The sequence below is a fragment of the Misgurnus anguillicaudatus genome, chromosome 3, assembly GCF_027580225.2.
Source record: "Misgurnus anguillicaudatus chromosome 3, ASM2758022v2, whole genome shotgun sequence".
Classification (NCBI taxonomy): domain Eukaryota; kingdom Metazoa; phylum Chordata; class Actinopteri; order Cypriniformes; family Cobitidae; genus Misgurnus; species Misgurnus anguillicaudatus.
In genome coordinates, this window is record NC_073339.2 from 16,440,368 (window position 1) to 16,564,260 (window position 123,893).

A 123,893-nucleotide genomic window follows, 5' to 3' on the forward strand; every position below is an offset into this window, starting at 1 on the left:
AAAATCCCGTAGTGTGAGCTTGCATAAATGACAAAACATAGATGGCATTAAAACCCACAGCTTCACTCTTATTGTTTGTCGCTCTCGAAAGTCACTCATCATTAGCATAAATTTGAACTATTTTCAGCTTGGTCGCGTAGCTGGACACGTCCACTTTGTGTCGCCAGTGCTCCCAGCTTCCATTGAAATTAAAAAGATTGCGTCACTCCTTTGCTGCTAGTCGCTGGCAGTGTGTGTTGTAAGGTGTTCTGAGTGTTTTTGGTTGCTATGAGCGTTTCTGTGAGGTTGCTTTCTGGCCTAAGTTTCTATATTTTTATCTTTAGATATGGATTGGGGCCCTCATAATGTAACTCTTTTAAAAAATAATTTTTTACAGTTTGCCAGGCTAAACTCTTAAAGGAATAGTCTACTCATTTTCAATATTAAAATATGTTATTACCTTAACTAAGAATTGTTGATACATCCCTCTATCATCTGTGTGCGTTCACGTAAGCGCTGGAGCGCGCTGCGACGCTTCGATAGCATTTAGCTTAGCCCCATTCATTCAATGCTACCATTTAGAGATAAAGTTAGAAGTGACCAAACACATCAACGTTTTTCCTATTTAAGACGAGTAGTTATACGAGCAAGTTTGGTGGTACAAAATAAAACGTAGCGCTTTTCTAAGCGTGTGCAGTGTGTAATTTTTAGAAGAATCTTTTGACAGAAATGCTAAATAATATACAAAACTACATTGTCAGGGGTGTATAAAGACCTTTCATAATGAACCGTTATGTTTTTATTACCTTAGAATGAGACATTTTTATCTACATATCGAGGGTCCCCTTACATGGAAGTCGCCATTTTGTGCCGCCATGTTTCTACAGAACAGACACACTTTTTTACTAAGTTGTCTCCGACGATGACATGTTTGTCCCGTGGCGGCTACTGTAGCTTCTCTATGCATTTCAAAAGCAAGGGGTTATCAGTGAACTGAGCCAATGGTTGCAATTTGCAAACTCACCACTTGATGCCGCTAATATTTACACACTGCGCCTTTAAGAAGTCTTTACAAACAAACCTTACAAAAACAAGGTGTGCATCTCAAGACAAAACAATGTCAACCAAATATGTTAAAATGAAAGAAGTTTTTAAATTAAATCAGCTCAAACATGCATTTTAGTTACAAGCCCTGTCCAGGAAACCACCCCTGAGTCATGTTATTGGTCTAAAGTCTATTTTCTTTAGTTAGGCAACTTTAAAGTTAATGATTAGTTAAAAGAAGTGGTTAAGGTTATATGGTATTTTGGGACTCATGTCAGACGGCCTTAAACAACTTGAGTTTTTTCTAACTAACAATACAATCAAATTTATTATAGGGTACATTTCACATAAACGCATTTTGCAAGTCATCATTAAGGAAGACCAAATATCTTCAAAATATTTAATATTGTAATTATCGTACCAAATTTCCAAGATTTTGCAAACATTAACACAGAGTGGGCGACTCACACGCCGCTCTCTATTTGGATGGAACGAATGTTGTCAAACCCACGCACATGGATGTTGCAGAACTTCGAAGTGAGTTGAGTTCTTGACATTTCCCTTGGAAATGCTCCTGTTCGAACACGGTCACCTGACAATCACACACATGTGTATGCCACACATCGATTTTCTAAAACTTTAAATCTTTCTTTACACCCACACATCACTGTCCATTTTATTACGTCCTCCATCTGCAGATTTCTCCTCATTATTCTCCACTGTCTGCACTTTCAAAAACTCCAAATATATTCATGAAAAGGAAGTCTTTGTCCAGTTATTGATAATCAAACTCTTTGAAAACGAATGAATAGTTTGACCTTCTGTTTCTTATTCTCTCATTCTGTTTTTCATGTAATGACAGAATTGTATTACCTTGTACTGTAGCATGGAGCCATGTCCATCCCAGATGATTTAATGTCTGTCTTGGTCTCTTCATCATTTCTGCACAAGAAAAGAAGCTTTATTTAAAAACAAAATGGTCAGGTTTATAGTTCATTTTTCATTTTGTCTTAAAATAACCATTTGTTCTTATTTGTATATAGTCAGCAGGACCTTTTTCCAATACAAAGAAGCTTTTGTGCAACAAAAGTGTTTGGTGGATGTTAAGGTTTCTTTATAAAACCACACTCTTAGAACGAATGTGTTAAAAACAACACATTTTTGTTGATTCTGGGACAACACACTAAATGCGTTGTCCCAGAATTCACCCATCTCTGTGTTATTATTGAAACAATACATTTTGTGTTACTTTTAACACAACTTGTGTTATATTTTAACACAAAATCAACACAAAATGACACATAATGTGTTAAAATTACACAAAATGTGTTAAAAGCTTAACGCACAAAGATGTGTAAAAAATGAACACATCCTTTCTAAGAGTGCATACATCCTGACAAAAACATTTAAAGGTGGTTTGAATTATATCTTAATCTATCTAGATGTAAATTATATCTAGACTGATCTCATGGAAAGTCGTGTTATAGTCACAAAAATTTTGATTATTTTGATTTATTTGCGTCCATGGCACGAAATTCAGCTTTTTTGTACCTTGAGCATGAATGTATTTTTCGTGTCACTTGCAAAAATTTCATGTCCGTTGCACGACTTTCTTTTTCGTGTCATTTTATGTATTGTTTTCTCATCGTTTTTTCCTATTTTCTTACCATTGTCGCTTGGGGTTGGGGTAAGAATCACTTTCTTATACATTTTTAGACTTCCTAACCCAAACCCCAACACTAACCCCAACTCCAGTCGAGAATAGTTTTAAAAGCGAATGAAAAACATGTAGAAACCAATACATAAAAAAACATCCTAACCCAAACCCCAAATCTAACCCCAAGCGACACAGATTTAAAAATAGGAAAAAAAGAGAAAACAATACATAAAATGAAACAAAAAAGACGTTTAAAATAAAATGCTGAATTTCGTGCCATGGACACAAATAAATTGATTAAATTAAAAAAATGTCTTGACTATAACACAACTTTCTGTGAGATCATGTTGCTATATCAGATTGCAGATTGCAACCAACAGCTCACCCCTCAATTTCAAAACGCATATGGTAGCCGCCACAAGACGCACATGTTGTCGTCTGAGACAACGGCTGTGACCGAAACCGCATACTCTCTGGGTAGGTACTTAATTTCAATAAGTACTTACTTAAAGATCGCTAATAGAGTAAGTACATTACTCTATACCTGATCGCATTATAAACATCATACGCAATTTTAACTTTATCATGTGACCTATGATGTAAAAAATAGCATAAAAACCTTATCCCTTGTTCTAGGGACAGGTGCACTAACACCTGATTGCATCAGTAACTTGACAACCCTAGATATAATACCCCATAATTGCATTGCTAGCCCACCCCAACAGTTATGCACAGTAATAATGGCAAATGCTGCTGACCAATACTTCATTTTAATTACAGGTTTTGTTACTGCAAAAAAAAAAAAAAATAGTAATACAAGCAAACTGTAATTTAATTAATGCTTGAATACAAAACTGGACGAACGCAGGTGAATTTTCATCAATTTTCAGTCAAGCAATGATTAATGCAGGAATGAATGAAATTATTATATTTAATTTTCTTCAAACATTAGGAAACACGAATAAAGATGAATAAAATCATCATAATAAATGAAAACATAGAACTCCATACCATATGAAACAAAGCTTTATTCAAATGTACTTTTCTAACAAACTAATCACAAATTTACTGCCATCTCAACACAGCTGTGCCAATTCTGCAGCTTTCTTTTGATGAAGCACCTGAGCACTTTGTGGGATATCCTGGGTCTCTGCATTCAGATGTTAAATAGACATTTAGTATCTTTAACATTAAGATGATTTGAAGACGTAACTTACGTCAGCTTAATGGAGCTTCAATGTTTGCTATACATGTTTTTACAGCAAAGCCAAATATACTACTGTATGTATCTACACACATCTATACATTCAACAACCTACAGTTTACTATTCAGTAGTTCAACGAATGCAAATTTTAGTTTGTAATACTCACATTTGAAAAAACCCGAGTTGCTGGTCTCCACCATGGTCAGTACTGGCATTCCTTTGCTGTGGCATCCTGGGAAGGTAGGGATAGAAAAGTATCCATTGATGTTTGCTTCAGAATCTGGCCAGAGGCAGTAGAGCATCCGGGGATTTCTCGGCTACTCTTTTATGAATACTGAGGATTCGGACATACTATTCTTTTCACGTACTGTTTTCTCCTACGGTTTCAGCAGTAACAACATAATTGGCTTTTGTGCAACACACGTAACTTCCAGTAAACTCTGCAAAATGCGTAAAATGTGTACTATATAATGTATGCAATCTTAAAGGACAAGTTCAGTATTTTACACTTAAAGCCCTGTTTTCAGATTGTTTATGAGGAAATAGAACGGTTTTGACTGAAATTTCGACATATACGGCTGCCCCGAGAATTTTCGTGTATTTGTGTTTCACCTCCCACCTCTATAATGGGTCTATAGGTGCACTGAAACAATCCTTCCTAAAATGCATTAAACTTTCGTTTACAAAGACGTGAAACTCACCGAGTGGTCAGGGGTGTTCACTGATATGCTCACACAAAAATCGTTGCAAAAGATGCTTTCCAACACGTGTTTTAGCATTCGTTGTAAACTTGTGGACTTATTTTTTTAAACGCTTCACACCGCTGAGAGGCTGAATAATAGACACTCCAGCCCAGTTGGTGGCGATAATCCACCTTTGCCAATTGCAAGAATAGAAACAAACTTCCAGGCACGGAGTAATACCGTACCTCACAGCACATCTAATACAAGTCAATGGAGTTGGACAAAAAGTACGATAAAACCTGTTGGAATGCGTCTTTTGCAGCGATTTTTGTGTGAGCATACCAGTGAACGCCCCTGACCACTCGGTGAGTTTCACGTCTTTGTAAACGAAAGTTCAATGCATTTTAGGAAGGATTGTTCCAGTGCACCTATTAGGGGTGTGCAAAAAAATCGATTCACATTTGAATCGCGATTCAAGCATTGCCGATTCAGAATCGATTTATAGAATTCCAAAAATCGATTCATATATATATTTTTTTACGTCGTGTTACTATCGTCCTGAAATGAGTTTATCTCAGTATTCCCATAGATGGCGCGTCGAAGTCACACTGACGCCTGCACACTCTTGTCACAGTGTTTCCTCACACATTGCTGTGCAGCGCTGCCCAGGCTAACAAGTGCCCAAGTAAATCTGGCATCAAATTTTGTCTTTTTTTGTTTTTCCGTGATGATGACACTCTTTAATAATGACATTTTGTGTGCGACATAATGAGTTCGGTGTGCGTTCACGTGCTCTGTTTCTCAATAAATTGGGATGCGACGCGAACAAGCTCGTGTCACATTGTATCCTTCATGTTTCTGAACTTGAGCAAAGTTTTACCATTAGAGGACTTCACGGAGCACCCGCGGCCCATATGGTTCCGGGTTTGTATTTGAAATGGTCAGTCGGGTCCGGGTCAGTCATAGTTAATTACTCCGGGTCCCGAGTCTGATTAATATTGTGTGTAAAACCCGAGTCGAACGGAGAGTGGCCATGAGCGCTACCGCGCTAAAGCTAGCTCTTTTCTATTATTATTAATAAACCATATATTTTCTAAAACCTATTGCAATGAACGAGCAAAGCTCAAGCTGACTCAAGATTTACAAAACGCAAAGTCCCCTGTCACTGGGACAGCAAGTAAACTTTTGAATCTGAAATAATGAGTGGATTTAGCTTTTTTTTTAATGGACAAGAGAGAAATAGAAAGAGAGGCACTTTTCCTGCTTCTGCTCTATCTAATAGAAATAATAACCATTATAACACCAGTCACATTTCTAATCTATAGACCTGCACTGTCTATCATTAATATGCTATATTATTGTATTTAATAGAGTTTGATAAAAGGGGTCATCTAATTGCTTCATATCAGTTTTTATTTTTGCATAAAGACATAAAGTAATATCAAACTACATTTAATTTGTTGTGTTTATTTTCTTTAAAATTGTATATCTACTACAACCAGTCACATAGGAAAAAGTAAACTACATTTACATACTGTGAATCGTTTTTGAATCTAAAATCGATTCTGAATCGAATCTTGAGCCTAAAAATCGGAATCGAATCGGATCGTGAAATTTTCTGAATCGTGCACCCCTAGCACCTATAGACCCATTGTAGAGGTGGGAGGTGATACAACAAACACCCGAAAATTCTCGGGGCAGCCGCATATGTCGGAGTTTCAGTCAAACCCATTCTATTTCAACCGTTCTAAAACCCGTTTTTTATTCACATTTTCTAGATTGATAGAAGCAATGGTGACCCAATTATAGCACTTAAACATGGAAAATGTATCATGATATGTCCCCTTTAAGTTCCGCTCATGTGTCCGGTGAAACCGTCTATAGGCATTTTAAAATGCATTATTATACGTACATCCAAATCTCGCAAGAAATAGTCCCAAATCCTTTCAGTCCAAAAATAAAGTCGGATATGCCAATCCATTTATTAACATAAAGAAAAATTGATCATTTCTCAAAATAAACTTAAATCCATGGTTTGCCTATACGCCGTGTCTCACGGTCAAAAACCATGCACCTCGTGCTGTCTTAAGAAGACTTGTGGCAGATCACCGCGCCAACCCATGCCAATACACAGAATGGCTCCAACAACCACTGATAATATATATTTTTTGTCATGACATCCTTCTAAAAGTTAAACAGTGCACCTTTAATAATGTTTGAGATAATAATTTTTGAAAGTGTCATTTGCAATTTATCTTCTGTTACAGTACAATGGGACTAAATAAGAATCCCCCATGAATCAAATGCGATGTGAAAAATAAAGAGTTCATCTATCTCCATTGACAGCTGGTCATTCCAAACAGCTAACATATCTGGAGCTTCAAACCCATCGCAGCTCTTATGGCAACATGTGTGTTAGGATGTGTTTGTGTATTGTCATTCAGAATAAGCGCTGATTCTTTATATTCTGAATAGAGGTGAAAAATGACTGTAGTAAGTACTATTATAAACTGTAGCAAAATTTGGAGATACTAAAGTGTTTTTGAACCGTATAAACTCTACTAGTGAATTTACTACACCATTTATCAATTCATTATCAGTGTACACAATTTATTACTTAGGCAGAGCCTACTAAACCACAGTATTTATTTATGTGGTAGTACGCCATTCTGCACAGTCAGCGTATTGGAGTTAATAAAGCCATGAGCCACACTGACCCGCACAATGGAACGCAGACGGCTGTATTGCTATCGGTCAGCACTGCACATCGTATGGTACACAAAGAGCGGCCTATAGAGGGAAAATACAGGGATTTGACCCACTGCATAGAGAAAGGAATGCTCTGCTTTTAAGCTCAAAAATGACCTTGTTTAGTCTATTTGTCTGCTTACTTGAAGTTACAAAGAACGCCACTGAAGTTTGCTTAATTTAAGAAAGCTTCAATACATTAAGATTTTCATACTATACATCAATACATAATGCAAGACAAAATTGTAATTTAGATATCCGAAATGTTAATTTTGATTCTGTAGTATATTATGCTTTTTAATACCACGGGTCTGTTGAATGCTATATTCTGATTGGCTGAGAAATGTTCTGTGGGTATGCATTAATTTCTGATAACCGCACACCTAACTTGTCAAATGTCTTAAAAAAAGGGGCACCAAAGCAATGTTTGTGGTAACCGTGATATTTGAAAATAATGCACACCCACGGTGTAACGGCACGACAGGACCACCTTGGGTGTTCACTATTTTCTTACAATTCAACGGCCCGTTGTCAATTATTCCTTACTTAATTTTGTATATACATGTTTTCCCAAGATCTTCCCTTTGTTAATTTACTAGTCAAATAAGTTGTTTCTTCAGTCAATAGGTTGCAATGTTGCCGCATGGCTCCAATTTGTTCACTTTTTTGGCCCATGACCTGTGCCCCAGAAGTATCATGGGAAATAAAAATGACTATTAATGCTCACATCATCCACATAAATAAGGGTTGTTTGTAAATATATGTGTACCACGTATGAGAGAGCTTTCGTTTGTCTTTTTTTCAGATTTCTTTCAGCTATTTTGGAGTTAGAAAAAACAATGAATATAATAACCAAATATTTTTCTTTAAACATGAAGCAGTGTTATTGTCCACATTTGTGTACAACAGGTTCCAATTACGTAGAATTATTAAGTATTATGGTGCAAACAACAAAAAATGTGATGTCCACGTACTTGGACACACAAGGTCTTAGAAGGTTAATGCACACTCAGACTAACTGTATTAGTCAACCATGAAACTACGATCCCACATTAACTTTACCAGGATAATTGCTTTTACAGAAAGTTTTAATTGCACATTTATTTGTTGACATACTGCTCAAAAAAAGCTTTTACGGTTTGGCACCTACTTGCCAAGGATTTAACACAAAGATGTCTTGGGGTTTGGGTATAAAGGTGTTTTGTTACATTAAAACGAATTTGATGAAATGTAATTGAAGGATGCAACATTTTTGTAAGTCTGGAATTAATGTCATTTTGATGCCTTCGGGTTGCCAGAGGTTAATTTAAATCCAACACTTGAGTTTGTAAATGGCAGACCACACATATGAAAAAACGGGTTTGAAAAATATGTTGTACCTCTCTTTCTGTCTGTCTGTCTGTCTGTCTCTCTCTTTCTCTCTCTCTGTGTGTTTGATGATGGGGTGATTTTTTTCTGTGTGTGGGGTGGTGAGCTCAGCTAGTTTGTTTCTGTGGGCCTAATCCCCTCATGCTGGACGCCAGGCTATATAAAGGACACATGTTTGCTTTCAATACACACGCTGAGCGAAACAGACAGCGGCTACTGACTAACACACAGGTAAGAGACTCCATCTGAAGGGGAAAAAAAAGGGAAACACATTTTTGTCTATTCCAATTGTGTATAACAAAATTCAAGCTTGTGAAGAATGTTAAATATAGAGAGAGAAAACTTTTGACACATTAGTCAGTGGCAGAAAGCAATTAAAATGTGATACTTTTGTGAGCACGGTGCATAATCATTGTCAGGGCAAACTGCAGACCTTTTTGTCATAACAGTATAAAAGCAAACAAGTCTTTGTTTCTGATGTGGGTTGTAAAGTGAGAAACGGCAGCGGAGGGGGTTGACAATATAAGACAAAAAGTGATGAGATAGATTTTATTGCTAAACAGAGAGTCCAGTTTTAATGACTTTCTTTGCGATGATGTTTTTGTTTTTGAATCACCTACATTATAATGGCAGAATTATCCTTTTTTGGCCATGTTTACGCAAACCTCAAATCCATTATATTCGTAATAAAAATATAAAAAACAACAATAGAATGTTCTTTTATATATTTGTAAATGAGTCATACTTATTACGTTACTTATGAGCATTGCATTTCTAGGGCGCTATTGTGTAAGTTTCAAAGCGAGTGGGTGTCAACTACTCAACATTTGAGTATTCAAGGGCTATTAATGTACTCAGTACTTAATTATTTAGCAATATTTAGCACTTGACATCACTACAGTCCAACAATAGATGTTTAATTCAAGTAGATCACCAAATAGTCATGTTTCTACACTTATACATGTGCCGCTCTTCTTGATCTCTCTCTCTTTTATCGTAGTCATCATGTCCTCTAGTGGAGAAAAATCCAAATCTGCCTCCCAGCCTGATGGGAAGGCTGCTCAACAAAAAAGAACCGAGATGGGCATGGGAAACTATAGGGTAATTCACATTTTGCATATCATATATTGCAATGTATCATCTTACATACAGTATACTCAGATCCATAAATGTTACGATGATAAGTAACGTTAAAGTTTAATTAATTTTACATTAATTTTAATCTTTGACATGATCTTATAGTCAGTATTAAAGATATCAAGGTAATATTTTACCTCTTTAGCATGTTTATATACAAAAATAAACACAATTATAATATTTTACATCAGTTAAGTACCTATTTGGCATATTTAACATGTTTGCTAAATGCTTCTATATGCGTGCATGATTAACTTAATAATAACTTTTAAGCAATGTCAGTTCAGTTTCCATAGAAATAGCTGTGGGTGTTTGATGTGTGCAGTTTTTTTTAACTAAGCCAAAGTGAAAACTGTCATCTGTAAAGTTGCAAAACGAGCCACTGTCTGTATTTCAGATGTACGTGTACGATCAGGAAAACTTTCAGGGCCGTATGATTGAGATCAGCAATGAGTGCATGAACGTGTGTGAAATGGGCATGGACAGAGTGCGTTCCCTCCGTGTGGAGTGCGGCCCGTGAGTGACACCCGCACATCCATATGAGCCACTTTACTGCTGTTTTGTATCGTAACCATTTGTGCACTTGTTCACTTTCTTTCTCACCTCTTGTAGGTGGGTAGGCTGGGAGCAGATGAACTTCTGTGGAGAGATGTACATCCTGGAGAAGGGCGAGTATCCCCGCTGGGACTGCTGGAGCAACTGCCACAGGAACGACTACCTGCTCTCCTTCAGACCTGTCAGAATGGTAATCACCCATTTTAGTTTATAATTCCCATTTATTCATATAACCAGCCGGCATTTCAACATTGATTCACCTTTGAATCAACGTCAAGGCCAAGTTTGAATCAACGTTAAATTACCTTTTCATCTTGCAAATTGAATCAACACTGATATCGCAACGTTGTTTCAACGACTCATGGATGAATTAAGGTCTTTGCGTCAACTGCAAATATGCATTGGTTTTGCAAATTGAAACAACATTGATATCGTGTTTAGCATTAAACGTGTTTTAAGGTTGTTTCAACGTTATATTAACATTAAACAAACAACTGACATTATTTCAACCAAATTTCAACGCTGATTTTTAAGCATTTTATTAACTTTCTGCAACCGTTTAGCATTAACTGTTGTTTCAACATTGTGACATTATTTAAACCAATTTCAACGTTGAAGGTCGGTTGTGTGCCAGCTGGGTACTTTGTTTGGGTTTGATGTGACCTTGGGACTTCGTCTTATTCTATCCCAGAGATGCTATCAAAAAAAAAAAATATTTTGCTCTCCTTCAGAACTGTTAGATTGGTAATCACCCATTTGAATAATTCATAATTCCCATTTATTCATATACCCAGTCTGCATTTCAATGTTGATTCACCTTTGAATCAACGTCAAGGAAAACGTTGAATCAACGTTGACTTACCTTTTGATTTTGCAAATTGAATCAACACCGATATCGCAACTTTGTTTCAACGTCTTACTTTTAACATGTGTGAATTAAAGTCTTTGCATAAACTGCAAATGAACTTGAAATATGCATTGATTTTGCAAATTTAATCAACATTGATATTGTGGGTAGCATTACACGTTGTTTTAACGTTGTTTCAACGTTATATCAACGTTAAACAAACAATTGACATTATTTCAACCAAATTTAAACATTGATTTTTAAGCATTTTATTAACTTTATTCAACCGTTTAGCATTAACTGTTGTTTCAACATTGTGACATTATTTCAACCAATTTCAACGTTGAAGGTCGGTCGTGTGCCAGCTGAGTACTTTGTTTGGGTTTGATGTGACCTTGGGACTTAGTCTCATTCTATCCCAGAGATGCATTCCAACAAAAAAAATTGTTTGCGCTCCTTCAGACCTGTCAGAATGGTAATCACCTATTTGAATAATTCATATTTCCCATTTATTCATATACCCAGTGGGCATTTCAATGGTGATTCGCCTTTGAATCAACATCAGAGACAAGGTTGAATCAATGTTGAATAATCCTTTTCATTTTGCAAAATGAATCAACATTGATATCGCAAAGTTGTTTCAAAGACTCACTTTCAACATGGGGGAATTATCAACATTGATATTGTGTTTAGCATTAAATGTTGTTTCATCAACTTGTATATCAACGTTAAACTAACATCTGACATTATTTCAACCAAATTTCAACGTTGATTTTTAAGCATTTTATTAACCTTCTGCAACCGTTTAGTATTAACTGTTGTTTCAACGTTGTGACATTATTTCAACCAAATTTCCAGCCCAAAATTTCATTATATAGTCACATACATTTTTGATTCTTTTTTTATGATATTATCACGAATTTCCGCGTTTTTTCGTGATCGTATAACGAATACCTGTTTTCTTGTGATTATCATGTATTGGTTACTCAACTGTTTTGTCCTATTGTCTTACCATTGTCATTTCGGTTTAGGGTTAGATTTACATAAAATGACATCCCTACCCAAACCCAACTCTAACACCAGGTGACATATATAAAAAAATCAATCAGAAAAAATAGTATATATCAATACATAAAGTGACATTCTAATGCAAACACCAAATCTAACCCTAAACCGAAGCAACAATGGTTTGTAAATAGGAAAAAGCAGTTGAGTAACCAATACGTGATAATCACACGAAAACAGGAATTCTTAATACGATCAAGAAAATACGGAAATTCGAAAAAAGAATAAAAAATTTACGTGACTATATCACGAAACCTTGTGAGACTGGGTAGAAATTTCAATGTTGAAGGTCAGTGGTGTGCCAGCTGGATACTTTGTTTGGGTTTGATGTGACCTTGGGACTTCGTCTCGTTCTATCCCAGAGATGCTATCCAAAAAAACAAAAACAATTTTGTTTCTTTTCATCATCACAGGACCCAGAGAAGCATAAGATCTGTCTGTATGAGGTCGGTGAGTTCAAAGGCCGTAAAATGGAGATTATTGATGACGATGTGCCCAGTATGTACACCTACGGGTTTACCGACCGTGTTGGTAGCATCATGGTCAGCTGTGGAACGTAAGTGTTTTACATCAATATTTGTGTGCAGTAATTAAATTGATAACAGACTTAATAGATCTGAAATACAAATCTTCAGACTTTTCAAGTCTTTGAAATGTGTGAAGAGATATGTCACACACTGAACTAATACATTTATGCAGCTTAAAGCTAAAATGTGTAATTTTTGTGACATTAACATGCTTTTTCCTACACTCCAACTTAACATGCTGAGACAACTGTAATAAAAACATTCATAGGTTTATTTCCCTGGAGCGTAAATAACACTGTGGCACTGAAAATTATACACCTCACTTTTTATTTATCATTTTAGATATGCTATCTACTGTAGATATAGGGAATGTTAATGTACGTCACCGCAGTGTTGCATTATGGGACGTGGGCGCCATGTTTAGAGGCACCGACGACCGCTATGCCATTTAACTCTGGACATGTTAAGCTAAAACTAGGTAAATTTGAAGAAAAACGGAAGATATCGAGAAGTTGAAAGAACAAGAGAAGGGACCCTATCGGGAGAAACTAAATGCTACTGCCAAAAAACTTTATTTGGACAAATAAACAACATAGATCCGTATGATTTAGCAGCCCAAGACTGGATTACGGACCTCCGCTTTCATATCTGGTCAATTACCTTGTTTTTGCAGGACTTTATTTACACTTTGCAGGAGTTTAAGAGCTATAAATCCCTTCAAGCTTATAGTAAAGTGACACTTCTTCTTTTGGAGTCTTATGGTTGGCAAACCAGCTATTTACTGACAATGTGTTAATACCTACGTACCTTAATGATTCTATAAAATAATTTCTCCGTTGTATTCTGCGCGATGAATTAACACATGTTCAAAAGATGGCACTTCTGTTTTGGCCAAGTTATTAAAACAAACAAAATGCTAAATATTTAGCTAACGTTGTTATTTAAAGAGTCACAAGCAGTGGGTTTGAGCAGTTGCATTTAATAAAAAATATGTGTTACAATCGTCAAAATTGTCTAAATATTTATTTTTATAACTCATGTGTTTAGGGTGATCAGAAATGAATGAATGAATCAATCAATAACTTACATTTGCAAGTTAGTTTGACAGTGTTAGCATAAAAACAAGACAATTTAAGTGGTTCTGCTTTTATTAATCACAAATTACTGAATGACTGAAAATGCAGCGAACACACTCTCGTTGATGCAGGGATTTTTTTTTAAAAGTAAACGTTTTTCTCCTGATTACAGCATGCAAACCACGCGATCCGGCGTCTTTTCGTCAGCTCCTGCACCGGCTTCCTTTGTTTTTTCCACGAATAAAAGCTGGAAAAACGTATTCCTTTGTTCAGTTTCCTCCCTGAACGATCGCGTGACTTGCTTGATCGAGCAGTACTGACCAAACATATCGAAGTTTATTAAAATCTCGACAGAAAATACAAAAACAACCTCCAATACATTAACTCAAATACAGCGGGATAGGACGCGTGCCTGCAAAGATGGCGGATTACACATAATCCAACACAGCGTGACGTCAACTCCACATTCCCTATAGCAGACTTTCTTATGAGGAAATAACAAATACCTTAATATTAGCTTAAACTTTGTATTTATAAAAAATTAACTGTAGTTGCTTTATAATACGTATTAAAGGTGTAATGTGCGTTTTTTAGCCCCTAGTGGTGAGATTGCGAATTGCTACCAACTTCAATTTCGAAACACAATGAGAAGCTACGGTAGCTGCCACAGGACAAACATGCCATCTGAGACAATGTAGGGAGGAGAGCACACCACTGATAATATAATATAGTTATATTATATTGCATTTTTTCAAGAGATCCTTTTAAAAGTCCCACACTGCACCTTTAAGTACCACAGTCTCTTTTCTATTCTAACGTCGTTATCTAATTGCTTTATTTTTAATATATCGGTTCACCTTTCCCTCTTTTCCTTTCTAGTTGGGTGGGCTACCAGTACCCCGGTTACCGTGGCAGCCAGTACCTGCTGGAGAAGGGCGACTACCGCCACTTTAATGAGTTTGGTGCTCGCCATCCCCAGATGCAGTCGATCAGACGCATCCGTGACATGCAGTGGCACCCAGACGGCTGCTACACTATGGCCACCAAGTGAGGGCTTGGGAGGACGAGAAAGAGAGGGAACAGGGGGGAGAGAAAAACAGAGGGAGCAGAAGATGAAGGAGGGGGAGGGGGGAGGGCCAAGAAGGAGAGGAGGAGCTGACCACCTATGTAAAAACTTATTGTTGTCAGAAAACTGAAATTGTAAAGACTGAAAGAGCATTTTCTTGAACCCTCTTAATTTTCTTCATTTTACCTCATCTTCTTTCATCCCTCTTCCTCCTCTTCCTCATCCTCCATACATTTTTCCGCTGTGGAAATAAGACCATCACAATGAGCCTAAACTGATACCTGAGTTGTTGGAATCAGGGATGATGATTGACAGGGGGTTGGGCGGGGCAACGGGTGGCTTTGAGGGCAAGAGGGGATTTATTTTGGCGTAAGGCAATGTAAAACCTCAATATTCCCTTTAAACAGTAATAAAAACAACTGTGACTACATATCACTGTTACGACTTTTCTATTCTTCAGCCTTTATTTCAACATGTAGCAGATATATTTCTTTATTCACTGTAAAAAGTTGGTTTAACTTAAAAAAGTAAATTACTGTACCTGGTTGCCCTAAAATCAGGGCTCGTTCAAGTTAATTCAACTTAAAAATATTATTTTTGTACCCCAATTTATTAAAAGTAAACTAATATTCTTAAAGGATTAGTCAATTTTCTTAAAAAAAAAACCTAGATAATTTACTCACCCACATGTTATCCAAAATGATGATGTCTTTCTTTGATCAGTCAAGAAGAAATTAGGTTTTTTGAAGAAAACATTTCAGGATTTTCTCAATATAATAAACTTTATTGGACCTCAACAGTTTACAGTTTAAATGCAGTTTAAAATTGCGGTTTCAAGGCAGCTTCAAAGGGCTCTAAACAATGCCAAATGAGGCATAAGGGTCTTATCTAGCGAAAAGATTGTCATTTTTGGCAAGAAAAATACAAAATATGCACTTTTAAACCACAGCTTCTTGTCTTGCACCAGTCGTGTGACGCGCCAGCATGACTTTATAATGCGTAAGCACGCCAAAAGGTCACACATTACATATGTGAAACTCATATTTGCGGACCATTTTAAACAACAAAATGACACAAAGACATTAATTAGTATCATTCCACATACAACAAAGTCAGAACGGTCCTCTTTCTCCACACTTGTAAACACTGGGGCGGTAGTTTTGCATATGTCATGCGTGACTTTTTAAAGTGCTTACGCATTACGTGAGGTTGCGCTGGCGCGTCACACATCTGGTGCAAGACGAGAAGTTGTGGTTTAAAAGTGCATATTTTTTATTGTTCTTGCCAAAAATGACAATCTTTTGCTAGATAAGACCTTTATGCCTCGATTGGGATAGTTTAGAAACTGCAATTTTAAACTGCATTTAAACTGTTAACTGTTAAGGTCCAATAACGTCTATTAAATTGAGAAAAATTCTGGAATGTTTTTCTCAAAAAAATAACACATTTCTTCTCAACTGAATAAAGAAAGACATCAACATTTTGGAGTAAATATCAGGATTTTTTTTTTTTTAAAAGTGGAGTATTCCTTACCGTGGGTTCACACCAGCCGCGTTTGAGCCATCAAATTCACGTCTACCGCGTCTAGTTTGCCGCTGGAACGTTTTGAGTTTACTTGCTTCATCCGCACGTGAAAGCCGTGCGTGAAATTCTAGTCATCGAGACATTCACGCGAAAATTTGCGTCATGGGAGGGGCTTTTGCAACTCCGCTGGCTTTCTGTAATCACGTCACTAACAGAGCAAGCTCCTGATTGTTAACGCAGCGTGTTTTTCGGCCAAGGTTCAAAATGTTCAACTCGCGCGTTTGCCGCGGCAATGCTCAATTTGAGCAAACTAGATACGCGAATGAAAGTTGAATTAAGAAAAAATTATAAGGCAATGTAACTTACTTTTTTAAGTTGAGCCAACATATCTGTAACAAATCTCAAGGGCTCATTATAGTAGTGCATAGGCCCTATACGGCGTAGGTTACGCATCGGTTTTCATTTATACTTTTGCGTCGTCGTCCACGTCGATTTGCAAACACACATGCAGAATGCTGGTAGGCAGTATCGCAAATAGAAATACCTATGACGCAGTTGTTTTACCTGACGGGAGGGGTTCGCATAGAACTGATGCGCTGTAAAAAATTACGGCTTGGACCTTACGCATGATTATAAATTGGACATTACACATCTGTATGAAGCAGATAGGCCCAAAATGAAAGTTGTTGGCATATAACTAACAATAAAAGTAAGGGTAGCAAACATGACCAGCTAAAGTATTTCTTTTATCTACAAAATCGTTAAGTCATATCAATTCAACTATCTGACTGGGACAATTTATTCAGAGATTGCTTTGTGAACCTGTCACATGTAATACAGGCTTAGTTTGCAAAGCTGTTATTGATAATGGGGCAGTACCAATTATACCGAACAGCAAATCCGCAGCACAAAAACAGTTTAAATACAGTACTAGCACAGTATTGCTCATTTTAAATGTGTTTGCTTGCTGAATAAGCTAGCAAGCCATGAATAACGTAATAGTACATTAAACTAATTGATAACACTTTGAAAAAACAGCATATTGTCTATTATGGATGCTGTGTCAATTTTGGTCTTAGAGGGAATAAATAACATTAAGACATTTACAACATATAAGTGTCATCATCAGTAACAGAATGACTATACATTCCTGTGACACGTGACTCATGCATATTTGCATAATTCATTGCCATAAATAAAAATGCACATTGCAGTTCAAGCACTATAAGTGTTTCCTGAGAATTTTGTGGTTATTTATTTAATTTAAATGATTTAATACAGATGTTGTGCTTCCTACACAAGTCTGATACAAACACACGGTCGTAAACACTTCAAATTCCCTCCACGTCCACACAAAATGCAGCCTCTACATTGACGTCAGTCAGCCCTAAAACACGTACACACTACACACTACACAGACACCTTGGGAAATTTAGTAACTTCACATCTTAAATGTTTGATCAATCTCTCTCGCACACCTTTCATTCATACACCCCCAGAGGCAATGAAGAGGAGACAGAGGATGATTTGGGCAACAGACTTAGACTCATTAAAGGGAAGAAAGTTATCAGACAGCTCAGTGGGGTTCTGACGTAATTGTACCGCACTGTCACCACTAGTAGGCGCATATAACAATACTGAAGGTCTATCAGTAGACAAGCCCTTTTTTGTCATTTTTGTGTAAAATAACCTGTGTCTCCTACTTTTGACAAAGAACAGGGAAATACATCTTGTGACTCTGTCTGTGAAATCCAGGCTAAAGTCTCATAATCTAATTTGTTTGATTTCAATCACTGTTTTCAAATTGAGACATGACCTTACCCAGCCAATATTAAAGTTATATTTCAAAAAAATATTTTCACAGTTCTTTACATTATGTAGGATGATTTTATAGAAAGCAATAAATCACAAGAAATGACTATCTGGGTTTTCACAGAGGGTCATCTATTCATTTTATTTTTTAATCTCATGCACAGGAAAAATGATCAGTTATACTGAATAAAAAAAGGGCAGTAATACTAAATCATATTTTTAACAACAACAAAAAAACAGCTAAATGAGATGTTACCACATGAATCACCTTTCCAGATCACCTGAGAAAATATTTATAGTGCAATATACTCTTTTGCTACTAGGTTTTCTGCTTTTCATAAGAGCAAACACTGAAAAGGTATAGCTTGCCTTTTAATCTCTCTCTCTCTCTCTCTCTCTCTCTCTCTCTCTCTCTCTCTCTCTACCACAAGCGCGCACAGAGGCTGCAGAAGACATATAAGTGTGTTTCTCTGTGTTTGTGTCTGTGTGTGTGTGTTTGTGTGTGTGTGGCAGGTCTCGTTTGCGTCACGGCTGTTTTGTGAGTTAGCCGAGGGACTCGGTTCTTTTTCTGGAACTTCCTAAAAAGTCTTTCCGCCGAGAGTGATGTAAGCTATTTATCTCAGTGTTTAACAAATGAGTAGGAGTGAACCTATCAGCCAGCCAGAGTTGGAGAGAAAGTGACACAAAAAACAGAGAAGAAAAGAAAAGGAAAGCGGGAAACGGTGGAAACTTTAAAAAAATCCACGTACATATTCTGTAAAAAGTGAAAATATGCAGATGTTGAGTTATTTCTACTTGACCAAACCCTAAAAAGATATTATGGGTGTGTAACCCTGCTGAAAAAAACAGCATACCAGCAAGACCAGCATATGTTGTGTTTTGGTGCTGGTTTGCTAGTGAACACCAGCTAAACCAGCACCAGCATTAGCACCAGCTAAACCAGCACCAAACCAGCATTAGCACTAGGATCCCATGCTGGTCATACCAGCAAGACCAGCATATGTTGTGTTTTGGTGCTGGTATGCTGCTGACCACCAGCTAGACCAGCATCAAACCAGCATTGACCAGCATAATTCCCATGCTGGTCCATGTCGGTTTGATGCTGTTTTTTCAGCAGGGAACCTAATGTAGCCAAGTTTAACTTGGATAACTGAGATGTCACTGAATAGAGCACATTTTCAGGTGCTTAAACTATTTAGATTTACTTTTGTTAGCCAAAGATGCGTTCAGATATCAATTGTATGATGTTCTATTAAAGGGACACTCCACTTTTTTTGAAAATAAGCTAATTTTCCAGCTCCCCCAGAGTTAAACACTTGACTTTTATCGTTTTGGAATCCATTCAGCTGATCTCCGGGCCTGGCGCTAGCACTTTTAGCATAGCTTAGCACAATCCATTGAATCTTATTAGACCATTAGCATCGCGCTAAAAGAGTTTCAATTTTTTTCCTATTTAAAACTTGACTTTTCTGTAGTTATATTGTGTACTAAAAACGACAAAAAAATGAAAAGTTCCAATTTTCTAGGCAGATATGGTTAGGAACTATACTCTCATTCTGGCGTAATAATCAAGGACTTCTGTAACATGGCTCCAGTAGGCGTATTGATATTACGCACTGCCCGAAAATAGTCCCCTGCTATTGAAAGTAACCAAGGGTACTATTTTCGGGCAGTGCATAAAATATCTACGCCTGCTGCAGCCATGTTACATCAGCAAAGTCCTTGATTATTATGCCAGAATGAGAATAATCCAACTGAAGAGTTTCGTTGCAAAACGAGATAACCACCGTTTTTTTAATTGTTCAGAAATCTCGTTTTTTGGTTGTGCATTCCAATTAATTTCAATTTAACTGCAGTTGGTTTGTTTTGATTTAAACCTTCATAACTTAAAATATACAGCTAAGTAGCACCATAAAACAAAATAATAACATGATAACATAATATTAAACATGTTTTGACAAAAATGTTAAAAATGGATTTATCTCGTTTTGCAACGAAACTCTTCAACTTTTAATTTTCAGTTGGTCTTAGTACACAATGTAACTACAGAAGAGCTTTAAATAGGAAAAATATTGAAGCTCTTTGGTTGTTTTTTGGCGTGATGCTGGTGGTCTGGTCGGATTCAATGGATTGTGCTAAGCTATGCTAGGAGTGCTGGAGCCAGTCCCGGAGATCGGCTGAATGGCTTCCAAAACGGTAAGAATCAAATGTAGGGGAGTGCCATGTTCAAACCACAGTGCACTTGGGTACCATGGCATCACTATCTGATACCGTCGGTGTACCACAACACTTTCTGTATCTTTGCTCATCAACCATTTTCCCTCCATCTCCTTTCCATGCCACAGCCTGCCTATGTTTGATCAACCTCTCCCTCTTTTTCTCTCTGGCTGATGGTGTCAGTGCTGCATGTGGATCTGCGTCATCGGTGAGCAGCATCTGATTGACTGGGTTAAAAATAAAGAGCAGAGAGGGTTGAGTGTGTGTGCGAGTGAGTGAATGCATGAAGCTTGGAGGCTAGAGATTGTGTTGGGATGCTGGGGCACATCTGAGAAATCTGAGGAGTAGAGTCGTATGTGAATGGAAGTTATTTTTAGCAAGATAAAATGAGTTAGTCTTGGGTAACTGTAAAAGTGAAAAGAGGAAGATGAATGATATTCATAATCGCTATTCAGGAGAGCAAAAATGAATACTTGGAGGAGCAATATGTTTTAATGAGTTTTTGGTTCAATGATGTCAGGAGATTAAAAAAAAGAAAACAATTTTGTTTGCTTTGATGATGCAATTCCAATTTAAACAGAAACCCATCCTCTTTTTCTTCTTCTTCTTTATTTTTAAGTGCACATGTTACAAGTTTTTTTTTTAGGATGTCAAATAAATCTTTGGTGTCCCCAGAGTACCTATGTGAAGTTTTAGCTCAAATTACCACATACATAATTTAAAATAACATGTTAAAATTGCCACTTTGTAGATGTGAGCAAAAATGTGCGTAATTTAATTGTGCTGTAAATTATTTTTTCTCTCTCTCTCTCTCTGCACTTAATAGCAGTGATATAGTTGAATAGTGCAGATTAAGGGGTGGTATTAGTATTATAATAAGATCCCCTCCTGACATCACAAGGGTAGCCAAATTACAATGACCTTTTCTTTCCACATGCTTGCAGAAAATGGTTTAACAAAACTAAGTTACTGGGTTGATCTTTTTCACATTTTCTAGGTTCAAAGAAGCACTGGGGACCCAATTATAGCACATATACATGGAAAAAGTCAGATTTTCATGATATATCCCCTTTAAACTTCATGCCATTCAAGCCTATATCCAGGGCTTGAACCATTGACCTATGAGGTAACATTGTACTCACTAAGCCACTGCGCTGCCCCATCCCCTTTTTTAAAAAAAACTGGCCAAAATGCATAGGCCTTTTACATTCAAATATGTGTGGAAACTTTAAATTAATGATTGTGCACTCCTGAAGTGCAAAAATTTTTTTAAACACTTTTATGCTATCACTTTTTAGAAAACAAATTCATGTTTAAATCAGAAAAATGTATGTAAAGTATTTTTTGTTATTTGTGGAAAAGATTTTCAACATTTTTTAAAATGTATTAAATGAACATAAATACAAAGATTACATTTCTTTAAAATAATTTTCTAAATTTAAATTCATACTTTTACAAATCAGGCATCTTTATTTGACTTAGGGGCGGTTTCCCGGACAGGGATTAGACTAATCCTAGACTAAAACATTTTTAAGAGCTGTCCAAACTGAAAACAACTTGTATATCTTAAAATACATCAGTGCCCTTTGTTTTGCCTCAAAATGCACACAGGTAATGTTTTTAGTAAGGCATGTTTAGTTATATTTCCTAATTAAACTAAGGCCTAGTCCTGGATTAAGCTAATCCCTGTCCGGGAAACCACCCCTTAATCTTTTAGCTCTCCTGAAAAGACTAGTTTAGGTCAAGCATAGATGTGCTGTTAAATCAGCTTGCTCTCTTATAAAAACATTTTACAAGAGCTTTCTTTGTGGGGGTGTTAAAATGTTTTTTTTTAAGAACATATGACTAAAAAGGTTCTTTTGAGAACCAAACATGGTTCTTCTATAGCATTGCTGCTAAGAACCCTTTCAAAACCCTTAATTTAGAGAGTAAAGCTGATAAACCGAGAAAGTATTACTGGTTAAAGGCGGAGTGCACCATGTTTGAAAGCCAATGTTGACATTTGATATCCCCTAAACATACACGCCCCTACCCCAATAGAATCTGGACCTTTTTTTGATAGACCCGCCCCACACATACGCAACCCGGCAAGGATGTCGGTTAGTAGACACGCTCCTTACTGCTGATTGGCTACAAGTGTGTTTTGGTAGTCGGCCCGTCGCTCTTTTCCAAAGCGTTTTTCAAACACTGTGCACTCCGCCTATAAGCTGCATGGTACGGATGCCAGCAAACCTGCATCCCATGCCAGAGACAAGCATCCAAAACTCAACATCTGCTGATGACCAGCAATTCTACATGATCCTTTCACCAGCAAAAGGCAAAAACATAAGAATAACAAAGGACATAAAAAAGACAGAAAATCATAAATAAAAAAATCACGTTGACAAATTGTCAAAGAGGCACGTGAGCACAGTGTTATGGTTCAAGCTGCGTAAGTCCCACAATACTAGCTGTTCCAGTGCGCACACAAACAGGGTCGTATGGTTTTAGCTGTACACACAAACATTACACACATTGCCCTCTGAACACTTGCCCACACACCGATCGCACACAGCAGGCTGTGAGCAAACTAACACTCGCATTGAGTCTAACAAAGAGTCAGTGCAAAAGAGAAGGTGGGAAAGAAAAAGAGTGAGTGAGAGAAAGAGAGAGAGAGAGAGAGAGAGAGAGAGAGAGAGAGAGAGAGATTTTATGTGGAGTCCACTTTGCATTAAGGGTTTAGGCAGAAGGGAGATGATGGCAGATGCTAGTGACTGTGGTTGATTATCGGCTGAATGACAGAGGGTTAAAGCAACAGATGGGTGAGAAAATAGTACAGAAAATGGACTGAAAGATGTAAGTGTTATGCAAAATCTGCAGAAAGGACCACAGGATAAAAGAACCACTTTACAAAACACATTACAAAATGATGGGTTACTTCCACCCAAGATAAGATGTGTAAAATATGCACAAACCCAACCATTAGTTTAAATTCTCCTAGAAAATAGCATTTAAAACAGAGCATAGGCCAATTTAACCCGAAATTATGTTTGTCTGTAATGTATTCAGCCATGGATTGAAACAACCCAGCATTTTGTAATTATAGATCATCACACAACATGTTATTATATAATGTATAAGTTGGATTAACTTAAAAATTACTTCAACCGATTTTTTAAAGTGAAAAAATTAACTTGATACAGCCTTTTATTAGGTGTTACCAATTGAAGTAATTTAAAAAAATCACCTTAAAATTTTCCCCTAAAGTAAGAAAATTAAAAAGTAGATCCAACTTATAAATATAGATATACTGTAGATTCACATAGGAGATGTATATATATAATCTATACATAGAATTAGGTAGGTTGAAGTGGATGTTTATTTAGATATACAAGTTATATTTTTGCACATTATTTTTTATTACCCTGATCTGTTGATCTTTAGATCTATGATTAGCTAATTATACATAAAACAGCATTATATGCAGATATTTTATCATTACATTACATATAAAATTGAGCACATATCATTAAAGCAACACTATGTAGTTTCCATGTAAAATGACTTACAGCTCCCCCATGTGGTTGAAAAGCGCAACAGTGCCTGGTATCAGACACTCTTCTGCAGGCAGGGGGAGGGGCGGGGCGGGGCTGTGTTTCCTACCCTCCACCGCCACTTTCAGAGTGTGCTTGTAGCAGCTAGGAGGCTGCTCAGGTTGCAGCAACAGTACAATTCATCCTGTTAAGAGTTGTTTTATCACTAAAATAATTTTAGAGACATTATTTAAAGGTAAAAAAAACTACATAGTGTTGCTTTAATTCACAGTAAATAACCATAGACTGTAAAAAATATGAATGTAGTGTCCGTAACGTCACCCATAGGTTTGTGAAGAGCTTTTTTGAAGCTAATAGTAAGCGATGCCTCCCGTCGGCATCTTGGCCGCGCGTCACCGCACATCACTTGCGGATAACCGAAAATAGGTAAAGAAGCGGGACATGGGTGAAGCTGAGGTGGCTGGTTGCTGAAACCATGCCCGCCTAACTCGATTGTATTGACAACAGTGGCAGTTCACCCGTCACTCAAGTGGCCACGCCCTTAATTATGCAGAACTTCAAGGCTTAATATAATTTAGACATATGAGTTACAAAAAATTCATGAAGGGCAAACTTAGCTATATAGACCAAAAACACTTTTTGTACCAGGCTGTAAACATATTTCCTTCTGTAAAGTTGGGCATCTTAAAGGATTAGTCAATTTTCTTAAAAAAAAAAATCTAGATAATTTACTCACCACTATGTCATCCAAAATGTTGATGTCTTTATTTGTTCAGTCGAGAAGAAATTATTTTTTTAGAGGAAAACATTTCAAGATTTTAATGGACTTTAATGGACCCCAAAACTTAAGAGTTTTAATGCAGTTTAAAATAGCAGTTTTAAAGGACTCTAAACTATCCCAAACGAGGCATAAGGGAAAAATAAAAAATATGCACTTTTAAACCACAACTTCTCGTCTTTCTCCGGTCGCGTGACGCGCCAGCGCGACCTCACGTTATATGTCATCACGTCAAGAGGTAGAGAAGTGTTACAAGTGTAGAGAAAGAGGACCGTTCCAACGTTGTTGTATGTTGAGTGATACTAATTAATGTCTTTGTGGTAGTTTATTGTTTAAAATGGTCCGCAAATGTGCGTTTCATATATGTAACACGTGATCTTTCAACGTCATTACGCAATTACGTGAGGTCGCACTGGCTCGTCACACAGCCGGAGGAAGAAGAGAAGTTGTGGTTTAAAAGTGCTTTTTTTCTTGCCAAAAATGACAATCGTTTCGCTAGATAAGACCCTTATGCCTGGGTTGGGATCATTTAGAGTCCTTTGAAACTGCAATTTTAAACTGCATTAAAACTGCTAGGTGTTGGGGTCCACCAAAGTCCATCAAAATGAGAAAAATCCTGGAATGTCTTCCCCAAAAAACGATTCCTTCTCGACTGAACAAAAAAAATCAACATTTTGGATGACATGGTGGTGAGTAAATTATCTGGATTTTTTTTAGAAAATAGACTACTCCTTTAACATAGGGGTCTATGGGAATTGACTCCCTTTTAGAACCAGCCTCTAGTGGCCAATCGATGAATTGCAGTTTAAGTCACTTCTGTATTCGCTTCATCGGAGAGATCGGAAGGTTGCTCCTCGTAAATAACACATATTCAGAGACAACTTTAAACTGTGCTTTCTGTTGAATCAATGACGTTTAGTTTATTAGTGTACTAGACGCTGTGTAGTGTACTAATTAATTACCTGTCTCAGGCTGAACATGTTCATTTACACAGAAATGCCTGAAGGTCTTTTGATGTCGAACTGCTTATTATTCTCATCCTGTCCCTTAACAATGATACAATTGCACTGGCTTTTCAAAACAAAATCAAAGTAACATCACATTTAAACACAATGAATTTATAAATGTGCCTTTTTTACTTGGTTGATGTCATCATTTACACTATAAGAGATCAGACTTATGTATATTTTACTTATGTGTACAGTCAACTTATTTTTCATTCTTTACAGTTTAACTAACCAGGACACAAAAACAATATTTAAATGAATCTAAAGTCTAATTTTTTTTATATTAGACAACAAAATTGTGCTTTGAATATTCAAATCAGACATGAAAAGCAATACAGAGTGCATGACTGCTGTTTAGGGAAACCAAAGACAGGAAGTGGGTCTATTAGTAGGCAGAAGAGAAAAGAAAGTCAACAATTAAGAAAGCACAATGCCCCTGTCAAAGCCGATAGGAAAACTCTGACAGCTTGTCATTCTGTTTTTGTCTAAAGCGTGACTCGGTGCCTCTATCTAATTATAATCTGTGTTGTCATTACAGGCAGTGATGTATGAGGCTGAAGAACTTTCTAGATGCCAGTAAAAGGTTCGTCTGGGTTTGGTATGACGTTGTTAAATGTGTCTCATCCAGTCTTAGTCTTCTGGACCAATGGGAATTGCTTTAAAGCCCTTGGTGCTCTCCTATTCCCTACGTAATGACTGCAACTTTATTATTATTGTCTTTTAGATAAGCCGCTCTCCTCCGTTCCTGAAGAATCCTAGAGTCTCTAGTGCACACTTTTATTTGAGTTGCCCAGCGAATGTGTCTAAGATGTTTTTTGTGTAATCAAAGCAATTAAAGCGCATTTTCGGAGGGTCTGTTGGAGCAGGCACTTAGAGACAGTCAATGACTCAGTGTAACCAAATAAGCCAATCTAACAGAGACTTCTTGTAATTGCTAAGAAGCAGAATAAGTCATCAATCATTTTGGTTGGTTTTCCCATAAGAGTATAAATCCTAAATGTGTAGTGCTTCTGTGAATTTCTTGTAATCAGTGGCAGCTCGTGACTTCTCATCCGAGGGGCGCAAATTTAAAATATATATATATATATAGCGTCATGTGAACCCTGTCCAGAGAGGCGGTCTTAACATAGAGGCATAGATAGGCGCCTGCTTGGGGCCCCCTACCAGCAGTCATTTTAGGGGGGCCCCCAACCAACCTAATAAATAAATAAAACCCTTATCATCATAAACACTTCAAAAGCATTGTAAATTGTATTAAAATTCTTAAGAAATACGTTGAAACTTACGTAGTACTTAAAATGTCCAGTTTATGTTTATCTGTCACTACAACACATACACCCCCTTCTTTCACAATGAAATGGACTAGTCCGGAACGCTGCGCACTGCGTGGCGCGAAAGATAAACACAGAGTGACAGTAGGACTGGGAAAGTACACGAACAGAGACGAATCAAGACAAATATAAATGCGAAAATGAAACAATTTTACCCAAGCAGCTCAAATAAATGCTAAATGTTTAATAAAAAATCCAGTATTTTTACTCTTTAATTGCCAATGATTCTTTCAAAAACTCAAAACTGAATTGTGGAAACATACATACACATATACTTATTTTCAATATAAAAAGTGATTGTGGACTGAATTATTTTATCTTTTATCACAGTCTTGGGCATGTGAAAGATTAGTAACAACATTGGCTTTGATGCATTGCTAGTTTTTGTGCAGCATCAGATTAAATTTTTTCTCCCTCATTTACTGACCCATTGACTTACTCTCTATTGATTTGTGTAGTGCAACACTTTGTGTGTTCTCTGCTTTCCATCTTCATTTCGGAGTAAACAAAAATGTTTGTTCTCTTTCATAGATCGGATAATGGGGCCCCAGACATACCTTCGCCTTGGGCTTCAAATTTGCTAAATCCGCCACTGCCTGTCCATCACGTTTTGTCAAAATAAGTGCCTGCGCACACGGGTCAAAACCGTTTATGATAACAGAGACGCTCATGTTAACAAAATACACGCAAGACACTCCCTTAACAGTAAACTCTGATTACGCATGAGATTATGCAAGTATCTGGCAAACGCGAGCGTCTCTTTTATAGACTCTTTAGATGCGTCTGCAGCAGGCACTTATTTTGAAAAGACACGGGATGCGCATAGAATCACTTGACGCGCCGAACACAAATTTTGAAATTACGAACCACACACATGACGGGCTACATACATGTTATGACGAACTTCGCATCGAGCGCCCTCGAAAAAAAGAAATCACCGGCTGCCACTGTTATTAATGCTAAACCTTTAAATTCAACTGTTATGAATGTTAATCTAATGAATAAAGAGCACAAAAGTTGTCACTGTGACCATAACTTTTGAAAAGGTTCTAATATGTACCAATATGTACCTTTGAGGAACAAGTATGTACTACCTCGGCACCAATGTATATTGAGGTACCAATATGCACCTGTTAGGTATTAGAGTGTAGGTAACGCCCCAGTGACAGCTTTTGTACCTTCTTGTACCTTTTTTCTAAGAGTGTAGGATTTAGCACCAAACGTAATCAAACAAAATTCACATCAAGACCTCTGTTCTGCTCCATTCCAATATGCACCGGGTTGTAAGGTATTAACACTTATAGACTGTAAATATTCATGAATATTTATCAAATAAACATATGAAGGTGTGATGACAGTTTATAACATGTACAGCTCTTGATATTAACACCTTAGAATATACGCTAATATGTATATACATGGATTAAGGTCCAAAACTCACACAAAAACAATGACAAAACCTCCAGTGTTAAATTAACAGTGCTAATAATCCACACCCAGACTGTTACTGCTGGGGTTAATAGTGCAAAAGTAGGTCTAAAAATGACTAAACACACTTATGACCAGAAAATGATTACATCATGCCTACTGATATCAGCATCAACAAGCAAACCATATCAATTTGGCTTCTTTGGCTTTTATAAATCAAGAAATCAAGGGTCCCAGCTAAAGGAAAAAATAATCACTGTTAGGGTGACGCTGAATCTTTTCTTCAGTGATATTGTTTGTTATACAACAGTTCTTTCTGGTTCTCGAATCTGATTGGCTAAGAGGTATGCGATATTGTGCTGATATCGGCACTGTAACCGCTTCACCTTTTGTATCATTCCGCCACCTAGTGAATGGAGGTCCTAAGCAGGCTCATCTCTGAATGGAAAAACACAGACGCGCTGTTTGAATCACTCTCCGTGTGTGTGTCTCATTAGTTTACTAGCTCATAAATCAGTCTGTGAATCCACAATCAGAAGTATTATTCCGTCAAAGATCAGCGCTCTTGGATGTTACGTTACAGTTAATGGGAGAAATGTCTTGTCACATCGTGTGGACGATTAACACTTGGAAAGAGGAATATAAACACTCGTTTTTTTTCTGGAGCTATATTTCTTATCAGAACGCGAAAACACCGTGGAACTGCAGGTAAGCACCGCAGCTTTTAAATGTGGACATTGATCATTTACTTTATCGTGACGTGACTATTAAAACATGTTATGAGATATCGCCACTGGTATATTTATAAGCAGCATGCAAAAACATCTCTCTGACACTTATAAAAAAACGTTTTATATAGTACTGACAAGAACAAAGTTTAATAATAATAATCGAGTGCTCGTATCACGTTAAGAATAAATGAGAAAGCAATAGTAACGTTATACAAGTAGTTTTATTAACTTTTACCTCGCGCCAAAACAATAACAAACACAAAAGACACTAAACATGAATTAAAAACAAGTAATAGTTTGATCATGACACCAAATACTGCTGATTTGATCTCATTTTGACGATCATAAACAAACAAGGCCAACATGAGAGCCAGGGTATCTCTTTCAGAGATGTAGCCCAGAGAGGGCGGTGGTCAGCGGGGCGAGTGAACACTGATGTCCGCTCATGCTTTGGTTCTCATTCGTACCGAATCTTACTAAGCAAACGTTCAAACAGGCGCTATCTTTACTAATCGACTGCAGATTTAAATATAATACATATACATTCTCGACTGAACTAACCTTAAAACTACACTTTGTGACCAAGAAACGGTAATATAAAGTAACGGCTTTTCTGTCCATTGAGTTGTTATGAGATTCAAAGCAGCCGAAAGTTTTACCTGTCATTCTGGCCGCCCTCAAATCCGTGGCGGAAGAAGTAGTTCTCAAACAAAGAGGCTTTTAAAATAACTCCGTTGTTGTTTTCTAGTTTTCGTTTTTCAAACGTGTGCCGTCGAACTGTTGTATAAAAGCAATATCGCTCGAGTAGGAGTGTGATATAGCTCTATATCATCACGGCTGTGATTGCCTCGTGCCTCTGGCCTAATCACAGCCGTGATGATATAGAGCTATATCACACTCCTACTCGAGCGATATTGCTTACTTAACAGCAGGTGTTTCATCGTTAATGTTCATTTATCTCATTAACTTCAACACTGAATCAGTGTTACTTTTGTAACACTAATCTTTAGTGTCTACTGTATATAATCCACACCATCTGGGTGTGTATAATATATACACTAAGGACTGGTTTCACAGACAAGGCTTAGCTAAAGGCAGGACTAGGGCTGTCACAATGATTAAATAATCGTTTCATCGCGATTGTTTGACCTCATCGCGATGATTTCAGATCACCGCAATGATTGCACATCTCTCTAAAAAACACAAGGGGGAGCTGCAGCACCTGTATATACGAGACCATATCAGATGGCGCTCCTTAACTGACAGTGTAACGTGATACATTGCAAAGCCAATCAAACTTTGATAAGCAGTATAAACTGCCAGGTATACATATTTCCAAAACAGCAGTTCCAAATTTAGGGAAGTGAAGTGCATTTTTATTTTAAGTTATTTTTCAGACACTTTATTGTGTTTATTTCTTATGAATAATTTTCAGCTTTTCAAAGATATATTCATTAAATAATTACTTTAAAATATGTGTTATGTGTATTTATATTTAATTAATATTTACTGCCAGGTAAACCTTGCAAAAGATTTATTTTAAATAATCACAACAATGTGTGTAAATTATTTCATAAACAAACAAAAAATATGAGAATTAAATGTCAAAGCAATAAAACAGGCAATTAATCGTCAAAGTCCTAAAACAGGCAATTAAGGGTCATAATCGTCACAATTTATTAGGCAATTAAGCGTCAGCCGAATTTCATAATTGTGACAGCCATATGCTTCTATAAACGTACCATAGAAAAATACTTTACTGGTGTGTATCTTGAGACAAACCAATGGCACATATTAAGATCTGTCGTTGAAAGTTATTTTAAGATCTGTCAGTTGAGACAGCTCAAATGTGTGTTTCAGTCTAGGACTAGGCTTAAGCCTTGTCTGTGAAACCGGGTAATACTAAATCAACAGTGGGGATTTTGCTGTGTAATAATATAGAAATGACCCAGATCTGAGAAACACATTAGGGATGGAAGAAGAGAGAGAGATACAGATTGAAACATCACTAATGGCCCTAAAGACATAAACAGCAAGCGAAAGGCAGATCAGAGAGAATTGGAGAAGAAAGAAATAATAAGAAGAGGGAAAGGGGAGACTACGGAGGCACCACGGGGGTTTTTATCATTTGATTGTGGTTGTTCGTCATTAGATTCTCCTGCAACCCGATTACATGGCTCTGGGCTTTGTTGGAGCTATTCCTGTACCCACAGCAGATCAGAGGGAGTTTCGCTGGAACAGAGGTGTGTCAGCATATAAGGCGTCATCCATAGCATATTAACCCTATAAAAACGTTTACTATCTTAAAAGGAATATTGTGGGTTAAATAAAACATACAGTAAGCTCTGTTAATAGCTTCTGAGGCAGGTTGTCAAAGAAAACTTTTTTTAATCATCTTAACAACAGGGCGATCATTCCAGAGGGTTTAGATTCACATCTGTGAGGCTTGTATTGAAACACTTACATGAATTATTTATTACAAAAGTTCATTAGACTATCTGTGTGGTTGTTATTGCATCCAACTGAAGTTGCTTCTTATTTAGGGAGATTAACTACTTTATGGCAAGTGACGTCACATTTTTACGTAAGGGATAATGTTGTGGACAATAGGAGTTCTGAAGTCAAAAAGGTTGAGATCCACAGCTGTGGACTAAGTTACCCATAAACCTACAAACTCTTGATTGAACTTTTTTAAGCTCCAGCCCCCAACACCGACCCTCTGACCCCTTTGTACCCCCAACCTGTTCATTTCTCAACATATGTACCAAACTAAAGATGTTTATGACGCAGTCTCTAATGTTATCAGTGCTGTTTTTATTCTGATCTCTATGCAACAAGGCAAAGTACATCTGTCATTGTATGGTATGTGGGCTGCCAGTGTAGTGCACACCCTTAGGGCACTACAAAGCCACTCTTGGGCACACAGCTTCAATGCATTATGCCTGTGACCCGCACTCCAATCAAACTTTGCGCGCAGCACCTCTCTAAGTGCATTCCCGTATTCCTCTTGTTCTACAATCCATGAGTCATGCGTCATTTAGTTCCCATGCTTTTATTTCCACAAACTCCTCCCTTCCATCCATACTCCGTACTTCCTCTTTTGCAACGCACTGCTCCATTCGTCAATCTTTTGTTGTGCTTTTTGTCGCCTACATTCGCACGCAGCTGCAACTGTACCACGACCCAAATGCTGCCGTTCATGTCATACATGCTGCCTGACTGTTGCCGATAGGGTAATACTGTATGGGACATGTAAAGCTTCAGACACACTCACACTTCCAGCTGGTAAGTGTGGGTGGAGCGGGGAATGCCTGTGTCCAGTCATCTTGTGTTTTCGTGTAGGTGGAGAGGGAGAGAAGAAAAGAAAGAGGTGTCTAGAACATGAGTAAATGAAGGAGGTGCTAAATAACAACATGGACATCCTCGGGTCCGTTGTCGTATTGCAGTTTGTCTGTCTGTTTTGACTTGTTAGTAACGGTGTGGACTGTTGATGTTGTGTGACAATAAAAAGTATTTTTCATGCTTAGCTTCAATTTGTTGAATATAATTGTCAGAAAATAAAAATAAAAAGTTAACCTAGACTCTCTGTGACCTGGGTACCCACAGTATAAAATCAACTTTTATTAATAACAGTAACTTACATTGTAATGATATAATTCACAAGCAAATATTCATTCCATTAATTACATATTTGGCACATATTTAGATATAATAAATCTCATGGAGTAGCTTAGAAGATCCATATTTAAAACTCCTAGTGCACAGAATAAGTGCCAAAGACATGATGCCTGTTACAAGAAACCCTTGAATTAAGAAAACAGCTCAACCTTGGACTAAACTTTCTCAGTTTAAAGCTCATAAGGTTTAATCTGCACTCAGGAAACTGCCCATAAAGAGAACTTGTTTTCTTGGCTGATTTAAAGTTACTTTCCTCCCAACAGTTAACGACAGCATGTATACCTTCTATAGTCATCCATCTTCAAATCCCTTATGATTATTTCATAGTTTAAACTTCGGATTTCTATATTTGAAGTCATGACTTGTGCGTCTCTAGAGCAATTCTCCTCTTCACACAATGCGTTTGTTTCATTAAGGTTTCTCATTAATAATGCGGAGGAAAAAATCCAAAGGGACCCCGTTCTAAAAGCCAAGAAACGAGCTGAGTGCCTGTTTCATGTGCCTCGTGCATTACTTCTCGCCTGTTCTCCGCTCTACCGGGCGCCGTGCCCGCGCTCCCCCGCCCTTTCCAAACTACGTCTCCAAGATCGTGGTCCTATAACGTAAGTCTGAGTAAAGACGTCGTACTTCCTCGGTCCAAACTGGTACGACAAAGCCCTCCCCTTCTCTCTCCACCCCGCCTTTTCCGTTTGCCACCCTCGCTTGGGCTTGACCCGACTATAGTGACGTAGGAGAGATTCCGTGGTGCCCACAGCCGTAGGCGCGCGCAGCGCTCGGGTATATATTGGGCCGGGGATCCATCATTCGGTACTCTCTCAGTCGCTCCGACTCGGGAACCAGAGCATCAGCAGAGATAGCAGGGAATCTTTTGCTAAACTCCTCAGGCTAACTCGCTCTCGGCTTTGGTTCGGAATGGAAACATCAACTTTTACGCGGAGCCAACGCAGCTCCATTGCGCACAACTTTAAGAGTGAGTTTCTGCTTCTTCTCTATTCTTATGTTTTATTAGTCTGCTTTGGATGGGATGTAATGTTTCTCAAGTGTTTAAAGTATATGGCAAATTGATTTTAAAGTAACTGACTGTGATTTATAGGCTATGTTTAAATTGGTTGTCTAAAATGTGCATGGTTTTACGCAGCAACAGTTGATGCGAATGTGTTTAGTCTTTGCTGCTTAAGATGCTTTGAAATACATTTTAAATTAAAATGTTGTATATTATAAAGATTTCATATATATATATTTAAAAAAAAATGCGAATTAAGTTTAAGTTCAAATTGAACGAGTGGATTTTTTCAAAGTTAATAGGCATATGTGGAAATTTGTTGAGATCTGCTTATTTGTGAGCGTTTTTAAAAAGCAGTTCTTAATGATTTTGTTTTTATATTGCATTTTATATATTTTTATGTTACAAATGTTGTATATGGCTGTGCGTTGATACGCTACTGGTTTCAGCACTAAAGCTTGAGGACAGCTCCCGTTTAGACGTTGAGCAAAACGCATGCGCTATACCCAATACAAAACATGCAACTTTCTTTCCACCAGGCGCTTTCTCGCTCTGGCTGGTTGTCTGGCTGGTCGTGGTAAAACCCGTGCCTGCGCAGAACTGCCCTCACCGGTGCGTCTGTTACCCGACCCCCATGACCGTGAGCTGCCAGGCGCAAAACTTCACCATTGTGCCCACCGGCATGCCCTACGAATCCCAGCGTGTTTTTCTGCAAAACAACCGCATCACTGAACTGAGAGTGGGGTCTTTTGGTTTTGGCACACAGGTGAGGAAGTGTATTTATGTGAATGTGTATAAATATATTTAACTATGAGATAATTATGAGATTATTAAAGGGATAGTTCACCAAAAATGAAATTCTGTCATCGTTTACTCACTCTCATGTTGTTACAAACCTGTATACATTTCTTTGTTCTGATGACCACAAAGGAAGATATTTTGAGTAATTGTCTAAAACCAAACCGATCATGAGCTCCATTCACTCCCATAGTATTATTTTTTCCTACTATGGAAGTCAATGGGGCTCATGATCGGTTTGATTACAAACATTCCTCAAAATGTCTTCCTTTGTGGTCATCAGAACAAAGAAATGTGTACAGGTTTGTAACAACATGAGAATGGTGAAGTATCTCTTTAAGTCCGCTAATAAATAGGTTAGTACTAGGGAAGTGTCAAATGTGTAGTCATCTCTTCTAATTATTATCTATGTGTTTTCTTCCTACATCCCTTCTCTTCCATTCTCTTTTACTATTTGGTATCATTCTTTTCCTTTCAATCCATTAATTCATATCATACAGGTGTTGTGGCTGTTCTCCAATAACATAACCTGGATTGAGGCTGGGGCATTCAGCGAGCTCCGTGATCTAGAGGAGCTCGATCTGGGCGACAACCCCCACCTGCACCGCCTTGAGGGAGGAGCTTTTCGTGGCCTGGAAAAACTCCAGAGCCTCCACATGCACCGCTGCCGTCTGGCTGCCCTCCCCCATGACATCTTCCACAAGCTCTACAGCCTGCAGTTCCTCTACCTGCAGGAGAACCAACTCCACTTCATCCAAGATGATCTCTTCGCTGACCTGATCAACCTCAGCCAGCTCTTCCTGCACGGCAACCGGATCCGCACCCTCTCCGAGAACGTGTTCCGCGGTCTGGTCAACCTCGACAGGCTGCTTCTGCACGACAACAGGGTCCGACAGGTCAACCGCCGCGCTTTCCGTGACCTGGGCCGGCTGACCATGCTGTTCCTCTTCAACAACTCCCTGTCAGAGCTGCCCGGTCAAGCCATGCGTGACGTCGCCTCCATCCAGTTTCTGAGGCTGAACAACAATCCCTGGGCATGCGGCTGCGAGGCTCGTCCCCTTTGGGAGTTCTTCCGTGGTGCCCGTTTGTCCAGCTCCGAGGTGCTTTGTGCCTCCCCAGCTCCTCGTCGTGGAGAGGACCTGCGCTTCCTGAGGGAAATGGATTTCGCTCTGTGCCCACTTCCCGACCCCGGCTCAGTCTCTGGCACCACCACCACCACTTTCAGCACCAAGACCCGCTGGTGGTTCTCCAAACACAAGCCCGTCAGCACTTCCAAGGGCATCTTCGAGAAGAACTCCGAGATCAAGGCGCACCCCTTCACTGGAGGAAAATCACAGATCACATCCACATCTACAAAGTACGAGCTCGGGGAGGAAGAGGCTTTACTTCCCAAGCTCGACCCGGAAGAGTACTGGGCCAACTACGGCAACGAAGATGCAGGCATGACCTCACGCTGCTTCGAGCTCGAGTGTCCCCCTGAATTTGACTCTCTGCCACCCTCAGCTTCTTCTTCTCACTCTTCACCTTCAGTTCTCTTGCTGCTCTCTGTGTCCGTCTTGACTGTGTGCACCCATCTGCTGTTTGGCTGAATCTATCTATCTCCGAAGACCCTCACTTCCCTAATTTTTCTCCTCTCTGGAGGAGGGAAAACCCCTTTGCTCAAATTAACTTTTAAATGCCTTGATTCCTGCCTAACCTGTATCTTTGTTCTGTTCAGTTTGAGCCTCTAGTTCTTTGCATCTAGAGGGCACTATTACTGAAGTAGGATACAGTGGGTAAACAAGGGAACGTCGGGCAGTCAAGCCCTTAACGGAAAGTCAGAAAAGAGGGCTTGGTTAGCGAAGCTAATATGCTGTCCTTCTTTTTTTGAGGACATGTGTATTCAAAGGCATCTCTGTCAGTCAGTGCAGACAGAGGATATCAATTTCCACCTTAGGTTTACGTACAATATTTGTATGCTTTAACTTTTCAGTCACTCTAAGTGCTTCTATGATAGTTGTAATTATAGCTTGTGATGTCACTTCGACACCCTCTAACTTTCTATTAATGCTGTCAGTGCTAAAGGTTTCATTATTAGAGAATGGATCAGCTTCATAAGCAAAGCATTAGGTTACATTTTCTTCGAATGCAGTGATCGAACTGAAGAATCATTCAAGGCTAGATGTGCGAAAACGAAACACGGGAGAATGGCAGGACAGGTACAGAGAAACATGAGTTGGAGATTACAATATGATTGTAAAGAGAATAAACAGAGATAGAGAGAGAAAGCAAGAGAAGGCGAAAACAAAATGTCATTACATCACCCACCAGCTATGACAGCAATTATCACTTGTGTAAATATGACACGTTGGCAGAGGGAGCTGTAAATAGCGCTGTGAACGGCCTTATGTTTGTCACTGTTGATTGGCCAAAAATGTCACTGTGAGTAATGTCAGTTGTGATATTATTTCTATGACCAGTGCATGGAAAGATCAACCAATGGCAGATAAGTGAGTAAATGCAATTTTTTTCTCAAAAAAATGCATCATGTTTTGTCATTTTAAAACTTCAGATTCAGTTTGTCTTTACAAGACTTTTATGGTTCATTATTCCGAATTCATGTGTAGCTGCCTTTTCTTACTTCTAAGGAGATATTGGCAAATGTTGATCCATTTCAGTTTAACCAGTCAGTCAGTAGCCAATCACTACTATAGGGCTGAATTTCAGAAAAGGACAATATATATGTATGTAACGCTAATGATTGTATGGATGTGACAGATTGGTTGACATAGAAATACATGTCTACCATTGGTCAATGACAGAAGCAATAATGGATGCATGAAATGCTCTCTGCTTCTCAAACCTCTTCCACTTGTCCTTATCTGTTTTTTCAGTCTAGCTTTTTCCTCTAGAGATGGAGGGCAATAAGAAACAGAGAAAGGGCTATTGGGAAAACATGATGATGTGTACAACTAAGAGTAGAGGAAGAGAGAGAGACAAGAGAAAGGCAGGGGTGGATGTGGGTGGTAGAGAGCAAGAGACAGGCGATAAATAATGGACAAGTGAATACTTGGACTTAAATTGCGATCGATTAATGGAGCTAGATCATACTGTTGTCATCTTAAGGTACGGTAAATTCTAGCAATATCCTGATGTTTACCATTAGATATTATGGAAGCAAATAATACTGCCATCTTTGTCCCACAGGTATTTTTGTATATGTTGCCACGATACATTTACTGTATGTCTCATGTATAATGATTTAGTGTGTTTTATGTAAAATATGAGTTGGACGGGTCAGGTCAAACTGCCTTGAGGTGCTCTCGAGTGACCATATTTGTGAGGTCACTCAAAGATGACCAAAGCATTAGTTATACCTTTGTACCCAGAATGTATGATGCATTTAAAATGTAAGACTGTGAAAGAATGAGCTGTTTTATTTTCTATACAAACATGAAAAAAGTGTTGGACGGAAAGCATGATAAAAAAAATAAAAGGATAAGAAACATATTTGGTGTGGGCGTACTTTCATCTTAACCAAGGTTCTACAGTAAAATCTCACATGTGTGCTCTCTCTCTTTCTCTCGCTCTTTCATCTTTCAGTCTGACCTCCTCTGGCACGTACAGACAGACAGACACGCAGCTGGTGCACGCAGACCTATTTCCTTGCTCTTCTTCATTGCATGCAAACTTCTTTGAAGTCAATATCACTCACTACACACAGTTACTATGCAACCAAACTGGCCGTCATTCATGGTTCCAAACATTCATTCTGAGTTGCGTGGACGTGCGCAGTTAGGCATTCACCGGCCGACGCAAGTAAACGCTAGAAAACAACATGCAAGAAGATAGTTTTATTGGAAAAGGTATTCACAAAGAACTCCAGCTGTGACTTCAAATTGCTTTTTTAGAATTCAAAAATCTATAAATTTGTCTTTTCTTTAAAGCCGTACTGGCTTTAGCAGATGGCTCTCGTTGAAAGAGCAACGCGATGACGAAAGCTATCTTCAGTCTCCCACCATGTGCAAAGGCAGCCTGTGCTTAACACAAGATATGCACACATGCATGTGACTCCCGGTGAGAGGCTCAAAAGCGCTTTCATTCAATTCCACTGTAAAACTACATCCATGCCAACAGGCTGTTTCAATTTTCATCCAGTCTAAATGTTCTCCCAAAGAGAAATTTGAGTCAACCAATCAATAAATAGGGTCAGCTTGTGCGTACTAACTGTTGATGGCCAACTATGATGCGTTAGGCCATCAACCCGTGGAACGTATGATACTTGCATCTCGACGCCCCACTGGACGAATTGCGCAAATAGAGCCGCTCTCATCATCCCACCCACCATCTGCGTGCTCATTGGCTGTCGGCCATGCTACTTAACAATGAGACACAATGACTTGGCTAGCAACGGAGGGGTGGCGACTACGTCAATATCACGGCATGCTGTCGATCGCTGAATATTAATGGAGATCGAGAAAATGAGTCATTGACTCAATGAATTGGGGGGGGGATGTGTAAGAAAACAACTTTTTTGTTTGTTTGCCGGAAATTGCTCATCAATGAGCTCTTTAAAAGTGAGAATAATCGCAGCCATGGGAAACAAATGCTAGTTAAATAAGGTCGCCGGTGTGTTTTAACACGTACACACACACACTCCATATTTTTTCTTTCAACTTCTACAATCAAATTCTCATTATAGCAGCTGGTGTTGATTTTTCCCTGCTGTGTTTTATGAGTTTATAATACCAATATTTTTATTACATTCCAACATCTTTGTATAGCCTGCAGTTATGCACAGCTCCACTTAGCTCGTGTTATTTGCTACACGTTGTCTTTATTCTTTACACGATCTCTTTCAGTCTTTCCGCTCGGTTTGTCGTCATCGGCATCTCTCTCATCCCTCCCTCACTTTTCTCGCCCTTGTTTTTCCAATTCCTCACTTTCTGCAGCTCTTCTTGACGTCATGAGCATCACCTACATCTCTTTTATGTGTTCAGTCTTCTCTGTCTTTTGTGTTTAATTACAGATGCAAGAACAGCAGTGCTTTGTTGAATAATGAGCTCATTAATCGATTTGTCTTTAAAGCTCAGCTTTTGATGAAGTCCTCATTATTGGTGAGAATGTTTGATGCATGATAAAAATAAATAGTGGCCGGTCTGAGTGGGTGTATCAGATCTACCAAAATGTCCCTAGTGCATCAACTGCTATTCATCTTTGCTGTAAGTCTTTGTGTGGTCAGGTTAGTCGGATACAGACAGTACATCCAGAGAGGGAAGGAAACTGTTGGATATAGGTTTTCTCCGCATAACGCAGTTAAACAACATATAAAGTTTTCATATCAAGTGTTTTAGACGCACTTTGCAGCTTTGAGAACCACACGTTCATCCACATAAATAATGGAAAGATGTGCAGACTTGAAAGGGAATGGAAACAGAGAAGAGAGACATTAAAAGAGACATCAACACGGCTGAAATAGTGTGTGAAGCAGTGAATAAAATGCAGAGAGGAGTGAGAGGAGATGTGAGATGCTTGAGTCACATTCTTGGCAGATTCCGGCACCACAGACATTTGGAGAGTTTATGAATTGCGCATGCAAAGTCACACACTTTGCGCGGGCGCACACGCACACACTCATTTAGCCCTAATCACACGTTCTCAGAGCGATGCACTCGTCCCGCGGTGAGGCAGACGGTTTTAAATGGAGTGCGTCATCGCTCTCATCGGTGGACCGTGGAGAGTTCACGTGCCTCTACCACGCGTCCATATAGCTTTAGCTCAACTGTCTTAGAAAACTGTTTAAATGTGAAGCTAAAATCAAAGATATCTGATAGATAGTGGACTAGGTCTGTGAACTTTTATGACTTTTTTTATTCTGCTAAACACAAATAAAGATCTTTTGATAAGCACACAGTTGATGGTACCCATTGACTTCCATGATATTTGTTTGTTCTGAAGTCAATGGGTACCCTTCAAGGTCTTTATTTGTGTTCAACAGAATAAAGAAACTCATACAGGTTTTGAACAACATGAGGCAGAGTAAATGGCAAAATGTTCATTTTTGGGTGAACTATCCCTTTAATAGACACCAGTCTTTCTGCCTTTTTGTCTTTCTCTACTGTTTGTAATGTGCCTAAATATTTACTTGTTGGTCAGTGTGAATGTTTGGTCCCATTTTTAGTTGTTGAGAGAAACGTTTGGCAGATTATAGGCTTTGAGAGATTAGGCTTTATGGGTTTTATCGTCTGTGGCAGAAGGAGAGCGTCTGTATATGTTTGTGTTTGTGTGTGTGTGTGTGTACCTAGACATTTTGAGGTCCCCATGAGGATACAAGCTTTTAAATCAAACAGAATGATGTTTACTAAAAATCTGAAGTAGCAAGTTTTTTGTGATGGTTGGGGTTTGGGTTAGGGGAAGGGGAATATGCAGTTTGACAGTGAAAATTGTGGGTGTAACGCAATCACCTGTAGTTTTAAATGCATGTTAGTTTATTTGCGTAGGTGACACAGCATCCCAAACAGCGACAGCAGTCAAAAATGTTATGAAACGATGGACGAATCCCTAAAAAAGACCCAACATTTAGTTGAAAGAGCCAGTCGCCTTTTAAAGGTGCAGTGTGTAAAATTTAGCGGCATCTAGTGGCGAGGTTGCGAATTGCAAGCAAAGGCTTAGTCCACTGCTCACCCTATTGCTTTTGAAACACATAGAGAAGCTACGGTAGACACCACCTGACAAACATGTCATTGCCAGAGACAACTTCGAAAAGAAAAGTTGGTCCGTTAAGAGCTTCTGTAAAAACATGCCGACACAAAATGGCTACTTCCATGTAAGGGGACCCTATGTGTATGTAGATAAAAATGTCTCATTCTAAGGTAATAAACAAATAATGGTTCATTATGAAATGTCTTCATACACCCCTGATAATATAGTTTTGTATATTATTTTGCATTTAGAGATCCTTCTAAAAATTACACACTGCACCTTTAAATAAAAATGGTTTTAGCATGATTTGGGAAACCAAGCAAAACGTATTACACCACAGATGGTATTGATACACTGTATCAGTAGACCTGCAATGATAACATTTGTTTTAGGTATGTTGTACGCGGTAGTTTCTCGATTTTAAATCAAAATATTTTAAATGTAGTGTCACACTGCAAGTCAACATTCAAACATGCATATTGCATGTCAACAATGATACGTATAAGGCATATTGTACAGACAGCTGGTTGTTATTGCACAATAAATCCCTATGCAAAACAAAGGGTCTTGTATCACCCTAAAATGATTTATCTGGTTGTCTGGCTGTAAATTATCCCGCTTATAACATCAAAAGTAAATACATGCATCATGCAAGGAATCATTTATGATGGGCCGCTGAATTATTCGAAAATAATACACATCCAAATAGGGGAGTGCATAATTTTAAAAGGGACATATCATGAAAATGACTTTTTCCATGTTTAAGTGCTATAATTGGGTCCCCCATGCTTCTATCAACCTTGAAAATGTGAAAAAGATCAACCCAGTAACTTAGTTTTGGTAAACCATTCTCTGCAAGCATGTGAAAAATAGGTCATTAAAAATTTGTCAGAAGGGGATAATACTGCCCCTTAATCTGCACTATCCAACCACGACACAGCCATTTAGTGCAGAGATCAGCTCATTTGAATTTTAAAGGACACACCCAAAACAGCACATTTTTGCTCACACCTTCAAAGTGGCAGTTTTAACATGCTATAATAAATTATCTTTATGGTATTTTGAACTAAAACTTCACATACAGACTGTGGAGACATCAAAGATTTATTTTAAATCTTTAAAAATTCTTGTAAAATGTCCCCTTTAAATAATTCGAAGAACTGAAGTCATTTATTCCGCTTATACCACAGCCATTGATAAGACATTGCTCTGTTGGTTATTTTAAGGTCAGGTATGCGTTTATCGAAAAATAATGCATACCCGTGCAACATTTCTCAACCAATCAGAATAAAGCTTTCAACAGCCTTGTGGTATAATAATTTGTAAAATATTATTACCACTTTGGTAATAAATGCAAATCTTCTGTGAGGAAATAAACTTTTCTTTCATTTGTAAATATTATTAATGCATATCTATTCAACATATGTATAAATATTAACTGCACCTGTTAAGATGACTCGTGGTACCTGGATACCTGCATTTCAGAGCGAGATGTAATAAATATATTTATACTCCAGTTATTTTTCAACTATGCAATTGTGTGTCATTACCACTACACAGTGCAACTCAGGAAACACGAGGCTGAATAAGCTGCACGCACAAGTCTCGGCTAGTATAATGGTGTTGAGTTAATTGCTGTTATTGTTAATCGACATTTCGAACAGCACTGTTCAGTGTAATTAATACCTTCCTCTTTTTATCGGATGAAAATTAAAGTCTTGTGACGATAATTCCACTTTATGCTTTCCAGCAACCCCACCCACACTACAATATTAATACATTTTCGGCAGACAGTGTGTGACAAAACGAATGAACAAATTAGTCAAAAAACGTCATCCTTTTATTTTCTTCTTGCCAGCCTCTTGATTCCCTATGCAGAGACGTACTTGCTCAGACCCCAGCAGCACCCACATTATTATCATGCTTTGAATGCTTTAAGCTATGATTACAGATACAATTTATTGCATGAGTTGTTCAAAGTTTGGATAATACTTTCATAAGTATATTGTAAAAAATACTTTGCTGCCTTAAATTTTTTTGTTAAATCAACTCAGAAGTCATGTCAACAGAGATGAGTTGTCACATAAAAGTCAACTTAATTTTATAAGTTAGAACAACTCACCTGTAGTTATAACAACTCATCTAGTCAAGATAAATAATAGTAAGATTGAAATGACTTGTAAATCCGAGTTGATTCAACAAAAAAAATGAAGGCATCAAAGTATTTTTACAGTGTAGTTTTTTATTTCTTTTTATCAACTTAAGTGATTTTTTTGATAAAATAAATGTGTTTTGCCATGTAGATTTTTGTTTATACGCTCTAAGGGCTCAGTCACACCAAAAGCGTTTATGGCAGTTGCAGGCGCCTTTTTTGAATGATATTCTATGGGCAGGGCGCGTTTGCGCGCTGTTTATGCGCGCCGAGCGCCTTGCGGTTTTCTGCCGCCTGTTGCGCACGCGTTTTTGAAGGAGCGCTGAGAGCGGAGGAGCGCCCGACGTCATTCGCGTCTTCCATTGTCCAATCGAATAAGGGGAGAGGCGGGCCTTACGTTGTGGCGAGGGAAGTTTACAGTTGCTTTGAAGAACCGGACTCCACTCGCTCACTCTCTCCTGCGTGTTTGTGCTCCTCTTATCCTCAAACAAGGTCAGAGCAAGCGCCCTCTTTTTAAAGTTTCTGCTAATATGACAGTTAACAGCAAAAGAGCCCTCACGCTTCAATATTTGATTGACAAGACAGCTGACTCGGTGGTTGCTTAGCAATATGAAAAGCCGCGGTGCACTGCTCTTTTTTAAAAAAGGCAGTGCGTCGCGCCTTGCGTTTGCAAGCGTTTAAAGCGCTTTTGGTGTGACTGAGCCCTAAAACAATAAAGCTGCTACACTGTAAAAAATACTTTGCTGCCTTAAAAATTTTTGTTGAATCAACTCGGATTTACAAGTCATTTCAACTTATTATTATTTATCTTGACTAGAGATGAGTTGTTATAAATACAGGTGAGTATTTATAACTTATAAAGTTAAGTTGACTTTTCTCAACTATATTTTATAAGTTGTGACAACTCATCTCTGTTGAAATGACTTGTAAATCTGAGTTGAAAAAAAGGATCTTTTACAGTGTACATAGCACTAAAAGTGGCTAATCATGCAACAACTTTAAGTGCTATAGCACCTGTAGAACCGGTGCTACTCGCCTTATTTTTGACACCTTAAATTTGGGTGCCGCCATTTTTTGTGTAAGACTTCCGGAGAGCCACTAAAGCTAATGCTAGTTTTGCCGTAGTTAATGTTTATTATGAAATCCAAAAAGTCCAGCATAATTTGTGCAATTAGTGTTTGCCATAATACCTGGTACAAATAAAGTAATTTTTTTTACCATAATCCAGACCCCAGAGCTGAATGTGGATGTGGTGCACATGCACCCATCTGATCTGCATCCACACATCCATCCGGTAAAACCTTTCATAGAACCTGTCAGTAAAGAAAACATACAATAATTGTTCAAAAACAACTAATATTATGCTGATAAAAATGCTGATTTAGCTGATTTATTTAATTCTGCTACTGTATATTACTACAAAAAAAATTTCAAAACAGATTACAGTACAGAATATATACGACATAAAATGCTTATTAGTTAATGATTATAATAGTTCTTAATGTTTTGCACATTTTTTTGTCTTTTGTTGTCACTCCAGGGGGACAGTTGGGACAGTTTAAACATACACATTAAAAAGATAAAAACGTCTTTTCAGGTATAAACACTCGACTGACTTTCCCACTGTACAAGAACTGTTTTGCCTCTGAGCAACAACACAAAATGATTGAATATACAGTATCTAATCATATACCAGGCCACTTAATTTCATCCTCCCACTGGGTTATACATGACTGGTGTAGTAAATATTTACCATAACTGTTTTTAATCACGTTTCGCGCGTGCTCCCACGACTTTGTTTTCTACTGACCGGTTTTGGAAAACGGAAGTCTCACACAGAAAAAGGAAATACATCATTATAAATAAGATGGATAGCAGCACGACAAAGTTTTTCATAGCACCACATGGTTCTACATAGGTGCTAAATAACACTTAAAGTGATTCCTTTCTGATTACAAGCCAGTGAATCACTTTTAGTGCCATTTAGCACCATATTTTTAGAGTGTACCACTTCCCTGCACAGCTTATTGCAATGGTAATTTATGCAGCCCCTAGCAATACAAGCAAACCATGTATATCTTCTGAGACCATGCTTTGCTTTTTTCCATTGTTGCACTGACTGACCAAGAGATATTAAAATATCGGTTGCTAAAATCATTTTAAAAACACCAGCATGGGATGCTGTTGTACTATAACTATAAACCAATTAGACTTAAATCATAGGAAATACCATCATCCAATTGTGTTGGTCCGAAAGCTGAACCTACACTAAAAAAATAAAGTACTGCCTCAAATGCATTAAAATTCATGATGAAGGTCTCTGAGCTGCACTTTACAGACGTGAAAGTACCCAAAAATCTATTAAAATCAACAAAAATTCAAGTACTGGGAGAGTGCATCTTTTTTATTGTGAATATTTTAAAAAATGATGTCGTCTTCCTGCTTTCCTTATAAGTCCTGTTTATCTTTCATCCTCCAGTGCTACATCTTCCTCCACTAACGCAGTCTCTGCATCAGCTCTACGTACTCACTGCTGCTGTTTTCGTCATTCAGTTCTTTTGTTGAAATTCCTGCCTCTACTCATCCACCCTTTCTTATCTTGTCTCACCCACTTCAAACTCTTTTGCTCTTTGTTTGACTTTCTGCCCAGCTTATTTTTTGCTCCCACTTGTCTGAGCAGTGCGTAGAAGGATCTTAGCGAGTCAAAAATAAACCTGGACAGATGTAGTGTTGTGCCCTGGGACACTCACAGATCCCCTCTCAAGATGGCTGCCGATTATGAGTCATTCACTGCCTCTCGCCATTGATCGGCCTTGCAACCTGGTCTCTCTCTTTCTCTCTCTCTCTCATACAAAATGAATGCCACACCTTTTAAAACAATGTCTATAACTTTACAACATACAATCTTTCAGACAACAGAAATCAACAGCATAAGAAAACTCTTATTCGATGCCCATTGTTTGGGGTTCTTGCTAGATAGGATACAGCTGGCCTAAATCCCATGAAATGTTGGGTTTAAGGATAGGTTTGGGGGTAGATTTCACGAGATTTTGGCCGCAGTTGTATCCCTTTCAGCCACAAACATTGTATTACCTGCCACTGTGAAACACAAATCATGCATAGTTTCTATTTGCCTCTGGTGCCCTCAAGAGGTGAAACCTTGCAACACTCATCCAATGGGATAGATATTCCTAATTCATCTGGCAATTATAAATTTGGCAAGTCTATGAGAATGATGTGTTAACTCATCATCAATACACCTATTTAGTAGTGTATTGTATTTGATGGTTTTAACGCAACAGCATCAATAATAATTACAAAAATGCTCAAATTGATGATGACTGTGTTGGCTTTATCAGTAACATTACTAATGTTAATTAAACTAATTGTTTATTGAATAATAATAGATACTGGGTTTTATTATTTTACACCTATGTCTTTATTTAAAAATGTGGTACACCAGCAAACACCATGAAAAATACATTCTGTCCACGAGGTGGCAGCATCATACACTCTAAGAAAGGAGTGTACTTTGCAATGATCTCAGAAATTCTCAAAACATTATATTTTTATTATATCTTTGTTTATTGTTTGTTTGTTTTTTTGACAAATAAAATCCACTAATATGGGAAGATCAGTATGGTTAGCTGCTGATATGTGCCTTGTTAACATGTTTAACACAGTTTCTCCACCCATACGTTATATGCATAAATATGTGCTATACCGCCATCGCATTTATTCCCCTCTCTTATTACACAATAATGAAATGAAAAGGAAATTTACTATTAAAAGGCTGTTCGTGGTTTGTTGTGTGTTGCAAACAAGGCCGTTTCTAAATCTGAAGGCTGTAGCCTCCAGAGGTCGCATTTGTAGGCTGCATATGAAAACTGTGTAACACTAAAGTTGACTCATTGTTGATGGCGCGGGACTTGACGGCCTGACTGTTAAGTTGATTTTCAATAAAGCAGTGTTGATTTTTTTTTGCTTCTGGGTCCTCTGTTTCAGAACCTTGCAAATGCTCTGGTAAGCCACGTGCTAGTTGGTTAAATTATCACAGAAAAGAATTTTGCTTATAAAAAACTGCATTTAAGGTTTGTTTCTCGCCAAACCTACAGTATACAGTCGGATCACAACACCTGAAATAAAGCTTATGGCATGAATTGCGCGGATTATAATAGCCTACATTTGTATCCTCTTTAAAAAATAATTATTAAAAACTGGATTGAAGAGACATTCAGTGACACGCAAAGTGCAGAACTTTTCTTTTTAGAGGCCCACCCATCAAATACATTCTTCCTCCATCACTGATTAGTTCTACAGCATTTTAATTTACCATTTTATTTTTTTCTGACAACCTTTTCGGGAATAAATGGAGGTAAGAAATTTAAGACTTGGGTTAATTAAATTTAAGACCTAGGGTGAAAATCTGGCCATTTTTAAGACTTTTTATGGCCTTAAATTTAACTTTCTAAATTTCAGACTTTTTAAGACTTTTTAAGACCCCGCGGGAACCCTGCCTGTGTTTTGGGTCACGTGCTGTTGCATCACCCACCTTCTACACAGTTTCAGCTGATGTAGATATACTCACATTATCCTGAAGAATTGCCTGATAAACTTGGGAATTCATCTTCCCCTCAATGATTGTAAGCTGGCCAGGCATTGATGCAGCAAAGCAGGCCCAAAAAAATGATTTTTCCTCCACCATACTTTACATCTGGGATGATGTTTTCATGATGATATGCTGTGCCCTTTCTATGCCAGATGTTTTTTCCAAATAGCTCAATCTTAGTTTCATTAGACAAAACATTTTGCAAATACTTCTGTGAAGTGTCAATGTGGGTTTTTTTTAGTAAGCAGTGGCTTCCTTCGTAGCCAAAACCTGACTAAAATTAGCTTTTTTGAGGTCATTAACTCAAGGGTTCACACTTTTCCCACAAGCACTATAAGGTGTTTTGGTTGTTCTCAATTAAGACATCAAACATCAGAATTTGTTTGTGTTATTATTTTTAGACACATTATGTTTCCCAATACCCTTGACAGAACACATTTTATGACAAATTTATTCAGAAAATACATAATTTATCTTGCCACCACTGTATCTGTACCTATAGGATTACATATATTAAGGGTACTGCCCCAGTGACAGCTGGGGTATATATTTTTAACCATTTTTTGTGTAGTTTAACAGTGTAGTTTTTGCTTAAGTGTGACTATTTGTATTACTTCAATACAGCAGCAAGATTTTAAGATCTCCAAAACAGCTTTCATTGTTTTCATGAAAAAAATCATGATGACTCATACAAGCAAGGCAGATGAAATTACTTTAATTATAGCTGAATAATTTCTTAAATTGAAAAAAATAAAAATGTATTACTAGATGTCATATTTATATTGAACAATGCCTTATTTTGGTAATGCTTTTACTCTACAACCTGGCCAGAATAGTGTTTTGAAAAGAATTGCTATATATAATATTAGTAGCTATGTAAATGTGTCTCTTATTAGTTTAACACAGAGAGGGATTAAGCTTAAAAAAATATGAATAATATTTTTGGCTGAAATTTCAGCCAATTTGTGTTTAAAATTTGATTCTGGGACAGTTTTACATTTCATGTTTGAAAGAATGTAAGTATTTGGAATGGGTGCTTACATTGCTTTTGGATTAGCCATTTGTTATGATTCCCAACCCAACATGATTCAGTTGTTAGAAATAAGGTCACACACATGGAATACAGCTTTTGCTTTAATTTATACACCCACGGCCATCAAGCTTTTAAGCTTATCTATTTTAAAGAGGACATTTCGCAAGACTTTTTTAAGATGTAAAATAAATCATTGGTGTCCACCCAACATAAATGGCAGTGCAGTGGTTGGATATTGCAGATTAAGGGGCGGTATTATCCCCTTCTGACATCACAATGAGAGCCAAATTTCAATTACCTATTTTTTCACATGCTTGCAGAGAACAGTTTACCAAAACAAAAATACTGGGTTGTTCTTTTTCACATTTTTTAGGATAATAGGATAATACAAGCACTGGGCAGCCAATTATAGCACTTAAACATGGAAAATGGCAGATTTTCATGATATGTCCCCTTTAAGTGAAAACAGGGATCAATATCCCACAGACAAACGAAAAATAGAATCAGAATTTTTTACACCGTTATCTACATGTTGATGTTGATTCATGTTATCATTTGGCATTTCAGAGGGTTTAAGCTTTGAGCATTTTTACAGGAAACCAGCCTACAACATAGGCCTGACAGGGTGCTTGTGTTTTTGTGTGTATTAGTAGCCTGCATCAGTAGATTTGTGTTATTTGGTCTAAGAGGCGGTGTGACAGATGTTGGTCAGATTTGTGGGGATATTCGTGTTTGTGGGGTGGTGGAGGGGGGGCTTATCTGTAAAACTCCGTCTGTCTCGTTAATCCTCTGCTCAACAGGCATTTATCCTGTCTCCCTCATAAACACACGCATTTAATATGTCACTGTGTCAATTTTTATCCTTCATTAGGCTGTCTGTCAGTTTATTACAGGCTATAAAATATAAATACTCGTTTTGTTGGTAAAAGCAGTTAGAAAGCCTACCATTTGATCATTTCCAGAGTCCTCCTGACAGATATTGAGTGCGTTAAAGAAGTAGTGTCCGTTACCGGGTCCGTTACACTTTTCCCTCAACACCTGAGATTCGGATAAGTTTGACAAATCCCGTCAAATACTCTCTTGCACTTGTCATTGGTCGTTTTTGTTTGATTGACGGGCACCGCTAGCGAATGATCTCATGGGAGGGCGGAGACGTCAGGCTTCTAGCAGGCTCGTGAGCTCGTGCCGCTGGCTGCGCTGAGCTGGTTGAAATACATTAAACCTGCCGTTAGCTTTAAGCTACACCCTGTATTAAGTTGTATATAGTCTTTACAGAAATAGGTCGAGTGAAGCCAAAACGCCAAAGAGCATTTTTAAAGCCGGGTGCGTACATAAATAAGGCTAAAGCTTCACAGTTTGGACACAGGCTAACGTTAACTGGCTAAGTGAGCCGTCGGGAAGACCCCACCACCCAAAGACTGAAACGGAGATTAAAGCCATCATTTAATCTATTCAAGAGGATAACCAGTGCCACACACACAAATCCTCTAAACCAGCGACGCCAATGAACTGACAGGTAGGTTGCCATTGGTGTTATTTTATTTCATTGTGAACACTTTTTGAACGGGCAGATATAATGCTAGCTGTCATGCTAATCGTCCTGCACAGCTGTGCTACAACTTATGTTTTATATATTTATTTAACGGTTTAATGTCGAACAATGAATCGATTTGGTTGTAGCTCGTGTCTCGATTTTCGGCATCTCTCTTTGTTGTCATTCCTTTTAAGCCATTTAATCAAGGTGGTGATCACAGATACTCTTTACGTTAACACGTAGTCGCTCAAGTTTTCGGGTGATAACGTTAAATATGTCGAGTAATAAACGTTTTGTAACATTAAGCTGATGTAATCGATTAGGGTCACGCAGTGAATCCGCGCGATGCCACCGCTTCAAGCGCGAGCTGTGAATCGGCATCGCGCGGATTCATGTCGCGGCCTAACCGATGACAACAGTGCAGCTGCGGCGAAACACACCCAAAAGATACACACCGCCTGAAAATAAGACCCGTACACTAAATTACGATGGTAGGATTTCATCTGACTCTTTAATCTTCTCACCTGTTTATAATGAGTTCACGTTAATCAGTTCTGCACGTTAAATTTTTTAGTCATGTGTAATGTATCGCCATTCAGGTCACCTGTTCATTTATGGCATGTTATGATTGCAGTCAACGAGTAAAAAATAGCAACCATTGTTTTACAGTGGAATCATAACAAAACACTAACTAAGTAGCCGTATGAGTCACGAATGACTAAAATATAATAAACTTAATAATGTAACATGTTTGCTTGAAATCAAACGATTACTGGCTGTGGGGCATTGTATCAGGTCGCATAACTAGCTATACCAGCTTTGGTCTCGTGTGTTTCTCTATGTCTGTTTTATAATAACGCCAGAGAGAGCAGAGGGGCGTGTCAGGGAAAACTGGAAAAGGGAAAAGTTCAAAAGGCTATTTGAACTCACTTTCTCTTTCTCTCTCTCTGTTTTTTCAAGACCGTTTCCTCTTGAAGAGATGCTTTGCTTTACTGTCACCATATGAGTTTGGCAGGCGTTTAGAGGATCGTGGAAAATACAGGTTGACTTCGTTGGCAGGGGGCGTATTGCCACATGGCCTTAGATTTCAGTCATTATGTTGTGTTATGGATCAGTGAGCTGTAGAGAGAGTGAATGTACATGATGAGGGTTTAGTGAAGTGCAATATGTGAGACAGTCTGTGAAAACTAGGGCTGCAGCTATTGATTCTTTTTGTAATCGATTAATCTAGCACTGAATCGATCGGTTAATCGAGTAATCGGATAAAAATTTTGTGTGTGTTTTTAAACAACCAAAACAAATAATGCATAACGAAAATGACGTGGCTGTAAAGTGTTCAAGCATTTTGCTTTTATTTCTAAATAAAAACAGACGTATTGGCATTTGGCTCCAATAAATAAGCCTATTTATTTCAAATTTTACCCATTTAGTGTTTATAAGTGCCAGTGCAGTTAATTTATTAATATGCACAACAGGTTTCATGCTGTAATCTAGCCGTGACATCAAAGTAAATATCTGGTTTATGTACATTTCTACACCTGCAGCATTTACCATTATGCTACTAACAAATAATATATAATTTCTGGGGTGAGCCTGTTTGCTATGGTAACAACCTATGTGTGTACGCGCACGTGCACCTGTGTTTGTGACACCCCAGTCAGACTTTCAGTTGCTTCATTCATTGCATTTTGGTACAGCAGAAATACATACATTCATTTTCAATAGAACGCTGCATTTGGTTTGCATCACTTGCATTGCGGTGCATTTTAGGTAAAGAATCCTTTTTAAAAAATTAGAACATCACGTCCCGCTGTATACAATGAATGCTTGCAGCTGAAATTATTGTTGCGTGGCTACATAAAAGTTTAAGTATATGTGATGCATTGCACGATGGGTCTGACTCGCATGAAAGAGACGAGGGTGCATGCGTGTGTGTGAAGGCGGGGGTCCTTTTTAAGCTATACTCTCTTGCAATTGAACGTGAATACGTTTACTACTTAAAACATCAAAGCTAAACATCATATCTAGTCAAACCGCATAACGACAACGCTGCAAATACAGTATGGGATTCAAATCAGCGAAAGCTACGTTACCTTGTTTCTTCGACGTTTGGTGAAACAGCAGTGGATGTTTTCGGTTCAGATGCTGAACTGTAGACATTCTCTGCCGTTTATGGACATCTCCGCCACAGCGCCAACTATATTCAAAATGTATCACGCGCTATGATGTGCTTCCTGAACATTGAACAACGGTCTGTGATAATCAGATCTCGGCGCATGTACTGCGCGTCATAGGAATTTAACGAGGCTTCGAGACAGAATTTTTGCCTCAAGGAATTTTTTGAATCGAGTTAATCGAGTAACTCGATGAATCGTTTCAACTCTAGAGAAAACCCAGCTAAAGTCATTTTTTGGGACTTAATGTTTTGTTCATAAAACATAATAAGAAATGAACATTCTGTGTAGATATAACCTTGATATCTTAATAATATTGAATGAGAAAGGTCATGTCAAAGATTGAAATCGATGTGAAATCAGTGAGCATAATGAAACTTTGAACTCCTCATTAGATTATGAGACTTTAGACTGGATTTCACAGACAGGGTCACGTGGGCTGAAACACACTCTATGCATTTAAAAAGTGAATGGTGGTGATTGTACCTAGGCAAGCTTGATTTTGTTTTGTGTCTTGAATGTTTTTAGTTTGCAATGTCTAGGCTTATGCACATAAGTCCACACATTACAATGTCTGCTTGGGATGCACTGATTTTTGACAGATATCCATGGCCGCCCGCCACTAACTGCCATTTACTAGGAAATCTAAATATTGATAATTTTTTTCAGCATGAAACAAAAAGCAAACTAATAAAGTGCTCAACTGTTTTTTTTCTACATTGACTGCAGAAAACAAAGAAGCATGTGGATCTTTTCCCAAAATCATGTACCAAATGTTGCCAACTTTTAAGCAGTTAAAGATTTTTCACTTAAACAGGCAAGAGTGGAAAACAATGAGCAAAAAAAAATTTCATGTCATTTTTTGTATCATCTGGACTTGTATAAAAGATATTCATTGGAATTTTGGAAATGTTTGATATATTCAGGATTTTATGAGATGTATCTCCCATGATACATTGACCTATTAAGGTATAAAAAAGGATTAAGTCATCAATATTTATTTTTTATTTGCTGCGAAAAATATGTGATTCCGACTTCCTCTTTTGATCTAAAACATGCCATACATATTTTCATCCAATCTAAACAGTGTACTGTACTTTCCGGACTATAAGCCGCACCGGAGTATAAGCCGCATCATTCAAAAATGCGTCAATAAGACGAAATAACATATGAAGAGTTTTGTTGCAAAACGAGAAAAATCCATTTTTTAACTTTTTTTTCAAAACATGTTTATTATTATGTTATCATGTTATTATTTTGTTTTATGGTGCTAGCTGTATTTTTTAAGTTATGAAGGTTTAAATCAAAACAAACCAACTGCAGTTGCATTGAAATTAATTGGAATGCACAACCAAAAAACGAGATTTCTGAACAATTAAAAAACGGTGGTTATCTTGTTTTGCAACGAAACTCTTCATATATAAGTCACAGTGGACTATACATCGCATTTATTTAGAAAATTATTTTACAAATTCCAAGCCGAAGAACAGACATTTAATCTGGAAAGGCAAGTTATTCAACTAAACAATAGCAGTAGGGATGCACCGATATGGAAATTTTGGCCGATAACTCTTTATATTTGGGGGCAGATAACCGAGATATATATAGGCCGATAAATATTCATATGATTTTCACAATGAAAAACTCCCAGACCGTGGACATCTTGTCTTTGCGCTAGACTAGCATACTCTTCTTAAGTCATCTTCGTGCTATGTCACAGAAAGCACCAATCAAAACTCCACATGGCCAGCAATGAGCTAGTGAAGTGGTTCAACAAACCAAAATAATCCATCATTTATCGGCTTTCATTTATCGGCCTAATTTTGCTATCAGACCGACAACCAATAATATTAAAAATAAGCAGTTATCGGCCAATAACGATATGTTGGGCGATATATCGTGCATCCCTAAATAGCAGACAGCAGACTTGCCCCTAAATAGCAGACAGAACAGCAAGCTGAATACGTGTCTGCACGTTAATAGTAATATTATCAGTTATTTAAACGACAAACCATAGCATACAGAATTTACCTGTAATGTTGTCTCTTGCCTCATAAATGTCAAAATAAATTCATACTGACTTACAAGGCGCACCTGACTGTAAGACGCAGCACCAGGCGGCCAAGTTATGAAAAAAACATGGCTTATAGACTGAAAAATACGGTAAACAACAGGTTTACTAGTAACAATAAATGTAAATAACCAACTAAATGTAAGTAGGCCTAACTAAGAATGAGCAGTTTTTGAATGTCTTCATTGGCTTCATTGGTGCTTTTCCTTCTCCACCTGCAAAAAATAATAATTATTTAGATAATAACAGTTTGGTAAATTATTTAGCAGTTGATTAATTTTGTATACTACCTCAACTACCCCTCAATGTAGGGTTGTGCTGATAGACGATTGTATCGTGTATCAGCAACCGTCAGACATATCGCTAAAAGCGGGCTTTCATGATGATAGTTGGCGATTTGATTAGTATTATTATCCTCATAGTTTCACATTAACATGCACATTGCATGCTTTTCCTTGCATGAGAGGGTTTGTGGGCTTCAGTTTGCATTAGAGAGCTTGTAATGCACACAGATTCCGTGGACTCAATGTGCGCGTCTTGGATGCTCGGACCTGAATGCACGAGGCATGGACTACTAGCACCTGATCTTGTAATATGCGCGGCTCTGACATTTCCTTGCACTAGAGAGGTTGTAAGGTGTGGAGATGGTTAAAACCAGTGAGTTTGTTGTTCCCACTCCCTGGCATGCAGGAAATTTTAGACTTTAATAACGCAGATGGATTAATAGTGTCAGTTTTATGAAGGATGTGGTCATGACAGCGTTTCATAAATAAGTAAAAAATTAACACACAAAAAAATTGGTAAACTACTGCCCCCCCCAAAACTATCGTGTATCTGCGATTTCACAGGCTTATCACAGACAATCTCAAAATGGGGCATATCGCCCAACACTACCTCTATGTAAACTATGTGTGTTTCATGCAGAGGGCTCTTATCTGCTGCAATTCAGAGGAATGCATGTCTGGCATGAGGAAAAGTACCTAAATTTCTTTTTTCTAGGTTGTGTTACACTGTCGCACTTTCGCAAAAACTTCATCATCATCATCACTTTTCTAAGAAACTGAAGAATTAATTGGTATCCGCTCTATAACTCGCATCCCCTCTCATTGCTTCTAACCTAAAATGAGCTAGTTGTGAAGCTGTGAAAGAAAATATCCAGTTAAAATGCTAAGATGCAGTTCCTAAATATACGTATATCAGTTTAACCTGCAAATTTGATAATTTATTTAAATTTCCAACTTAAAATACAAAGATAGTCCATATAGTAGGGGTGCACCGAATTTTCGGTCGCCGAAAATTTCGTCCGAAAATGGCATTATCGGTTTCGGGCCAAAATAAAAAAATCAAGCCGAAAAAGTCAACCGAAAATGAATGTTAACCGTTGTTAATTTCTTAAGTGTATAGATTACAGTCAGATTAACCTACTTAAGTCTGTGTCATTAATGTTAATCAAACAACCCATGACAAAGAGACAAATAGCTCTAAAAATAAAAATATATTTAATTTATTGTGTTACAATTCATTTAATTTGATATCTGTACCTAATGCTAATTTCAGACCTTATTAATGTACAACTTTGTTCTTTTTTGTAAATGTTTGCAATTTCTTTGTTTATTAGATTTTCCCACCTGCTTTTTGCTGATCCGAAAAATAATCTGATCTGTGCCTCAAAAACTGTAATGTGATAGCCATAAATGCAATTTATTATTAATAATTGGCGTAATAATTTCTTTCGGTGTTTCGGTTTCGGTTTTTCGGCCTTGATTTTCGGTTTTCGGTTTCGGTCAAGAATTTTCATTTCGGTGCATCCCTACCATATAGTGCTTAATCCCTTTTTATACCCATAATTATTCCTTCTCGCACGCACCTGGAAAATGCGCTCGTCTTGGAGTCTTGCGCATAGCTGTTGCCCTTAGAGTAAATCAGCTTCCTTTTTGTGCACCATTCAAGTGACTTGTCATAAATGAGTAAAAAATGAACAAATAAATAAATGCGTGAACTATTGGCTCGCTATAATCCAAACTGGCTTTTCTGTGATGCTGACCCAACCACACCTAAATCCAGTGGTAGATAAAGGCTACTGCAATGAAAGCAAGTATTTGGACTGTTGGATGCTAATCCATGATCAGCCTATTCCCAGTCTACGATCATAAGTAGTGTCTACAACCGCCAAACCAAAACTCCTCAGATATGCAACTCCACCCTGAAATGTTTTGGAGTGCTGTCCCTCGGACATTATGCAGAGTTGCTCAGCAATGGCAATTTTAGACTGGACCACAGGTCAAATTTCTAGATGTCGAACATACCTAAACTGATAACATGACGCTCTGAAATTTGTTCAAACTGCTATGGTCGAACAGGTTTACTATAAGTCTTGTGTCGCAAATATTACTAAAAAAAACAACTCAGTAGCACTATATCTGTTTTCAGTGTGCAGTTGTAAGACACACAAATATTTCATTTGAATATAGGAAGATATATAAAACATGACTTGTAAAAAAACTTCTAAAGCAGTAACAAGAAACTTTTTACACACTTTTATTTAATAAAGGTTTTAATAGTTTATTTTAAAATATCCAGATGTTATATTCAGCCGTTACTGGTGCACAATGAATCTTGGGATAGCCTAGGCTGTAAAGGATCCATTCGTTCTTAACAGCGCAAAAAAATTAAGATGCAATTTGAGGCTTCATTTTAAGCATCCTTCGAATTGGGATGGCCTTACTAGCCTCAAGTCATGCAATTGGTCTTAGAATACGTCCTAAGAAGGTCGCAGCCTTCTAATTGGTGCATGTCTACGATTTTATGGCATTCCTTGTGACACTTGTATAACTCTGCTTTTGAACGTCTAATCCTTATCTATGTTTTATGATTAATATTCATAATGCGCAGAACTTTCTTTGAAATGGATCTATGTGTAGGCGTTACCGCCTCCTGCTAGTCCAGTTCATTTTTTTTTTAAATTTGAAGTTCTCGAAATAAAAAAAACTACTTGTTATCTTACTTATAGCTATTTGAGGAGCTATAGAAAAAAAATTTAATCATTATTTACTGATTTGTGAGCTGCAAGATGTTCCTTGAATAACAACTTAAATTGCACACAAGGATTTGTTCCTCTCACAAAGCGACCATGCGACTTCAGAGTACTTGGAGTAAAGTATGAAAGTAGGAATAAAGTAGTCATATGGGCTATTTTTGTGATGCTTTTTCTGTTCATTTTCCGTTATTTTAATACTGGAAAACCGTTTTCCCATTTCACTTTTGTTATATAACTGATATTATAAAAGAGCAGCCAGAATCTTGGAAGGAAGTCTGTCATATGGGTAAAAAATGACACGCATGTCATTTTAGTTACATCTTTCTTGTAAAATTAAAAGGCCATCTTGTGACGTACAATTATTATCTGTAGTCGTCTTTGTTTTTAGGAGTTAGTTACTGTATTGAATTGCACCTTCACTCCTTTCTTTACTAATTGATGAGAACAGCTGTCAACCACCACCTAACTGTGGTAACTTTAACATCCTCCTTTATTTTCAACTATCTCTGTTTGCAGTATCACCTCTCTGTTGCGATTGTGTATCTTTAATCACACAATAAATGAATAACTGGTCTGACTGATTTAGGTCTCGCAGTCCATAAGGATCCCATGTGCCTTGTAGTCCATGTGTTTTTAATTTGAGGCATGCGTGTTCCTAGAAATGAGATTTTAGCAGAAACACAGTCTTTTTGTTCCTGGACAGTGGACTATAAAAAATGCACTCCTCCTGCAAACAAAACGAAAGCTATATTAGGCTATATCAATAATTTATTCACTGTTTGATCATTTATTGTTTTTCCTCTTTGGTCAACCAATAAAATGCCGTGAGCCTCTGCTGCTATATTGGTGAACTGCACACATACTTTGCAAGTACGCACACAAAGCCAGACACAACCTTGAGGCTTTGCAAACATTCAGACATTACGTTTGTTTGCATACATTTGCTAGTGAAAGCTTATGTGATGTCATCTTTCCAAAAACTGGTTGGACATTGGCCTACAGATGTCTTTGAAATAAGGGGCAGTTTATTTATTTATTTTTGTTCTGTATTGTGTTGCACAGAGGGTGTGAGTCTGGTCCAGGAAAGAACATGACTGTTTTGTGTATTTAAAAAAAATCCTAAAGCATCATGTCAGGTTTGCTGGCTTAACATGCATGTGTTCACATTTGGTAATAATATTATAATTTATAAGTGTCTGTTTTTTGGTATGGTACTACTTTTAATGTTTGGATATTTTATATGGCTTAATGAGGAATTTAAAAGGATTGTTCACCCAAAAATCATTTGCTTGTTCCAAACTTGTATTAATTTCTTTGTTCTACTGAACACAAAGGAAGTTTTTTTTTGAGCAATGGTTGTAACCAAACCATTTTGGGCACCATTGACTTCCATAGTGGTATTTTTTTCTTAGTATGCAGGGCTTCCCGCAGAAAATTTGTTAGTTAAGGTGGTAGGGTTGGGTGGGGGCAGGGCTGGGGGCGTGGCAATCAAAGGGGTGGTGCGTACGCATTATGATGAAAATTAAAATATTTTAATTAAAAACACTTAAATAAAACTTAATTTTGAAGAAACTATGACAGAAAATGAAACATATTAGATTAAAAATGAATTAAATGTATTTACCTCTAACGGGAATAGCTGCGTGATGAAGTGAAACTAAAGGGTTAATAAACACAAATTAAAGGAGATGTTGTAGAAAGTCTGGCGAACGATGATAGATAGCGCAAAAATTTTAAAAACTGATTATTTCCCACTATTAATTACATTATCTTAAAGGAGTGTAACTACTGTAGCATGTAAACAATGCACACAAATAACGTGAGCAGAGCGCTCAACAATTATATCTAATCAACAGGCACGTGAAACCTAGCTAGCAGGTTGCTCAAACAACAAAATCACCAGCTAACTTACTCTCAATTTGCAAGAACTATAGACTAATACAATAGCAGGCAGGCTTAAAGGAATAGTCTACTCATTTTCAATATTAAAATATGTTATTACCTTAACTAAGAATTGTTGATACATCCCTCTATCATCTGTGTGCGTGCACGTAAGCGCTGGCGCGCGCTGCGACACTTCGATAGCATGTGGCTTGGCCCCATTCATTCAATGGTACCATTTAGAGAGGAGGGTGGAAGTGGCCGGGCACATCAGCGTTTTTCCTGTTTGGGACGAGGGGTTGTGCGAGCAGGTTTGGTGGTACAAAATAAAAAGTAGCGCTTTTCTAAGCGGATTTAAAAGAAGAACTATATTTTATGGCGTAATAGCACTTTTGGGAGTACTTTGACTCGCCTGAAAAGTCCGCTCCCCTTCTCACTCTCATAATGGGAGAGGGAGGGTGTTACTGCGCCGAGTCGAAGTACTCCCAAAAGTGCTATTACGCCATAAAATATAGTTCCTCTTTTAAATCCGCTTAGAAAAGCGCTACGTTTTATTTTGTACCACCAAACTTGCTCGTATAACTACTCGTCTTAAATAGGAAAAACGTTGATGTGTTTGGTCACTTCTAAATTTATCTCTAAATGGTACCATTGAATGAATGGGGCTAAGCTAATGCTATCGAAGCGTTGCAGCGCGCTCCAGCGCTTACGTGCACGCACACAGATGATAGAGGGATGTATCAAAACTTCTTAGTTAAGGTAATAACATATTTTAATATTGAAAATGAGTAGACTATTCCTTTAAATAAACCCAAAACATAAGTCCACTTACAGTTCTCACAGACACGTGTTTTATCAACTGGCTATCCTCCAGACATGACGGACCACGTCTTTCTCTCAATCCGGTTGTGTGGTGTGGGTGCACGCTCGCGGTGTGAAGCACGTCGGCGCTATTCTCCAAGATGTTTTATCAACTGGCTAGTTATCCTCCAGACAGTGATGGTCTGGACCACGTCTTTCTCATTTCGGCCGTGTGGCGCACATGCCCACTCCCGGTGTGAAGAGCTTCCGCGCTATTCTCAGAGATGCACTTAACGGCCTTTTTTGCAGCGAATATGTATATATTTTTTTTGAACGACCTAGTTAAGGCGGTAGGGTTTCCCTGCTTAGGCGGGCCACCCGAACTGAAAAGTGCTGAAGTCAGAAGTCAGTGGTGCTTCTGTTTTCTGTTTAATTCCAAATACCTTCTTTACAACATAAATGTGATTAAATGATTTCAGAATATTCATTTTTGAGTGAACTTTCCCTTTAATATCTTTAATAATAGTATATGCATATATGTAATCCATGTAGTTTATGTATGAGTATGTCTGAATATTCTCTGCTTCAATAATTCATGCCTTTTTATTATACACGACTTCTTTGGTATACACACCCAATTTTCTTTCTTTGTGTTTTTTAGGTGGAGTCTGTTTCCATTCACAAGTACTCTCTTCAGCACACCCACTACAAATGCCCATCAGCTGATCAGAGGAACAGTGCTGGCAAAACCGTGAGTGCATTTGATCCACTGAAAGAAGAGATAACGCCACACAGTCAGTGTAGGCATGGCCCATGACACTCCCATGAGACCGCGTCCCCCTGAGATCCTTATGTAATGCCGCTTCATCTGTTTATAGACGTCAGCTAGGCCTGATGTGTTCAATCACACACGCACACACAGAAACCTAAAGTGTCCCAAAGGAGACCTTTTGATTTTTCATTGTTTCTTTTTTGCCTCCCCCGAGCTCCACTTAAACGCCTGAGCATCCTGGGATTTTTTCCACAGCTCTGTTGTTTTTTTCAGAATCACTCCACTGACCTGAATCAATTTGTAGGAGCATTGGGGATTGTAGGAGCTAAGCGCTGGCTTCATCACCTTTTTCCAAGTTAAAGGTTTTTTAAGAACAGGTTTTAAAGCATTCCTCTCATTTCAGGTCTTTTTTGTTGGATTTGATCTAATCAGCAATACGAGTGCAGGCCTGAAGTGGTGCATAGCTCACCATCACCGATGCATCAGCAATGCTTTGACTAAAATGAAAGAAACACTTCAGTTTTGTTTCTTACGTTGGGATGTAGTTCATTCTGGTTGAAATGAAGGAGAGACATTTTACGTTTTCATGTGGATGGTGAAGGGAAAGGATCTTCAACTGCTTACTGTTTTGACTGCCGACAACTTCCATTAAAACTTAACTAAATAAGCACTTTTTTTGAAGGTTTGTTTCCAACTTAGGTTTTATTTGAGTTAATAAACAGTGCTTTTGAAATAAGTCATAGCCAAGTAGAGATGTTTATCCGAAAATGTTTGTCGGTGGTTGCAGGAGCAAACATTTTATAAACATTGCTCTGCTCTACCTCTTATTTCATACTGTAACACCAAATCTTTCTTGTCAACATGTTTTAATGTGCCACTATTGATAAGTTAGCTTTTCAGTTTTATTTGCCTCATTTAAACTAGTTTGGAAATTTCCACCTTTAGTTGTTGATTGTTATTTTCTAAACGGTTGCATTTACACTTATTATTTAAAGTAAATGACCAATACAGCTGTGCTTTGCTTTACCATATTTAAATGTAAAATTTGAGCATTGAAAGTCCGCACCCAACTTCTTTCTGCAGAAATTTTACCTGAAGATTTTACAAAACGTTTTTTTTTTTTTAAGGAGGATTTTTTAAACTCTTGAAACAATGCTCACGTTGTGGACTTTTTATATACTGTTGAAAGGACGACGGCTTCTCTCCTAGCCTATACGTTTGTGCTGTCTCGACACAAACACTCCCAAACGGATAATTTACTGGGGCGTGCTGCCATCCTGCCCCCTAGTAATGCCAAGCGGCAGCATGAGTGGGGGCGTGTCTGGACCCACGTCCTCGCCCCACCCAACCGTTCCATCTAAACCTTTCCGGCCGAGCCGTTACGTGCCAGTCTCTGCAGCGACGGCCTTCCTGGTTGGAGCAACCACACTTTTCTTCTGCTTCACGTGAGTACAACACTTTAAGATTTGCCTGGCAAGTCAACATGTAGTGTAGAAATGTTTGTCTTGAGTCACTTTTTGAGCTTATATGCACTAACTGTTGACTGCAAGTTATTCTTTACAGTACTTTAGTGTTTTTTATTGTAGTTGATTATATAGCAGCTGAGCAAATTAGGGGAGATGAATACTGCCATGGAAAATTGCTATTAAAGGAAAACACCGCTGTTTTTCAATATTTTACAATGTTCTTACCTCAACTTAGATGAATTAATACATACCTAGCTTTTATCAATGTGTGCACTTAATCTTTGTACAGCGCGTCGTGAATGTGTTAGCATTTAGCTTAGCCCCATTCATTCCTTAGGATCCAAACAGGGATGAATTTAGAAGCCACCAACACTTCCATGTTCTTCCCATTTAAAGACTGTTACATGAGTAGTTACACGAGTAAGTATACTATGGTAGCACAAAAGAAAACTTTTTTTTTTAGAGCACTTAGTTTGTAGCACTTCGACCTAAGCGTGCAGTAACATCATCACTCCTGACTACTCCCTCTCTCGCTCAAACTTCTGTCAATATTACTGCACCTGAGGCCGAACTGCTGCAAACGAAGTGCTCTTCCGCCACACAATATAGTTCTCATTTTTATCCGCACAAAAAATCGCCACGTTTTATTTTGTGCCACCATACTTGCTCGTGTAATTACTCATGTAACAGTTTTTGCATAGAGAAAACATGAAAGTGTTTGCTGGCTTCTAAATTCATCCCTGTTTGGATCCTAAGGAATGAATGAGGCTAGGCTAAATGCTAACACATTCACGATGCGCTATACAAAGATTGAGTGCACGCATTGAAAAAAATAGGTATGTATTAATTCATCTAAGTTGAGGTAAGAACATAGTAAAATATAAAAAAAAGTGTTGTTTTCCTTTAACATAATAGGGTTTAAATATCATTGGGACCCTGTAGATTGTGTGCTGACTCGGAGCATATATTTTTGATCAATTCCCTTGTTGGTAATGGGTTTATTATGTGAATGGACTGCAAGCTGGAAGTAGTTTTTATTCTGTGTAATGTGTTGGAGACAAATGTTATGAGTAGTAAACACCCTGCTGGGATAATATAGAAAACGAATAACAAAACTAAGGTAAATAACATCATATTGCCTACAGCCTGGAAATAATCCATATATAGTGCAATGTAACGTTGTGATTAGTCCTTAACAAACTGTGTGGACGTGTTTGTGTCAGCATTGGGACGGCCTTAGAGAGGTCACCCACCAACACTAATCTCTCATGTTCTGTTGACTCTGATAGCACAGACTTGGCATCTGTATAGCTCAATTTTAAATGTGATATTAACACAAAACAGCAACAGTAATTAATCCGAGATAGATTCACAGGTGAAAAAGAAGACTACATAAACAAAGACTTTGACAGAAAAAAGTTTTAAGTGTACACCTATATGCCAAAATAGCTAGTTAAATACTATTATACTGTACCATAATACAATTTTCCCCTTTTCAAACATCTGAGCTGATGACATCTGCATTCCTCTTTCCTAAGCTAGCCTTATAAAAATCATATTTTACTCTTCAAAAGAAACATTAATCAGTTATGCAGTAACCGACAAATATTATCTTTATTTGCCCAAAATGCTGCTGGAACATAACACCTCATGCTTAAAGGAATAGTCTACTCATTTTCAATATTAAAATATGTCATTACCTTAACTAAGAATTGTTGATACATCCCTCTATCATCTGTGTGCGTGCACGTAAGCGCTGGAGCGCGCTGCGACGCTTCGATAGCATTTAGCTAAGCCCCATTCATTCAATGCTACCATTTAGAGATAAAGTTAGAAGTGACCAAACACATCAACGTTTTTCCTATTTAAGACGAGTAGTTATACGAGCAAGTTTGGTGGTACAAAATAAAACGTAGCGCTTTTCTAAGCGGATTTAAAAGAGGAACTATATTTTATGGCGTAATAGCACTTTTGGGAGTACTTCGACTCGGCGCAGTAACACCCTCCCTCTCCCATTATGAGAGTGAGAAGGGGAGCGGACTTTTCAGGCGAGTCGAAGTACTCCCAAAAGTTCTATTACGCCATAAAATATAGTTCCTCTTTTAAATCCGCTTAGAAAAGCGCTACGTTTTATTTTGTACCACCAAACTTGCTCGTATAACTACTCGTCTTAAATAGGAAAAACGTTGATGTGTTTGGTCTCTTCTAACTTTATCTCTAAATGGTACCATTGAATGAATGGGGCTAAGCTAAATGCTATCGAAGCGTCGCAGCGCGCTCCAGCGCTTACGTGCACGCACACAGATGATAGAGGGATGTATCAACAATTCTTAGTTAAGGTAATAACATATTTTAATATTGAAAATGAGTAGACTATTCCTTTAACATTCATATTTTTTAATGCCCAATTTCACTGAATACAATCCAAGTGCTTTGTAGTTTGGGCATTATATACTGGGTGCAGTAGTATTTTCTTTTGACAGTGCTAAAAAATGTAATACTGACAGTGAAACAAATCCATTTATGGTGAATTTAATTTGTCTTGTTAAACCATGTTTAGTTTGACAACGGGCACTCACTTTAATTGAGAGTGAGCTGTGCAAACAAGATGCAAAGCATGTTTAAATATTTACACTACAAGTCGTGTTTATGTTGAAAATTAAAGACCCACTGAAGTGCCTTGAAACACAATACTTTGTTTGATGTGTTGCCATTATTTCCACTGAAACCAGAAGCTAAAATTGGCTTTATACTTCTGCGTCGATTGTACAGCGTAGCTTACGCAAAAACCTGAACCCTATGCAGCCTACGGCGTAGCCTGATGCACACCTCTCCCAAAATGTAACAACGCATCAATGCTAAGTGGACCGCAAGGTCTGCTAGAACCCCTCCCTCTGGTCAAAAAAATCTGTCTCGCATTTTCTCGCATGCATTTCCACTTGCGATGGTAAAAACGATGATGGACCAAGTTGAGGACCTATATTAACTCTTTCCCCGCCAGCATTTTTTATGATTTTCACAAAGTTTAATGCCTTGCAGAAAATGTTTTTCTTTATATAAACATAAATATAAAATGTATTAAATGAAAGAACAGGGCCCGGATACATAAAGCACCTTAAGTGTAATTTTCCCTTAAGTTAACCTTTATGTTTCCCTTAAACTTAAGGGTGTTGCAGAAAAACCCTTAAGTTTTTTCTGTTGCGTCTCCATGGCAACGATAGTATTTTATATCAACAAACCTGGGTCGCTGTCATGAGGTGCGTTCCATTCGACAGGGTTCCTACGGAGTGTTTACTGCTCCCTACACCCTGAGCACGGTATATCAGTTGAAGTGGACTTCACGGACAATAACCGCTCATTTGGAACGGCCTGCAAACGTCATCAAAGAAAGTCAACGACGGGGTTGCGCAGATTGATTTAACATAAATATATATAGGATTATATACAAAACACTTAAATTATTCTCTTACCGTAAGTGTCATACTTAAGGGAAAAACTTAGGGTGCTTTATGCAACCAGGCCCAGATCAACTGCAGGACACAGCGGAAATGTTTCTGACTTATAAAAATAAATATGGAATCAGAAAAATATACTTAAAATACGTCCTTAGAAGGTTGCAGCCTTTGAATTGGGACATAGCTATTGGGTGGCTCCTCCCCTATTAAAATTGCCAATAGGATTTAGTTTGTGTCGTTTCATTTTTCCCAATAGATAAAGTCTGCATCTGTTTATGTCTAAATTTGTACAGTTGTACTTTCAGCTATTTCGACAGTCAAAAATGTTGGTCTGTGTTCCTGTGATACTTCTAAGTAAATGATAGTCTTCTAAAATGCACAAGTACACAGACACACATAGATATATTTCTGTCTTTCTTTCAGGTGTCCTTGGCTTTCGGAGCAGTTTTCCGTTGCTGTGCCGATTTACAATGGCATTATGTTTCTTTTTGTGTTGGCCAACTTCTGTATGGCCACCTTTATGGATCCTGGGATTTTCCCTAGAGGTAATAAAACATAGTTCTTGGTATAATCTGTCTGTAGGCTTGCTTTAGTAAAGGAGATTTTTGTGTGATAGGAAAATATTAAATTCATGTCAATGAAAGGAAAGTTGTGTCCAGAATGTCTTGGAAAGAATTTGTCCATTCATTTGGCAGGTATGTTGACCTCTTTTGTATTTGTCTTGCAGCCGAGGAGGACGAAGATAAAGAGGATGATTTTCGAGCTCCTCTCTATAAGACGGTGGAGATCCGAGGCATTCAGGTGCGGATGAAGTGGTGCTCCACCTGCCGTTTCTACAGACCGCCGCGCTGCTCACACTGCTCTGTGTGCGACAACTGTGTGGAGGTACAAACATACACAGAACTTAGTCCAGACCTTCAGTATACATGAATACAGGGCCAATTCATGTGTTAGTATGTGTTAGTTGACAAAGTATACCAGTTTTATTACCGTATTTTTCCGGAATATAAGTCGCATCGGTCAAAAATGCATTTTGTAGAGAAAAAAACACATATAACTCGCACTGGACTATACGTTTTATTCATTTAGAAAATGATTTTACAAAATCCAAGCCGAACCCCAGACATTTAATCTGGAAAGACAAGTTATTCAACTAAACAATAGCACAGAACAGCAGGCTGAATAAGTGTCCGAACATTTTAAAGTAACATTTTTTATTCACTGTTTTTTGGGGTTTTTTTGCATTTTCTCTAAGCTACGCAAAAATCGATCAATTCTTGTTAAGTAAAGAACTGTGCTTTCTTTGGACAGCCTTAAGCTTGTGCGCTCTCTCTCTCCTCTCTTTCTCATGCAGGATTTTGATCATCACTGCCCGTGGGTTAATAACTGTATCGGCCGGAGGAATTACCGTTACTTCTTCCTATTCCTGCTGTCTCTGACGGCTCACATCATGGGCGTGTTTGGCTTTGGCCTGCTTTATATTCTCTACCACACACATCAGCTGGACAGAGTTCATTCAGCTGTCACGTATCCTTTTTTTGTTAAACTTTGCATAATTGACTCCTTGGTAAGTTATTTGAACAACGACTTCAGATTTGCCAGGGATGCCCTTATAATTTTGAATCATATCCAAAACACACCAATCATGTGTCTCATTGCTGGATGGAGCAGAGTAGATTGAAACTGAGCACAGATGGTTTTAATTTTTTTATGTAAAAGTTGAACAGGTTATACCCATTTTTATGTTGACCACTGTATCTAAAGTAATTGATTCTGTTAGATATGTGCATGTAGATGATATAATGTCTGACTGTATGTGAAAGTGATATTTTGCGTGTGTTTGTTTGTGCAAAGGCTGAGTACTGAGACCAAATTAATAATTCGGGTTGATTGTGGGTTTTATGATTTTGATTCGAACATTCAATTCAATTTATGTTGTATGAAGAATAAATATGCTCATGCAGTACACACAAGGTATACACTCCAACAGTAAAATTCATTAAAAATAATTCAACCTTTAACACTACTGTATTAGACTTCATCTTAAAATATATTTAAGAAGTCAAACCATTTTAAAACTTAAAACATATTTGAACTGCGTCCATAAAGCCTTTGAACATAGTGTATACAAAACATTAACCGTCCATTAAACTAATCTGATAGACATGGCCTGATTAAAGCGGCTCCTGTGTGCTTTCATTATACTGCCAAATGTATCTCAGCTGAGAGTTTAATATTTTTACTTTTGTACTCCATAGCGACATCTGTAGGCCGAGAAGTGAAGTACAAATGATATTCCACATCTTCTTAAGTGAAAGCCACATAAAACGAATGAAAAATAGTGAATCAAACTTTGGAAAATCAGCCTTACTTTGTACCTATATGTATACATATATTTGTAGATATGAGACAATGATGTCATCAGGTGAGTGCCACGCTTGTTGGCTAATGTGTTAATGTCCGTGTGTATCGCTGTTGCCTCCTTGACCTTTTATTAGTATGGCCGTCATGTGTGTCGCTGGGCTTTTCTTCATCCCAGTCGCAGGCCTCACCGGTTTTCATGTCGTCCTTGTGGCAAGAGGCAGGACCACCAATGAGCAGGTTAGTAGTGTGAATTTGCAAAGGAAAATGACTGTGACATGCACATCGTAATCTTTTGTTTGTCTGCGCTGTTCTGTCAGTAATCATGTTGGTGGTGAAGAACTAAGATTAAAACCGCTATTATATTAAGCAGTTTTATAATCCTAGAAAATATGAGCTTCTCTTAACACTCATACTTCAGATTGTAATCCGAGTTTAATCTTTATGCTAAATCAGCGGTCTAACTTTTTGTCTGGACTGAATTTGATCATCTTTAATGCTCATGTATTTGATCATATTTATGTCAACACACAATCGCAGTTTCGGTCCCATTAAAGAGTGCAATCGGCATTTAGGGTGAATTTGTCTTAATTTTAAATACCTAACTATCCTAACTTAAAGGAAAACACAATTTTTCAATATTTTACTGTGTGCACTTTTAATCTTTGTACAGCGTTTCTTGAATGTGTTAGCATTTAGCCTAGCCCCATTCATTCCTATGGCTCCAAACAAAAGTAAAATTTTGTGCCACCATACTTACTCGTGTAACTACTTATGTATCAGTCTTTAAATAGGAAAAACGTGGAAGTGTTTGGTGGCTTCTAAATTCATCCCTGTTTGGATCCTAAGGAATGAATGGGGCTAGGCTAAATGCTAACACATTCACAATGCACTGTACAAAAATTAAGTGCACACATTATAAAAAGATAGGTATGTATTAATTCAACTAAGTTGAGGTAAGAACATAGTCAAGTATTGAAAAAATGTGGTGTTTTCCTTTAATATGCTGACTGAGATAACAATAGATAAGACATTCATAGCTCCCCGGGACCAACCATACTTAAGGCAACATGGTTTTAATCAATGACATCTAACAAAAGCAATGTGTCTTGTCCAACCAATGACACATGGAGGAGTAATGTATTGATTTCAAACAGCGAGTACAAGCTTTTTAATGTCACATGGTTCAAGCAAGGTTCAACTTTATACAAATGCACAGTTTTAACTAGCATCGGGTACACACGGACAATAAAGTCACTTAATATATGTTGTCTCATACAGTTGTATAGTGCAAACAATGTATAGGAAACCAACTCAGTTGTTACTCTCGATTTATAGGTGACAGGAAAGTTTAGGGGGGGCGTGAACCCCTTCACGAACGGCTGCTTGAGGAACGTCTCGCATGTTCTTTGCAGCTCACAGGCACCCAGGTATACCAGCTTCTTTTCCTTCCTCTTTGTCAAGCCATTTTTGTTTTCTGATTCAGGTATTAAAACTGTATTATATGCTTGATCTGTCAGGTATCTGGGTAGAAAGAGGAAGGCTCAGACTGTGTCTGTTCAGCCTCCTTTCCTTCGGCCACAGCTCACTGAAGCCCAGCTTGCCGCCAAAGTACTCGATAATGGAATCCAAGGAGATTTACACCGGGTAGGAAATCCTTTTAGTTTACTTTACTACTTAAGTACGATCGCATCTTTCGTATTGTTTTCAAAGGTTTGCTTTGTATTTGCATTTTAGCTACTTCACAGAAAGAGTGCATTATAATGCATTAACGCTGCCATGAATGCACCGTCTGTGCCATTACTTGTCTGCTCTTTGGCAATTCTTGTATTTTTGCATTAAAGGCTCAGCACTGATAACAAGAGGAAGGAATATAGTACACTGTGACACTTAGGGGGCCGATTGATAAATGCATGCAATAACGGATGAAGCAGATGATTAGAGATGTGTATGTGATCGGCCAGAATTCAACATGTCCAGTTTCGATTTGAGAATTTTAGGATTGCTAAATCTTCTGGCATCTTATGTCTGTGCTAGGACAGCAACCGATTACTCATTGAGAGTCAGCAGGCCAAAAGTAACAGAGCCTGAGAAAGAGCCTGAAGAGGTTTATGTTGCAACACCCAGCAATTTTGTCTGTGCCATCGTGAGTTAACGAGGAATATAGTCTGTTTTTTTATGTGTACGTTCAGGTCGACTGCACAGCTTTACAAAGCATAGTTTGACTCATACGTGTACACTGACGTCTGACGCATGCACTTTTCAACAAATTGCAATCCATCTCCTGGTCTAATACATTCTCCTGTACACGCATGCGCGACCTATGCATATAAAGTAGCGAAGTACTGTGCTACAGTACGTACTAGTGGTCGACGATATAGGTTTTTTTAAAGAGATAGTTCATCCAAAGATGAAAACTTTGTCATCATTTACTCACTCTTATCAGAACAAAGACATTTTTACAGGTTTGTAACAACATTGAGAGTGAGTAAATGATGACTGAATTTTCATTTTTGGGTAAACTATCCCTTTAAATGATCGGCAACGCCCAATAAAAAAAAATTTAATCAGCCAATAAATCTCTCTGTTCCCTAAATTAGTTTTTTTAATGAAAAGGCAGCCAAAATCTGACAGACAGTAATATAACCAATCGATATTTACTTTTTATGTGAAGTTGCGTTGTGGTACACACAACACTTTGGTGTGCACCAAAATCTTATTCAAACAGTACCCGTGATGTGTCATATCCACATCATATATCTTATAGATATTTAGTTTTATGAATTGTATGTTAATAGATACGGTATTATGCGTAACAAATGTTTATTTAATTATAATTTTATTTGTGTTATATCAGCCAATCAGCCACACTGCTTTCTCAATATCGGTATCAGCCATTAAATTGGCCATTAAAGGAATAGTTCACCCAAAAATGAAAAATTTGTCATCATTTACTCACTCTCAATGTTGTTACAAACCTGTAAAAATGTCTTTGTTCTGATAAGAGTGAGTAAATGATGACAAAGTTTTCATCTTTGGATGAACTATTCCTTTAATGGCCAATTTAATGGCTGATACCGATATTGAGAAAGCAGTGTGGCTGATTGGCTGATATAACACAAATAAAATTATAATTAAATAAACATTTGTTACGCATAATACCGTATCTATTAACATACAATTCATAAAACTAAATATCTATAAGATATATGATGTGGATATGACACATCACGGGTACTGTTTGAATAAGATTTTGGTGCACACCAAAGTGTTGTGTGTACCACAACGCAACTTCACATAAAAAGTAAATATCGATTGGTTATATTACTGTCTGTCAGATTTTGGCTGTCTTTTCATTAAAAAAACTAATTTAGGGAACAGAGAGATTTATTGGCTGATTAAATTTTTTTTTATTGGGCGTTGCCGATCATTTAAAGGGATAGTTTACCCAAAAATGAAAATTCAGTCATCATTTACTCACTCTCATGTTGTTACAAACCCATATACATTTCTTTGTTCTGATGAACACAAAGAAAGATATTTTGATAAACGTTTGTAACAAAACAGTTTGTGGACCCCTTTGACTCCATGTTAGGAAAAAACAATACTATGGAAGTAAATGGTGTCCATGAACGATTTGGTTATAAACGTTTCTCAAAATATCTTCTTTTGCGTTCATCAGAACAAAGAAACTTATACAGGTTTGTAATAATATGAAAGTGAGTAAATGAAGACATAATTTTTATTTTTGGGTGAACTTTCCCTTTAAATATTACAAATATCGGCCATGGCAATCTATCGGTCTATATCCTGTGCGTACTATTCTGAGGATGAAATTTGCTACACATATGCATAAAAACGGGACTAGCGTAAGCTGTATCGAGGGTATGCACATGAGGTCACCTTGGCAAAAGTGACTGCCGTTATGCCCACTGAGTGGCAAAAGACAGAGCGGCAGAATTTGTGTACAGTGTGAAATCAGCAAAAACACTAGGAAAACGCGTCTAAATGGGGAAAAAGCTGTTGTGTGATAGACTGTACTAACAGATTTAACAAGAATTCAGAGCTATCGTTTTACAGACTGCCAAAAAAACGAAAAGAAGTAAATTGATCATTCATGCCAACGTCCACAGGTGGGTTGCCAAGTTGCTAGGGCACTATCAAGCAGAAGTGGACACAACTTAAGTATTTTACTTTCTACTTAAAAGTATTTTTTCAAGTATTTGTGTTTTATCAGTGTGTTTCTTTGGAAAACATACATTCCAAAGCATATTATCATAATTTTTACTTTAAAAAATTGGGGATTCAGTTTTTGTTTTACTTAATTTAATATTTAAGTACATTAACATACTTTTACTCAAGTAAAAGTACACAATTTTAACGTAATTATTAGGGCTGTCAAAATAAACGCGTTAATAACGCAACGCAAATTCATTTTAACGGCACTAATTTTATTAACGCGCGATTAACGCAACACGCAATTTCTGTTTGACCCACAGCTGGATGAATTGAGATGCAGCAAGTGACCGGCGCTGTCTAGATGAGTCGGAGCTTTTCATAAAAATAAGAACATTAAGCTCTCGCCTAGCGAATCCAATGCTCTAAATGGTCATTAAACATCTAAAATGCACGTTTTCTGCACGTGCAGTTTTCTTTATCTGCACGTTTTCTGTGAGGTGTACCGTCCCAAATCCATATAAAGCAAAGATGCGTCGTCTTTCACTTTTTAGTTTCGTTTTAAAAAGCATTCAGAAACTATATAAAATAGACTGCAGGACTTTCTTGATGTTAAAATAATTATTAAGAGAGATAAAGTTCGGGATCTGATTGATGTTAAAAGAGTTATTAAGAGTGACAGGGCTCAAAAGCAATGTCTGACGCAGATGTCTGAAGCGCATGCACACAAACGCGCGAGTGGGTGACCCTGATATATATAGACATCTAACACAAAATTACAGGTTAATATCTGTTTTGACAAGAATTCACACAGGTATGACCTATAATCTGTTATATCTGAAGTGAATGTTTGGTTAACTGTTAAGGAAAAGTATCTGTTGTGTCATTATATTAAACCCTTGCATAATCCTACAGTCTTAAAGTGGTCTGTCTCAATGTCAAAATTAAACAATAAAAGAAAAACATAATTATATGTATATTGATATTGTTTTTGCTCTGCGTTAACAGGTATAGTTCTGTCATGCTTTGTCAGATTCCAACAATTGTTCCAATTGTTTTGAAGTTTTTTAATAGAGAATGTTAACATATAAATGACACATTTTTGAAAATGTGCTCATCCCAACTCAATTTGCCAGCACAGGTCACAAATGATGCAGCAGCAAACAGAAAAGGCAAAAACATTTATAAAACATGGCTGATGGTTCTGTTGAAAATGTAAACAGGCTGTTGTAGACATACATTTGCATATAGCATATATATTATCCAAATCCAGGCTGATTAGAGCATTAAAAACTTAAAAAGTGTTACATTTAGGTAAATTTAGAACAGATAAAAATATGCGATTAATTTGCGATTAATCGCGAGTTAACTCATGAAATCATGCGATTAATCGCGATTAAATATTTTAATCTATTGACAGCCCTAGTAATTATGTATTAAATGAATTGTAATATGCAATATTATAGAATGCACAGTATGATTCTGTGCTTTAGAATGTAGTGAAGTAAACTTTTTTCCAATACAAACACCCTAATAAAGCACAGATGCTTGGAAAATGTAACTAATGTAACTAAGTATTGTCCACCTCTGCTATCAATTCAATTTAAGCTGATAGTCAGTTTTACTGGCATTTTCGCAGGACGTGCTCTGGCGTAGTCACGTGGAAAAGTGTGCATACCCTTTATTGTGAAAAGGAACCAGAGATCGTTTATCGAAATCTGCAAAACATCAATGTATGAGAAATGTTTAACACGTTTACTAGGGCTGCATAATATTAAAGAAAAATGCATTATGATGACAACGGCCCTGCTCTGGACTATAAACTCTTTACAATTTTCTGAGTTTTGTTTTATTTCACTGGTGAAAGAAGTCATTGCGTGAAAGCACATTGCCACATTTTCCACATCGGACACTCTATGAACTCTCTGCTGATTTGCGTCTTTTAAGGTCTCATAAATCACTGACAGCTGTTCTGCTGTCAGTCTGTTCTGAGTCAGAGCCGCACATCTACTTTTTTTATCGTGTCGTCAGCAGTTTGGTCTGTTGCTTTACTTAATTAACTACTCGTGTTTTATCTTGCCATCTTCTTCTAGTCCAAGAGCAGTCTGGAGATGATGGAGAGTCAGTCTGCCGATGCCGAGCCTCCGCCTCCACCTAAACCAGAGCTCAGATACCCTGGGCTGTCACGAGGACCTGCCGGACACTCTGAGGGTTAGAGCAGATCTACATGACAGATGTTGATAGACTTGGGACTGTAGCGACTACAGTGCTTGCATATTAATATTTTTTAAAGCATTTCGGTCAGGGTTTGTTGTAAACCTCTAACCTTGTGTGGAAAGAGTTCAGCATTAAACAGCGGTCATGCTTAATTATAATTGAGGTTGACTTTCTTTTGTATAATAAAATATTACAGCCATAGACAATAGTAAACAATAGTCATTATGTTCATGTAAGCAAAAACCTAAGCCTTACAAGCACTGATGTTGCCTGCAGGAAATGCGAATCTAGTATAAATGTAGCATTTGAATGTTAAAGCACTGTTATTTTTGCTTAATTCATTATACATTTTTAACATCCAAATAAATAATTTCTCTTTGTTTGCAGAGAGTGCTCTGTTAAATAAAGCTCCGCCCACCCCCACCATGTTTAAGTACAGGCCCACCTACAGCAGCCCGGGCAAGAACCACACCGCCCTAACACATGCCTATGCCAATCAGGTAACCTTTCTGTCACAATGCATAGTTATCCATAATAAAAACCTTATGATCAGTCAGAATGGGTCAGCTGCATTTAATTAATTTTTATGTGATGTTTTCTTTTGCATGTATTTAATTATTTTTATCACATTTTATTTTTCCTCTTATTTTATTCAATCCATTAAAATGTTTTTCCCTCCAATTTGGTTGACTCAGTGGCTTTCAGTTGAACAGTATCAGTAAGTTCACGCTGTACTATTTTTTTTCTGTTTGTCTGTGTGTAGTGTTGAGTTCCCTTCTTTAATATCTTTTAATGTTTTTTCAGTGTACATAAGCGTTTATATTGTAAATGTTGCAGCTGATGAGTTTCTGTTTCATTTAATGTTAACAGTATTTTCAGCCCTTGTGTGTACTTCACTTTGTGATTTGATTGGGGATTGAAATCTTTACTTTGATTATACAATACATACAAAGATGTCTCTTTTTTTTACTAATGCTGGGAGCTTTTTCAGAAAGTAATCTGGTCCTTGAAGTTAAAACATTTGGCAGACAAAGACACTTATTTGTGAAAGCCAAAGATTATCTATTTCATTTGTTGAATTCAACCCTGGTAATGTTAATAAAAAACCCACAGTGTGTCAGAACAAACAACTTATCTGTTGCCATATGGTGGCCGTGCAAAATATTTAGCTGTGAATGCTGGAGTGGCTGTGTTTCGCTGGATTATTTGATTATATTTATGAAAATACACCACATTATGGGATGTCGTTGACTCAAAAGTCTTATAAAAATGATGTGGACTCTCTTTAACTCTTTCGCCGCCAGCGTTTTTTAAAAGTTGCCAGCCAGTGGCAGTTTAATGCCTTCAATAAAATGTTCTTCTTTAAATATATAAACATACAATATATTAAACGTGCAGTGTGTAGATTTTGGCGAAATCTAGTGGTGAGGTTGCGAATTGCAACCATTGGCTCAGTCCACTGCTCACCTCTTGCTTTTGAAACACATAGAGAAGCTACGGTAGCCGCCACCGGACAAACATGTCATCGTTGGAGACAACTTAGTAAAAAAGTTTGTCCGTTAAGGGCTTCTGTAGAAACATGGTTGCACAAAATGGCGACTTCCATGTAAGGGGACCCTCTGTGTATGTAGATAAAACATCTCATTCTAAGGTTTATTAAAGGTCTTTAAACACCCCTGATCATTTAGTTTTGTATATTGTTTTGCATTTCTGTCAAGAGATCCTTCTAGAAATTACACACTGCACCTTTAAAATGAAAGAACAGACCCTCTGCTTTAAAAAAAACTTTTCATCCTACCTTCGTTAGTTCTGTTTTTATCACCTCTCAAATATGGGTAGGTTCCTTCAAAAACACCAAATTTTGAGCAAAAAGCTGACATAATTCCATTTTTGTGAAGGACTTTTGATAGAGATCAGATTCAGAGCAATCCTCAAAACTTACACGGACATACAGCTGTTTGCTCAAGGGCGATACTTCCGGGTTTTATAAGTTGCGGAAGAGCCTGGTGGTTAATAGCGGTATTGCGGAAAGCCAGAAATACTCGTCATTGGCAGGAAATCGTTTTCTCTTAATTGACGAGTTGACTCGTCAATGGCAGGGAAAGAGTGAATTTAGTGGTTCTTGTTAAAAATATATTATTATGTTTAATGTAAAAGTCTATATAACATTTAAACATTGTTTTCTGAAAAATTGTACTTTGGCCAAACTATCAAATTTTATTTGGACGTCTGCGTTTTATAGCGATCAGATTCAGAGCGATCCTCAAAACGTACACGGACATACAGCTGGTTGCTCTAGGGCAGGGATTCCCAGAGTGTGGTGCGCGCACCCCCAGGGGTACGCGAGCTGCCACCAGGGGGTGCGCGAGAGGAAAAATTTAATTTAAGCGGATTTAGGGGAGGAGCTATATTGTATGGCGTAATAGCACTTTTGGGAGTACTTCGACTTGCCTGAAAAGTCCGCTCCCCTTCTCCCTCTCATAATGAAAGATGGAGGGCGTTACTGCGCAGAGTCGAAGTACTCCCAAAAGTGCTATTACGCCATAAAATGTAGCTCCTCTTTTAAATCTGCTTAGAAAAGCGCTACGTTTTATTTTGTACCACCAAACTTGCTTGTATAACTACTCGTCTTAAATAGGAAAAACGTTGATGTGTTTGGTTACTTCTAACTTTATCTCTAAATGGTACCATTGAATGAATGGGGCTAAGCTTAATGCTATCGAAGCGTCACAGCGCGCTCCAGCGCTTACGTGCACGCACACAGATGATAGAGGGATGTATCAACAATTCTTAGTTAAGGTAATAACATATTTTAATATTGAAATTAAGTAGACTATTCCTTTAATTGACGAGTTAACTTGTCAATGGCGGGGACAGAGGTAATGTAGTGGTTCTTTTAAAATATTATTTTTAATGTAAAAATCTTTATAACATTTAAACATTGTTCTCTGAAAATCTTTACTTCGGCAAAGCTATCAAATCTTATTTGCACGTCTGCGTTTTATTAAATACAAATGAGATTGGGGAGGTACAGATGAGTAGGATTTTCACTAAATAACAACTTTGATCTGTTTCTCAAGCATTACCAATATGTTGTTGCATGGACTACCATGCTGAAAGTGCATATCAGGGTCATTGATGTGTTTTGTTCGAGTGATAAAGTCCTATTTCCTATGCGACACTGCACGAGACTATTGAAGCGGCAAGCATTCATTCATTATCCCAAAATGGCATGCATGCTTTTTGTAGCATGCTCAGTTTTTATAGACAAGGCCCCAGGGTTTTGTTCCTCTGCCAGCCAAAACCACAGAACAAGAAAAAGTAGTTTCTTACATCATCTGATTTTTTTTAACGTTACTCAAGTGGCATCTTGTCTAAGAAACTGCAAAACCAACTCGCGTCAACACTTTTGTGGGAAATGACAGTGCTTTGCCTTTGAGCGCTTCAAGCTTGTTGCCTGTAATTTAGTTGCCATTCCAATCTAAGCCTCTCTGTCTGTCATATCCTGCAATGCTGGCTTTGTATTATAGCCATAAAACCCTCCCAAATTGCCCATCTCCTCTGCAGTCGCCCTGTTGTAGCACCCATGTGATCCTTACCAGGAGTTTGTCCTTTTTAATTCAGCTTTCGAATTGCTTTTGTAACTTTGTAAGCTTGCTCTCTTTCTTGCTCTCTCTCTGTAGATGAGTCGTGGGGACAGTCTTAAAGAGTCCTCTTCCTCCCTCCTCCAGTCCAGTCAGCAAGCAGGCTATCGCTCTGAGCCCAGCCTGGATGGACGAGAGGGGGGAGTAGCGGAGCGAAGCGGGACGGAGCGAACGGGAGGGCCACCTGGAGGACCTCCAGGCTCAGGGATGCCAGGTTACTCTCTCGGAGGGCGCTCGTATCCCTCCTTTTCTGATCCTACGGTTCTCGCCGGCGTCACCTCGCGGTCCTCCAGTGTCCGCTCTTCCCACAACGCCCCGCCATCTGAGGCCACCACTTCCACAAGCTACAAGAGCTTAGCCAATCAGACACCACCGCAGGTTCCACGCAATGGCAGTCTGTCATACGACAGTCTGCTTACACCCTCCGAAAGTCCAGATTTCGAATCTACAGCGCCAGAAATGTCACCCGGGCGACCACGCACGCCAGTCGGATACAGTTCGCCCTTCCTGTCGGCGCAGATCGCTCAGCAACGGGAAGCGGAGCTCCACCAGCCCTCCGCCCTCCTCACGTCTCCGCAGCGGCCAGGGTACCATCGCGGCTCCACCTCCTCTCCTCCCCCTCCGCCCCAACGCGAGCGGGAACGGCTGCTGCACGACTCGCAACCACACCATCATCACCACCACCATCATCACCATCGGCCACCCCGCTTCTCTCGACCTCCCCTGCTTTCCGACCCGGGCCATTCTCAGCCCTCATATGCTTACCGCACCCGCTCTACTGACGTGCCCCTGCCACCCACCTCTCACCCCCCACGCTCACCACATGCCCCACCACTGGGCAAGTCTCTATCTTACTCGAGCGCTGCAGCCGCAGAGATGCAGTACCGCCTGGTCCGCAAAGCCTCGGCCTCGGCCGGGGGAGGGGGCATACAGGCGCCAAAGTGAGTAACTCCCCCTCAAACTTTCGACGCTCTGAGCAGCCTGTTGCCTCCTTCCTCCTGCTCTTCCTCCTCCTCCCAGACTCCTGTGAGTGTATCTCTTTCACTTCTTTCTTGCTTTTTCTTTTTTCCTAGTCTGGAGTTAGCGCTGCATGCTTCAATGCTTTTACTGTCAACTCATTCTGTTTAGGTAGCATTTAAGCAATCTTTGCTTTCATCAGTGTTCTGTTGCTTTCTGCTGCTTGGTTTTATTGAAATGTACATTTTGTTGTTGATGTTTTGTTTTATTTTTTAAGCTAAAGTGTGCCATTTCTGTCTCCAGTGGTACCAGATTGTAAAAGTTAATTGTTTTAAAGCAGGTTCTCAATCTGTTGGATTGCTCATGACAAAGCAGTGCTGGTGTTCTCCATTTAACAGGGATAGGAGAAATTATTAAACATACAATCATACAAACTTGAAACCTGTATTATTGCTATAGTTTTTTATTTATTTATTTTTTATTTGAAAGATGATGAATTAAATGAAAATTTTTTTAATAATATCGTAGCTCAGAATATATGGGAAAACAAATTATTAAATACCTAACCCATTAAACCATTTTAACCCTGGCATCCCCCGGGTCAAATTTGGCCAATGGCTAATAAAAGGGTTCTTGGGTTCTCCAGGGTTAAGGTTTATAACCAAGTTTTTATATAATGAGTAGATACTGAGGGATGCTTACAGCTCAAGGTTGACTATTTTTCTTTTTTCAGTGTTTCCTTGCCAGTGCAGATAAAATGTAGCTGTTTTATTTATTACTTTTTTCACTGATATCTGCTTTGGGAGGCTTTATCAAGCTGATATATGAGATATTTCACAGCCTCAGCTCAAAATCCACAGTGATATCACATACCGGGCAGTCAGTGGTGCATGTTATTATCAATTTGTCATATTTTTTAATACACAAGTGATTACTTGAATGCGCTGAAAATGATTTCAACTGAATGTCTCAGATGTCTCAGACTACACAAAGTATGTTTCAGTATTGTTCTTGTATAATGTCAATAGCCTCGGGTTTGGTTTGGTTTGATTTGAATGCATGCTGCTGCATGTTGTTTTCGCCATCATCATTTTTTTAATGAGAGGACAAAATAAAATAAAGAATTTATTGTTAGGTATGCAAAAAATTCCGTTATAAAGACTGGAAGAGCTAGGACATTTTCATAAATATATAAATATGTGTTTGTATGAAAAATGATGGACATATGTAACTGAGTTAATCAGGGGGTAATATTTATTTTTGGCCAAACTATCCCTTTAAGTATGTAGTAACGGTTGAGGGCCCTGGTAAAAAAAATAATGTTTTGTTTTTCCTCTGTCTGTTTTAGGGACGAGATTCAGATGAAGTCGTATAGTCGGACAAACGGGCAGCCGAAATCATCTCTTCCTCAGTCTCCTTTATCCCCCACTCATCCCGCCACTGTCTCCACTCGCCCGGGTCAGGCCTATTCCAGCGCTGGCTCTTCTCAGAGCCCCGCAAACAAGCCTGGAGGTGGGGTGAAGAAGGTGACCGGTGTCGGAGGGACCACTTATGAGATATCCGTGTAAGAGACGAGCAGCTGCTTTGTTCGGTGGAGAATAGAGCCATAGACTCGCAAATTTTGGCTGCATTGCCGAGTAAAATGATGTAGTGGCCACAGTTAAGATTAAAAGAAAATTTCCTCAAAGCATTTCAGACCTCGAAAAGGAAATCAAGCAGGTTTGGTCATGGAGGAGGAGGAGGAGGGGGTGTTGACATAGCGTGACCAGTCCTATACGAGACTCCTTATAAATCCATTTGGCGGAGCTGTAACGCATAAGGCAAACGGACTGGATTACCTTCATAACTTTTCAGTACAGCGCAAAAAAGATTTCTACATAAATGTGTAAATTGTTCTGTATAGAGAGAAAAAAATGTATCATCGTTTTTCACAGAGTGAAATTTGATTTTTTTTAAGGGGACCTGTGACATGCAGTAGCCATTTCAGACCACTGTGATTGGCATGCGACAATTTTGCGTCTGTGTCCAATCAGCAGCACCAGAAAAGCAAAACAGTAGAAACGTTCAAGAAATGGCCTTTTGCATTATTTAAATGACAGCAGCCTTTTCAACAATGTTTTCAGAGCAGTGGCCTTGGTAATCAAGGATGAAACGTTTTTATTTAATTTTTAAAATGTTGTTTTATATGAATTTATAAATGGTTGATAAGATCAAAATGTTTTTTTTTTCTACAACTGCTCACAAGATTTATTCTCTATGGACATTTATCCATAGTCATGTAGTGGGATGAAGGACTGCTGGCTGCTCCGTCCAAAGAGGAGGCTGGGAAACTGATGAGGTCAGCCAAAAATCACAGTCATGCACAAAGGGTTACTTGTAGCATAAAATGCATTTGACACGGGTGCCCAAACTGTGGGAGGTTTTTCAGAGGTTATCCTGTAAACATTGATTGTCTGCCTCTTAGGTATGTTTTTTTTATTTACGAATATGTGAGAGGCAAATCTTCCCGGTGGCCTTTAATAGCCATCCAAGCAGGATTTAAAGCTTGCTGCTCAATGTCACACAACGCTGGGTTACTATATGAACGCTCTCTGATCGGATGGCAGTTATCTGTCATTGTGAATCCGTGAAAAGCCTTTCGTTTTAAAATATTTTAAGTTGTACTCATGTTCAAAAAAGTTGCAAGACTCATTTCAATCATCGTCTGTCTTTTCAGGTGTATTGATCAACATTTAGATCAGGGCTGGCCAGTCTTGTAACAAAGGGTTTTGTTGGCCAATACAAATGCCATCGGTATACCCTTTCAGAATGATTATAGGAATATTTAGGATCAAAAGATGATGGAGGAAAAGATAAGAAAGTGTACTGTATAGTTCAGTGTGAGTGAACATGGTTGTGGAAATGTGTATGCGTGAATGTGTGTGGTTGAGCATTGGTAATAAACACTTTATAAATCAGTTATGCTTTTCATTTTACCATTCATGGTGTGCTTCCTTTTATCATGTGTGAGATTGGTAGGAAAACTGAGTTTTTGTTACATTTATACATTTGGCAAATTAACTTAACAATGCATTCATGGTACGCGTTTTTGTGTTATTTTCTTCATTCCCGAAACTGCTAAACGCTTGTCAATGCAGATGTTCGACACATGGTGAACCGAGTATTTGTTAAAATGTGGCATCATTTGGTACAAGATGATATCCCAAGAGACTGAAGGATCTAAAAATACAGTACCCTATTGGGTACTCTCATTTGCATTGAATGTCAGCCCACAGGGATGTTACAGTTTTTCTCATGGTTAAGTAAATACAATACAAGTATATACTTGGACTTGCACAGTTTCCCTAATACCGACTCCGATTTAGGTGATTAAACTACACTTTTTCAATGTTATTGCATAAGGTTACAAAATATGTCGTAAATCATAAACGATGTGTTTTAAAAGGCACATTACTTGAAAACAATTAAAGGTAATTTTGACATTGGGTGAGTTTTGTATGCTAAAAACAAATTATTTATAAAAAAAGTTGTATGTTAATAGTTAATGTGATTAAAGGCGGAGTCCACGATGTTTGAAAAACGCTTTGGAAAAGGAGACGGGCCGACTACCAAAATACACTTATAGCCAATCAGCAGTAAGGAGCGTGTCTACTAACCGACATCCTTGCCGGGTTGCGTATGTGTGGGGTGGGTCTATCAACAGAAGGTCCAGATTCTATTGGGGTGGGAGCGTGTTTGTTTAGGTGATTTCAAATATCAACATTGGCTTTCAAACATCATGGACTCCGCCTTTAACTATACGTGTGGTTACAGTGCTAGAATAAGCTTGAGGGCAGCTGACTTTAAAGATACTAAAAATTACCTTGGGACCAGAAATATAGTTTTGAGAAAATAAATGTAGTTTTAAGTGAAAGGTCCTTTAATCATTTGTTATCTAAAACAATTGGATTTATAGACATTGGACGCACGGTTTTGGCCAGAAGGGATACAGCAAACGCATAGATCTCACAAGAATGTTGGGTTTAGGTTGGGGCCAAGATTATGATTATGATATCGAAACAGCGGTCCCGGGGCATATACATTGAAGCCGGTTTAGTTGGTTAGCCACTAGCCAGGTAAGTTAAGGATTAGTTTGTGCAAATACTGGGTTTTGGGTTCCATGAAAATAGCTTGTACCAACACGGCCTATTCACATTGGCTTGGTTTTGTCAACTTGAAGACTTAAAAGCAACACTATGTAGTTTCCATGTAAAAATGTTAACAATTATAAAATGTACTCTTATTTTTATTTAATCGCAGATTGTTGTAATATGCGTGTGACTTGCGAATGTAATGCTCAGTTAAAGGCGGGGTGCATGATTTTTGAATCGGAGGACAAATGGCTGCTCGAAATGGTTTAGATACAAGGTGATCGCGTTGAAAATAAAGGCGTTTGTCAAGCGTTAGAAGCATTTGAAACATTGCCGCGGCTCATTTAAGAAAATGACTGCCACGAAGAGATGCCGCTTAGTTTGAGGTAGTGCTAAAAATAATACAGAAACAGGATGATCATCATCTCATTATCTGTTACCACTGAAATGTAGATGTAATGTTTTTCCAAATCTAAGCCCATCTTATGCGGAAGGCAGGTCTAACTCACTGTGTGCGAGAAAGCCCTTGTCTGTTCTAGAACGAATGCAGCAAAGATATTTAATGCTAATGTATGAGGCATATAGGCCTACGCTGAGTTTTATTTATTTATGATGAGGTGCATTCTAGTTAACAATGCAATGCAAGTGAACGCGCCGTGCCGGCGACTTCATGCATGGACCAGTTATTATATTATCTGCTATATTTGCTTTTTATTTATTGAACACATGCAATTGGTTGATAAAACATTTATTAAAATTAAGATTCAATTTATACAAAATGAAATTCACTTTAAAGAAAGGCTTTCTACAAAGCAAAACTTAAGTGGTAAAAATCATGTCTGAGGATTTACAAAAACAAAACTTCATCTGCACTTTACTGTTAGCCTAAAAGACGTTTAATGTTAATAATTTGGAACACAATCAGGAGAGACTTTAATTTAAATTTTTTACTGCTGTATTTTATTTACTATTCTAATGAAGGAATTTACCAAAAAAAGACTGTAGCATTTACTTTTCGCAAAACTTGTGAGAGTGAGAACCCAAACGCAGTGACCTCACGCCAAATGTTTTTATTGGTTTATTAAGTACAAAGAGACGAGTTATGAAAAAAGTGTGAGGGATTTGTTCACTTCACACAAAAAGATCTTGAAAAGAGATTACTAACTGTAGCGTTTAGTCCGCTGTCTATAATAGCCTAATTTCAGCCTAATATAATAGATCACTTTTTTTAACCGACAACTTTGACCGGTTAACGTTGATACTGTCAACCATCGGTCAAACGGTCATCGGTTAAAGGCGCTCTAAGCGAATTGAAGTGTTTTAGACCATAAAACCTTTTTTGTTACATACCGGAAACATCTCCTCACTATCTGCTTGCTGCCTGTCCGCTGATCAAACTGTACGGCAATATCAACAAGTGGCCAAACCTAGCATCACAAAACAAAGTATTCCAGCCAATAAATGACAAAAAGGATTTGGGGGTGGGGGTTGGGCGCGTTCATGAAAGCACGGAAGGGAGGGGGAGGAGTTAGCTACGCTCCGTCTGTTTGAAAACAGTTTCAAACGTCAACAATAACTAACGTCTCGCAGGTTCGCTTAGAGCGCCTTTATCATCCCGAGTACCAAAACACAACTGTAGCCAATCAGCAGTAAGGGGTGTGTCTACTAATCGACATCGTTTCCTGGGTTGCACATGTGTGGGGTGGGTCTATCAAAAGAAGGTCCAGATTCTTTTTGGGTAGGGGCGTGTTTGTTTGGGTAATTTCAAATATCAACATTGGCTTTGAGAGATCGTGCACCCCGCCTTTAACTTAAACAAACCAGGCTTCTTGACCCATCCTGCATATGCAACCTCCGCAGTCTACAGCTTTCGGATTGAGAAACGGCCAAAATTATGTTCAAATTCAAACGCGGGTATGTCACACAACCAGCTTTCTGAAATATCCCCTTTCTAGATGGGATACAGCTACGGCCTAAATCCCGTGAAATGTTGGGTTTAGGGTTAGTATAAAAACAAAGCTCATCCGGCGAGATTTCTGCGTTTGCTGTGTCCCTTCTAGCTACAACCCGGACGCACGCGTGTTGTCACGGTTACGCTACGCGCCTGGACCAAAAGTAACTTCTTCCAGTCTTATGTTTGTTTATCGGTCTGGCCAGTGGCTAAGCTCATCTTTGAAACAAATACCTTGTCGAAAATATAAAATGTTTCGGTTGCCTAAAGATGACGGGAGACTCACTATTGTGTGAAGAGACGTTTGAAAGCCAGGCAAGAATTCAATCCAAATATTTTGTTCTATTCACATACTGACATATAATCTCATATACTCATACTGCATATATTACAAAGTGTAGTTATGCATTTGATGTGAAGGATTCGTTCTTGGTTATTTTTCCAAAGTTTGAATTTACACCAAACATGATGCTGAAGAACAGAGTGGTTTATTTGAAAAACATCCATCGACAACCACTCAAAACACTTCATATTCTAGACAATCGATTCATTGACAAAGATTAGTGAAAACCGTAACGGGCACAAGAACAATGTTGCTTTTATAATCTGTGGATTACAAGAAGGTTCTGCATTAAGATATTGACAATTACAGCGTCCAACAGCGACAGTAAAAGTTGTACATTAACATTAAGACTGCCTGCAGCTTTTGTCTGTGCCTGTCAGTGTAAAATAAAAATGAAATGTTAAAGGCACGTAATATTTAGTGCCAAATAATAATAAAAAATACACAAAAAAGTATTAAGACTTGTATTCAGTCCGAAAAACTCAATTCGAGTTTTACATCACAGAACCCAGACTAACATTAGCATCATAGCAATGTTTTGAATACTCTATATCTTGTGTGGAAGATTTTTTTCATGACAAGAAAACAATATTGGCATAAACCGAAAGACTGTCCCTTTAAATATCACAGAAACCAGTAGCTAGTCAGTACAAGCCAACAGGGGCGTATTAAATAATTAGTAGATTTAACAAAAAAAGGAGTGACTTTCGATAAAAAAAAGGAATGATATTAATAATGGAGAAAGAAAAGAACCGAAAAGATTTATATCCCAATAGTGATGCCTTTGCAACACACAATAACCCCTTACTAAATAATCAATTATTAAAATATATTAGAGGTAGATGTCCAATATTAAATTATGTTTAACTTAACTAAAATATTAACACATCTGACAGTGACAGAATCATCAATGCCCTGTTCAAATTCTGAATGATGACTGTTAGGATGTCCGAGCATACGAAATGTGTATTATTAATATTTATTTGCTAGTAGACTGATTTTGCTATTAGGTAAATTAATCTATGTTATACAGTAAAAGAAAACTCATTCTGTTTGTTCAACTAGGTGAAAACAGCACACTGAACATTAGCAAAATATCATCCAGTCCCATTCTGACATCACAGCGCTCTTCAGTAGCACATGCACAGTCTATTTGTCCTTCTTGCTTTCTGTGTCCATCGCGCTGATGGTTTCAGCCTCAGGTTCCTCCTCCTCAGGCACAGGGGAAAACACAGGTTCAATGGGCATCTCGCTCTTCTCTCCTTTCGTCTTATTGAGCTTCTTGGACTTCTGGTACAGCTCGTTGAGGTTAAACTCTCGGATGATGTTTTCCTAGGAATTAAAGAAAAAACATTGTCGACTCGCAGCACAGTTTCATGCTTGTAGTTCAGCTAAATATTTAGTTATTATAAAAAGCACAAAAATTTGTGATGACGGGATCACTAAGTGGAAAAGCTAGCATGTGTTATAACTGTACTTGTTTCCCACAAGGGCAAAATGCTCTTCTTCTTCGTGTAGTAGTATTATATTATAATTAAAAGAATCACCATCAGTGCATGTAATATACGAGTAAACCTCACCTCCGTAAACGTCCATGACACTGCCCTTCCCTTCTTGTCCACCTGAGGGCGCCTCATAATTTCTTTTCCTCCCTGGAAGACCACCAGAGAAGGCAACTGCTTTGAGAGAGGGGATGTGCTGACCCTATACCTGAGACAAATAACAGAAAACATTGTCAAAATGATTTGATCTGTTGAACATTGCTCAATATACCAAATCCGGTGGCAAACCGAAGGACTTACTTCTTAGACACTTCACTGTAGCGCCCAATATCCACTTTACCGAATTTAAGCCCTGCACAGTTGTACCTGCGTGAAGTTAAATGATTAAGAATACATATCAAAACAATTCAATTAGAACAAGTGTTACAGTGCAAGTCGCTTTAGATGTAAATTTAAGACAAACATCTGAATGTTTGAAATTAGTTACCTGGAGAAAAAATATAATAGTGCCAATGTTCATTTCTTTTCTTTTTTAAATACTTGAAAAAAATGTTGTTTTAAATGGATGACCAAATAATAAAAAGTTTATAAAGCATCTTGAGGCGAGATATGAATGATAAAATGCCAAGAGAACAATTCTATATGAAGGTGGGCTGCTTTGAAGATGTTAAAATATCACTTTCAAATCACAACAGTATTCCATTTGTTCCAAAATAGTTACATTTGTGTTTTGATACGTTTACCATCATTCTTACATGTAGAAAGACACATAAAGAATGAATAAGTGACTTTCTGAATTGTTATTTCTGTGTATTAGAAGCAAAATTCTTACTTCAAGGAGAGATCGGCAAAGACAGAGGCGAAAGATTGACATTCTGGTGACCAGTTAGCAAAAAACTCCACAAGCCAGGTCACCCTGTGGTCCTTCTCCAACTCCTCCTAAAACCAAGAGTAAACTTATACTCACTAACATTAACTAAACACTTAAAAATGCAGCTGTGGCATTACAGGAGCACCAGCCTAACGGCAGTAATGTTAATGTTTGACTATGAACACAGCTGAAATTTGAGCACGGAGCCAAATAATGGGAGGGTAAAACCTAGGTGGATGGTTGAGGGTTAAAACTGATTGGTAATGCTGGGTTCACACCAAACGCGAATAGAGCGTCAAATTCACGTCTAGTTTGCCTCTTGAACATTTTGAATGCATGTAAAAAGCAAGCGTTTAAAGCGAAATTGATGCTTGTCCGAGGCGAAATCCACTTCTTGTGGAAAGGGCAAGGAGGGACTCCGGGCAGGCCTGCCACCCACAGCAGCAAGCAGGCTCCTGATTGGTTAACGCAGTGCAAATTCATTTGCGCGGCAAGACCTTCAGACATGCGTAAAAACGTCTTTACATTAAAATCATTCACGCCAGACGCTCTATTCACGTTTGGTGTGAACACAGCATTAGAATAAAGCAACAGCGCATGATTTGAGGCATCATAATAATGGATAAATAAGCAATTACTACTTTTACTGTTCTTGTAGTTTAAGTGTACAATGCAAAAGGTCATGGGTTTAATTCCCAGGGAGCACAAATACTAAAAAAAGTATAGCTTGAATGAACTAAAGTCGCTTTGGATAAAAGCCAAATGCATAAAAATGTAAATGTAACTCTTGGAAGTCAGACACGCTGGAGTGGTTTTATTACCCAAAGAGAAGGTTTCCCCGACAGGGCTTATCCTAGTCCCAGACTAAAATGCATGTTGAGCTGCCTTAATTTAAAAACACCTTGTACTGACATATCTTAAAATATATCAGTGACATTGTTTTGTCTCAGGATGCACAGTATTGTTTTGGTAAGGTATAGTACTGTACTAAAGTCTTAGGCAACCACCACCAGCTTTGTTGTATTAGCAAAGTTTTAATGTCCATCCATATTTATTTGTCATTTTTTTTAAAGATACAAACAGAAAATTCAGGAAAATATGTACACAAAGTTAAAAACTACATTTTCAGAACTAAATGTCTTCTTCAGGCATCAGTCAGTGTTTAGTGTGACCTCTGTTGGCACATCATAAGCCTTTTTGAGGAGACTGAAGTCCTGAAGTCATTTGATTAGAATTAGAAATTAGGATTTTATTTCATTTAGGTTTAAGAGATCAGACTGCAGTTACCTACCATTGCTCAAGTGGAAGGGGAGTTTACCCTAAATACTTAACACTTCAGCTTATACTTTTATACTGTTTTTTTATACTAAATACACATTTCCTGTATTTTCTGCTTGTATTTTAATAAAGAGACTAAGAAATAATTATATATAATCATTACACCAATGCAAAAACCACAAATCTAATGGTGGCATAAGACTTTTGCCCAGTATTGTATGTTTGCAAAAACTACTTTTATGTTCTAATATAACTAAGGCCTAGTCCTGGCTTAACCTAAACCATGTCCAGGATAAAATTTTAAAAATCAGCAGTCTATGCTTAGTGTCTAAAATGCCAGCTTTGCTTGGTATTAACTAATGTTTCATTGAATGAATGTGCATGATCTGAAAAGATCCGAAATTCTCACGTCAATGGTTTTGTCACTGAAGTATTTGATGTATTCTGGGCCCATGTACAGTGGAGGTTTGCAGGTCATCAGGAAAACTGTATGAGACATTTGATAGAGCATTAGAGAACAGAAAAACCAACAACCATTTTTACAATCTATTTAAAATTCATCTTGGTTTATAGGGTGTATGCGAGTGATGGACTGAAGAAAAAAAATCCTGAAAGATACTGACCAATGCACAGGGTCAAGTAGAGAAGCCCCAAACGTATGTCCAGTCTGAAGAACAGAATCACATTGGCCACTTTACTGAAGAGGATAATGTTGCCCACGTGCTGCTCAACTGTGACTGTAGATCAAAAATGAGAGAGAACATTTTATATTCAGTCTTAAAGGGATAGTTCACTCAAAAATGAAAATTCTGTCATCATTTACTCATTCTCATATTGTTACAAGCCTGTATACATTTATGTGTTCTGATGAACACAAAGGAAGATATTTTGAGGAATGTTTGTAACCAAACTGATCATGAGCCCCATTCACTTCCATTCATTTTTCCTACCATGAAAGTGAATGGGGCTCATGATCAGTTTGGTTTCAAACATTCCTCAAAATATTTCAAAATATTAAATAAATGTATACAGGTTTGTAACAACATGAGGGTAAGTAAATTATGACAGAATTTTAATTTTTAGATGAACTATCCGCTTAAAAGGTGCACTTACAAGAAAACAGGCACTGTTTTGTTTTAGAACTGAGACACAAACACGGAATGACAAAGAAAAGTGCTTTAACAACAAACACACCAACAACCGTCACAGGGGGCACACAAGGTGCCTACATGTTTAGTGTATAAACAAACGTTTGTTTATGGCATTTATACATTAGACATCAACGTGCTTTTAACGTTTGCATGACAAAAACACTTACTTGCTCTTCTGTTCTTCATCATGACTATAGCACTAAGAAACATCAAAATCTCGACCTCTCTCTGCAAAAAAAAAAAAAAAATGGCAGAACAATTCTGAGACAGTAAAACAGGTTGCTAACATTTAACAAAGTTTATTTCCACGTGCATCATTTGTATGTAATAAAATGCAGTCGTTTTCAAGGGCTTGATCTCTGTACATTTCGGTGTATGGCAACTAAACCCCCACCCTATCAAATAATCCACACCATCGTCTGATCCCCACTGCCCCCCTTTTTTATTTCAAAGCAAGGTGGCCCATGAAATGTCTGTTTTATACGAACCCAGTCGAAATCGCACGAATTGCCATCCTCCCGTTGCGTCGAAAGATGTTCACAAATCCCAGGCGTTTTGCGGATCGCCAAAAACGCGAGACACATAAATAACGAAGCTACATAGTAGGGTCTTAGTAGCCATTTGTACACTTGTGGCAAATGATACAGAAACGCGAAAAGAGGCGTTAATATGGCCATTTCTGTCTGTCTTTCAGAAAACAAGTGCTGCTGTGATGTACCGAGACGGCAAGGTCCGCATCAACGCCGTTATAGCTGCGAGAAAATATACGTCGGCAAATGAATTAAACGATTTAAAGGGACAGAGGTCAATGCGGACGAAGAAAAAACTCGCCACGCCCCTCACGCTGATTTGCGAGTTCACCGAAACGCCAGCGCACATTGGTTGTGACGTCACGTAAAGGGGAAGGAACCGGAAGATGATCGCGTTCCGCGTACCGTAATAAGTCAACGTAAAGCGACGATGCGTAACTAAAACACAAAAATAATAGTTTATCACTTTTAAAATAACGATTTAAACGTCAAAAGTATGATATTGTGCAGCAACACGATGCACATTTAAAACGCCAGGATTTAGAAAAATCTACAAATGGTTAATTTACGAACACGCTTTAAGTCTAATACGGTAAATTGCGCAGAACCGGAAGTGATTGTCAACAGAGGGAGCTGATCGTTCAGAGACGATTAGCAATACAAACGTCAACACATCTAACGTAGTAATAACACAAAGTAATAACGGCGCATAACAGATCGTTGAACATGACAGAAATCTTCTCCTCGCTATATGGACAGCCTGATCCCCAGGGATCTGCGGGAGGGTCTGCGCTCGGGTTTGGGCCTGGGAAAGTGCCCCAAAACTTGATGTCGTTCTCCCATCAGATGGTGGATGAAGGACCCCAGCTAAGAAAACCCGCAGCGATGAATGAGCCGTTTTACCTCCTGCGTGAGCTGCCCAGTGAGTGACAATATTGTGTTGTCTGACATTGCTTTAATAATGTAGAATGTAGTACTATGGTATTACCATGGTATTGTTATTGCATGTTCACTATAGTGTTGTCTCTATGTGGATTACTTAAGTTAACATCCTCTTATCTTCTTGTTTCCATGGAGAATGAGCTGACAGGACACACTAATCTCATCACACACTACAACCTTGAACACGCTTATAACAAGTTTTGTGGAAAGAAGGTGAAGGAGAAACTCAGCAACTTCCTACCTGAACTTCCTGGTATGATTGATTTTAATTCCTGAGTCTAGATCAGTCTTACTAAACAAAAGATTAAACACATTTTGATACTGAAACTGCATTGTTCTGTACCAGGTATGATTGACAGCCCCGGTATTCAGGACAACAGCTCTCTGCACTCTCTCATTGAAAAACCACCAGTGTGCAACAACTCCTTCAGTCCCTTCACCGGGGCGATGCTAACCGGCTTCAGGCTACACACAGGCCCTGTAAGTGTGTGGATGAGTGTACAAAATATACATTGCCTCTGAGAGGTGTGCATATGTCTTTCTTTGCTATTGTTTGTGGGAAAGATGCTCTGTGTGATTTTTGTGACATCTTTCTCTTGCTTGCCAAAGTTGCCAGAGCAATACAGACTGATGCACATTCAACCACCGAAGAAGAAGAATAAACACAAGCATAAACATCACAGACCGCAGGATCCCCTACCACCAGGTGACGGTCATACACAACACGATCACATAAAGAGGGAGATGCGTGCTTTCGTAGATAAAAACTCACACTTTTTTCCACAGAAACTCCCTCAGATTCAGACCATAAGAAGAAGAAGAAAAAGAAAGATGATGACCCGGACAGAAAGAAAAAGAAGAAAGATAAGAAGAAGAAGAAGGTAAAGGCTTACTGACCTAAGTCTAAGGGCTCTATCTTACACCCGGCGCAATGCAGTACAAAGCGCGACGCAAGTGTATTTTGCTAGTTTCGACCCGGCGCAATTATAATTTTCACGTTTAGCGCCACGTTGTTTAAATAGCAAATGCATTTGCGCCCATGGGCGTTCTTATCTAAAAACGAAGTGTGTTCAGACGCTTTGTTGGCGTGTTGCTATTTTGAGGCAACTAAAGTAGATTACGTCATTGACCAACTAAAACCTGCTCTAAAGTCAATGGCGCAATATGTTTTTTGTTATTTAGAAATATGCGCTATATAAACGGGACGACAACGCAGGTTTGCTTATCACATACATGAATGCTCAGCAGCACAAAAACGCTTTTAAATATAAAAAGATTAAAGGATTGAATGTAAAAGATTATTATTGAGTCTCTTGGACATAAATGAGGACTAATTATGAGACGTTAGAAGGCGTAAAGAGCTGCTTCACCTGTAGCCTGGTAAGTTAATAAATGCTTTGCTTTAAACAAATGCATCTGTTTTTAAATGTTTTTTTTAAATGCTACCTCACGGATTTATTGTATATAATGACCCTGTACCTGTGGATATGGTGAGATGAGAAACATTTTTAAGTAATGCTTAAAAAAAACTCTGCTTAAAAAACGCTGTCCAAGTGCTGAAACATGCGAGAATTTACAGTTTGTAAATTCTTTATCTCCTGTTTGTTACAAATAAATTATTTTTAGAGTACAAACCTTTTCTATCTTTTTGATGATATTGGATAGCCATACATTTAAAGCAATTAAAAGCTTGCTTTTTTACTTCCATGACTAAAAGAAAACGGGTTCAATACAAGTGAAAAACAACACAATTATTTAAAATTAATCTTAAACTGGGGGTCTTCTTCCTCCGCTTAGTTTTTCAGTTTACAAACTCCGTCATCTAAATAGGTATTAGACATAGCGCCAGCACAACTGACTTTTAAAGGGGATGAGAGCTGAGACTCTCATTGGTTTATTGCACGTTACGCCCAAAATACTCCCATTAATGATTAAAAAAATAGGACCAACCCTTTTCGACCATGGGCTTGGCGCACAAACCATTTTTCTCGTCGTTAAATTAGCAAAAGTGGATTCGGACACGCCCATTTAGACGATACGCTTAGATCGTTAAAGGCCCTAAATGTCAAGAAACAAACCACATGGAATTTATTACTTAGTAAAAAATCTTGACCTTGGCCTATGCACGTTCAAGAGTTTATTTATAAGCTAATATTATATTATATAGTGTCTAGTTTAGCACTTAAATTGTGATTAAACATGGACTGATACATACGATGAAATCTGTTTTTATCAATTGTTGTTTCGGTTTTCAGAATCGCCACAGTCCTGATCACCCGGGTATGACAGGGTCTCAGTCCAGCAGCAGTAATCTGAGATAAAAAACTGCCTGAATCACAAACGAACAGGAAGAAGTTGAAGCACAACCTGAAAGATTGGGCTTCAACAGATGTTACACTTCTAATGTTTTGCAATGAGATTCAGATGTTTGTATATACTGTATGTGTGTGAGGACATCATTAATGTATTATTGGTAACCCATCATATGCGTTACATTTCTAAGTGTTGAAGCGTCAAAGTGCCTCTGTGTCTATTTATGAGTATGATGAAAAATTTATACATTTCCATTCAACTTTTTAAGAAAATGTTTTACAAATAAAAAAACAGAAAAATTGGCTGATTTTTAAAGTTTTTCTTTAAGCACATTTACAGTCGTGAACACCGCATGACCAATGCAAGCACCATTATGTTGGAAAATCAACAGATACATTGAAAACATATATAGTATATATAACATTTTCTAGATTTTTCTCCATATATCTTACTGGGCAATTAAAAATAAACAAAGAATAAAGTGCAAACTGTCCTCTGGATTAACAAGATAAAATGACCCATCTATTATTTCTTTAAAGCAGCATTTCCACAGTGTCCATGTCCAATGTGAAGACACAGATTTAATAAAGATGTATCTACTGAGAACTTAAAAAAGAAAACAAAGATAAAACAGGCACAAGACCACAGGTTTAATTTTAAACCCAAAATAATGATCCATCATGTCAAGAAAAGTGACATTACATAAAGCCTGGCATCATTTACCAGACTTGAAAGTCTTCTTGATAGGAGATCAGGGGCTTCATTTATAAAATGCGTGCTTGTGATTTAAAAAACTAATTTATTTACAGAAAAAGCGTGTATGCTTTATTTTTTTAAATGTAAAAAATATCGTGATCTTGATGTATTATTTATGCCCAATTAATGTCATGTACATATAAAAGAGCACATGTCATTGTTTAAATCCTTTTTGAGCAGCAAAAAATGATTGCTTATATTAAGTGGTGTAGAAATGGGTAAGTTACTCTTAATTTATGCCCTCACTTTTAGGTTGAACGCCCTGTGTTATAAACAGTGACATATGAGACTAGTCTTGCATATTTAGTTCACCCCATATTGGGCCGGTATTGTCACTTCTGCTGCTTGACTTTTCAACATAAGGATAATTATGAAATTAATATTATTAATATTTAGAAGTGGGTATACCCCATGCCATCTAATAAAGAAGTGGGTATACGTCTGCTCAGACTGTTTTGGATTTTTGTGTAAGCACACTTTACGATCAAACATACGCACGCTTTATAAATGAGCCCCCTGGTTTGCCTATAAGGTTTTACATTTACCTGAGTGGGACTAAACAATACCTTCACAAACATAATAAACAAAAAATACATGTTTATTCATATTAGTAAATTTGAATATGTCTGTAACCTGCACAAACATATGCTATCATGTCATTTAAAATCAGGACTCTTAAATATGAAGGTGCTAAATGATGTCATAGATATGAAGAACCACAGAAAAGTCTTTATAGTGAAAAAAGTTCTCAGTAAATTTAAGCTTTTTTAAGAAACTTAAAAGTATTTTGGGGGAACCAAAAATGGTTCCTCTATGACATCATTGTGAAGAACCGTTTAAGAACCTTAATTTTTAAGAGTGTGAAACAGCATTTCATTGCTCTTAACATTAGACCACAGTGCCTTAAAGGTATCTGGCTATTAGTAAACATTATCCAATAATGTAAGGTGAAAGTTGTTTCAAAGACAGGAAAAGTTATACAATTTTGTTTGAATTTTTTTATGAAAATAAACATGTTTTTTCTTTAAAATAATGTGCATTTATAAATCACACTCAATACACTTTCAGAAAAACAAAATGGTCTTAAGCTCTCACCGAGGCAGTACCCTTTAAAAAAATCTTAATATGTATAGAAGTGTGTACATTTGATACCGATATACCTTTTATGTGCTGATGTGCACTCTTTGGTAGTAATAAGTACCTCAGAGGTACTAACATGAACTCTTTAGGCGCAAAAGGTGTACTTTTTTAAAATAATACCTATAATGATACCTGCAAAATTATAAAGCTCAATGTCAAGCGATATATTTTCTTGAACAGAATTCAAGTTCAAGTACAACTACAGCCTTCTACTTCCCAGCTATATAATGACAATATGACAAAAAAAGGGCGTGACCTTGACCTAGTAGAGTGTTTTTCCCGCCATGCCATAACGCTGTTATTTTCGTCCCGGGGTCAAATCCCCTTTTGTTTGGCCTTTGCTGAGTACAACTGCCTCAATCTGGCATGACCCTTCTGGACAACGTGCGCCAAGATCTCGTCGAATTACAACAAACTGTACCAGCTACACAATCCGAACTCGTATTTTGTATTTCTTAAGGAGGGACTTCATAAAACAAGGAAGACATCAGCCCGTTTTTAGGACAGTGAAAACTGCGTTTTTTTTACACATGAAACATGAACAAGTGTTATATTGCGGACCGTAAACACACTCATAGGTTCGAAAACACAGGAAATACGGGACCTTTAAAAGGGTACCGCCCCAGTGACAGCTAGGGACCATTTTTTGAGCATTTTTTCTGACAGCATATGACCAGAAATGTGTAAATGAGCCAGTATTGGTTGGGTAATAAGGCAGGAGGTGCATCTGAATATGAGGAGGTTAAGATGCTTTTGAAGATACTGAACCCCTCCCTGTTATTTATGCACTGCAAAAATTATTTTAAAGAAAAAAATCTTAGTATTTTTGTTTTCAGTAGAAATATCTAAAAATTCTCAAACCAAGATGCTCCCTCTTGATGAGCAAAACGACCCAAGAAAATAAGTCCAGATTCTAGACCAAAAATACCAAACTCAAGTGACCCTGTGCATAAAACAAGCAAAAAACTCTGCCAATGGGGAAAGCAAAAAATCTGCCAATGGGGCAAGCAAATTTGTCTTGATTTTTTCTTGAATTTAGTGCTTTAAAAAAAATTCAATATTTTTTGCTTACCCCATTGGCAGATCCCTCTGCCCGTTTTATGCACAAAATCAATCAAATCTGATAACCTTGGTCCACACACTAGACCCATTTTTCTTGGGTCGTTTTGCTCATCAAGAAAAAGCATCCCAATTCAAGAACCCCTAGATATTTCTACTGAAAACAAAACAAAATTACTAAGATTTTTTTCTTCAAAATATTTTTTTGCAGTGTGGGGATATTATTGTTGTAAAATTACAAATAAATAGATTAATATTCACAAATAAATGTAATGAGATTCACAAAACCACACAAATTCACAAATAAATAGATCAAGATCCACAAATAAATGTAAATAAATGATCTTAATCTATTTGTTTGTGAATTTGATATATCTTTGTGAATCTCATTACATTTACGAGATTAATTTTCATGAACACTTCAGTAATAATTCTGTATAAAGAAAATATTTTAGCAAAGACAAAGACAACTACAGACTCTAGGGTAAATCACTGTCAGCCAGGCAAGTAGCAATAATACTGTAGGTTTCTTTTGGTACTGCAAATGTGTTTCTGATAATGGTGAGACTTTAAAGAAAAATTACTTTCTTTAACCAACAAAGTGCTCAGTGTGGCAAACACTAAAAGAAACACTGAGAGGTTTACCCACTTTTGTCTGTCAGTTATTTTGCTCTACAAAACAAAAGGCATCTGTAGAGCTTAAAAAACTACACTGTTTAGTTATAGTCTCGACTGACTACTTTAAAATGGCATATTTGATTGTTTTTAAAACATTTTATATTTGTCCAAGCCGAACAGGAACCCCAATTTTTCAGTTTTCGAAGTGCCGTGAAACAAAAATTGTCATAATCAGAGTATTTCTGTCATAATTCACTCGCATCTCAACCTTTAGTAACCTCAGATATTTCCGTTTTGATATTTTGAGGAATCATTTGTTTGGTTGAGACTGACGCTCTCCTGTGCTGATAGATTATCCCGCACCGCCTTCTCCTTTATGAGTTGTCTTCTATGGTAGATGAGATATCCCGGCAGAAGGAATCCAACCAAAGAGAACAAAAGCAGAGCAAAGTTGATCTGTTGATAGAGGAACAATAAGAGAAATGTGTCATGTTTGGCAATTCATTTGTCCAACACACAAATATGAATTTTGGTAGGGAGAGTGGTGGCAAAAGTACCATTTTTCAGAAAAACATAATTTTAAAAGATAAAGTTATAGACAGAGATATATTTTTGCTGTGGTCAATAACTCACAAGTGTGGTCTATTAATACCAGGTGAAAAAAAAATGTAAAACGATTTCAGTATAATTTCACATTAAACATAAGTAGTGAATTGTTACTTTCGACCCCACCTGCAGAGACGAAAGTAACACAACAAAACAAGATAGATTTGTGTGTTACACTTGTTCGTATTAAATATACATTACTATGACGTCGTTAATATGTAACTGCAAACATATTTTGTCATTTATCTTTGTAAAAATAATGAAATTACATTTTTATTGTAAATTTCAGTTTTACCAAATGTTTCAAAATTAATTATATTAATTATATACAACAATATTAGCAGCGGGACAAAAGTAACAAGTATTCATTTCGACCCAACAGGATCTCCTCACATTTAAACCCCATTTACTTTTATTTGAAAAACTCAGAGAGGTCAAACTTCAGGATGTGTTAGAGCACAAAATAACCTGTAGATTGATCAATACTTTAACACATGAAACCAGAAACACAACGCGATATAAGAACAAAATGATCGCTTTAGGAATTTACTTATCATGGTTGAAAACAACTTTCTGGATCTACACGCGGAAAATTGTGAGTAAATAACGCAAAATAAATATTTGTAGCTCTGTCAGGGCTTGTGTGCTAAAGATGCTGTCATAGTTTGGGATGCAAATGTTATCAGGGCTCGGAGAAAATCGCTTTGTTACATTCGTCCCGCGTTACTTTTGCCCCGGTTCGCCCCTACTATTTGTAAAAAGTGAAAAGTTGGATATTACTCAAATTGGACACTTAAAAAAATCAATTCAACTTTCACCTAAGTGAAATTCTAAGTTAAAAAACTAACATTTTTAAGTGTCACCAATTGAATATTGAATAAGTGGATCTTCATATTTTACTGTGAAATATCCATTAATATTTGATATGCGTATTTAAAACATGCAAATTATATTCTTACCCAGTAAGGATCACCCTTCAATGGTCCCAACATTAGGATGAAGAGTGGTTGTTGTAGAAGGGCAAACACAGCACTGATCATGGACTGAAGCCCAGTCAGAGTGCCAAAGTGATTGGTTGGGTAGCTGAGCACATAAATAACAAACAGCTTAAAGACAGAACATAATGCAATTGTGTAATAATCACAGGTTACAATAAAGTTCATGAGTTTTATTTACATTCATGATATTTTACGTTTTGTTTTTAAGCATTAAAGGTGCCATATAATTAAAAACTGTATTTAGCTAGGCACAGATGAATAATAAGAGTTCTGTACATGTTAATGACATATCATGAGCCTCAAACGCATTTGTTTCCTAATTTTTATGTAAACCTCGTGCATGCAAAAGAATACTGGAAAACAGGCCAATCTCAACATAACGCAGACTGTGATGTAACAGTCCATATGTACGGCCCAGCATGTGTACTAATGTGAGCTACTGGCATGAGCCTCAGAGCAGAGCCAATCAGAGCAGAGCTCAGCATTATTATTCATGACCCTTCCAAATAGTCAAAAATAGACCATTTCATTCAAAGGACAAATCCTAGGGTTGTACATGTAAAACCGTTTCTGGATCATTTTTGCACTGAATAAATTTACATACCTTCTATTTAAATATCAATTAACAATTTAACAGATTATTTCAATACATTCTTTGGCACCTTTAAAGCATTTGTGACCGCTACAACAACTTTTAGTAAATATCCTCTGGTTTGTTCATGTTTGCAATTGTTCTCACAATACGATTGAACCTATATTACATTGTAAACATTGTAACTCACTAAACAAGAATTATTGTTTTAATATTATTATGAGCTCATGCAGACATCTTTTCAGTGGGATATAGTGGGACATGGTTAGGTAGTTTTACCATTGATTGTAAAATTGTATGGATTGTGATAAAGTGATTGAAAGGAAACTCACACAGCAGCATAGAGGCCGCCACAGCACGAGTGAATAAAACCTCTGACTGCAGTGTGCAAAATAAAAGACACCACCTGGGACGGAGAGATACATACACTGATGTCAAATCAAAATATGTTTTTATGTTACTTTAACTTAACAAATTAAGTTTCAACTTTTATACACTGCAGTGACGTCCAATAATCTAAAACGACAAAATGTGGGATTCAAATCTAATTTAAATATGGAAATATGTTTTAGAAATATGTAAATCAAAGAAATGTTATGGCATAAAAATATATCTATAAGATTTAGTGGTAACACTTTACTTGAAGGGGTGTTCATCGACAATAAACATGGAGATTTTATGCACATTTATGACAACAGTCATTAAGTGTCATTCGTTCAATTATGATTTTTAATGCAAAGATGACACTGTTTGAATTGTCTGTTATGACATCTTGACATAAACCAATACATCATAACTTGTCATTAATCTATCATAAACATAACATAGCAGAATAATTATCAAACTTAAGAAACTACCTAGCTTTATGGGTTAACATTACATTAAACTGTCATTTAAATATCATTAAGTGTTAGTACTATGTCAAATAAATTCAAATACCTTAACAAAATGAAACAGACACGTCAAAAGATTATGCTTAACTTTACGTATGTGCACAATACATAAAACAAGTAAGGGATAATGTAGAGGCAGCCGGTAGTTATTGGGAAATAAGCCCCGACAGTGTGATCAGGACCCGACGCGAAGCGGAGGGTCTTGTATCACACTGAAGGGGCTTATTTCCCAATAACTACCGGCTGCCTCTACATTATCCCGCTTATTACACGGCTACTTGCCACATAAGAAAAAAAACTGGACATGAATATGAATTTGAAACATTTTATTGGCATATTTGTTTTAAATTAACATTTTTATCCTTCCGCGAAACTTTGCACAGATGCATAAAATGATCGTAATACCTTATTAAGATCCTCTGCTTCATACTTGTCTGTCTCCATTTATTTCTCTTTTAGCCAGTCTTTGAGAAGTTTTAATGCCCATTCTGTATTTCTTTGAGTGTTGGCTTCGTAGCTGTCATGCTCTATTTTGTCAAGTTCAGTCTCAGTAAGCTGTCTGTGTCTTGTCGTGGTTGTCGAGTGTTTGTCACAAGGTGGCGCCAAACAGACAGTAATCTTTATTGATTTTTATTGGCGCGGAGCGATTTTACTCGTGCAAGTAGTCCGGCTATGCGTTATTATTTTGGAGCGGTTATTATTTGAAAAGAACGAACCTGCAAATGTCTCAACTGACCAATCAGAATCAAGCATTCCAGAGAGCCGTGTAATAATGAAAACTAAAAGAACTTGTTCTTCTTCACAAAGAGGGTTCTGAAATTTTCTGAAAACGAACAAAATATTTAATCAATTTAATTTAATGTAATTAACTTTGCAGCGATATGGAACCAACACTGCATGGCTTAACTCATTATTGTACTGTTTTCATTCAATTTTAGGTGAATCGTGTCCAAATGCAATAAAATATAATTTTATGATTATTATTATTATTATTGGATGATTGATTGTATTTATTAAACACAGTGAAGAAACTTTTTAAAAAAACATTATGAACTGTAGAAAATTCATGACGCTGTTATAAAACAATTTGACAGAGTATTAACACTTAATGACATTTTAATGACAAATTATATTTGTACCACTGTAGTTGAGGTCAAGAAAAATATTCATGACGCTGTTATAAACTATTTGACGAAGTATTAACACTTAATGACATTTTACTGACAAATTATATTTTGTACCACTGTAGTTGAGGTCAAGAAAAATATTCATGACACTGTTATAAAACTATTTGACAGAATATTAACACTTAATGACATTTTGATGACAAATTATATTTATAAAACGGCTCGTTCTGGTTCTTCATTCTGATTGGTTGAAACGCGTTCTAAGCCGTGATAAAATACCCCGGTAAACCCACGGTTCAGACCGCATCACAAGTATCACTGCGCCACTGTTGCTGCGTATTGATTTATGAAAATAAACACCACAGTCTTTAATCATTTTTTAATTTTTCTACCTTTGCACAATTATGGCGATATCCAGATAAATGTCAATAAATAAAACATTTCATCAATAAAGAGAAAACGTTCTCTGAAGTTTTTTTTTTGTCTTATTGATATTTCCGCTATTATCCACTAGAGGGCAATCTTACCCAACTTAAACACTGAGGCATTCACTCGATACAACAGCGTTGTGGTGGATTTAGCGTGACGTGTAAGTTTTGATGGCTCTGAATCTGATCTCTAAGTTCTTCACAAAAATGGAATTATCTCCGCATTTAGCTGAAAATTTGAGAGGTGATAACTGATAAGACAACAAATGAAGGTAGGATGAAACGTTTTTTGATGGTGTTGGAAAGCGGATGGACTGTTCTTTCATTTGATATCTTATGTTTATTTAAAGAAGATCATTTTTCTGTAAGGCATTCAACTAAAACTGGGTGGCAACTTAAAAAAAAACGCTGACGGGGAAAGAGTTAATTATGCTTCCAAGCATATTTGATCATCACTTCAACAGTTGCACGATATAAATGTTAATGTATAAATTAGATGAATGTTGATTTATAAAATAAACACCACAGTCTTAAATCATATTTTCATTGTGCCTTTGCTGCGTCTCTGTTGTTTGTGAACTGCGCTCTGTTGCAGCCACACTTGATTCTGAGGAACTACTTTGTTTGGCGGAAGAGTAATATTTATACTAATATAATTACAACTTATTTGTGTTTTATTTTATAAAATCCCGCTAACGTTATGCATATGAAGTAACCGTTTTATAAACGCAATAAACCCCTCGAAGCGTTGGGTATCAGTGCATTTTATAACAGCTAAGGGGGTTTAGGCACTCCGCTTCGCTTCGTGCCTAACAACGCCCCTTAGCTGTTATAAAATGCACTGGTAACCCACTGCTTCTTGGGGTTTATTGCTTTATTGTACCACTGTAGTTGAGGTCAAGAAAAATATTCATGATGCTGAGTATTAACACTTAATGTCAAGTTCTCATGACAAGTTATAATGTATTGTTTAATGTCAAGTTGTCATGACAAAGAAAGACGTCTTAAACAATGTCATCCTTGCATTAAAAATGACGTAATTCAAAGAATGACACCCAATGACAGTTGTCATAAACGTGCATAAAATCTCCTTCTTGTTTATGACATAGGTCATGCCATGATAATAAAGGTGTTGTGTCAGTCTTATGAACACCCCTTTAAAAAAGTGTTACCGATTCGCTTAATACAATAAAAAAATACAAACAGACCTATTCTGTTGGATCCCACTGTATGTGTCTAACCTGTATGGGTAGGTTATCTATGAGGGAGATGATACCGAACACGACCAGCAGCAGGTTAGTAAAGCTGAAAGCTCTGATGGCATTGGTGAGTTTTTGGATCTTTCTGTCCCTCTTCGGAGGCCCAGACTGACTGAAGAAAAAAATAGAAGGAATACAAGTCATAAGAATGACATTATATCAACTAATATTACATTACACCCTTGCTCTGCTTCTACCTTATAGCTCCATCTGCTGGATTCACCACATCCTCACACTCCTTCATTCTCCAGTCCATAATGTAGCCAATGAGAGGACAGCTCACCAGACAGAGCAACTGAAGAGTGCCGAAGATGGACGAGTAGAAACCCACTGTAAAGAATTTGAATTCGATTCATGTGTTCGAAACATATAGCGTTTAAATGGCTTGAAAAAATCACTTTGGATGCCAAATGCATAAATGTAAATGTATCCCCTATCCTAAATATGAATCTATATCTTACCTTGCTCCTCTGCCTCGTTTATCAACTCCTCAGAGGCTAAAACACACACAATTTTAATAAAAGTTTGCTATACACTTAACTTTGTTTATCTGTTCAAAAACAACGTTTTTTAAAGCAAATTTTTAAAGCTGATCCTCACGGTCAGGGTCACCATGGGTAACCAGGAACTCCAACATCTTATTCATGGCACCCATGAAAAATATGATGCGAAGCTGGGCCATCGGCATGATGATGAGACTCCACAGGAAGATTGGGGAGCACACGGAACGTCTGAAAGGAGGAGATCCTGTTGTCCCATATACATTGAAAACACAAAGATTAGTCATTTATAAAAATAATAGTTTTTTTTAGGTATGTTTTGTGTTTTTGTCACTTACCCTGAGTCTGCGATGCTGTTCCACTGTGGTACGCTTCATCATTTGAAGGCTGTTTTTTGGTCACTTCCTGTTCTTCGGTAATCACGTGACTGTAAGAGCGATCTCCAGTCATCTTATGGTCCACCATTTGACCTCTCCACGTCACCCTTTTACTAATAAAAAGCAGAAACTGCATTTTTGTTATGGCCATAAGCACAATGAACAAGTAAGTAAATCTTGCTTTGTTTCTTTTATGAGCAATTTCAATGCAGGAAGTACAGTGGAAGTCCTTATATGGGCACTTGAACCGGAATAGTGCACGCACTAAAGAGCTGACATGAAATCAATGTCCCCAAAGAAGTGTGTTGTTGTTTGTGAGGGAAATTTATGCGTGTGTAGCTTCCCAAAGCACCCATCCTTATAGAAACAGTGGATATCGTTTGTTTATCCAGGGTAGCAGTGAAATTGTGCGCGCGTGTTTGTTTAACGCTGAATTTGGGCAGTCCCAACATGGTCATGAGTCGCAAGTGTAAGACAATTTCCTGAATAAATATAGCACCTCCCCAAAGGATACTGCATGGGGGCAACGTGAGTGCTCGGGAAAGCAACTCTCTACGATTCACAGTGGACTTCCCACTGAGAAACATTTGGGTTTCAAAGACACACCTTTAGGGTGTCATACATTTGTATTCTTATTGTCTCAAAGCAAACTGTATATGAAATGCTACATGCACAAAGAATCTAAAATCTGTATCTTATTTGTTTTTCATTGAAATATCTCATTGCAAGTGGTTACAATGGTCTGACCCATATAACAACAGAATACAATGTTAAAGTATATGTGAAACTTCATTCAATGTTAATAGACACCTCCCATTCCAAGCATAAACCAATCACCCACTGTATACAGATTAAGGACAGCCCTTAGTTTTACAACAACCAATCAGTACCAAATTCCTATATGCTTTGTTCTCTGGTTATTTAAGGAGATGTGTACAAGATTTAGGCGGGACTTTCAATATCTAGAAATGCACCCCATGATGCTGTATCTTTGATATAGCATCATGTATTTTTATTTTATTTTGAGGAATCTGTAACCAGATCTTCATCTCCTTACCAGGTATGCAATGGTTTTTCGTTTGTTTTGTATTTGAATTGGAATGTAAATTGGCTTCTGAATTATGTTTTTCCTTACCTGGTTAATAAATTGTTATGTTTGGATTTATTCTGCGGCTACGAAAGTTATTGACATGATTAGTAAATTACGATGTATCCTTGTTTCCGCAACGTCTGAAAATCAGGCTAGTACCGGAACAAAATCCCAGACTAGATGGCATAGTAGTACATCAGCGGAGGATTTTGGAGATCCGACTAGCACTTGGCGCTAGTTTAAGTTAAATTAGATGCGTGGAGGCTAATTTCCTGTTTAGAGTAACAAGTAAATGTTGTCTGACCACTCTAAATCAGATGAGCCTCAGCCTCTGGTTATTTCAATATTAATCTATCTAAGTTGCATATTAAATTATGGCACGACTATACAAAGCTATCGTTGGAGAAGACGGTCAGTTTGTTTTATGATAGTGGTCGTGAGCCTCTGGTTAGAAATAAATATTGTAATAATTAAGTTGCACCTCTATGGGGACTAAATAAAGTATGTTCAGAGATGAGCACGCATAAAAGGCGGCCTTCTGAACATATGGTCAAACCTCTAGCAGCGACCAAGCCTGATTCGGTTGTGATCGTGGGCCCGCATGATTATTAAATATTAATAAACGGCCGGTGCGTGAGTCCAAAGCGACATGAGTAGCCGAATGAACGGATGCAATAACAAGTAGGGCTAAACAAGAATAACCAAACATCCACCCAAATTCTGTAACTGTTAAAAGTAATCATCAATCCAATTAATATTAACATTATCTTGGAGTCAGATAATAATACAAAATTGCATAAATGCCAAAACGTCACTTGCAAGCGCCGGAAAAGACTGAACGCGCTATTACCCTTCGTTTGGATTCCGTCGTTGGGCCAAACGGATGGATGGGGCCACATTTTGCCCCTTACACAAGCGGTAAATAAAACTGCATCAAATGTCTGTGTTTTGATGCGTAAGTGCATATAATGTAAACGACACGAACATGTAGTGAATCTTAAGTTATCCAGAGATAGTTGGATGATGTTTTGTGTGTGTTTTATAAATCTAATAAAACTAAAGACTCTCTGGATATACTGTATGAAGGATGCTACTCAAGATTAACACGAGATAAGCAGAAACAGCGTGAGCTTTAAATACACAATCTTTGATGTAAAAACCACTTTCTTCTCATACACACAGCCTATGGTGCACAATATGACCAAATGTATATGTGCATTCCTGTTAAACTATTAACTATTTATACACTACTTGAACACCTGTAGGGGGAACCAACAAACTATTGACCATATAGTTAGTGTATTTGACATGTACTGACGTGTATCTGAGGTCCTCGGGTGCAGGAAAAGATTCTGCTGGCCAGTTGACAAAGCAGTTGACGAAGACGAGACAGGCAAAGGCCGCCCATACCCAGAAAATCGTACAAAATGACACACCTAGGTCATAGATCAGCTAAAGGGCACAACAGACCAAAGAATTTAGGCTGAAAAGCTGAATTTATGGGGAAAATTTGCTCAAAAAGTGTTTGATGTTGTGGTTGTTTGCACTATAAATGGACCCTACCTTAACTCCTGGGAAGGTTACAGCAGAGGACGCGTACGAGCCAATCATAAGTGAGAGAATCGTCGATCGCACATTTCCAAACATATTCGGCAACTGAGAAAATCAAGCAGGACGAGAGTCTCATTAAACGAGAATGTAGTATTGTAAATGCATTCTAAGTATTTTAAAAACAGGAGATTTTATTTCATTTTACCTTTTTAATATAATATAGTTCAACTGTAATATTTGTGTACTGCCACTAGAGAGCATTATAAGTGTGATTATTATAAAATGGCCTTTAGCTACAGAATAAGTGGGAACTACGTGCAAGTTATTATTCAACACTATCTTCAAACTTTCTTAACTCTTTCGCCAGCATTTTTCATGATTTTCACAAATGTTTAATGCCTTTCAGAAAATGCTCTTTTTAAATATATAAACATACAATATGTGAATTAAAAGAACAGACCCTCTGCTTTCAAACACAAAAAAATCCGGTTCATCCTACCTTCATGTGTTCTGTTTTTATCACCTCTCAAATATGTGTAAGTTTCATCAAAAACACCCAATTTTGAGCAAAAAGCTGACATAATTCCCTTTTTGTTAAGGACTTTTGAATAGAGATCAGATGCAGAGCGATCTTTAAAACATACACGGACATACAGCTGTTTGCCCTAGGGCAATACTTCCGGGTTTTATAAGTTGCGGAATAGCGCCACCTGGTGGATAATAGCGGTATTGCAGAGTGACGAGATAACTCGTCAATGGCGGGGAAAGAGTTAAAAATAAAGTTCATGTTTGCAACCCAGACAACGGATGGTAATCATTTAAAATGATTAAATGTTATGATCACATGACAGAGAAGTAGAAAAAATTCATTTAGAAATTACACTGTAAATAATGAGCTGTAATTATACAGTAACTTACTGCTTCTCAATTATTTTCTGTCACGCCCCCCTAAGAAGAAGTAAACATTTCGCGCCCCCCCCCCAAATCTCCGCCGCGACTGTAAATAGTATCATTTGTCTATAAAATTACACATCTGCAAAACATTGTATCCTTATTAACATTGAGAAAACACAAAAAGAAAACAAAAAAAGAAATATCGATCAACTTACAATAACTTTATTAACATTGTTTTTTAGTCTGTAACAGAAAAGACTTAATTTTGCCTGAAATAAAAAAAAACAATCCTTATATCAAGTATAATATTTTTTGACCATTTGATACTGAAAAATTGTATTAAATATAATCAATAATTAATAATTAAAAAAACAAGCGGCTTATCAGCGTGATTGGGGTGTAATGTCTTTAAGTGACAGTGCAAAAAAAATCACTTCCTGAAAAAGTATTTTCCCCGGGGGCTCGCGCGTCCCCCCTGGTGTCGCTTCGAGACCCCCCCCCCCCCCCCCCGGGGTCCCGCCCCACTATTTAAGAAGCAATGAATAAAGACTGAACATGTTTTATGCTCATTAAACTTAACTAAACAAACTGTTGCCATTAAATCAAATGTAAAATCTACAATAAGCTACTGGCAACCAGCTGCCAGTAATACTGTAATTTCTACAGAATTTTTTTTACAGTGCATTGCAATACATTAGTATTTCATAACCACCCTTTACACATACTACTGTATACAAGGGTTATTTTCGTAATGTAAATCTGAAATTAATATAAAATAAAACCAAATTAAACTAATAACCACGATTGATAAACTAACTGAACTAAAATGTTAATGATGGAAAAAAATAGTTTTTATTAGTTATTAGAAAATAATACTGAAATAAAAACTAATTTAAAAAAGCAAAACCAAAATAACTTTGCAGTATACTAAAGACATTTTAACAACCCTAATTTTCCAGTAGATAAACACACACACCACAGCACAGGTTAACCCCCACATCCTAAATCCCACTAACACAACACAAGGGGAGAGAGAGAGAGAGAGAGCAAGGACAGTCTATGAATGTCCAAGTGTGGTATAGGGTAGGGAGAAGGTGGGTTTGGTGGAGTTAAGGGCGTGAAGTCATATCTGTCCTCTGATTGGCCGAGATCAGCATGCCAATAATGTTGAGTGCACAGCACTAAATACCACAACACATGCACATGAAGCATTAACAAACAGCCTTTTCATGCAGATAAATACATAATGAAATGTAGTTAAAAGGGAGTAAAGTTTTCACATTTCACATTACCAATCACAAGCAATTCATCCACAGACTACAACCCTTTTTTTACCTCAATAAAATGTCATTTTAATATTGTATATTTGATAGATATACAATATTAAAATTACATTGTATTGAGGTTAAAAAGTCTACTAATTATGTATATCAATTTGAATGATTTATTCATACAGACATACATAGTGAAGTGTTTATGTGTTTGCACTGCTCTCGGTTTATTTGAATGGTGACGTAAGAGACAGTTCATGTATTTTATTACTGTGAATATTATGTTTCTGCGTGTGAGTGTGTGTGTGTCTTACTGTCAGTGAAGTGAAGGTTAAACAGATCCCTCCAAACCCATTCATAGAGACGGCAATGAATATGAGAGCTGATAACACTGTAAAGGAGATGACTTTAGTATTCTGAAATATCCAGAAACAATTTACATAAACTAATCACAGATCCAATGTTTAATTTATTAACACTGGTATAATTTTTATGTGGTTTTCTATATTGTACTTATATGCAACGATAATACTTACTGACCTGTAGGATCGTATGCTGCAAGAGCAATTAAAGCCATGGAGAATGCAAAACAGGAACTACAAAAGTGATATAAAGAGATTTTACATTTATGCATTTAGGAGATGCTTTTATCCAAAGTGACTATACATTTTATGACGTGTATTCCCTGGACATCATTAATATAACATTTATATAAAGGCACTTATATCAGGAAATTATTGTGAGATTTAGTTTAACCTGTGATTTTGTGAACACAAGTGCCATCTGTTCTATTGCTATGCAATAACGGGCACAATGACTATAGTAGATAGACCCGTCTGGGAAAAAACTATTTAGTGTTTTCTACATGAAATCATAATACGTAAAAACATTAAGTCAAAATATAGCCTAAATATAGAGTAGAAATTGTCAAAGATTGAAATGAATGTAAAATCAATCATTGTAATCAAACTTTGAGGGCCGCATGTCTCACCTGCCAAGCAATCTGAGCGGACGTGGCCCAAATTTGTCCATCAGGACTCCTAAAGGCAGAGTGGCCGCGCTGATGATGAACGAGCCAATCGTAAAGCCCAGATTCAGAATCTCCTCCTGCTCAATACAGCTCAGCCAATGCGACCTTTCAGTCAAGCTTACATTTGTGTGACTCTCCGTTTCATTCTCTATTAACATCAAAGAAAGAGACAAAGTTGTGTTAAAGTCAGTTTTGTCTGTTAGAGACAAGACAGGAAATGATTATACGCCATCTGTAAGGTCTGTAAGTCTGCATTTTGTTTCATTAACTAATTCCCCCCAAGACTTTTTTTGAAAAGTTGCCTGCCAGCATTTTTTTGTGATTTTCACAAAATGCCTTCCAGGAAAATTTTCTTTTAAAAATATATAAACATACAAATATATCAAATGAAAGAACAAACTCTCTGCTTTCAAACACGTTTCATCTATATTTTTTCTCTGCTTATAAGCTCTTAAATATGTACGGAGCCCCTAAGGGGACATGGAGCAAAAATTAAATAAAGCTTAGTTTCGCGTGCCCACGTAAAACTTTTGCGTGCCCATGTGAAACTTTTGCGCGCACGCACGTGAACTAGCTTTTTATGTGCGTGCGCGAAAGTTTCACGTGGGCACGCAATATTTTCAAGTGAGCATGCGAAACTAAACTTTATTTTAATTTTTGCTCCATGTCCCCTTAGGGGCTCCGTACATATTTAAGAGCTTATTTAAGCAATATCGCTCGAGTAGGAGTGCGATATAGCTCTATATCATCACGGCTGTGATTAGGCCAGAGGCACGAGGCCGCAGGCCGAGTGCCGGAGGCAATCACAGCCGTGATGATATAGAGCTATATCACACGACTCCGAGAGCGATATTGCTTTTATACAACAGTTCGACGGCACACGTTTGAAAAACGAAAACTAGAAAACAACAACGGAGTTATTTTAAAAGCCTCTTTGTTTGAGAACTACTTCTTCCGCCACGGATTTGAGGGCGGCCAGAATGACAGGTAAAACTTTCGGCTGCTTTGAAGCTCATAACAACTCAATGGACGAAAAAGCCGTTTCTTTATATTACTGTTTCTTGGTCACAAAGTGTAGTTTTAAGATTAGTTCAGTCGAGAATGTATATGTATTATATTTAAATCTGCAGTCGATTAGTAAAGATAGCGCCTGTTTGAACGTTTGCTTAGTGAGATTCGGTACGAATGAGAACCAAAGCATGAGCGGACATCAGTGTTCACTCGCCCCGCTGACCACCGCCCTCTCTGGGCTACACTTCTGACAGAGATACCCCGGCTCTCATGTTGGCCTTGTTTGTTTATGATCGTCAAAATGAGATCAAATCAGCAGTATTTGGTGTCATGATCAAACTATTACTTGTTTTTTTATTCATATTTAGTGTCTTTTGTGTTGTTATTGTTTTGGCGCAAGGTAAAAGTTAATAAAACTATTTGTATAACGTTACTATTGCTTTCTCATTTATTCTTAACGTGATACGAGCACTCGATTATTATTATTAAACTTTGTTCTTGTCAGTACTATATAAAACTGTTTTTTATAAGTGTCAGAGATATGTTTTTGCATGCTGCTTATAAATATACCAGTGGCGATATCTCATAACATGTTTTAATAGTCAGGTCACGATAAAGTAAATGATCAATGTCCACATTTAAAAGCTGCGGTGCTTACCTGCTGTTTCACGGTGTTTTCGCGTTCTGATAAGAAATATAGCTCCAGAAAAAAAACGAGTGTTTATATTCCTCTTTCCAAGTGTTAATAATCCACACGATGTGACAAGACATTTCTCCCATTAACTGTAACGTAACATCCAAGAGCGCCGATCTTTGACTAATAACTTCAGATTGGGGATTCAGACTGATTTATGAGCTAGTAAACTAATGAGATACACGGAGAGTGATTCAAACAGCGCGTCTGTGTTTTTCCATTCAGAGATGAGCCTGCTTAGGACCTCCATTCACTAGGTGGCGGAATAATACTAAAGGTGAAGCGGCTACAGTGCTTTTATCAGCACAATATCGTATGGCTCTTAGCCAATCAGATTCGAGAACCAGAAAGAACTGTTGTATAAAAGCTTATAATTGCATTTTTGTGCAGGAATTTTGATAGAGATCAGATTCAGAATGAAACATACAAAGAGTTTAAAATTAGTAAATAATTGTTTTGCTTCAGTTTTTTTATAAATTGTGTAAGTGCCATCTAGTGGATAATCGCTGTATTACAGATTAACATAAAAACTCATAAGGAACACTTTTTTTCATGAAAAATAACATAACTGAGATAACTCGTCAATGGCGGGGAAAGAGATAAACTGGTAGCTTTAAGAAATAGCTTTATTTTACCTAACATGGGCCCTAAATCAGCGAGGCCCAGTTTTGGGCCTGGGGACTCACAGGATCTCTCCATTATTTTTGACACCTGATGCAAATCATCAGATCACTAGCAGAAAAAACTCAAAATGCACAATGCCGTGAGTCCCCATGATTGAAATTGAAAACCACTGGCTCCGTCCCAAGTCATTGATGGAGTCACATACCTGTACATAGGTGTGAGTAGAAGCCTTCGTTCTTCAGCATGATTAGGAGGGAACCCCATCCTAGCAACACCGCAGAGAAGAGCAGGTTCTCTATGACTGCCGTGATAGCCATCCACCAGCGCCTCCTGTAGGCCTGCGAGAGTGACGGGGCCATCACACTACAGAAGAACAAATGATGAAGAAACCATAAGCAAGGGAAGCAGAGGACTATAGGACATTAGCCATGTATGCCACATTTTTATTGCAACATAAAACCCCAGTTCAGTATTTTCAGAATATGACAATTAGGAAAATGAGAGGAACTGGTTGATCTAAAACTTGAAAATACAGAATAACTAAACTAGTGATCATCAAATCCTTTTAACAGTTTATTTTACAGACCGAGTCCATGTTCATTAAACTTACCGATCTCACCCAAAACAAACAATTCCCTTGTGGTTTTGTTTTTAAGATGTGATGACTCACATCACTGATGAGATCACAAGTGAATTTGGACATTGTGGCTTTGGACATCAACTAAAGCAAAGTTGGCCCACAGTGACCTTTAATTTGGCCCGTCATGCCACATGAGATAATAAAAAAGGATAATTGACGCAAATGTTCATATTTCTAATTAAACATTTTCTAAAATGTAAAATTATTTGTTTTATTTGTACATTACAAAAATGTCAATTGAAATAAAATGCAAGGAATTAAACTGACTATTTTTTTAATGTACATGCATACTTGAAGGTGTATAGCATGCAAAACTCAATGAACTTGGGTACAAAAAGCTAATAATGGAGAAGTTGAGGCAGTGGCAAGGAAATGTTAAAATGATTGGCAAAATTATTTCTTTTTTACAACAGTTAACCTTTGAAAATAAATCTGCATTAGTTATGCATAAATAGAGTAATGTTTGCTTTTTTAAATATTAGAAAATTATAAATGAGGAGAATCAGGAACATTAATTTTAACCCGTCAACTGGCACTGTCCCGTGAGCGGGACACCTACGTTTATTTCAATATTTTCTATGTAAATGTTAATCTATCACGACAAACTATATATTGTTGGAAAGGTCTAAGAATGTAGTTTTCATTTCAAAACCTTTTAGCGGTAATAATAATGCAGTAACTGTAATTTATTCTTTTGTGACACAAGTATGCAGCAAACCTCATAGCAAACCAGCACAAACCTCAGTTTTTTTGACAATTTTATGTATTAAAAATAATACTATATTGCATTTTTTATTTATTACAAATAAATGTAAACTGCTTTAAAAAAAATGAATATTTTCACCTCCAGACACTTCCCTAAAAAACGTTGAAGTGTCTTCTTTAAAACAAGACCAAAATTTGTTTGTTTGTTTTGGACAGTTTTTTTGGACTTGCATGCCTGTCACACGAGTTTAAGACCAGAACAGACCGGCTGAAGCACATGTCCGTATACCCCCTGACCTGCCGAAACTAGAAATAGCCACTGAGCATCACCATGGCACACCATGGGCATCTTACCAGAAGTGAGACTTGTTGAACTGACAACAACATGTGGAAAAAGCTGCTGTGTTTAATCCTTTTGTTGAATCTAGAGAGGAACTGAGGGATGTAATCAAATAGCAAAACATATAAATCTGAAATTAAATTCATATTGGGAGATCATTAATCTGTGTGCGCGGATCTGCTCTGAAAACATCATTGTGCCAGTATGATATGCAATCATCATAAAAATTGCAATAAGTGTAAATTTGATTTTTAATGATTACGTATTGGCTGGCAAATCCTACATACTCAGACACGTAAATATCGAGCGTATCTTGCTACTGTACATAAAGTATAAGATACTCTTCAACACTGACTTGATTACTGTGTCATAACAACCAATCATAGACCATCAGGTAGAGACCAACACAAACATGTGGCCCCAATGCTGACTTCACCAATGTAACTCAACAAAAGCCAACTAAAAGATTTTGGTCAGCTTTACCAATATGAGCTTCACCAGATCTATCAAGTTTGTCACAATGTTGTGGCTCTTTAATATGTCTCATGCTTCCTCAAGTTCAAAACACAGCACGTTTGTGTGCAGAACTGCAAGCAATTCAAAAATATAGATAAAATATGAATCTTAATTTAAAACTGTGATATCAGATGTGGTAACAAATCATGTCTCACAAATTTATCTGCAATTAAACTGGGAAACAGGAACAAATTGTTGTTATTGCCAGTTATTGAAGTGCACACTGCACTTGGCATGAGCTGTAAAACACAAATAAATGCTGAAGTCTCATCATAAATTTTTGCAGAATCCCCCCCCCCCCTCCACAGAAAGATTCTGTATGTAGCAATTTAAATATGTGAAGTGCTCAGATATCACATTATTAAAAGCGTCCAGTGATGACAATATTGAATGACCTGAGTTCCAAAGGCCAAAGACTACTAAACAAAGTAATGACGCCACAAACATACACAAACACACACGCGCCTCCACACACACACGTGTTCTGCGCGCGCGCACTTGCAAGCACGCAAACACACAGCTGTTTCGTTCACACTGTGCCCCTCTCTCTGCGACCGCGTGCTCAGTGGAAATCATGTCTTGTGCGCACTTCATTTTCCTATAGGAAAAAACACCTCGCGCTCATGTGAGCACCTAAAATGAACGGGATATTAAAGTTTATTTATTTTTTTGATATTGTATAGATTTTTAAAATCTGATTGTGTCGGACTGTGTGCTCCAAAGCACCTTGTTACTAAAATATTTTTTTAATACAGAACAAAGTAGTCAAGCTTAAATGAGAAATTATATTTGATGGCTTATGCATTTTTGTTTATGCTTCTTTATGCAATTAAATAAAAAATGACATTACCTGTTGTTTTTTGTATTTATTTGTGCATATAATAATAACAATAATAACAACAACAACAACAACAACAACAACAACAACAATACTTCAATAACAACAACAATACTTCTACTACTATTACTAATAATAATAATAATGCGAACTTGTAAATTGGCAGAGTTCGTATTAGCCTAACGCTAGACACGCCGGCTAATGAAAGAATAAACTTACCAGTTTTTTATAAATTGATATTTAGAGTAATATCATGCGTCTGATTTTCCTCTGTGCTGTTTCTCTTTTCTGGACGCTTGTGTTATAATGCGTTTTTTTTATCTTGCACTCCCAGTTGTACCTGGACTTTTGTGTAAACTAGAGAGGATACGTCAAGTTTTGCAAAGCATGCTCTCTCTCTCCTCTCTCTCTCTCTGCTCTTTTTGTCTATAAATGGCACCAGTTATTGAACCCCCTCCCCACCTTGCCAAACTGCATGCAATTAATAGCTTTTTCCCACAGCGCACACATGGATCGGGAGAGTGGATAGCAGTTATATCGACGCCCTCATGTGGTCATGATTATATTTTTACTTGTAAATGTATGAACTGAATGGAACATAATAAAAAAAAATTCAACCCATTATCGTGAAATGCGTATAAATAGCACGCAGTTGAAAAGTTGTGCAGTAAATACGCCAAATTCCAATTTTTCGTGCATATGAATAGAGACCTATGTCAGTCCTTCCCGTTCACTTATGGCGCATCTTTTCGTGTCGTTTTATTTATTGGTTTCTCATTTGTTTTCTGTTTTTTAAACCAGTGTCGCTTGGGTTCTGCTATTTCTTTTTATCCGCTTAACAACATGCATCACGTTTTAATAGGTTATATGCATTAAATAAGAAAAATACGTTGTTTTTCATTGCAATATAGCATTATCTGTGCTCTGAATTGAATGACAGTAAATGTACTGAGAAGATATAAATCATAGATAATTTCTTAAATCATGACATTTCTAGGGGCAGTTTTTCGGACAGGGCTTAATAGCTTGTTTAAGTTGTCCTTAGGCTACTGAAATCAGCTTGCACTGACATATCTTAAACTTAAAACAGTTGTTCTCAAACTTTTTCCGCGTGCTGCCCCCCCCTTGTGTATGGTGCATTCCTTTGCGGCCCTCCAAAGAAAATGTATGACAAAAAACTGTTTTAAAATGTAACATTTTAATTAAACAAAATTAAATTATACAAAGTATAGTGCTGTTGGTTAGTAGCCTTATTTTTTCAGGTTTAATTACACAGAATTAATGATAAATTAATGTATTTTATAAAATGTCATAAAACTGGGGCCCCCCTGGGGGGCCCGGCCCCCAGTTTGAGAACCACTGTTTTAAACATATCAGTGCCATTGTTTTGTCTCAAGATGCACATGTTTTTGTTTAAGGTAAAAACTACTTAAATGTCTTAATATAACCAGTGTTGAGTAATTAGTTACTGTAATTTAATAACATGCAATATGCAAATAAACTAAATGCATGGACTGTACAATACTGCAATAGTGGATTTAACATCAAAGTTTAAAGTCTAACGTTACATGCATGATTTTTATGTATTCTTCTTACTTTAAATACTTTTGTGAGTTCATAAGAATTTGGGAACACTCTAGTCTAGTGTAGTTTAAAATTCTTACAATATTAACTGGCTGGTTATTAGCATTAATATTACTGATATATTGGCCGTTTATTAGCCTACTTAAAAAAAGAAAAAGAACTTAAAAAGCACATATTGATGCCTGATTCTGCAAAACCTTGTTCTGCATCCTTAATTCTACCCCATTCCTACCAATACTTTACTCAGTGTTAATAAGCAAAGTAGTTAATATAGTTAATAGTAAGAATTGGATCTTAAAAAGTGTGACCAGAAAAATTGATGATTTATTCAAGCCGTTTCAAGCCTATCTTTGTATGATTTAACTAAATAGGATTTAGAAAGTAGTAATACTATATTAAATACTTATTAGAAAAAGTAATTTGTACTGTAATCTAATTACACAATGACCATGTAATTAGGGTAACACTTTACTATAGACCCGTTTACTGTTTGTACACAATGATGACATGGCAACGTATGCGCGCGCAGTTTGGCAACGGAAGTATAGCAAGAATCAGCAGTAAAGCAACACAGACACAGAAAGTTATTTTAAAAAGTTGACTTATCAACTTTTTCAACACAGCTACCAGATCCGTGTATAGTGGAGTGGATAGAAGACGTTAGCAGATGACTAAATACATAAAGTGGCCAGATACATATACACATATATTAGTGTATTATATTAGTGCAACCAAACGCAACAACCAGACATTTTGATGCTGGGAAACCGTGTTAATAACACAAACCAATGGGGAATAACCCCACTTCCGTTGCCAAAATGCACGCGCAGGCTATTTGATCAAGTGGGCTGTAAAAGGGTCTATAAGGTTCATTAGATAACATTCGTTAATGTATTAACTAACATGAACAAAGCATGAGCAATACATGTGTCCCAGTATTAATTAATCTTTGTTAATGTTAGTTAATAGAAATAAAGCTTTTAATTGTTTGTTCATGTTAGTTCATAGTGCATTAACATTAACGTGCATTAACATTAACGTTAACAAGATTTTAATAAAGTATTGTTGAAATTAACATTAACAAAGATTAATAAATGCTATATAAGTGCAGTTCATTAGTAGTCCCCATAATGTTCAAAATTTTTAGCATTATATATTATATATTTAATACAAAAACAGTTTGATAAGTTTTAGAAACAAAAACTTTTTGATTTTGTTTTTTTTATTCACAAATCAAAGGCTCAGTAATCTAAACCTGAATGAGTATTTGTCATGGTCTTACTCAGTCTATATTTAAGATATCAGGTTATATTTTCAAAGAATGTTCTTTACAGAACATTAAATTACATTAACTGGGTTTTCACAGGCAGGGTCACGACTGGTGAAGCCCAGACCTAAAATCACAGTAAAAACATTTTCATCCAAATTCATGACCCTACTAATGTTCTTGGTTTGGTTTCAGAGTAATTCCCTAGAGCCATGTTCTAACCCAGTGGTAAGTCTTCCCAGAACAGAGGAAGCAAACAGTTACATGGTTTTGAATTTCAGAGTTCAACAAGCACACGAGAGGAATTCATAGGTGTTAAGATGCTTTGGGCCATATACGTTCTTACAGCTAAAAAGATAATTCAGTCAATGAAAATGAAAATCATCCTCATCCTCATGCTGTTCTAAACATGTATGAGTTTATCCTGTCAAACACAACAGAAGATATTTTGATAAATGGTAAGTAAAAAGTATTTGCTTTTCTTACTGTAGAAGTCAATAGGTACACTGTAAAAACAATTCCGTAGAAATTACAGTGTTGCTTGCAGCTGGTTGCCGGTAACTTACCGTAGATTTAAATGTATGTAATTTACTGGCAACATTTTGTTCAAAGTTAAAGCAACACTATGTAGTTTCCATGTAAAAATGACTTACAGCTCCCCCATGTGGTTGAAAAGCGCAACAGTGTCTGGTAACAGACACTCTTCTGCAGGCAGGGGGAGGGGTGGGGCTGTGTGCTCTACCCTCCACCGCCACTTTCAGAGTGTGCTTGTAGCAGCTAGGAGGCTGCTCAGGTTGCAGCAACAGTACAATTTGTCCAGTTAAAAGTTGTTCTATCACTGAAATTATTTTAGAGACATTATTTGAAGGTAAAAAAACTACATAGTGTTGCTTTAAATGAACATTAAACATTTGCAAGTCTTTGTCTTTACAGAAAAAACGAAAATAAAAGCATCAAGCAAAGCATTCTGGGAAACAAAATCTGAAGCAAAAAAAAAACAGAAAAAGGTTGATGTTGATTTCTGGTTTCCAGAATGCTTTGCATGCGGCTGTTATTGTATAGTTTTATTCTGTAAAGACAAAGACTTTTTTAAACAAATGTAGCCAGTAAATAACATCAGTTTAAATCTACGGTAAGTTACCGGCAGGGGCGTAGCCAGAATTTTATTTTATTTTATTTTTTTATTTTTTTTGGGGGGTCCTATTCTAAAATGATGTATATATATATGATGTAGATGGCACATTGTCACAGAATATTAATGAACTCTCATGCGAAGATGACAGCGTAAGTTATGCAAAACAATGCGTGACATGAGCTAATCCAATCAAGTTTGAAAATAGCTGCATTTTACCGCGCAGCATTTTTACTGGTCAATCTATCAATCAGACTAAGAAATCAACATTTTCTTATTTTATTTTAAGCAATTGGAAATCTGAGGGGGCCAGACATGTAAATGAGGGGGCCAAGGCCCACCCAGGCCCCCTCGTGGCTACGTCCCTGGTTACCAGCGGCCGGCTGCAAGTAACACTGTAATTTCTACGGATTTTTTTTTTTTACAGTGACCCGTCAACTGTGTGGTTATCATCGTTTATCAACAACTAATACAGGATACGAACAACATGAGGATGAGAATATGATGAGCGATTTGTAATGTTTGGGTGAACTATCCATTTAAAAGTGCTACAAAAGTTTCTTTCACAGCAATGCTATAGAAGCATCATTTCAATTGTAACTTTTTATAGTATAACCTTTTCCCATACAAAGAACCTTATGTGCAAAAAAAGTTTTTATGGATTTCGTAGATTCTTTATGGAACCATACAGTCAAAAATGGTTCCTCTATGGCACCGCATTAATTTTTAAGACTGAATGGCGTACATGTTTTCTCAATGTGACACATCAATACATATCTTGTCACAGCACGGCACAGAATTTTGGGAAACAATTATGTATATTTCATACTTCAGATGAACAGCAAGGATGGTCCTAAGATTGACTGGAAAAGTAACAGTGCTGGTAGGTATGAAAGCCATCGGAGAATGACATCATCACTGATTGTTTCCTTGTGAGTAAAAGCCACAGCAATGAATTGTGAGTTAAAATTCTGATGAACTAAAGGACATTGTATTTGACATTACTAAACACCCACAAGATAACACATGTTTACTGGCCTGTTAAAACAATACATGACTCGACATTACGTGACGTTTTTCTGTAGGTTTCTCTGTAAGTCTGCAGACCTCAAGTATATAAGATGAAGCATCAAGAACAGTTGCAGAAGCAGTGTCACAGAAACAGACCTTCAACCGCAAGACCAAGCCTTGTGTTAACACTATCAAAAAGGAGCGACAAGTAAGAACATCCAGAGCAATGAAAAAGTTGTATTTTTATTGTTTAGTCAGATAAAGTGTACTAGTTTTCTGGTTAATATGCATGTATCTAATCTGTACTCTTTTGATTCCAATGATGGACAGTGCATTCTGGGATTTACGTCTTGGTACTGATGCTGTGTGTGAGGTCAGGAAGCTCTGCACCGCACGGCAGAAAGAACGACCGCAATTGCTCCAATATAATGATGCAGATTGATAGGATATTCGAAATGCTGAATGATATAACAAAGGTAAATGTTTTCTATATAATATGTTACATTAAAATGTGGTCTTAATTACAGTTTGTAAAGATTTTTTTCTTTCTATTACTATTTTCAGTTCACGACTTTTGAAAAAACAAACAATGAACTTCCTATGGAAAGCAAATGCACACAGGTAAGTTACCACATTATGGCACTTTACTAAATTTTTCTGATTGTGAAACATGGCAGCTATGACAAATCTCTTTTCTTACTCTTCAGTCAAAGTGTGGTGTTTTGGAGCAGCTTGCTGGTTTCAATAGCTGTGATGTAACTTTTCCGAAAGATGACATAATAATCAAAAAGGAAATACTAGGCCTAATTCAAAATTTACAGGTATGGAAATGTGTACACCTTCAGAAACATGTTAACGTTACTTAAAATGAGGTAATTGAACTATATCTTTATTTTTAAAGATGCAGAGATATTTAAAAGAAGACACGTGCCATCTACCCAACGCTTCATGTCCCTCTGAAGTGCAACAACTGTCTATGTGGAACAAGATTGAGTTGCTTCAAGCCATTCTGATGTGTTTACAATCGCAGGAGGATATATGTCTTTCTTAACTGCAAAAAAAGTGATAATCTTGCCATATTTTGTACATCATACATCTGAATGTATGCTTTGTATAATATTTTTTTATATTTAATATAAGTGTAATATTTAAATAAATAAATACATAAAGTTTTCGTACTATACATGTTAGTATTTCATTAATTCATGAAGCAAATTTAATTTTACAGTAATAAAAGCATTTAAAGGGATAGTTCACCTTAAAATGAAAATTCTGTCATCACTTACTCATCCTCATGTTGCACTAAACCTGTATGAATTTTTTCTGATGAACACAAAAGAAGATATTTTAAGAAATTATAAACACACAGCAGTAAGTGACCATTGACTTCCATAGTAGGAAAAAAATATTTTGGAAGTATTGTGATAAATGATGCAGAAATAATGGTAAGCACACAGGTGACGGTACCCATTAAATTCCATCATATTTTTTATTCCTACTATGGAAGTCTATGGTCACTTACTGCTGTGTGTTTACCATCATTTCTCAAAATATTTTCTTTTGTGTTCATAAGAAAAAAGAAATGTATACAGATTTAGAACAACATGAGGATGAGTAAATGATTTTCATTTTAAAGTGAACCAACCCTTTAAATGATAATTGTGGTATCAAACTAATTTCTACAAAATGCACTGTTTTGTTTTTGTTACGAAATATAAAAATAAAATGTTACAACAAATAGTTAAATAGCAATATTTCCATTCTTTTGCAATCCTTTCTGTTGTCATCGTGTTTGTGGGAATGGTTTATAATGAGTAGCAAACATAAAAAAAAAATACTCAAGGTAATGAATTACAACGAAAACTGATGTGGAGTAAATAGAGGTTATGAATAAAATAATTACATACCCCCTGAAACACATCTATCCTAGTAACCACTTGTAAATAACTGATTCACCTTCTTCTGTTCTTGACGTCAGCTGACTTACCTGAAACTCACACGACTTCATTTTTGTGACACTGTGATTAATTACAGCAAATACAATGTAAAAACCGAAAGCAACTGTGATTATAGCTCCTAAAGGAAAACATCACCTTTTTTCAATATTTTACTTTGTTCTTACCTCAACTTAGATGAATTAATACATACCTTTTTTTCAATACGTGCACTTTAAATTTTGTACAGCGCTTCTTCAATATATTAGTATTTAGCCTAGCCCCATTCATTCCTATGGCTCCAAACAAAAAATTTATTTTGTGCCACCATATTTACTCGTGTGTAAATATAAACTCATAACTCAAATAAACTCATGTAACAGTCTGTAAATAGGGAAAGTGTTTGGTTGCTTCTAAATTCATCCCTGTTTGGATCCTAAGAAATGAATGGGGCTAGACTAAATGCTAACACATTCATGACGCGCTGTACAAAGTGCACACATTGATAAAAGATAGGTATGTATTAATTCGTCTAAATTGAGGTAAGAACATAGTAAAATATTGAAAAATGGTGGTGTT

General features: G+C 37.3%; 6 protein-coding genes and 1 long non-coding RNA gene across 13 annotated transcripts; 4 read left to right on the forward strand and 3 right to left on the reverse strand.

The window, feature by feature from the left end:
- Positions 1 to 903: 903 nt before the first annotated feature.
- Positions 904 to 8,824, reverse strand: LOC141360302 (uncharacterized). The gene is made up of 3 exons (XR_012366820.1): positions 8,696 to 8,824; positions 1,897 to 1,965; positions 904 to 1,615 (listed from the first exon to the last, which is right to left on the reverse strand). It is a non-coding gene; the product is annotated as an uncharacterized lncRNA (long non-coding RNA).
- Positions 8,788 to 15,387, forward strand: crybb1l2 (crystallin, beta B1, like 2). Its single transcript, XM_055204876.2, has 6 exons — positions 8,788 to 8,915; positions 9,685 to 9,785; positions 10,219 to 10,337; positions 10,434 to 10,566; positions 12,702 to 12,844; positions 14,771 to 15,387. The coding sequence occupies exons 2-6, from the start codon at positions 9,690 to 9,692 to the stop codon at positions 14,940 to 14,942; spliced, it is 663 nt and encodes a 220-aa protein (XP_055060851.2). The 5' UTR covers positions 8,788 to 8,915; positions 9,685 to 9,689; the 3' UTR covers positions 14,943 to 15,387.
- Positions 15,388 to 33,617: 18,230 nt separating this feature from the next.
- On the forward strand, positions 33,618 to 38,304 carry rtn4rl2a (reticulon 4 receptor-like 2 a). The gene is made up of 3 exons (XM_055204877.2): positions 33,618 to 33,966; positions 34,539 to 34,765; positions 35,298 to 38,304. Exons 1-3 carry the CDS (start codon positions 33,909 to 33,911, stop codon positions 36,384 to 36,386), a joined length of 1,374 nt encoding a protein of 457 aa, XP_055060852.1. The 5' UTR covers positions 33,618 to 33,908; the 3' UTR covers positions 36,387 to 38,304.
- Positions 38,305 to 50,391: 12,087 nt separating this feature from the next.
- On the forward strand, positions 50,392 to 82,775 carry zdhhc5a (zDHHC palmitoyltransferase 5a). Of its 7 annotated transcripts, none has more exons than XM_055204879.2 (13): positions 50,394 to 50,788; positions 61,432 to 62,224; positions 62,670 to 62,987; positions 66,887 to 67,008; positions 67,191 to 67,348; positions 67,818 to 67,990; positions 68,962 to 69,064; positions 70,163 to 70,254; positions 70,345 to 70,471; positions 75,094 to 75,211; positions 75,605 to 75,717; positions 78,901 to 79,802; positions 81,167 to 82,775. In XM_055204879.2, exons 3-13 carry the CDS (start codon positions 62,833 to 62,835, stop codon positions 81,384 to 81,386), a joined length of 2,283 nt encoding a protein of 760 aa, XP_055060854.2. In that variant the 5' UTR covers positions 50,394 to 50,788; positions 61,432 to 62,224; positions 62,670 to 62,832; the 3' UTR covers positions 81,387 to 82,775. The 7 variants fall into 7 exon arrangements, 6 of the variants coding, with proteins under 6 accessions (XP_055060854.2, XP_055060856.2, XP_055060857.2 ...); XM_055204881.2 differs by having other exon boundaries at positions 61,432 to 61,521; positions 61,946 to 62,987; XM_055204882.2 differs by having other exon boundaries at positions 61,432 to 61,521.
- A 3,590-nt stretch (positions 82,776 to 86,365) lies between these two features.
- On the reverse strand, positions 86,366 to 91,863 carry tmx2b (thioredoxin-related transmembrane protein 2b). Its single transcript, XM_055204888.2, has 8 exons — positions 91,533 to 91,863; positions 91,212 to 91,272; positions 90,517 to 90,630; positions 90,303 to 90,379; positions 88,577 to 88,683; positions 88,045 to 88,110; positions 87,823 to 87,952; positions 86,366 to 87,574 (listed from the first exon to the last, which is right to left on the reverse strand). The coding sequence occupies exons 1-8, from the start codon at positions 91,719 to 91,721 to the stop codon at positions 87,392 to 87,394; spliced, it is 927 nt and encodes a 308-aa protein (XP_055060863.1). The 5' UTR covers positions 91,722 to 91,863; the 3' UTR covers positions 86,366 to 87,391.
- A 160-nt stretch (positions 91,864 to 92,023) lies between these two features.
- med19b (mediator complex subunit 19b) lies at positions 92,024 to 95,131 on the forward strand. The gene is made up of 6 exons (XM_073862438.1): positions 92,024 to 92,493; positions 92,644 to 92,769; positions 92,863 to 92,996; positions 93,126 to 93,222; positions 93,303 to 93,397; positions 94,772 to 95,131. Exons 1-6 carry the CDS (start codon positions 92,301 to 92,303, stop codon positions 94,835 to 94,837), a joined length of 711 nt encoding a protein of 236 aa, XP_073718539.1. The 5' UTR covers positions 92,024 to 92,300; the 3' UTR covers positions 94,838 to 95,131.
- A 2,852-nt stretch (positions 95,132 to 97,983) lies between these two features.
- On the reverse strand, positions 97,984 to 116,788 carry slc43a1b (solute carrier family 43 member 1b). Its single transcript, XM_055204891.2, has 15 exons — positions 116,606 to 116,788; positions 113,553 to 113,710; positions 110,980 to 111,166; positions 110,529 to 110,584; positions 110,303 to 110,379; positions 107,836 to 107,928; positions 107,591 to 107,724; positions 105,144 to 105,295; positions 104,906 to 105,052; positions 104,767 to 104,802; positions 104,503 to 104,635; positions 104,288 to 104,417; positions 100,931 to 101,004; positions 99,968 to 100,091; positions 97,984 to 98,858 (listed from the first exon to the last, which is right to left on the reverse strand). The coding sequence occupies exons 2-15, from the start codon at positions 113,704 to 113,706 to the stop codon at positions 98,682 to 98,684; spliced, it is 1,674 nt and encodes a 557-aa protein (XP_055060866.2). The 5' UTR covers positions 113,707 to 113,710; positions 116,606 to 116,788; the 3' UTR covers positions 97,984 to 98,681.
- Positions 116,789 to 123,893: the final 7,105 nt, after the last annotated feature.

Bases quoted from the DNA above. Each gene is read 5' to 3' on its own strand.
- crybb1l2 (XM_055204876.2), top strand. From the start codon at position 9,690: ATGTCCTCTAGTGGAGAAAAATCCAAATCTGCCTCCCAGCCTGATGGG. The intron at 9,786-10,218 runs GTAATTCACATT...TCTGTATTTCAG, and splicing joins TGGGCATGGGAAACTATAGG to ATGTACGTGTACGATCAGGA. The intron at 12,845-14,770 runs GTAAGTGTTTTA...TTTCCTTTCTAG, and splicing joins ATCATGGTCAGCTGTGGAAC to TTGGGTGGGCTACCAGTACC.
- rtn4rl2a (XM_055204877.2), top strand. From the start codon at position 33,909: ATGGAAACATCAACTTTTACGCGGAGCCAACGCAGCTCCATTGCGCAC. The intron at 33,967-34,538 runs GTGAGTTTCTGC...TCTTTCCACCAG, and splicing joins CATTGCGCACAACTTTAAGA to GCGCTTTCTCGCTCTGGCTG. The intron at 34,766-35,297 runs GTGAGGAAGTGT...CATATCATACAG, and splicing joins CTTTTGGTTTTGGCACACAG to GTGTTGTGGCTGTTCTCCAA.
- zdhhc5a (XM_055204878.2), top strand. From the start codon at position 62,833: ATGCCAAGCGGCAGCATGAGTGGGGGCGTGTCTGGACCCACGTCCTCG. The intron at 69,065-70,162 runs GTTAGTAGTGTG...CTCGATTTATAG, and splicing joins GCAGGACCACCAATGAGCAG to GTGACAGGAAAGTTTAGGGG. The intron at 75,212-75,604 runs GTTAGAGCAGAT...CTTTGTTTGCAG, and splicing joins ACCTGCCGGACACTCTGAGG to AGAGTGCTCTGTTAAATAAA.
- tmx2b (XM_055204888.2), bottom strand. From the start codon at position 91,721: ATGGCCATATTAACGCCTCTTTTCGCGTTTCTGTATCATTTGCCACAA. The intron at 88,111-88,576 runs GTAAGAATTTTG...AACTTCACGCAG, and splicing joins TTTGCCGATCTCTCCTTGAA to GTACAACTGTGCAGGGCTTA. The intron at 87,953-88,044 runs GTAAGTCCTTCG...TATTTGTCTCAG, and splicing joins TACAGTGAAGTGTCTAAGAA to GTATAGGGTCAGCACATCCC.
- med19b (XM_073862438.1), top strand. From the start codon at position 92,301: ATGACAGAAATCTTCTCCTCGCTATATGGACAGCCTGATCCCCAGGGA. The intron at 92,770-92,862 runs GTATGATTGATT...GTTCTGTACCAG, and splicing joins CTTCCTACCTGAACTTCCTG to GTATGATTGACAGCCCCGGT. The intron at 93,223-93,302 runs GTGACGGTCATA...TTTTTTCCACAG, and splicing joins GCAGGATCCCCTACCACCAG to AAACTCCCTCAGATTCAGAC.
- slc43a1b (XM_055204891.2), bottom strand. From the start codon at position 113,706: ATGGCCCCGTCACTCTCGCAGGCCTACAGGAGGCGCTGGTGGATGGCT. The intron at 111,167-113,552 runs GTATGTGACTCC...TGATGTTAATAG, and splicing joins CTACTCACACCTATGTACAG to AGAATGAAACGGAGAGTCAC. The intron at 105,296-107,590 runs GTCAGTACATGT...GCTTTTTATTAG, and splicing joins CCCGAGGACCTCAGATACAC to TAAAAGGGTGACGTGGAGAG.